General features: G+C 56.0%; 3 protein-coding genes across 7 annotated transcripts in view; all 3 read left to right on the top strand.

Moving 5' to 3' along the window:
- The first annotated feature begins 23,514 nt into the window (after window positions 1-23,514).
- LOC122102035 (splicing factor SWAP) lies at window positions 23,515-80,563 on the top strand. 4 transcript variants are annotated; one of them, XM_042672563.1, is made up of 18 exons: window positions 23,515-23,846; window positions 25,870-26,039; window positions 26,607-26,738; window positions 30,127-30,212; window positions 37,432-37,657; window positions 38,866-38,978; window positions 39,737-39,872; window positions 46,979-47,222; window positions 50,376-50,507; window positions 51,390-51,483; window positions 52,966-53,104; window positions 59,043-59,273; window positions 60,299-60,489; window positions 65,362-65,627; window positions 71,012-71,137; window positions 78,597-78,770; window positions 79,943-80,015; window positions 80,196-80,563. In XM_042672563.1, the coding sequence occupies exons 1-18, from the start codon at window positions 23,629-23,631 to the stop codon at window positions 80,259-80,261; spliced, it is 2,817 nt and encodes a 938-aa protein (XP_042528497.1). In that variant the 5' UTR covers window positions 23,515-23,628; the 3' UTR covers window positions 80,262-80,563. The 4 variants fall into 4 exon arrangements, with proteins under 4 accessions (XP_042528497.1, XP_042528496.1, XP_042528499.1 ...); XM_042672562.1 differs by having other exon boundaries at window positions 52,966-53,137; XM_042672565.1 differs by lacking the exon at window positions 23,515-23,846 and adding an exon at window positions 24,313-25,470 and having other exon boundaries at window positions 25,870-25,992; window positions 52,966-53,137.
- A 6,363-nt stretch (window positions 80,564-86,926) lies between these two features.
- Mmp17 (matrix metallopeptidase 17) lies at window positions 86,927-102,907 on the top strand. Its single transcript, XM_042672566.1, has 12 exons — window positions 86,927-87,049; window positions 92,080-92,212; window positions 92,365-92,494; window positions 93,001-93,284; window positions 93,667-93,843; window positions 94,142-94,241; window positions 96,731-96,813; window positions 96,968-97,120; window positions 98,839-99,096; window positions 100,589-100,888; window positions 101,773-102,127; window positions 102,346-102,907. The coding sequence occupies exons 1-12, from the start codon at window positions 86,927-86,929 to the stop codon at window positions 102,905-102,907; spliced, it is 2,658 nt and encodes an 885-aa protein (XP_042528500.1).
- An 11,643-nt stretch (window positions 102,908-114,550) lies between these two features.
- Ulk1 (unc-51 like autophagy activating kinase 1) overlaps window positions 114,551-138,926 on the top strand; it is a 27,433-nt gene continuing 3,057 nt past the window's right edge. Inside the window, exons 1-25 of one of the 2 annotated variants that reach the window (XM_042672553.1) lie at window positions 114,553-114,702; window positions 115,042-115,134; window positions 115,213-115,254; window positions 127,917-127,949; window positions 128,195-128,231; window positions 130,108-130,281; window positions 130,364-130,437; window positions 130,602-130,703; window positions 130,887-130,945; window positions 131,918-132,000; window positions 132,729-132,779; window positions 133,148-133,236; window positions 133,377-133,524; window positions 133,922-133,982; window positions 134,202-134,291; window positions 134,551-134,673; window positions 135,530-135,660; window positions 135,769-135,855; window positions 136,174-136,442; window positions 136,643-136,836; window positions 137,356-137,465; window positions 137,537-137,683; window positions 138,114-138,259; window positions 138,360-138,532; window positions 138,814-138,926. The exon at window positions 138,814-138,926 is cut by the window's right edge and continues 6 nt beyond it. In XM_042672553.1, the coding sequence (XP_042528487.1) occupies window positions 114,592-114,702; window positions 115,042-115,134; window positions 115,213-115,254; window positions 127,917-127,949; window positions 128,195-128,231; window positions 130,108-130,281; window positions 130,364-130,437; window positions 130,602-130,703; window positions 130,887-130,945; window positions 131,918-132,000; window positions 132,729-132,779; window positions 133,148-133,236; window positions 133,377-133,524; window positions 133,922-133,982; window positions 134,202-134,291; window positions 134,551-134,673; window positions 135,530-135,660; window positions 135,769-135,855; window positions 136,174-136,442; window positions 136,643-136,836; window positions 137,356-137,465; window positions 137,537-137,683; window positions 138,114-138,259; window positions 138,360-138,532; window positions 138,814-138,926 (2,740 nt within the window). In that variant the 5' untranslated portion in view covers window positions 114,553-114,591. Of the gene's footprint in view, window positions 114,703-115,041; window positions 115,135-115,212; window positions 115,255-127,916; window positions 127,950-128,194; window positions 128,232-130,107; window positions 130,282-130,363; window positions 130,438-130,601; window positions 130,704-130,886; window positions 130,946-131,917; window positions 132,001-132,728; window positions 132,780-133,147; window positions 133,237-133,376; window positions 133,525-133,921; window positions 133,983-134,201; window positions 134,292-134,550; window positions 134,674-135,529; window positions 135,661-135,768; window positions 135,856-136,173; window positions 136,443-136,642; window positions 136,837-137,355; window positions 137,466-137,536; window positions 137,684-138,113; window positions 138,260-138,359; window positions 138,533-138,813 lie in introns of those variants that run through there. The other variant, XM_042672554.1, reaches the window with a different exon arrangement.

Here is a 138,926-nt window from a genome sequence, read left to right as displayed (position 1 = left end):
TTGGACGGCCTTCACAGTATTGCTTTTTTCTTTTTTGAGGTTGTGCCAACTTTTTAAGAATTGGATTTCAGATTAAAATCTGACTTTCTGGCTTGACTTGAAAATTTAAATGCGTGGCCGTGCTGAGCTGCAGGGAACGTGGAGCAGTGACTGGAATCTCCTGGGGTCCAGGGCAGGCAGAGCCCCTTCACTGCCTCCTGGCCCTCCGGCCGGGGGGCCACTGGCCACGTGTGCAGAGCAGCCTCTCCCGTCCACTCCCATGATCTGGGCAGGGGCCTGCAGACTTCACACAGCACAGAACTCCCCCAAACCTGGAGCACTCACATAGACTGTGATGCCTTTCCAGCATTATTGGTGATGGAACCCAGGCCAGCAGAGCTCCCGCGGGCTCGGCCGGGACCCAGGATGCCAGCAGAGCTCCCGCGGCCTCGGCCGGTGAGGTCAGATGTGTGGCCGGACCTGGAGGACAGCCCCCAGCCACTATCAGTGTAAGGACTGAGACATGGGCATGAGGAAGCCATGACCTGGGCAGTGCAAAGCCCCTTTGGCACCCTTCAGGCATGTGTGGGTGGCAGCAGGCCAGGACAAGGAGAAGCTCTGTTTCCTGGGAATCAGTTGATTCTCTTGGGAGAATCAAATGCAGCCGTGCTGCTTGGTGTGTTGAGTGCTCGGCATCTGTGTGGCTGGGTGGACCTGGCCACATGATGCTCTCCAGATGACATGGTGCTCGCCAGGACATGCAGGTGGGGCCCCACCTTCCTCCCTCTCTGCTTTCTTTTCCCCTGTGGCCAGCTCCCTCCCCTCATTGTACAGCCTCAACTCCACCGGGCACAAGAGCAACAGCCTCTTCCTTTGTAAGGAAAGCAAATCCCGCTACCAGCACCTGAACTCCAGGGTCTTGGGCTCCATCCCACCCACTCCTGGGCAGTGGCATGATGGCAGCGTGGGTCTCGAATACATATCCCCTCCCTCCCGAGCAAGCAAGGGACCCTAAAGCCCATCCGTGAGGGGCGCATCCGGCCACATTATTTCTACATTTGTGTTCGCTCAGCTGTGATTTATTGGGCACTTCCTGAATACTGTGGATTTGATGACCCCTGGAAAGGCCTCAGGGCCACAATGCAGGCTGACAGGATGGCCAGACCGTGGGCCTGGGAAGAGCGGAACAATCTGTTTCTCTGTCCTTCTGGCCTAACTGTGCAGAGCCTGGGAAAACCAGACAGTCCCCAGACAGCGACACAGAAGCAACAACCTGGACTGAGATAATGAACTCTCAGACCCTGGCGTGCAGCATCGTGACTAGCAGGGGGGAGGGCCATCAGAAGACAAGTTCTCCTGCCTTTCTTCATTTCCTATCTGTAGCTGCCCGAGGGACGGGATGCCGAAATGATACAGATCAAACGAAAGAGCTTGCAACAACGCCGAACAGGAAATAATGATTTCTTTCAAGCTTCCTGTCAGTCATTGTTACTTTTTTTTTCTCTCTGTGAGCATGAAGTTAACAGTAGAAAGATGCAGCCACTATGTGCTAAGAGCCAGGTCACAGAGAAAATGTGAGATAAGACACAGCCCTCCCGGAAGCTTGGCATCGGATCTGACAGACACAAAAGCATACCCCCGCAGACAAGGTGACGAGGAGCCAGCCCGGGGGCGCGGGAGATGGATGGCCGGCGGGGAGACAGTAGATGGCAGAGCTGTGAGGATGGCCGCAGAGCCGAGCCATGGCTGACGTGCACGTGAACGTCAAGGCCGAAGCCTCACAGATGTGTTCTGGTCCTGCAGACAGCAGGCCCTGGCTGCTCAGGAAGCAAAGCATCCTACATAGAGACATGGCCGGTGCCATTGGCGCCTACCACGGTAGCCTCTGTTCCCTGCCCCTTCTGCAGGGAACAAGGTAGACAGAAGCCAAGGACCAACTCTCGGATGTTTAGAATACTCGGGAGCCTGCATTCCCCAGCTCCTGGCTCCTGGGGATAAGGGAATGGCGACTTCCTGAATGTCAGATTTGATTCATCACCAGGAAACGGAGCCCTGGGAGAGCTTCCCTCCGCCGCGGCCAGTGCTGGTGCCCGGTGGAGCAGTACTGCGGCAGCACAGGAAGTCTGGGGGGCAGGCACTGCCCCCAATGCCAGCACTGCCGTGAAGGCACTGCCCGGGGCTGCCTGCCAGGACGCGTGTGCGGTAGGCATGTGTCTCCTGGTTGGAATCCCATTTTACAAAAGTTTGGCAGCTCTACTCTGCTTCACATAAACATTTTTGATGTTATACTTAGTATGATTAGCCAGCATCCATCACTTAGGTGAAGACGCCACCTCATCTTAGGAAACTGTTCATAAATAGCTTCCCCAACTTGATGGCCAGAGGAGGCCCGGCCGGGGTCTGGAGCCCAGCGGGGCGGCCGTGTGGGACCTGACAGGTGCGAACACTGAGGTGCAAGGCTCCTCCCACGGGCAGGTCCTGCCGCTGGGACACGCAGCTCCTGAGCGCGCCAGCAACAAGCTCACGGCCCTGAGCGTGCAGCACAGCTCCTGGAAACTCGGAGGATGACCCTGAGAACCCACCTCTTGAGCAGCAGGGAAGTGAGGAGTCCTAGCCGTATCTGCCCCCTGAGCATCAGCCGCGGGCACGCTCTGGCCTGCGGGACCTAGCTCCTGCGGGGCTCTGAGCCCACTCCTCTCTGCCACGGGCATTGGATTTGGAGACGTCTTCAGGGTTCAGACGCAGGCCTGCCCGCCGTCCCGGCTGTTCAGATGGACTCCTGCTTCACCACAGGGGGATGCCGGCAGCCCAGCTGAGCTTCCTGGTCTCAGTGCCTCATCACGAGGAGGACAGCCGAAGGGAGAGGACCGCTGTCCTCACCGCAAGGACCACAGGGAGGACTAAGTAAGCTGTCAAGAACCAAGCTGGGCGCTGGTGGCTCACACCTGTAATCCTAGCGACTCAGGAAGCTAAGACCTGAGGATCTCGGTTCAAGCCCTGGCAGGAAAGCCCGAGAAACTCTTATCTCCAATAAACCACCAGAAAACTGGAAGTGGCGCTGTGGCTCAAGTGGTAGAGCAACTAGTCTTGAGCTGAAGAGCTGAGGGACAGCGTTCAGGCCCAGAGTTCAAGGCCCACGACCGACCAAAAAAAAAAAAAAAGAACTAACAATAAGCACACAATGAATGCCATGAGGAACAATGAAGAAGAAGGAAGCATTAGTATCACATAAGCAATATTTAAATAACTTTTTTTTTTTTTTTTGTTACAGGACTTGCACTCAGGGCCTGGGCACTGTCCCTGAGTGTTTTTGGTCATAGCCGGTGCTCTACCACTTTGAGCACAGCACCACTTCCAGTATTCGAGTGGTTAATTGGAGATTAAAGTCTCATGGATTTTACTGCTCAGGCTAGCTTTGAACCTCGATCCTCAGATCTCAGCCTCCTGAGTAGCTAAGATTATAGGTGTGAGCCACTGGTGCCGGGCTAAGATAAATAACTGTCTTGAGATCAGTATTAGGTCCTTGTAGTGTTGAAGAATTCATCCAATGAACAAGACCATACAGGTGATTACTAACCCAGTACTTCCAAACTGAACTGTCAAGACCGAGGGTGATGGTGGTATTGGAGATGATGGTGATGGTGGTGAGGGTGCTACTGCTGGTGATGGGTTGGTGATGGTGAACATGTTCCCAGCACTACCGCATCATCTCAACATCAACACATTTCCAGCACCGCCATGTCCAGAGCCACATCAGGACTCCAACACAGCCTCAGCATGAACTTGACCCCAGCCCCACCTCCCCACCTCCCCACAGGTGCTCGGGGTCCTGACACCATGCAGGCCATTGGCTGTGAGGCAGGAATGAGAGCTGGAGGCCCTGGGTATTTTCCTTGTGCCTAAGCCAGATTTTCCAGCTAGAGAATTCACAGCCTGAGGCCCGTATCCCCATCTGACAGGTGTCAATCCCAGCAGACGTCCACCCTCTCCGCCTTGCCCCATCCCTGGGTCACGGGCCAGGACGGACACATGGGACACCACAGATGGCTTCCTGTGCGGGGGCACTGGAGACACCAGAGAGCTTGACTTCCTGTCCGTTCCTCTCACTGTGGGAGCTCTGTGGCCTGAAGACCGACGCCCCACTCCCAGCAGGAAGGAAATTCCGCCCTCTACACCCCTGTGTTTTCCCAGGCTCAGCACCTGCTGTCCCCGACCCTCACGCCCGCTCATGAACAGCACACCGGTGAGAGAAAACACAGAAGAGAGATTGCTTTTGTGTTTCAAAAAACAAAGAAATGGAGAACCTGGCAAAACTGCACGGGTTCTGGAATTAGAACAGCTTGCCTCCGAGTGAGGAAACGTAGCCTGACCTGTCCTTACAACAGCTCCGATGCGTTGCTGGGGCCCTGCACGTGCTCAGAGAAGCGTGAGGAGGCCCCGTGGCTTGTCTTGAAGCCATCTCTGCCTCCACAGAGCCGCGGCCAGGCCAGAGAGGTTTCTCAGCGTGTTTGCAGAAGGAATCTCTGCAGTCATTACCTGGTCTCTAAACCAACCAAGCAGATTTTTGTCTTTCTCCCAAAACAGAAAGCAGAATCGGTCCAAGAAAGAAAAGCAAGAGAACAGTGACAGGGACAAACAGTCCAAGAAACAAAACTCAATCCATGTTTTTACATTTTTAATTACCTATAACAAGAACGTTCCATCGGGAAGAGAAAATGAGTCATGCAAAGAAATAGAACCTGTGCCTAAGGAAGCTAAGGTAAAGGCAGACATAATGGCATGTCTGTAATCCCAGCTCCTGGGAAAGTGGAGGCAGGAGAATCTCAAGTTCAAGGCCAGCCCAGGCAGAAAAGTAAAGTGATATTGATCAAGATGCTTCCACTCATAAACGGATACGTTGAATTGAAACCCTTTTGTACAACTACTTAAAGCTGATGAAAAGCTTTTGAATTTAGAAATTTGTGAGACCCCCATCTCAGAAACAAAGCACTACAAAAGGGAGGCTGGGGCGCAGTTTCAGTGGTAGAGCACTTGCTTCACGTGTGGGAGATCTTGGGTTTAAAATAGATGAGGTTTCCAGACACGTTTAACTGGGGTACTATAAACATTACCTGGAAATGTGAGAGTCACGACTCACCATATATAAACATCACAGGTAACTGGGCAAATGATTATTCTACAGATCCAAGTTGAAATTGTGGGGTTGGAAAGCACTGAGATTAAAAATGCACTAGATAACAAAGTCAAAATAACAACTTTTAAACTGGCAGGGGAAAAAAATGCCTTAGACTTCAAAATCATTTCAGGGAGGCAGAGATCAGGAGGATAGCAGTTCCAAGCCGGCCTGGGGTGTGGAGAAGGGTGGATTTTGTAGAGACCCCATTTCACTCAATACCTGGGTGGGTACCATGTACCACTCATCACGATGTCAGAAATAGGAGGATTACAGCCCAGGCTGCCCAAGCAGAAATATAAGGAGATCCTAATTAAAAAAAAAACCTAAATAAACAAAAACAAAAAGGTAAGGGTATGCCTAACAAGCAAGTACCTGAGTCCAGAGTCCAAATCCCAGTCCTATAAGAGGAGGAGAGAAGAGAAATAATAAGGAAATTAGAAAATACTATATATGAACAAAAATGAAAATACAATATACCAAAACTTTTGTGACACAGCTAATGCTTTGCCAGCAGCATAATTTACAACGGTGAATGCTTATGTGAACAAGAAAAGTGATTTGAAATCTATAACATGTCATTACACCTTAAGAAACTAGAAAAATATTAGCACAATAAAACAAAAGTAAGCAGAGGGAAGGAAGAAAGATTCAGACATAATAGATGCCTCAAGAGACTATAAAGGCAGTAGAGGAGAAAAAAATCAATGAAACAAAGTTGGTTTTTAAAAAGATCAACAAAAATGACATTTAGCTAGACTAAGAAAAATGAACAAAGATTTGAGTTATGAAAATCAAGGCTAAAAGAAGGGCTGTCACCAATTTCCCCAAAATAACAGCAAAAGTATGATAACAAAAGTATGCTTACAAATTACTATATGCTAAGAAATTAAGTAACCTCGATAAAACGGTCAGATTCCAAGAACCAAATCTGTTGGAACTGACTCACGAGGTCGAGTGCATGGACAGACCTCTATAACAAACAGACTGAATTCATCATGGAAGACACCAGGCCCAGAGGTCTTTGCTAGCCAAATATATAGAGAATTACCACCGATCCTTCACAAACTCTTTCAGCAAACAAAAGGGGGGGGGGGGTGAATCGCAAGAATCAACAACTCAATACCCTTGGTGAATTATAGACTCCACGCTAACTAAATCCAGCAGTGATAAGACTTCACAAGGAGGGACTTCCGCGTGGTTTTCAATCCATGTGTTACACTGTATCGATAGAATAAAGCACAAAAAACAACAGCCACATAAGTGTGTCCCAAAGGATACAGAGAAAGCACTGGACAAGAGCCACCAGCCTCCTTCTGAAAATGCGAAGTCTGGGTAGAAAAGAACTTCCTGGGCTGACGGGAGAGGGCGTCCTGAGAAGGGCCTAAAGCAGCACACTTTGGAGAAGACGGTTTTGCCTCTAAAGCCAAGGCCGTGGCAGGGCGGGACCCTTGCCACACAACGCTTGACACGTTCTGAGGTTCCTCTCAGAACAAGGAGGCCCACAGGGATTAAAAGCCCTCCAGTGTGTTCCTGGTAATCCTGCACACAGAAATCCCCTAGGCAGTCCACCAGGAGACTTGTCTTGGTTGTCTTGGTGCCACATGCCCTCTCCCGGTCCCGTGGCCAGTTCCCCTCCAAGAGTCCCAAGTTCTGAAAGCAATTGCAGAGCCTCAGCCACGCGGCTCAGAGGCACCAACGCACATCTAACCACCTAAGAAGGGGGCAGGCCCCAGCTGAGCAGACACGGAGGCCCAGCACTCAGTGTGGCACTCCGGCTCTTCCTGCACTCTGCCCACGTGTGCCGCAGGACGCCCCTCTCATTCTTTTGCCAGGCAGTGGGTGCCACCTTCCCCCCACGCCTGCTCAGCCCAGGGCCCGGCCGGGCGCCGGCAGCTGGCTCCTCACAGCCCCGGGGGCCAGGCCCGGCCCCAGCCTCTCCTCCAGCTTCCTCGTCTCCAGCCGCTGTGTCTGCTCCCCGGTGCATCCTGAGGCGCCTGCCTCTGTCTCACTGGGAGATAAATGTCCTACTCATGGCCTGGTCCTCCACAGAGAGGCAGCTGCCACACAGGGACGCCCCATCCAGCACAAGGCCTCAGCAGCTGCCGGGACCAGCCCTGGACTTTACCTTCCTGGCCTGCTCAGGGCCCGTGAGCGGGTGGGCTATAAATCACCTGCCACAGGCTGGTTTGATCTGCAGGCTACTTTTGACACACAGGAAGAAAGGGGCTGCTCTGGATGCCTTGTAAAGCCATCCTCCCTGAGCCCTCCACCCCAAGCCGGCACCAGGAGGAGCCTCGGGGTAGCAGCCATGTTCCTCTGGGGTGCGGTGCGGGGGGGGGGGGGGGGGAGCCGGGCCTGGCTCACCACCTAATTGGCCCCACTGCCCTGCCACATCTCAGGACCTGTGGCTTTTCCACCTCCAGAAAAGCAACAACAACAACAACATCCTGTCTCGTTTGTTAAACTGTTATAGGCTCTGACCTGACCAAAGGAGTTTATGATCAATACCAGTAAATTAGAATCTCTCCCTCCCTCTTCCTCTATCAATCTTCCTCTGTTTCTCACCCTCAAATGGCCTTCAAACAGGGAAAACATCGCTTTAATAACAAACTAAGAATCACATCCCGAGTCTAGGGCCTGCCAGTAGCCAGGCTCCAGAAGGGCAGCCCCCACCCAGCCCTGCCCCGAGGTTGGCGGATAGCAGGCCGGGTGCTGGGGGCGGGAGGAGGGAAGAGATTGGCATTGTAATCCTCCCTCCCAAAGCAGCTTGTTTGTATTTCTGAACCGCTTCCCCTGCTGTCAGTGGAGAATAAAGTTTAAAACTCTACCTCATTGGGGTCAGAGCTATGGCTCAGTTGGTAGAGCGCTAGCCAATGAGCAGAAGTTTCAGATACTGAGTTCAAGTCCTGGCCTCGAACTAAAAAGAAAGAGAAACAAACCCCCATGTTCACGCAGCCGGTGGTGAATGTGGCCTCCTGGCCACGGTGAATCACACAGGATGTGTGTGGTCCACGGGCTCAGGGCCCAGCCCGTGTGGGCACTGAGATGACCGCCCTGCAGTGGGAGGGGGCAGGGAGAGGGGCAGGGCTTCTCTTCCTGATTAGGAAAACCAGGACCTCCTGGGGAGAAGAATGTCTGCCTAGCCCGGGCCCCCTTCCCCCCCGGTCCCCCCCCCCAGTCTTTACAGGCTCACGGGAGCCACCTGAGGGAAGAGAAGCCCCAGAAGCTGGCCTGGGCGGGTGAGGCCGCTGGTGGTGAGGCTCAGGCATCACTGAATGTGCGGGCGCGGGTGGAGACGCGGTGGGAACCCCAGCAGGCCCACGGATGTCTGCAAAGCTCTGCCCAGCTGTCCTCAGCGCCAACGCGAGATTATTACAAAACAGCAAAGAAGGGCACTCAGCGGGAGCCTGGCTCCCGGCGTGAGAGTGAATCCAAATGATGGCGTCAGCAGTGCTTTTTGGATGAAATTTTCAGTTCTTGTGCTTTTTGGATGAAATTTTCAGTTCTTTATTAATACCATTTCCATTTACACTTCGGTTCTAGCATCCGTAAGGGAGAGCAGGAGAGCAGACAGACAATTCTGGCCACAGTAACAGACCGTCCAGCTGAGGCTCAGCAGGCCAGCCAGCCCTGGACCCCCAACAGAAAGACACCTGAGCACCGTGACCTCATCCCCACCCCGGGCAGCGGCCTCACCTGATTATGACATTACAGAGCCTGAGCACCCCCGAGAAGGTAAGCTGTAGCAAGGGGTCACACAGTCCCCATGACAACCATCCTGAGATGCTGCTGTGCAGGGGTGCCGGCCGGGTGCCCGTGGGAGACCACAGCACACCGTTGGAAGCACACTGGGTCTCTTGGAGGGCCGTCACCCCCAGGGGTGAAGGAAGACTCCAGACTCCAGTGTAGAGGAGGAATACTGGTCCATAGTGGTCAGTTAGAGCCCCTGCACTCCTGGGGCTGCTGGCTGCTGTCCGTGCCGCCTAGTGCACCAGTGACCTCTGATCTCTCTCACTAGCAGGGATTTTTTTTTTGGTCAGTTGTGGGGCTTGAACTCAGGGCCTGAGCACTGTCCTCAGCTCTTCAGCTCAAGGCTAGCACTCTACCACTTGAGTCACAACTCCACTTCTGGCTTTCTGGTGGTTAATTGGAGATGAATCTCACGAGTTTTCCTGCCTAGGCTGGCTTTGAACCGCGATCCTCAGATCTCAGCTTCCTGAGTAGCCGGGATGACAGGCGTGAGCCACGGGAGCTGGCTTACCTTGCTTTTTTTTTAAGCCATGTTTTGGACATTGCTTACAGTTTCCAAGTCCCTCCTTGCTCCTGTTTTTACCCACCTGGGAGGAGCAGGTGGGAGAACAATTATTAAGGGAAAGCTGCATGATCAAGCAGTAAGGTTTTCACTTTTGGAATGTCAGAGTCTTGAGGCGAACAAGCAGGATGTCCTAGGTTCCTCTGGCACCTGGCTTCTGAAAACAACAGCATTCTCTGCGAGAGCAAGCGAGCAGGTCACCCAGCTCACCTGAGCTTGGCTCTCACCAACACCCTGACGGTGGCCCACACGGTGGATATGAGACCGGCTGCAGCCAGAGGGCTCTGGGGGGAAGAGGAGCATGCCGTTACCCGCTTTCTGCAGGGCTGGGCAGCTCATCGATACCTCCGAAACCTGTCACCTGTGCTCCGTGGCGCAGAAAGCAGAGGCAGGGGTCCGCCCTCGGCCGACCCAGTGCAAATCCTCTCGCAGGCCAGGACCCCGAGAAAGCCTTGCTGTGTCTGCTGCCTCCCCTCTGCTACCCGAGTCTGGAGAGTCAGGTGGTGTTGGTATTGCCCTGGGAAGCTTCTGGAAACTCGGGAACAAAATATATTGCGTGGGCTGTAAATCCACACGACCTTACACAAAGGTCGCAGCTGACAAGACTTAAGTCAACTATGTCCACACACAAAGGGCCTGTGCTGTCCAGCTTCTGCGGGGAAGCCCGTGCCTTTTGTCCTGGGTGGAAATGCCCCCCTCCTTCCCAGGCCTGGGACAACCCAGGGAGCCTCACAGTGGGCTGAGGGCGCTGCATGCTCCCCAAAGCCAAGAGCCACCTGGTGGTTTCTGATCCATCAGCCATCCCAGAATTCCCTTCTGATCCACAACCCCAGTCTGGGCCTTTGCTAACTCTTCACCCCAAAAGGCTCCAGCAGAGTCCAGCAGCGGCCTTTGTGACCCCTCATCCCAGTGGAGTCTTTTCTGACCCTGAGGACATATGCTAATTAGGGGGGTGGCTCCTGGGGAGGTATGCTAATTAGAAGGGTGGCTTCCTGGGGCATATGCTAATCAGGAGAGTGGTTGGCTCATCTGCAGCCCAGTTCCTTCCCTCCAGTGAGGTGGGCCAGGACTGGGCAACTCAGCAGAAAAAAGGGAGATGTGTGTGTGCTGGGGGCGGCTGCACACAGCGCACGCGGTGCAGATCCCCACACCCAGGCATCTCTCTCCTGGGAGCAGAGCACCCGGCAGGGCAGGCACAGCAGGAGGTCCAGTCAGGCAGCTGCGGGAGGGGCTGTCCCCAGCTCTGCTGTGGGCCTCGGGGGAGGTGGACACAGGGATCTTTTTGCTCAGGGAGGAGGAGGAAATGCCCCGAGGGGGGGCAGCCCTGGCCTCCCTGCCAGGCAGGGTCCCGCACACTTCCTGTCCACCACCAGGGGAGCCCAGCGCTACCTCTGCGCAGCCCAGGCCTGGCCCTGGTCCGGCACACCCGCGGCCCAGCACACGGCGGGACACCTGCCCTCCCGCCCTGTGCGGTCACCAGCAGCTTCCAGGAGCGGGACAGGGTGAGCATCGCAGCTGCATGCATGTGTGCATTCACAGGGACACACACGAGTGCACACATGTCCTAAATCCACACACGCGGCATATGCCCAGAGCTGTGCACACGCATACGACACCACACACAGCACAGTTCTGCAGTCACGGACAGTGTGCGCTCCTCGGACTTCACGCCGGGGCAGGACCGCTCTGCCCCACCCCCGCCCCCAGTTCCTGGGGGCGGCTGAGGAGACTCCACCTGCCCCCAGGCTTCCCTCTGGGGGGGGAAGAAGGGCTGGGAGGCACCCGAACCCCCACCCCTGTTCCCCCGGCCAGGGCGGAGACAGGGACCAGGGGTCAGTGGGCAGGAGGACCTGCAGCTGCGCTGTCTGGGCGGGGCGGGCGGCGTGAAAGGCTCTCACAGAGCCACACAAGGAGGACTTGTTGGGGGACGGCCTCCACGCTTGGGGTTCCCTCCCACGGAGCAGACACAGTGGCCTGCACGGGGTCAGGCAGCGGCCTTGTGGGCCGCTGGGGTCACGGCTGGGTGGGGCGGGGGTCACAGCCAGTCTATTTCTAGACGGGGCTCTGAAGAATGCCTCTCTTTCAGCGCGCGGCATGCACCCCTGCAGCTGTGACCCCACTACACGCCCAGGTCACGTTCTCAGGGGGGGTGGGGTCCGGCTGTGAGGGGCACGGCTGAGACTTCATTGCTGGCCACCGGCTCCTCTGAGGCTCCCCGGGGCAGCACCAAAGACCAGAGCTCTCCAGCTGGTCCTGAGCCCTTCCCCCCCAGCCTCCTGAGAGCTGGGACTACAGTGTGAACCACCAAGCTCAGCCCACTCATTCCTTAGGTAAACCTGTGAACCATTGATCCGTGTTGCCTTGACTGAGTTTAGAGGTGTTTTGAACATGCTGGGTCGGGCTCATTGTCTGGTAGAAGGACGGCAGGTTTCTGCCCAACGTGGCTGGTCTTAGCTTTCTCTTCAGCGTGTCTTCTGCAGAGCGGAATATTTTAACTTTGATGAATTTCTCATTTTTGCCTCTGTGGATTGTGTTTTCCCCAACGCCTACCCCAAGGTCACAACGTTTTTCTCTCCTTTATTTCTCCAAAAGCTTGTGATTTCACAGTTCTGTCCTTGGAAACACAGGCTGAGGCCATTTTGCGTCTGTTCGAGGTGTTCGTGGAGAGGGTGGTGTTTGGCTGCCTTCCACCACCCAGGCAGCCACCCATCTTACATTAGAAGAGGTCGTACAGAAATTGCCTCCATTCCGTCCACGCCGTTTGTGCTGTGGATGGGAAAGCTCACAGGCTCGTGTGTGACATGGTCCCAGCTAGTAGGCCCCAGATGGAACTGATGGTCACCAGGAGTCCCTGAGAAAGTCACACCTGGTCACTGGTCCTCTCTCTGTCTTCTTGCTCCCTTGCCAACCAGAATAAAGCACAGCCTGGTCAGAACAGGACTGTAGTGTGTGGAATGACACACTGAGAAAGGGGTATGCTCTAGTTCCATGGATCAGGGACAATTGCAATGGAGAACAGACCGATGCGCCAATCAGAATGGAACACGGAACACGGAGGATGGAGTGTGATGGATCTGGGCAGTGGGAGCATGGCCAGTCTCACTGGGCTCCTAGAAAGGCCCTGCACAAGGGGAGCCTATGGAGCTTGGTTCACCCTGCTGCCACAGTCCTCAGGACATCTGGTCCCTGGACCACAGATAATGGGTCAGAGACAGGGATACCTGGAGGAGACCAGCCCACGCCTGCTTACAGGGCCTTACCTGAGAGAGGACTGTGGTGGGAAGAGGGGAAGAAGCCCTGGGCTGTGCTGGGTCTCTCTGTCTGTCTGTCTGAGGCAGAGCCTACAGGCCTCTGGCAGTCCCCAGCAGCAAAGCCAGCCTCTGTCCTCTGCGGACCCTCTGCTGGAGTTCAGCGCCAGCTGAGCCTCACAGACTCCAGTGAATTACACACACACGTCCCCGGGACCTGACAGTGTACTTGAGGCGAATTAATTTTTAATGGTCAGATGACACTTATTGTAAAAGATGATGCCCTCGCTGGCCCTCCAATCCTCGTCCTTGAGACCAAGAGGGGACATGGCTTTCATTGCAAGGACGTGTGCTTCCTGGAGACGTCACGGCTCTGGGCTTCGCGTTATCTTCTGGGACGCGTTTACAGCACCGTGTGCTGCTCCCTGGCTGTGCGCGGCCGCGGGCCAGGCTCTGGGGAGAAAGGGGCATCCATGGGGAGCGTCCTCCGTCCCGGGCTTCTCCAAGGCTGACCTGCAGCTCAGGGCCTGAGCTGTGTGGAGGACCGTCCAGCCAGTGGTCAGGGGCCTGGCCTGACGGGGGTCCACATCCTGGTGCTGCCTCCAAGAGCAGTGTGGCTGGGAAGCCATCCACTGCTGGGCTGGAGGACCCCGATTGCCACTGCGGGCCTGGGGGACCCCGACTGCCACTGCTGGGTGGAGGTGACCCCGCCGTGTCCACCGCTGGGTGGAGGTGACCCTGCCGCGTCCACCGCTGGGTGGAGGTGATCCCGCTGTGTCCACCGTGGGGCGGGCGGCCCCGGCTGCACACTGGAGAGCTGGTGGTGTCAGGACTGCACTCAGCAGCCCCTGGGCATCATCGCAGTCCTGGCTCCACAGGTCACAAGGCCAGGCCCTAGCCAACCAGCACACTGCTCTCGGAGGGCGGGGCCGCGGCAGGCCAACGGGAGGCATGGGTGGGACTCCAGCCGGCCCTGCTGGCGCCCAGGGTGGACGAACACAGGGTCCTCCCCGCTGACTTCCGCGCCCTCCCGCACCCCCTGGTCAGGCGCCTGCCGCTGTCCGTCCCCCGTGCCCATGCTCGCGCTGCAGGGAAGGCATCCAGAGGACGGGGCGGGAGCGCTGGACGAGGCACCGCGTGCGGGGGGGGGCGTCTCACGCTCCCTCTGTTGGACCTGGGACAGCTGGCCACTGAAGATGCCTTTCCCAGAAGCTCTGCCAGCCAGTGATGGAAACGAGTGCAGCTCACCCCGTGGAAGCAGCCAGGCCCCGTGAGCCGCCATTCGCCTATGGTTTGCCTGCGCCCCTCAGTGCTCCTTCCTCACCGGAGGCTGAGGAGGTCGTGGTCGGCACACACGGCGGGTCCCCGGGGCAGGGCCACCCTCCTGCCTGCTGGCCCGGGGCTCCTGGGCTGTGCCCGCCAGCAGGTCCAGCACACCCAGCCCTGGGCTGTGCCCACCAGCAAGCCCAGCACACCCGGCCCTGGGCTGTGCCCGCCAGCAAGTCCAGCACACCCAGCCCCGGGCTGTGCCCACCAGCAAGCCCAGCACACCCGGCCCCGGGCTGTGCCCGCCAGCAAGCCCAGCACACCCGGCCCCGGGCTGTGCCCGCCAGCAGGTCCAGCACACCCGGCCCCGGGCTGTGCCTACCAGCAAGTCCAGCACACCCGGCCCTGGGCTGTGCCCACCAGCAAGTCCAGCACACCCGGCCCTGGGCTGTGCCCGCCAGCAGGTCCAGCACACCCGGCCCTGGACTGTGCCCGCCAGCAGGTCCAGCACCACCGGCCTGTGGGGTCTGTGGCTGTTGTCGGCCCTGCTCTGTGCTGGTGAGGCCACTGGCATGCCCCGTGGGCGCCGAGAGGAGGCACAAAGAGGAACTCACTCATCAGGGCCACCAGGGCCCTGGGAGCTCAGCATGCCCAGAGCCCAACTGTGTCCAGATACCTTCCATCCGGTCGGGGGCTGGACCGAGGCTCCTGAGCTCCAGGGTCCCCAAGGCAGCTGAGTAGAGGTGAGCTCTGGCCCTCTGCCCGGCTCTGGGCAGAGGGGGCTTGTTGGGAGCAGGGCCTCTCCTGACCCCTGAGCCTGCGTGTCAGCAGGGGATCCCCACGGACGGTGCCTGGCGCTGCCCACAGAGCCGGGGGCAGGCAGCAGCCAGGGGGACCCTGCAGAGATCCTGACAGGACTCCCAGGCTGGGCAGCAGTGGGGAGGCCGAGGAGCTCAGACTGGACCTCCAGAACTTCCTGTAAGGCAGCACGGAGGTGTGGATTGGGCTCAATTCGCTGGAGGAAAGGAGATATCTCCTTGGTTTCAGTGCCGTGGATGTTAGGTGCAGCGGGACGCAGCAGACGTGTGTCTGCAGGGAGCTGGGAAGGACGGGACAAGGTCTGCCAGCGGACGCCAGGCCATTCCTCCCTGGAGGGAAATGGCAGGGAAGTGCGCCGATACTGGGGCAGACTCGAGGCTCAGCCAGGATGAGTGTGAGCAGCCTGAGGTGAGGTGGTTAGCGTTTGTTTAACTGAGTATAATCCAATCTAATGCTGTGCTTCAGTGGTGTGCACCAGGGTGACGTCCTAATCCACAAGCCTTCTGTTCTCCAGTAAACCCACCGATGCAGAAGTCCCTGCTGCCGGTGAGGGCGTGGCATGTGTCCTGCAGCAATGAGGAGAGGGGGCATCTGCTGCAGCCTCCTGACCTCCTGGACTGCTGAGTACTGGGGCCACAGCTCAGACCCGGCAGAGACCGGGCCCTCCCTGGGCTCAGCACCTGTCATTGGGGGATCCGCTGCAGCCTCCTGACCCCCTGGACCGCTGAGTCAGACCCGGCAGAGACTGGGCCCCCCTGGGCTCAGCACCTGTCATCGGGGAATCCGCTGCAGCCTCCTGACCCCCTGGACCACTGAGTCAGACCCAGCAGAGACTGGGCCCCCCTGGGCTCAGCACCTGTCATCGGGGGATCCGCTGCAGCCTCCTGACCCCCTGGACCGCTGAGTCAGACCCGGCAGAGACTGGGCCCCCCTGGGCTCAGCACCTGTCATCGGGGGATCCGCTGCAGCCTCCTGACCCCCTGGACCACTGAGTCAGACCCGGCAGAGACTGGGCCCCCCTGGGCTCAGCACCTGTCATCGGGGGATCCGCTGCAGCCTCCTGACCCCCTGGACCACTGAGTCAGACCCGGCAGAGACTGGGCCCCCCTGGGCTCAGCACCTGTCATCTCAGGTGGGAAATGAGTGAAGCACAGAGGGCTGGGACAGGAGGCCAGTGTGGAGGCCAGCAGGCCCTCAGTCCAGCCCTGGGCCTGCGACTGGCCAGGTCCTCTGCTTTCTCTTGAGGGAAGCTGTGTTCTGCTCAAAGCTAAGCCCACAGGGGGCCTGGGTCTCTCCTCCCTGCTGCTGAGCTGCAGGACCATTGGGGGATTTCCCTGCTCTGCCATGAAACCACTCCTGGCAGCCATGAGGACTTCAGGTGGTTTTGTTTTCAAAAAAACAGAAGGAGATCTCATTATGGTTGGGCCCAGCCTGGCTTCTAGTTTAGAGAGAGGCAGGTGGGTGGCCACACAGATGCAAATGAATAGATAAATAAGTGTGGGGCATATGCTCCTGAGGGAAAGCCAGGGAGGAGGGGGAGCAGAACGTGATGGCTGGGCGGAGCTGGGAGGAGGGATCGGGCCAGAGAGGCAGGATGCAGGGCGGGGCTCAGCTGACAGCACTGCTGCAGCAGCCTGGAAGCACAGAAGGGACGAGGTCCCCAGCTGGGGCGGGTGGGAAAGGATCTGTGCTCAGGGTCCTTCCCGGTCGCTGATTTGGACCCAATGTTCTCTTCTTTGTCCTCCTTCCTCTAATTCAGAGTCTAGGCTTCACTGGAGCAAACACAAGGCTCCTTGGCTCCTGAGGTCCGGCGTCCCTGGCTCCCAAGGCCACATCTCTGAGATGACTGTCAGGGCGGGGCATGGGCCGCCTGTGGGATGTGGATGGATCCCCGCCTGGTTGTGCTGAGAACCACGGCCCTCAGTGCCTCTGCCCACCTTACTCTTTCCACGGCTATGGAAAGAGTCTGAACGAACCATCCTAGGAAAACCACGCAGAGGGGCTGGCCAAAGCCCACACAGGAGCTGGATGTCTCTCTCGGGGCCAGGAGGACCAAAGTCTCAATATGGCCTGGAGAGACACTGACAGGTAGATGATGAAATTCTCCGTGAAGACAAAGTGTGAGAATAGTGTGAGAATAGGAGCCTGGAGGAGGAAGGGGTGGAAGAATGGGAGGAAGAGGAGGAGGAGAACATGGTGGTCTCCAGGTCTGACACACCGCAGATAAATAGCACATGCATGGGATGGAACTGGCTCAGGCAGAGCAAACACATCCACAGAACAGAATGGAATTGCCAGGAGCAGCCATTTGCAAATGGGATGTCACAAACCATGAGGGCACAACTTCAAATCTGTAGGATGGGTGAGCGCACCATGTTGACACACGGGTCAGTTCTTGCAGAAGACATAAAGCGAAGTCTCAGCCTCACACCAATCCCCCAAAGTACTTTCACAAAGTACAAGATAAAACCTGTGGATTCAAATGTCCAAAAATTTAACCTGGACATACGAAATGCTTTAATAAAAGACAAAAATGCAGAATGGTGAAATAAAGAACACACCAGCTCAGCCAGGATGGGGGCACACCTGAGCCAGGCCCGGGACACACCTGAGCCAGGCCCGGGACACACCTGAGCCAGGCCCGGGACACACCTGAGCCAGGACGGGGGCACACCTGAGCCAGGACGGGGGCACACCTGAGCCAGGACAGGGGCACACCTGAGCCAGGCCCGGGGGCACACCTGAGCCAGGCCCAGGACACACCTGAGCCAGGACGGGGGCACACCTGAGCCAGGATGGGGGCACACCTGAGCCAGGCCCGGGGGCACACCTGAGCCAGGACGGGGGCACACCTGAGCCAGGCCCGGGCACACCTGAGCCAGGCCCGGGACACACCTGAGCCAGGCCCGGGACACACCTGAGCCAGGCCCGGGACACACCTGAGCCAGGCCCGGGGGCACACCTGAGCCAGGCCCAGGACACACCTGAGCCAGGACGGGGGCACACCTGAGCCAGGATGGGGGCACACCTGAGCCAGGCCCGGGACACACCTGAGCCAGGACGGGGGCACACCTGAGCCAGGCCCGGGCACACCTGAGCCAGGCCCGGGACACACCTGAGCCAGGATGGGGGCACTCCTGAGCCAGGCCCGGGACACACCTGAGCCAGGACGGGGGCACACCTGAGCCAGGATGGGGGCACACCTGAGCCAAGCCCGGGACACACCTGAGCCAGGCCCGGGACACACCTGAGCCAGGCCCAGGACACACCTGAGCCAGGACAGGGGGCACACCTGAGCCAGGCCCGGGGGCACACCTGAGCCAGGCCCAGGACACACCTGAGCCAGGCCCGGGACACACCTGAGCCAGGCCCGGGGGCACACGTGAGCCAGGCCCGGGACACACTTGAGCCAGGACAGGGCACACCATTCCTGCCGAGGGGCACATTTCTTAGACTTGGTGGCCATTTGTAACCCTCCCCTTTGAATTCTTGTTGAGGACATCTGTGGTGAAGGTGGCGATGATGGTGGTGGGAGTGATGGGGATGAGGGCTCCCGTCATGAGGGGCGGATGGTAAGGGTTGTGCTGCTAATGGTGTTGGTGACAATGGCGACGATGATGGTGGTGGTGGTGATGGGGATGAGGGCTCCCGTCATGAGGGGCGGATGGTAAGGGTTGTGCTGCTAATGGTGTTGGTGACAATGGCGACGATGGTGGTGGTGGTGGTGATGGTCATGAGGTGATCCCGAAGATGGTTGGTGGACCGAGGGTAAGGCTGTGGGGACAGGGATCCTCTTCTCAGCCTTGGGTGCCTCCAGGCAGGGAGACAGAAGGTAGGTGGAAGGGTAGATTCCCGGTGACTTCAGGTGGAGCAGCAGCAGAGTGGAGGTCAGCATCAACAGTACCAGTAACTTCCCACCATGCACCCAGTACAAGGATGTCACACCACTCCCACAAGGCAGCCGGAAAACTGACGCCGTCTCTGCTTCAGGAAGGTGAACTGCATGCGGGCTGCATGGCTCAGGCCTGTGCCCCAGCAAGCCCGTGTCCTTCCCCTCCCTGCCCCAAAACACTGACATGCAGACGGCACGGTGCGCCCATCCCCATGCACCCAACCCAGACTCAGGCCCTGACCCCGGACAGCAGCTGTGGTGCTGGGAGCAAGGCCTCACAGACAGTGTTGTACACACCTCCCCCTTGCCTCCCTTAAATCACGGAAGGAAAACAGCACCCGCATCCATCCTGGGCAACAAATTGCAGCACACACTCTGCGGGTGAAATAAGGGATGGTCACATCTGAGACTGCAGGGACTCGGGCCCTGAGTGATGGGCCGAGCTGGGAGCTTTATCAGGAGTGCTGCCACTGCCCAAGTCATTACTCCACGACTGGTGTCCCCATGACCACAGGCCCCGATCCATCACTCAGGTGGAAACAGCCCAGGACTCCCAATCTCTTGCACTGCATGTCTGACGGATGGTACACAGGAGGCAGCAGGCAGCGTCTCTGGAACCTGACAGCCCGGGGCCTGCAAAGGTAAAGGACAGACAGGAGGGCTCCTGCCCTCTGCCCATGCCGCGACCAGATCACACCAGCCAGACCATGACCCACCTTGTACTCCAGGAAGGGCCCATGACTGGATACCTACAAATCTCACTCACACACATACGCATTCATTTATACTCTACATGATTCTTCCACGTGGGTACCTACATAGCATCCTCATTATTTTTAATGGCCGCAGTGTCCCATTGAATTGGTGCCCTATAATTTACGTAAGTAATTTCCATCCGCAGATATTTATCTCTGCCTTTTATTACAAACAGCACCACGATGAATATCCTTGTTTAGATGTGTTCCAATGTCCTTGGGCACATTACCGCACTGTTTTAACGCCTGTTTGGTATGCTACAAGGATGAGATCTAATAATTCACAAATGCATCCCCAACTTTCCACACTCTGAGTGTCTCCACAATTTTTTTTATTGTGAAAATACTGTACAGAGGGGTTACAATTACATGGGCAAGATAATGAGCATATCTCTTATCAAGCATTGTAGCCTCCTTTGTTTCCCCCTCCCATCCCATCCTCCCCGCCCCCCACCAAAGTTGTAAAGTTCATTTTTGACATAAGGACTTGTAGGTCTCATTGTTGCAATGGGTCCACCTGTATCCCTAGTTAAACGATTTCACAATTTCTTTACAAAGGATGCTGTTATGATAGAAATCCTTGTACTGTTACTTTTTGAGGATAAATGTTAAAGACATGTTAATTTTTTTTTTTCAGTACTGGGGATTCAACTAAGTCACTTGAGCCACTTGATCCCAGGCTGAGTCTTTTAGTTTGTTTCGTCCCACAACCCTGGACCTGTGTCACCAGGCAGGATTTTTCTGAGACTAAGAAACCCAGGCCTGCACATAATCTAAGAAGGTAGGAACGCTGCCAGCCTGCACAGACAAAGAGGTGCACCAACTGCATGTAAGCTAGGGACAGAACTGTCAATTCTGCACTTCGGTTCTGGGACACTGCCAGCCAGCCGTGGCATTTTCCCCCTGCAGTGGTGCTTTGGGCCGCAGGCATTCCCTTTCTCCCCTTGTGCTGACCGGCCATCACGATGCATTCCCGAAGTGGCTAGTAAACTCTTCTGCTTGTTTAATATTCATGAAACTTCCATATGGCCTGCTCTTCCAATTTGCTTTATTCTTTTGGGGTTGTTTTTTGGTGTTACTAGAGCTTGAACTCAGTGCACTCTACCATTTGAACCACAATCCCAGTTGAGAATCCATTTCTTGCCTTGTTTAACATCCAGGAGCACACACACCTTGCAGACTTCAGTTTCCAAATTCGGGTGACCTTCTCTCTTGAGTCTCTTACTCCCTTGGTAAAAACGGTGATGGCCTTGGGCCCTTGGATAAGCCAGGACTATCTCCCCAGCTTAAAACCCTCAACTGAGCCAGCTGAAAGACCCCTGTACCACACAAGGTTACACTCAAGGTAGATGTGTGCAGAGACCCACCACAGAGTCTAACAAGGAGAGGCAGTGAGGCCCAAGAGGAGATGGAAGGCAGTCCGTGGTCCTTGTCAGTGAACATACAGAGATGGCCATCAGGGAATGTCTAATCCCAAACACATCACAATGTCTCTACTGAGACTAAACAGTTCCCACTCCATTCCAGCTGGAGCAAGAAAGGACATCCGGTCAGTTTGGAGAGGAATGAAATGTGACTGGTGATGCCTTGACACGGCATCTGTACAGCTGGCAAAGGGAGAAGAAAGAACACAGCTCTGGGCTGACCTAGCTGGTTTATCCATGAAGACTCATCTACCAGGGTGCAGCAGAAGAGCCACCCATCACATCGAGTCAAATCCTGGCCCTGGCGGTAAGAACACACAAGTCCAATTCCAAAAGGCTACAGCATGACATTCTTAATCCCCAGTGAACCAAGAGGCCCTCCTGGGTTCCCACCAGCCTGGGGAAACACTTGCTGTGGGCTGGTCTCTCAGCTGGTAAACTGTTCCACAAAATGGAGTTATTTTTTAATACAGCTTGTTCAGATCCATAGACTCTTTTGTGTGGCAATATAGTAATTACATGTTTACATGTTGCTAGTTGGCAATTTCTCATCTTTGTTCTTCTGATAGTAAAAGAATACTCTGCTTATGGAGAGAACAATGCAGGAACCAAAACCACAGCTCAACACCCACCTTGTGCTAAGGGGTCCCCATGTCTTCTGCCACTGAATGAAATGGCCAATGATGGACATGAAGCCACAATGACCAAGGGAAGACCGAGTTAAACCTTGATGAGAAACCTGTCCAATGAAGACAGGTTAAACCAGAAGTGCAATGTTTGATAGGAGCTGATTATTGCTCAATTTTCTAAAACCTGCTAACATCTGTCTTCATAGTGAAACTGAAGTCTCAGATGCCCCCAGGTCCAAACTCCAGGAGTTCCGTACATCAGGGCCAGCCACTTACCCTGTATGCCAATAAAGAGGCAAGGTGAGGGGCAGTGTCCTGGGAAGACAAAAAGACAGCACTTCAATCCTGGGCTGTCGGCAGGGGTACAGCCATCTGTCTTAGGGGGCAGTGAGTGAGAAGGTGTGTATAATTAAGACTGTTGTGTTTGGGGTGGTAGAGTGTTTCAGTAATGTGTGTAATGGCTGGGGGTGGGGAGGGGGAGCTCTAGCCCTTCCTGGATGCTAGGGCGGCATCCAGGTAACTAGAGCAGCTAAGGCATTTTTATGGCTCTAGACAAAGACATAAATACAGAAGGTACTGGTGGCTCATACCTGTAACCTGCTACTCAGGAGGCTGAGATCTGAGGATTGCAGTTCCAGACTTTTATTTAATCACCATGAAATTGAAGTGGGGCTGTGGCTCAATGGTAGAGTACCAGCCTTGGGGAAGAGAGCTCAGGAACAGCCCCGAGGCCCTGAGTTCAAGCCCCACAACCCACGACAACAAAAAGCAAACACAAAGATGGAAAGTCTGGAGGCCTGGTTCTAACCTTGCTCCTGGTGATTCACGGGCCCAGCAACGGCAGCTTTAAGACACAAGAGCCCCGGAAGCTGGTTATTTATCAGGTTTATTTACTTCGGGTCCCGAGGTGGCAAGTCCAGGAGCCTTCCTGCTGCTTCCTGCCTCGGCGGGGCATCACAGCAGGTCCGAGGGCCACCGGGCCACGCCGGGTTCCCTCCGTCCACGGCCCGACCACACGCACACGCACGCGCACCGCCCGGGGACCCCGAGAATGCGGCGACGCAGCTGCGCGGGCGACCGCGGCCCGGTCCGCAGGCCTTACCTCCAGACGCCGTCCACAAACGCCCCTGGGCCTCAGCTCTGACACCTCGCCGAGGCCGGGCTGGACGCTCGCGTGCGCACCCGGGGCCGGGGCGGGAAGCCACATCAGCGTCCGCACCCCGGAAAGCGGCATGCGCGCCCCGGGCCGGGCAGGCAGGAAGCCGCGACCACACCCCGGAAAGCGGCATGCGGGCCCAGGGCCGGGCAGGCGGGAAGCCGCGTGCGCACCCAGGGCCGGGCAAGCGGGCCGACCCGCTCGACGCTCGCCCAAGGCGGGAAGCCGCGTGCGCACCCCGGGCCGGCCGAGGCAGGAAGCCGCGTGCGCACCCCGGGCCGGACAGGCGGGAAGCCGCGTGCGCACCCCGCCGCCCTGGGCCTCTGACCCGGAGTCACTGGAGCAAGCGCGGCCCGCGGAGCCGCCGGGCCGGAAACCGGGCCCCGGCCGCCCTCCGAGGGCCACCGCCCGCCAGTGCGCGCGGCTCAAGGCCCCGGACGGCAGCCTCGGAGCTGGGTCCGCGGCGCGGCCTCCCGCGGCCGCCCCCGCCCCCGCCCCGCCCGCGCCCGCGCCCGCCCCGCGCCCCCGCCCCGCCCCGCGCCCCCGCCCCGCGTCCCCGACGCCCCGCGCCCCCGCCCCGCGTCCCCGACGCCCCCGCCCCGCGCCTCGCGCCCGCGCGCGCCGCACTTTCGCCACGTTCTCGGCGGCCCCGAAGCCCGCAGCCCTGCCGGCCAGGCCGCGCGCCCGCCCTCCCGCCCGCCCAGCCGGGACGCGCGCGGACGCGGGGCGGGGGCCTGCGGCCTCTCCCACCGGCCCGAACGGCCCCGACGCGCGGCGAATCTGCCGCCGCGGCCGCCGGAAGTGAGGCCGCCCTGGCGGAAGTCGCGCCGCCCCCATTTTGTGGCCCGCCATGGCGGCCGTGTCGAGGCTGCGGCCGGGACGCGGCGTCTGGGACTGAGGGGCCGGGCCCGGGAGGCTTCGGGACGTCGCGCGGCGCAGCGGAGGACCTGCCCGGACGCCGGGGCCGCCGCCATGTACGGCGCGGGCGCGGGCCGCGCCAAGCCCGAGAGAAAAGGCGGCGCGAAGGAGGAGGCCGGGCCCGGCGGCGCCGGCGGGGCGGGCGGCCGGGTGGAGCTGCTGGTCTTCGGCTATGCCTGCAAGCTGTTCCGGGACGACGAGCGGGCCCTGGCCCAGGAGCAGGGACAGCACCTCATCCCCTGGATGGGGGACCCCAAGATCCTCATCGACAGGTCGGTGCCTCCCCCCCCCGCCGACCCTCCCCTCCCTCGCCCGCTCGCTCCGCCTGACGCTGACTCGCTGCCGGGGACCGAAGGGGCCCGGGGGCCCGGGGGCCTCCCGCCCCGGCGGGAGGGGGGACGGTGAGGCCCGCCCCGCGGCCCCGGCCGGAGCTGGCGCCGCGCCCGCCGCCGAGGAAGCCGCCGGGGCCGCGGACCCGCGCCGCGCGCCCCGCCCGCGGGCGGCCGGGAGCCGGGAGCGCGCGCGGCCTCCGGAACGCCGCTTTCGGACCCCGCGAGCCGGCCGCGCCCCGGGCCGGCCCCGCCGCCGGGCCGCCGGGCCGGCGCAGAAGCCGGACAGCGCGGCCGAGGCCCTCCGCGCGGACCCGGGGCCGCCGAGGGGCCGGGCCGGGGCGCGGGCGCGGCGGGCCGGCCCGGGCGCGGACTCGGGGGGCGCCGCAGGGTGTAGGGTGGCTCCCCGCCCTCCTCCCCGGGTCTGGGAATCTCTTTCGGCCTCCGAGCCGGACTGCAAAGCTAACTGCACCGACCTCCTGCCACTAAGCTCCAAGGTGAAGGAAGCCCACCGTTGGAGAGGCCCAAGACTGCGTCTGCAAAGCCTTGGAACGCGACTGTAGGGGGACCTCTGAGCTGGGCCAGGATGGACTCACGCTGACCGGGAGGCCTTTTGCCATCCCTCACAGTCCCCTGTGGAGTTAGCGCTAGGAAGCAAGGACTTTGTGAGGGGCTGCTGCAGATGGGGTGCGCTCTCTGCCCAGACCTGCCGGGCCTTGAACCGCTGTCTAGCCAGTGACGTTGTGGCCTGAGTTACCTGCTTTCCTGACATGTATCTAAATTAAAGTTTGGGGAGCACCGACGTCTAGCTCTCCGCGCTGTCTGTATCATTCTGTACGTGGCTTGAGTTAGGCCTCCCAGAGCTGGTGGGGAGCAAACACTACACATGTACCGCCTGTACGGTTTTTAAATATAATCTACATTTGTAAGTTAAGGAGGTTTACATCAAAGCAAAACTAACTTTAAAAATTAATGAGTGCAATGCCTTAAGTTCCCTGGAACTTTTGGACTTTTTTTCCCCTATCAATTTGGTCTCTGTTGCAAAATTCGGCTTTAGTATGTGAGGCAGACTTTTGTCTGAGGTTGCATCGTTATTGCAACCTCAAATGTGAGTGTTTTGTCTAAAGTCTACTAACTCACTCATTTATTATCAGATAGCTGTACTTTGACAGCACCATCACTGAATCTTTGTGTTACAAGCATGACAGCAAGTGCTTTCCTAATTCTTCGAATAGTAACTATTGGTCCACGTGAGATATGTCTTCATTTATGCCATTTCCTGGGACAGGAAGTTTAGAAGGAAATGCTGTTCTGCCTCCTCTACTGGTTTTGCCCTGTTTCCTAGTGAACCTCCTTAAACTGCATGTATATGTCACTGTTCCTATGTATGTGTGTCTCTCTACCACATAACCCAGCACTTATTTCCTCAGCCAAGTGGCTAGGGGGCCAGCCTAGCCAAGATTTTATCTCCAATGGACGCAAGTTTCTTTGATGAAGATCTCTCCTGAGAGTTCGGGACTAGCAGAAAGAAGCGAGGAAATTTCGACCGTTTGGTTCTTACGGATAGGTATTTATGTATTCGGTTTGTGTGAATGTAAGCTATGATAGTTAACTTTTCAGAAAAAAAAATTATTATTTTTTTTTTGCAAGTGGCATTGAATGGTTGACCAAATCATACACGGTAAGAACTGCTAGTGAGGTGGATGTCATTTATGTTTTAAAGGAATATCTTCCTTTAATTAAATTTTATTGTGCTGTAGAAAGGAGTATAGACTTTGTTAAGTTAATTTGAGTTTAAAAGTAGGTGAGATATGACTAGCCATGTTAACTATAAATCTGAAAAGCCTTACGTTTGCTTTAATACTTGTATTTTATTATTTTAATTGGTAAGTATGTATGTAGAGTGTCACACACAATCAGCCCAGACAGTGACTTCTGTCTGCTGACCTGCACGTTCACATTACAGATATGATGGGCGTGGTCACCTGCATGACCTCTCTGCGTATGATGCTGAGTATGCCACCTGGAACCGAGACTACCAACTCTCTGAAGAGGAGGCGCGAGTAGAGGCGCTGTGTGATGAAGAGAGGTATTTAGCCTTGCATACGGACTTGCTTGAGGAGGAGGCCAGGCAAGGTACTGCTCAAGAAAGACTTACTTCTGCCACAACTTTTAAATTTTTAAGTATTTAAAAATTTGCTCCCATTCATTTTACTCACTCTTTCTGATATTATCTTGACAGTACCCAGTGGATTGGAAAAACGAGTCTTTGCGTTCTGAGAGGACCTCAGGATAGTTTATATGTAGAGCCACAAAGAATTTTCCCAGCTTTTGAGGGCAGACTGGGATTTGAAAAAAAAAAAAACAAAACAAAAAACAATCTCTTTAACTGTTCTTCTTTAACAGTATTGTATGAATTAAATTGATGTTCTTGTCTTTGCCTTAACGATCAATCTTTAATGCAGTTCTTAATCCCAAAGTTTTCTCAGCAGGAAGAAATTTTCCTTAAGAGACATGTATTCTATTTGTGGTAAATGTGTACTGGCAGAAATACATTTTGATAGCTAAAAAGTATGCGTTTTCAGAAACATTTTCACCTTGAAAAGAATTTGAAAAAAGTGTCATATACTTTTGTTGTTAGCTACAACTTTAGAAATGGTAAACTTCTAGTTTTATTGATAAAGTTCTCATTTTTATTCAAAGAGGAAGAATACAAGCGATTGAGTGAGGCGCTAGCCGAGGATGGGAATTACAGTGCTGTGGGGTTTACTTATGGCAGTGACTACTATGACCCATCTGAGCCGACCGAGGAGGAAGAGCCTTCCAAACAGAGAGGTGCGCTGGCTGTTGACATCATCGTGATTATAGTAGGCTACCTTCCTTTGGTGAAATAAAGCGAGAAACTAAAAAGTAAATTGTTCATGGAGATGAAAAATGGATTCAGATTTTTCTATACTGGATTCAAGTAGGGTTGTTTCTTTTTTTTTAATTATTCCTCTTTCTTAGTGATTTTGTGTTTGTGCTTTCCTGCGCTAACTCTGAAAGCTTTAATTTTTTAAAGAGTGCTGCCTAAAGTTGAAGCTCATTTACTACAAAGAGAACCCCATTGTCTTAGCCTCGCTGCTTTGATCACTTGTCAGTAGCAGTGATAGGAGTCTGGGTCACTTAAGAGGGGTCACTTATGTGCACATGTTCCATTTGCCAAAGAGAACTTGAACTTGGAGAAGTCATTCACATCCTGTGGACTTAAGACTGGGGAACCCTGTGACCCTTAGTCCTGCCAGTTGTACAAGGGTCCTTCCTGCCCGTGGCCAGACCCTTCCCCCTCAAGAGTTGTGTGGCATCAGAGCAGCATGTTGGGCAAGCAAAAGAGTCCTAGGCAGTCTGCTTTTGAGCCTGTAGACTTTCCTAGTAGACTTTCAAAGTTCATTAAGGAACATAAAACTTTCTGCATGGACTTTTTTTTTTTTTAATTGTTATGCTGTTTCTTGCTCAGGGCTTGAATTCAGGTTCTGAGCATTGTCCTGAGCTTTTTTGCTCAAGGCTAGCACTGACACCTGAACCATAGCTCCACGTCTGGATTTTTAGTTGTTCTTGATAAGAATTTCATGGACTTCCCTGCCTGGGCTGTTTTAAACCTGTGAAAGAGTCTCATGGACTTTCCTGCCTGGACTGGCTTTGAACTGTGATCCTCAGAGCTCAGCCCCCTGAGTAGCTAGGATTATAGGCGTGAGACACCTGTGCCTGGCATTCCAGAATAAAATTACCCTGTCCTAGTAGTCTGGGTTAGGTGAGCAACCCTTAACCACAAGTGCAGTTTCATAGATAGTTTTATTGGTGAATAAATGTGCTGCTTCATGCTGTCTGCTGCAGGTCTGCCTTGGCAGCAGGGTTGAGTGTCCCAGAGCTGACCGTATCTCCGTCTAGCATTTCAATTTGTCCGCTCTGTTCTAGATGTTGGATTGCTGCCTAGGTATAATTATCAGCGAAGTGATGATGAATAGTTACAGTTCTGATTTTCAAGACTATTAGTATAACTGTTTCTGTTCAAGTATACTTCCTCTTCACAAAGTTCTCTTTAGCAAATTTGGTTACTTTCTTTATAAAAATCATGCTCTCGACACTTTCCCTGTATCTTTTTCTTGTGTATGTGTAAGTGTATGTATGATTGTGGAATTGGGACTTCAGCTCAGGGACTGGGTGAACTCAGGCCTACGTGCTGCCCCTTAGCTTTTTTCAGTCACTTGAACTTTTTGCTGGTTAATTAGCGATAAGAGTCTCACAAACTTTTCTGCCTGGGCTGGCTTCAAATTACATACAATCCTCAGCTCTCCACCTTCTGAGTGGGTAGAATTATAGGCATGAGCCACTGGTGCCTGGCCCATGCTAAGTTTTTACAAAAATTGGGCTTTTTGTGTGTAACTATTTTAACTTGCACTAATGGTTTTCTGACCCAGCATCATATCTGTGTATTCCTTGATTCTCAGGCTCACAGTATTCTTGGCATTTCTTAATTAAATCCGTTATTCTAGTCAGCAAGGCCTTGGTGGGCCTGGTTTTGCCCATCAGTACCTGACTTCCCTCTCCCTTTTGGCAGCACACTGTTTTCAGTTGGTCTTGTCTTTTATATTCTATAACTTTCTATCATCGTATATACTGTTTTGTTCAACAAGAAAGGGCTGTTTGAATTTAGTTTGCGTTAAGTGTATATCGCAATGGCAGGTTTTTATTCTGTGCTACTAAGCCTGTTTTTCTGTAAGAATAGATAGAAGCTGGGTGCCAGGTGGCTCACACCTGTAAACCTAGCTACTCAGGAGTCTGAGATACGAGGATCACAGGATCACTATTGTGAATCGTGGGGCAGTGAACACGAATGTGCGGGTGTCTTTATCATATCCCGGCTCATGATGCTCAGGGTCGATGCCCAGGAGTGGTGTGGCTGGTTGTAGGGAAGGTCTGTGTTTCGTGTTCTGAGGACCTCCATGCTGCTGTCCAGTGTGGTTGTGCTAGTTTACATCCCACCAGCAGTGCAGTGGGGTTCCTTCTTCCTCACACCCCCACCAGCATCTGTTACGAATTCACAATGTTGGCCAGTCGAGCTGCGGTGAGATGGAATCTCAGAACTGTTTTGATTTGCATTTCCTTTATGGCCAGGCAGGATGAGCATTTCCTCGTGTGTTTGCCATTCTTACCTCCTCTTCTGAGAAGTCTTCCCTCAACCATTTAGTGATTGATTTATTAGGTTTGGGAGAGGTTAATTTCTTGAACTCCCTGTATATATTGGCTAGTAGGCTAAGGGACATTTTCCTATACTATACTGGCATTGTAAGCAACTTGTGTAGCACACAGACAAATGTTGTTCAGTGGCTGTAATGAATGAACAGAAATGGAAAAATACATCTGATTGTTTATGAAAAAAGAAAGAAAAAAAGCAGTGATAATGTTGCTTATGCGATCTCTTGACATTTTTTTAAATGCCCACGTGTTTTACAATTTGATTATTAAAATTGATTATACCACCAGGATCACATCTGTGATCCTCTATCTTTAGGAAATGAGATCTGATGATTGTAGTTTTAAGCCAGCCCATGCAGGGAAAGCCATGAGATTTTTATCCCCAATTATCACCAAAAAGCCATATAGCTCAAGTAGTAGAGCGCTAGCCTTGAGCATAAAAGTTCAGGGACAGTGCCCAGACCTACCCTGAGTTCAGGCCCGGGACTGGCCCATGCTCACACACACAGGCCCGTGCACATGCACGCGTGTGTGCCTACATACACACATAGACACACAGTGATAACCTGCTGGAAGGAGGTCTTGAAAAGCCAGTTCGTTAAATGCAGAAGTAAAAGCAACAGAGGGAAAAGCAGAACATCCATGTCCTGGCTAAGTGTCGAGCATCCTGCTCTGGTGGCCATGTCAGTGTCGAGCATCCTGCTCTGATGGTGATCTCCGTGGGGGCGGGCTTTCTCACTTGCACCTTGTTGGCATATATGTACCGGAGAGCTACACTGCATTGAGGGAGACACAGAAACTGCAGAGGTGCCAGGATCACAGATACATGCCCAGACTCTACAGCTGGGAACAGCAGGGCTGGAGCTCAGACTTCTGCCATGCTGCCCTTGTCTCTGGGAGGGTGAAATGAGGATTAGACACAGGGAGGTAGAGCAGGAAGTTGTGTTGGTGAACATTGCTCAGACATTTTATTTGTTTGCTTTAACAGAAAAGTCTGAGGCTGAAAATTTGGAAGAAAACGAAGAACCTTTCATTGCCCCTTTAGGATTGACTGTCCCGTCTGACGTGGAACTGGTATGTGTGTTTCTTCTCCATTCTCTGCCGGCGTTACTCTGTCTTCACCTTGGGTGCTGCACGTGCAGGAGGACTGTGCTCACCCAGCTGCTGTCCAGGCACGCCACGCCGCAGAGATAGCTGGGGGAAGCTTCACATTTACATGCTTTCCTCCACAAGGATGATGGAGTAAGCCGGGCGCCGTGGCTCACGCCCGTCATCCCGGCTACTCAGGAGGTTCAAAGCCAGCCGGGGCAGGAAAGCCCAATAAACTACTCAGAAAAAGCTGTAAGTGGCGCTGTGACTCGAGGGTAGAGCACTAGCCTTGAGCACAAAGAGGCTCAGGGACAGCGCCCAGGCCCTGAGTGCAAGCCCCAGAACCAACCGGGAAAAAGAAAAGAAGTAATAGCAAACTAACACATTGGGCCTGTTTGGGGGTGGTCTGGAGGGCACGTGACTTTCCCAGCATGGACCACCATGACAGAATCAGGTGCATGTATTGTCATCCACATGCAGACGTGAAAATGGCCATGCTCGAGGCAGCTTTGCTCATGACCATGTGCCTTGTTTCTCTCTGGCATGATTTTTGGGGGGGAGATGCTGTATCTTTGCCTAACATTTTTTGGGCAGTTTTTCTGTCATGATTTGTCCCTGTACATGTCTAGTCCACTCTTCTGCCTGTGAGAAAAGCCAATGTGGGACTTCTTGGTTAGGCTGCTTTGCAGCTGGTTACCGTCGGGACTGAGTCTCCAGTTCAGCCCTGATTTCTTGAGTTTCATCTTGTTGAATTGCAGTCGGTGTTAAAGCCAGTGCTGAGCTTTTTCTTTGTTTTTCGGAGTATTTATTGTGGGAATTCTGTATTCTAGTTTGTGTGCCAGGCTGCTCTTGGTGTATTTTGTATTTTCAAGGGGTGTTCACATGTGGGCGTTGCAGGGGTACACATGGATATGGATGTCAAGTGCTTGTGCTCAGCAGCAAAGGGTTTTTTCTTTGAGTTTGTTGTACCTGGGTTGCAAGTGCTGTCAGTAGAAAGATTTCAAGAGCGTGTTGATAGCCATCGTGCCAGTCACTGGGTGGACAGCTCTTCACAGACCCAGGGTCTGGCCCTCCCTCTGCTGCCCGCTGCCACCCTGGGCTCAGCCTTTTCTCCTTCCCTGCAGTATGTGGTGAAAGATACCAAAAACAGCCCTTTGAGTCCTTTCTCCCTTACTCATTTGCACATTCTCACCCCCGGGATTGAACTCAGTGCCTTGGACTTGAAAGGCAAGTACTGTACCACTTGAGCTAAACCTCCAGCTCCCTTTACTGTGGCCGTTTTCAAGTTAGGGTCTCATTTACGTTTGCTGGCCTGTGCCATAGCCCTCCGGCATCCCTGGGGGTGGCAGACTCATACCCTTAAACCAGCTTCTTTCTCTGTTTGTTTCCTTTTTTAAAACAAATATACTTAACTCTTTGGGTTTTTGTAATTACTACCTATGTTCGATTCTTTAGTTCCAACTTTTGGTCATTTTCTGTGGTTAAAGCTTCAAATATTATCTGGAGCCAGGCGCCAGTGGCTCACGCCTGCAATCCTAGGTACTCAGGAGGCTGATCTCAGTTCAAAGCCAGCCTGGGCAGGAACATCCATGAGACTCTTATCTCCAGTTAACCACCAGAAAACTGGAAGTGGCGCTGTGGCTCAAGTGGTAGAGTGCTAGCCTTGAGCTGAAGAGCTGAGGGACAGTGCCCAGGCCCAGAGTTCAAGACCCACAACCAACAAAAAAATATTATCTGGAGATTTGCTACAATGAGCCTTATATCGATATCTGTTCCGTGTATTATCATACTTGGTCTTCTTGTGTGTTCTGACCCATTGAAATAAAGCCTTAAATATTTTATCTGCTTCATTATATTTCATGCCAAAGCTTCACAGAGTTTAATTTCTATGCAAATATAAATGGAAAGGTACAATAGAATTTTGTTGGTATAATCCCTATTACAGTATTTAATGGTTATCCTCAGCCAAAGTAAAAATTAATAAACAATATGTCTGAGGTAAAATACCTGTCACTCAGTGGAGAGCACAGGCCTAGGTGTCCATTCCTTCCACCGGCAGTTTTGGAGGTATCCTTGAGTAAAGAGGCAAATGCGGAAGCCTACTTGAGAATCCGGCGAGTCTGGCTGGCCTCTTCCATTTCCTTCCTGGCAGTGTCAGAAATGCATCATATAAATCACGTCCTGTTGTCTGAGTCAAGTCACCAATGTTGAGTATTTTTGAGGGGACATAAGAATGGCTGAACTGGCCACACGGGCTGGTACCTCCGCAATGGAGAGGGCCCGCTCCTGTGGTTAGTTAGGCAGACACTGTAAGGAGCCCTTGGTTTAATCTGGCTTTGGGTTGGGGCCCTCCTTGTACCACCACGACAGACCCCACACAGCTTCTCCAGCAGTCTATTGAGCCTCTAGGTTCAGGCATTGTCAGGTGATCAGATGCCTCTTATTATTGATTCATAGTCTCCATGAGCATATGTTTCTCTTCCATGGGAAGTAGAGACCTATTCTTCCTCTAAGCATGTCATGTGTCTGACATGTACGTGCAGTTGGCTACCCATTTCCCAGGGTCTCAGAGCCCTTCTGTGGCCAGTCCTGAGTTCCCCACACAAAGCCAACTCCCCTGTTCCACCTGGGTGGGTGTGCCATGCTGGAGCCATCTGGTACTTGCAAGCAGTTACTACTGCTCACTCAAGTGGCAGAGGTGAGCAGTATCTGCCAGGTGCCCGTGGTAACCTGGACCCCTATTTGTCTAGTGCTGTTTCACTTGCCTCCCAGAGCACAAGCCCCTAGGGCACCAACCAAGGATATGGCCCTTAGACTACGGAAGAAAGGAGAGAACTGAGGCTCCACGGGAGCTGCTGTTAGTTCACATTTCAGACTGTTCAAATAAAGTAAAGGCTTAGTAAGCTCTCACTAAGCACACGCCCTCTCTCCCAGGCATTGTACGGTTACTCTGTGCTCTTCTTTCAGTTGATATTTAGCAATTGTGACAGATGGGTTCCATAATTACCTGCCTTCCAGAGGGGAGCACACTGAGCTCTGAGCTGCCGCCGGGCCGGTAGGGTCAGGTCCGCGTCCTAGCCAGTGGCTGACTGGAGCGCTGAGACCCTCTGGTTCAGTGTTGCTGAGCGTTACCCAAGTTTGCTTGCACCGTGGCTTTCAGGCTGTTGCCCTGTATGGACAGAAGAGAAAAGAAGCTAATATGCCCTGCCCTCTTGCAGAGGTGTCCTTTCTTGTGGTGTCTGATGGGGGAGCCTTTGGCTACTTTGGTCTTGCAAAAGCCTTTCTAGGAGCTGTGTCATTTTACTGTGTATGCCATTCCCCTTGAGGCTGCAGAGTTGTAAGCATAATACTTGGAAGACCTTTCCTGTTCTGAAGAAGTGGGGAAAAATTTCCTAGTATTCCTGCTAATGTTTCTATAGTTTCGCGTGCACACTTGAGTTGTGACAGAATCTGGTGCTTGTTGGGCCTATGGAAAAAGGCAATTAGTTCATCTCTCCCCTTTGGAGGACCAGAGGCCCGGAGCCTGCCCTGGGGCTTCTTCCTCATTTCCCATCTTCCCCTCTCCTTCCTTGTTCACCCCGCTAGATGTGAGTCCAGAGCTTCCCAGAGCTCTCCTTTTGTCTAGTGCTCTTCCTTGAGCTTGAAGCCATGGTGATGGAGTTTGAAGGTGTGAGGAGGTAGTGGTACTTGGCTTAATAGACTTCCCTTAGCTCACAGGGCTTCTGCGTGGGATTAGACTAGAAAGACGTTTACCAGACAGTCTTTATAATAACTTGGGCATGCTTACCTGTGGACTGACTTGGTTTGGTTTGGTTTGGGTGCTGGGTCGTGTGTGTGTGTGTGTGTGTGTGTGGTGTGTGTGTGTGTGTGTGTGTGCATTCTGCCACTGAGCTACAGTCTTGTGTGTGTGTGCATTCTGCCACTGAGCTGCGGTCTAGTGTGTGCATGAGTGTGCTGTAACTGAGCTGCGATCTCCTGTGTGTGTGTGCGTGCACTCTGGAACTGAGCTGCGGTCTAGTGTGTGCATGAGTGTGTTCTGTAACTGAGCTGCGATCTCCTGTGTGTGTGTGTGTGTGTGTGTGTGTGCATTCTGCCACTGAGCTGCGGTCTAGTGTGTGCATGAGTGTGTTCTGTAACTGAGCTGCGATCTCCTGTGTGTGTGTGTGCGTGCGCTCTGGAACTGAGCTGCGGTCTAGTGTGTGCATGTGTGTGTGTGTGTACATTCTGCCACTGAGCTGCGGTCTAGTGTGTGCATGAGTGTGTTCTGTAACTGAGCTGCTATCTCCTGTGTGTGTGTGTGTGTGTGCATTCTGCCACTGAGCTGCGGTCTTGTGTGTGCATGAGTGTGTCCTGTAACTGAGCTGCGATCTCCTGTGTGTGTGTGCGTGCATTCTGCCACTGAGCTGCGGTCTTGTGTGTGTGTGTGCATTCTGTCACTGAGCTGCAGTCTAGTGTGTGTGTGTACGTGCATTCTGTCACTGAGCTGCACCCCACACTTCCTAACCCAGGGTCTCGTGTGTGTGTGTGTGTGTGTGTGTGTTTATGCGCGCGTGAATGTATATGCGTGCGTGCGCTCTGTAACTGAGCTGCGGTCTAGTGTGTGCATGAGTGTGTTCTGTAACTGAGCTGCGATCTCCTGTGTGTGTGTGTGTGTGCATTCTGCCACTGAGCTGCGGTCTTGTGTGTGCGTGCATTCTGCCATTGAGCTGCACCCCACACTTTCTAACCCAGGGTCTCGTGTGTGTGTGTGTGTGTGTGTGTGTGTGTGTGCATTCTGCCACTGAGCTCCGGTCTTGTGTGTGTGTGTGTGCATTCTGCCACTGAGCTGCGGTATTGTGTGTGCGTGAGTGTGTTCTGTAACTGAGCTGCGATCTCCTGTGTGTGTGTGTGTGTGCATTCTGCCACTGAGCTGCAGTCTTGTGTGTGTGTGAGTGTGTTCTGTAACTGAGCTGCGATCTCCTGTGTGTGTGTGTGTGTGTGCATTCTGCCACTGAGCTGCGGTCTTGTGTGTGCGTGAGTGTGTTCTGTAACTGAGCTGCGGTCTCCTGTGTGTGTGTGTGCATTCTGCCACTGAGCTGCGATCTCCTGTGTGTGTGTGTGTGTGTGTGTGTGTGTGTGCGCGCGTTATGCCACTGAGCTGCGGTCTTGTGTGTGCATGCATTCTGCCACTGAGCTGCACCCCCATACTTCCAAACTGCGTCTTAAAATGTCATTGTATAATAGGGATATTCATGTCATTAAATGAAGAGAAATTGTCTAAGATCTGCATAACATAGAATGTCTTTTTCCAAGCCAGATTTTTTTCCCCTGTGCTGGTACTAGAACTTGAACTCCAGGCCTTGAGGTCATGCTGGGTTTTTTTGCTCATAGCTGGTGCTTTATCATGTAAGCCATGTCTCAACTTCCATCAAGCCAGATACTTTAATCTCACGTTTCCTGGTAGCAGATCTTGGAATGTATTCATAGATGCTTTGCTTTTGTGCAGTCGTTTCTTTGTAAAATTACCTACATGTGGCATTATAATGATTGTAGTCATATTAGATGATTAATAGGCCTACTCTTAAGGCTTTTAAGACCTAAAAGTTGATTGGTTCACAAAGAGCATGCACTGTGTGGGATTGTGTTTTCCCTTGAGTGTAATTATTCTGAATTGATTGTTAATCATTGATGTGTTTATGGAATGGGCTGCTTAGAAATGAACCTTTCTATGTAGCCAAAGCCAATGAAATTCTACATCAGGGTCCATATTTCAGGACTCAGTGGGCCTTTAACATAGAACTTAATTTGTTTGGGAGTCTAAATAAGTTTAATAGTACATGTTTACCCATTTCAGTGTGAAGGACATTATTTATTCAGAAATTAAGTTTGAGAATTAAGCCATTTGTAATTTCAGGATGAGACACTGAAATTACAATAAGCATCTTCGGTGTTTAACTGCCCATTTTTAATGAGAGTAATTTTCAGTTTCATTCCCATATAATTTCCTAGTATTACTCTCTTTGTTGTTACTAAAAGTATTTTTAGACATGTGGCTTGTAGTTTTTGGCCTAACAAGTTCTGTTTGTGACCACATGATGTGGTGGAAATAGCTCTGGAGCCAAAGTAAAAGGAAGAGGCACGGGTTTGTGGCTGTAGTCAGAGGCCTCACTACCTGTAGTGCCTTCCCACCTGCTCCAGCCAGGCCACACCTGGACTGCCTTTGGTTTAGCACACAGTTTTAACTAGGACTGGCAGTGAGATGGAGCCTTAAACTGTGTTTTATAGGAAGCAGACACAAGGAAGGGGGTGAGTGCGGAGGAGGAGGAGGAGTGAGCTCATGGATTTGTTTGGATGTTCAAAGTGCTGTTTAGTGGAAGGGAGCCTTCCATGTCTTGGAGAAGTGTTGAAATGTATCTACCCATAGAAAAATACATATGTGTTTATAAACTTCAGGAACCCACTGAAGTCCATTCTTGTGTCTGAGTTAGTAGGAAGATGCGAACTCCGTGCACTGAAAGGCCAGCTTCTCCACACTCTTTAAGATGCAGTGCCTGCCCTCGTGGACGTGAGGTCTGGACAAGATGGTGTACTACAGGAGAGTTCTAGAACTAGACCTGGGCAGGATGGTGTTCTACAGGGATGATGCTAGACCTGGGCAGGCTGGTGAACTACAGGGATGGTACTAGACCTGGACAGGATGATGTACTACAAGTTAGTACTAGACCTGGGCAGGATGGTGTACTACAGGGATGGTACTAGACCTGGACAGGATGATGTACTACAGGGATGGTACTAGACCTGGACCGGATGATGTACTACAGGACAGTACTAGGCCTGGACAGGATGATGTACTACAAGTTAGTACTAGACCTGGACAGGATGGTGTACTACAGGGATGGTACTAGACCTGGACAGGATGATGTACTACAGAGATGGTACTAGACCTGGACCGGATGATGTACTACAAGTTAGTACTAGACCTGGGCAGGATGGTGTACTACAGGGATGGTACTAGACCTGGACAGGATGGTGTACTACAGGACAGTACTAGGCCTGGACAGGATGATAGACTGCAAGGATAGTACTAAACTTCTCCTTAGCAGAAATGTCATTTATGTCTTAAAATGGACCATAAAACCAGGGCTGTTTCTGACTTTTAAGTAAGTCATGTGACCAGCGGAAAAGAAGACAAACTGACCACATGCCTGTGTGTGTTTTCTCATAGCCACCAACAGCCAAAATGCATGCCATCATTGAGCGTACAGCCAATTTTGTATGCAAACAGGGGGCACAGTTTGAAATAATGCTGAAGGCCAAGCAGGCACGAAACTCGCAGTTCGACTTCCTACGCTTCGATCACTACCTCAACCCATACTACAAATTCATCCAGAAAGCTATGAAAGAAGGACGATACACAGTGCTGGCAGAAAACAAGAACGAAGAGAAAAAAAGTACACGAACCTGTTCTATCCCATTCAGACTTTGGGCCGGGGGTCGGGTGAGGGGAGTATGGGAAAATATGGAAATCTTCCTTTTCAAAGATAGAGAATTGAAATCTAGATTAGAATTCTCAGTGTTTGTGAAATCCTGTGACAAGGCTTGATAATTAACCCTGCTGGTGTACCATATTGAATTCTCAGTTAATATTTCACAGATGGGTGAAATATAATTAAATATCGATGCCATCCTAACATAATTAGCTAGGCTGGGCATTTTCCCTCTCATTTCGGCTGCTTAACATTTAATAGAGAAAGCAGGGAGTGTTTTTCTTTGGCAGAGTATTCTACAAGTGTGTCTGCTTGCATCATTGTTAAGGGGCCATGAAGTTAAATTATACGTGTCCACAGAAATGAAAGTGGTGCGTTGTACTTGGTCAAGCCTCTTTCTGTGTGTGTGTTGCCTTGAATCTTGTTCTCTTCAGCTGAGGTCAGATGTTTCACTTCAGTTGTGTACATTCATACACATACGCCAGTGCGAGGGATAGAATCCAGGGCCTGACATGCTAAGCAAGCACTCCACCACCGAGCTGTGCCCAGCCCATTTGTATAAATCTTAATGCTGGTTTTATTTTCTCCAGCTTCCCTATAGGGTATCTGTCCCCTCGGGTTAATATTACTTTTCATGAATCTGTAAGGTTTTTGCCCTTTAAGTTTTTTCCTGGTTTCAACTCAGACGCACTTGCGTGGCTAGCTTAGTTCGCTCAGCTAATTTTCTGCCATTTGAGTCATTCCTCTATCCCAGCTTTTTTGCTGGCTAATTTGGAGATGGAGTCTCACAGATCCTCCACCCCCACCCCCCCTTCCCCGGGCTAGCTTCAAACCCTGATCCTCAGATCGCAGCCTCCTGAGCAGCTAGGATTCTCTGCATGCGCCACCAGCGCCCAGATGCCTATTTTAGTGCCTCTAGGCTAGGGACTCCCTAAAGGGAGTCTGTGAAGTGGTTGAGGGTCACACTTCATTTCCTCTTGGTCTTTTTTCTGAACAACTTCAAGGAATAAGTAATATTATCCACAGGTTTTGTGGACAGATTTCTTGGTTAAGAAATAATAACATGATGCAGTAGCCTGCCCTTGTCTGTTTCTGGGGTTTTTGCAGCATGTATTCTTTTTTCACTACCAAAATTTTTAGTATGATTTTAATGGTACATATTTTTATTTCAGAGTCAGGTCCAAACTCTGACAATGAGGATGAGGATGATGAGGAAGATGGGAGTTATCTGCACCCATCTCTCTTCGCTTCCAAAAAGAGCAGCCGCCTTGAAGAGCTGATGAAGGTCTTTGTTTCATTGTTACCTGTATGTTTTTATGGCATAACAAATTTGCTGCCAGTTTAAGTTTGGAAAATACTGAGCATGGTGTTTCTTGTGTGTTTCAGCTGTAATTTGATTGTTTTTGAGATGTCTTGTACATTTTTGTGTTGGGCTTGGTGACAGAGCATTTGTTTTCTGCACATACATATTAATAAATTTCACAAGCAGATTATTTTTCTACCTAGGATACTTAGAATAAGTAGAAATTTAGTGAAGACTTGGAACTGGTTTTGCCATGTAGACTTCATTGCAGAATTAATGCTTTTTTGAGTGTTCAGAACATCTGCTCAGTCATTTTAAGTATGGCTTGATGTGTGTTTTTTCTATTAGTGGTATTGGGGGTATACCTTGGGGCTCACTGCCTCCTAAGCAGGTGCTCTACCACTTGAGCCGTGTCTCCAGCCCCTTCCCCAGGTGTATTTACTTCTGACGCTCCCCTCATCCTTAGGAAGAAATCCACCATTTGTAATATGAAAAGCAGAAGTCTGTGAGGTTTAAACAAACTTTCAGCAACCATACAAGTTTGTCTGGCCTGTATAGGGAATGCCTGATGGGTGGATAAAATCTGTTTACTAGAAATCAGAAATTCCTTGGAGGAAGGACGGAATTTCAAGTTGACTTGAACAATCTTCTCCTTCCTGTGATTATCCGCACTTTGAAGTTGAGTCTTTTGCAACGAGAGGGTTGTATGTGGTTCAGAACACCGTCTTCTCTGTCCCTAGCCCTTAAAGGTGGTGGACCCAGATCACCCCCTGGCAGCCCTTGTCCGAAAAGCACAAGCTGACAGCTCTGCCCCCACGCCACACACCCCAGATGGGGCCTCCACGCAGCCCTCACAGGTGGAATACACGGCCGACTGTGAGTACCCACGGGGTGTGTCCTGATTGTGAGCACCCACGGGGTGTGTCCTGACTTGGGAGGACCCTTGAGTATATCCTGACTTGGGAGGAACCTTGAGTGTGTCTGATTGTGAGCGCCCACTGAGTGTGTCCTGACTTGGGAGGACCCTTGAGTGTGTCTGATTGTGAGCACCCACTGAGTGTGTCCTGACTTGGGAGGACCCTTGAGTGTGTCTGATTGTGAGCACCCACTGAGTGTGTCCTGACTTGGGAGGACCCTTGAGCGTGTCTGATTGTGAGCACCTACTGAGTGTGTTCTGATTGGGAGGACCACTTACTTGCATCCAGATCTCAGTTCCAGAGTATACTCCCTTGACTCTGGAGCTAACTGGCCAGATCTTAACTTGAAAGAGATGACCAGGTCATCTGTTTGGCTGGACCCTGTGGCCAGAGAGCTGCTCTGTCCCAATGTCAACTAGGAAGGAAGAGTAGGGTCAAAGGTAGACAGGTTGTGCCAGCCAAAGATGCCCCTCTGTGTCACCTTCCAGCTGCTTCTTCTAGCCCATCATTGGCTAATATCTCAAGGTCTTCCTTGCCTGTGGTGGAGGCAGCGAGGGGGTCTGCGGTTGAACACATTGCTGCCCTAAACGAAGACAGAGCTCTGTGAAGAAGAGTGGGGAGCACAGATTCTGGAGAGCTGGTCTTGTCTGTGCTAGACACAATTTTGTGGTAATGTGAGACTATTAGAATTGACATGTAAGATTGAGTGGACATGGTTCTGTTAACAACAGAGAGAGCCAGGCACCAGTGCCTCACACCTGTAACCCAAGTTACTTAGGAAGCCGAGACGAGACTCTTGTCTCCAGTTAACCGTCAGCATGGCTCAAGTAGTAGACTCCAGTTGGGAACACAAAAAGCTGAACAAGAGCTCAGGCCTGAATTAACCCTAATGCTGGAAGGGTGGTGGATAAGAACTGAGAAGGCAGGTTCTGGCTAGACACATGATTGCTGTCACTAAGACCTAAGAACAAGGTCCTCAGGGTACCTGCAGGACGATTCCAGGACCACTGACAGGTACCAAAACCATGGGTGCTCAACTCTTCTCCCATGGGTTTAAGTCATCGCTGGATGACTTAGGGCAGCTAATGCAATGTGAATGCCTGGTGAGCAGCTGTTATATTGTACCGTTAATACTGTTAAAGCAATAATGATGGAAGTTTGCACGGAACAGATGAAACTTTTCCCATGAATATTTTCAACCCAAGGTGGGTAGAATTGTGGGTATCGAGCTGGAGGAGACAACTTTAATAGGCACTGCAGAATTACATTTATTTTGATTCTCTTATCTTTTTAATGACTTGAAGTTATTAACTGACTGTAAACCTTGATGTATGTGTTCAAGCAGTCACTTGAAGCGAGGGAAGAGCCTTTAGCATACCAGTGTGGTCTTCCGTGCTCCCCTGCAGGGGAGGTGCTCTTCCCACCAGGCAGGTAGTCGGCTGGGGCATGGTGGCCAAAGAGGAAGCAGCCCAACTTCTGCTTATCTGCATCTTTCTTTGGCGCCAGTCCAGTGGCTATAGGGAGCTAGTGGGTGTGAATGGACCGTCCCTCTGACTAGAACATGTCCAAGACAGGTTTTGACAGAAGAAACAGGAAGCGTGCGGGTGCCGCAGGTGGAACTGTCTTCTGTGTGGCAGGCAACCAGATGGAGTGCAGGCCGCATGACGGTGTCTGCCTGTTGGCAGTGTTTGTTGTGCCGCAGTGGACGCTTAGACCCTGCAGGGTCAGGTGGACGGAACAGGCTGAGTGTGGCCACTCTGTGATGCATCCACGGCCCGGTGGAGACAGTGACTGGAGCCAAACCATGATAGTATGAACATCCCAGGGCTGTGTGTTTGAGAGTGCGTGGTAGGGCTCCCTGGCCAAGATAAGCTGCAGAGCCTCGGTCCGACCCAGGGGCACACAAGCCAGCCCTGAATCCTCCTCCTCCCTCAAGCCAGGCCTTGAATCCTCTTCCTCCTCCCCTTCTTCCTCCCCTCCCTCCTCCCCTTTTTTTATACACTGAGGGAAGGACATGTGGGAAAAAGGGCTTTTTGTAGCCAAAAAACGTTCACCCTATTTTCAGCAGGCATGCTTGACATGAGGTTTGTGAAGTTCAGATACTCACTCCTGCATCAGCTCCTGAACCACTCCAAGATGAACAGCATTATAGTTCATTGTTCCCAGCGTACTGTTCTTCATTTTCTAGATCTTTCCAAATGTATGTTGCTTATACCGTGTGTGTGTGTGTGTGTGTGTGTGTGTGTGTGTGTGTGTGTTTGTGTGTGTGTGCGTGCGCGCGCACCAATCCTTGGGCTTGAACTCAGGGCCTGCTGCTGCCCCTGAACTTTTGTGCTAGCACTCTACCACTTGAGCCACAGCTCCATGTCTGGCTTTTTGGTGGTTAATTGAAGAGTCTCATGGAGCCAGGTGCCAGTGGCTCACCCCTGTAATCCTAGCTACTCAGGAAGCTGAGATCTGAGGATCATGGTTTGAAGCCAGCCCATAAGACTTATCTGCAATTAACCACAGAAAAAGTTATAAGTGATGTTTTGTTCAAGTAGTAGAGTGTTAGCCTTGAGCAAAAAGGAGCTTAGGGACATCACCCCCAGATCCAGGGTTCAAGGCCCAGGACTGGCCAAAAAAAAAAGGCTCACAGACATTTCCTGCTGGGATCTGTCTTCAAACCATGATCCTCAGATCTCAGCCTCCTAAGTAGCTAAGATTACAGGTAAGAGCCACCAGCCACATTAGCCTGTGGGTTTTTTGGTGGTGGTGGTGGTGTTTTTGCCAGTCCTGGGGCTTAAACTCAAAGAGGCCTGGGCGCTGTCCCTGAGCTTCTTTTGCTCAAGGCTAGTACTCTACCACTTGAACCACAGCACCACTTCCAGCTTTTTCTGTTTATATGGTACTGAAGAATGGAACCCAGGGCTTCATGCATGCTAGGCAAGCACTCACCACTAAGCCCCATTCCCAGCCCCTGGCCTGTGGTTTTAATATGTTGTTTCAGGAGTACTTTCTTTTTTTTCCAAATTTTTTATTGTGATTAAGTAGTTACGTAATTTCCCAAATTTCACAGTGCTGTGGGATAGTGATGCTCAGTTAAAGTCACAAACACATTCTGACTGTCCTGGAGCAAATTGTCTATCACGATCTATAACATGTATGAGTTCTAAGAGCTTTGCGATACAGTTATTTCTTCCACATTGGGTGATACGTACATTTCTTTTGTTTTGCATAGCATTAGCTGTTCCCTCTTTCCCACTTGTTCCCTCCCTCCGTTGCTGCCATTGAGTTGCTTAGTTAATTTTGGTCAATGTCCAGTGCAGCTGATGGGTCCCGCTGTTATATGTTTTTCCCTGATTCCCTCTAGTTCTGTGTCGTCCTCCTGGTTTCCCTTCGGTGTACACATATATATCATACATGTGATCAGCAGCATGGGGTTATTTATTAGTGTTTCAACCAGATGAGTGGAAGTCCTTTGTTTCTTAAGTCCTGTTAATTTTGTTGTATCACCTAACATTTTGGATTTAACATCCACTTATCAGGGAGACCATGTACGTTTGTCTCTTTGCTCTTGGCTTACCTTGCTCAACATGATTCCTTCTAGCTTCATCCATTTCCCTGCAAATGCCATTATTTTGTCATTTCTAATGGCTGCATAATATTCTATTGTGTTTAAATACCACAATTTTTGGATCCATTCATCTGTGGTGGGGCATCTGGGTTGTTTCCATATCCTAGCTATTGTGAACAGTGCTGCAATAAACATGGAGGTGCACCTGTCCTTGTATACTGGTTCCTGTTGTTCAGGGTAGATGCCTAGAAGTGGTATGACTGGGTCGTAAGGGAGGTCAATCTTTAGCTTTCTGAGGACCCTCCAGACTGCTTTCCAAAGTGGTTGTATAACTGTACATTCCCACCAGCAGTGTAATAGGGTTCCTCTTTCTCTGCATCCCCTCCAGCATTTGTCGTTGGCTGACTTGAGGATGTGGGCCATTCTGAATGGGGTAAGGTGGTATCTCAGGGTTGTCTTTATTTGCATTTCCTTCATAACCAGGGATGGTGAACATTTCCTCATGTGTTTCTTTGCCATTTTTATCTCTTCTTCTGAGAAGTCTCTCTTTAGTTCCCTTGCCCATTTAGTAATTGGTTTGTTAGGTTTGGGAGGGATTAGTTTCTTGAGTTCCCTGTATATACAGGATGTTAGCCCCTTGTCTGATATTGTTGGTATCAGGAGTGCTTTGTCAGCCTATTTCTGTAGAGCTTGCACACAGCCTGGCCCTGCCGCATCTGCATTCCCTCTGCTGCAGTCCCACTGGTGTTCACTAGTCCCAGGGCATACTCTGACACTCCTTGTGATTTACTTTCTACCAATATGGCAGGCTGGGAAGACCATCTATTTTTATTCTAAAGGATTTTTTTCTTAACCAGATGCCCATGGCTTATACCAGTAATCCTATCTACTCAGGAAGCTGAGATCTGAGGATCACAGTTGGAAACCAGCTCTCAGCAGGAAAGTCCATGAGATGCTAACCACCAAAAAGCCAGAAATAGAGCTGCGGCTCAAATGGTAAAAACTCTCAGGGACAGTGCCTGGTCCTTGAATTCAAGCCCAGGATCAGCCAGCTCATGCATGTACACACATACATGCACACATGTGCACACAAGTGTCTTCTAGAAGCTCTTTAGATATAGATAAGTAAAATTAGCAATTTCCATTTTTTAGCCTTACAGTAAGTTATTTCAAAGCTTTTTATTTTTTATTATTTGTCTTCTGCTGTTCAGCAATAAATTCTTGCAGAAAAGGATAATAAGATCATCCTGGAGGCAGCAATGGTAACGTGCTGCCCATTGTATAGCTCACAGTGATTTTGTAATGGTACAGTGCTTTATTCTAAAAAGGATAGAAGTGAAAATTAAATCATTTCTTGTGGCTAGATTAGATTTTTTTTTCTTGTTTTGCAGTCTTTTAAGTGTGCCTTTTCTGTTGGTTATGGCATTTTCTTTTTAAAAATAACTTCACTGTAAGTCAGGAAAGGAAGAGAAGAGAGGACAGGCAAGGAAGTAAATGCACTGGCATCCTTGGTGTTCGTGTTAGGAAGGTAGAAATGAAGTGGCCCTTATCACCAGAAAGAAGGGAGAGCCCTGGCTAGGGACTGGAAGGCCTTCTTTATAAGACTGCCCCTGAGAGACTCGTGCCTGAGATAGGAATCAGCAATAGTCTGAAGTCACAGTGAAGTAATGGCTGAGCTGCAAGTAAAAATTTGTTTCATAATTCAAGAATTCAGCCCTGAAAGACCTCTTTATGGAAGAATAGAAGATGTGGAGCACATTAAGAGGTTATAATTGTTTTTTAGTTACTTTTTTTTTTTTGGTCGGTCATGGGCTTGAACTCTGGGCCTGGGCGCTGTCCCTCAGCCCTTCAGCTAAAGGCGAGTGCTCTACCACCTGAGCCACAGCGCCACTTCCAGTTTTCTAGTGGATAATTTGAGATCAGAGTCACAGACTCTCCTGCCCGGGCTGGCTTTAACCGCGATCCTCAGATCTCAGCCTCCTGAGTAGCCAGGGTGACAGGTGTGAGCCACCGGCGCCCGGCTTGAGTTTCATACTCAGCACTGTTGACTGTGAAACTAGAGGAGATTGGTCCTTGTAAAGTATCTTACCTGAATGTTAACTTCCTTAGCCATAAAGGAAATGCAAGCTGGACAGCGCGCAGGCCCAGAGTTCAAGCCCCAAGACCGACCAAAAAAAAAAAAAGAAATGCAGAGAGAGATCCAATTCAGATGGCTCCCATCAGCCGAAGGTGTGGCTCAGTGGTTGTATGGCTGCCCAGCAAGTCCAGGCACCATACCAGCATACACTGTACCCTGATATACTGCACAAAAAGACATGTAAATTGTGTCTCCAGTATGGAGATTTATCGTAGGTTCCTCATATTAAGAGTAGAACTTGTTCAAGGTCCTTCCGTACCACTCTGGACATATATGGAGGAATGAGCACCCCACAGAGACCTGCACAGCCCTGTGGTGTCACAGCACACCTTGCACAGTAGCCAGCCTGTGCCAGCCATCAGCCTAGATGCTCATCTGTAGATGAGTGAGCAGAGAAAACACAACATAGACATGCATACCCACATTATGTAGTATTGTTCAGCCATTAAATTATGCCTTTTGTAGGAAAAATAGATGGAGGCAAGCCAGACTTGGACAGATACCACGCTTCCAAGTATGTGAAAACTAGACCTAAAGGCGTGATAACTACGGGGTAGTAGGAGGTGAATGGTCAAGTTACATTATATGCATGTATAGAAATAACGCAGACCCCCCCACACATTGCTAATAAAAACTTGGAAAAATAAAATAACTTCCGTGCTTGGGGATGGCTCAGTGCATTGGGTCCTGTATTTCATTCCCAGACCCCATGGAAAACAAACCTTACCTTCCTTTCTCCCCTTGAAACCAGAGGTTTGGGGCCCTTGGCCCAATCTGTAGACATGTCAGATCCACATCACTTATATACACCTAATAAACAGACTGCAGTAAACCTTCAGCTCTCTCCAAGGTACAGACATGAGTGATAATTAGAGAGGGAACTGGGCAGGAAGAGGTCCCGGGTCTGGATGTGGTCTGGTCCGCCGGGATTTCAGTCTTTGTCTCTGGGGTTTCAGAGGTTGAGGCCAGCAGGACAGCGCCCGCTCCTGGCAGGTGTCTATCCCGGCCTTTGGCTGTTTTCTTCCTTTGGGGCAGTTTCCCCTCATGTCTCAAGATGGTAAGCAGCCCCAGTCTAGGGAGAAGCTCTGAACGTCCCTCCCACTTCCCGTAACTTCATTGTCTATGTACCACTGTACTTTTAGAAAACATCTCTCTCTGGTTCACTGGAGTCAGGTTTTGCTTGCTCAGTAAGTACGTGTATCAGAATAATATATTGATCTGTCTTCAAACCTTACCCCAGTCAGGAATGGTGGTGTGCACCTGTGGTCCCAGCCTCTCAGAAGACTGAGGGCCGAGGGATCGTGTGCACTGGGTATCGGAGTGGCTGGGGATGCAGAGGAGACGCCATGTTTGATTCTTGTGTGTCTTACAGCGACTGTGGCTGCCATGTACTACAGCTACTACATGTTACCAGATGGCACCTATTGCCTGGCGCCGCCGCCTCCAGGAATTGATGTAGCCACCTACTACAGCACCCTTCCTGCTGGAGTGACCGTGTCCAGCTCCCCCGGAGTGACCACCACCGCCCCGCCGCCTCCTGGAACCACGCCTCCTCCCCCGCCCACCACAGCTGAAGCAGGCAGTGAGGTGACCACCACGACAACGACCACCACAAGGTGTGTGTGCTGTGTGCTGTCCCTACCACAGGGCCCTGTGTCCACGACCACCACAAGGTGTGTGTGCTGTGTGCTGTCCCTACCACAGGGCCCTGTGTCCACGACCACCACAAGGTGTGTGTGCTGTGTGCTGTCCCTACCACAGGGCCCTGTGTCCACGACCACCACAAGGTGTGTGTGCTGTGTGCTGTCCCTACCACAGGGCCCTGTGTCCACAACCACCACAAGGTGTGTGTGCTGTGTGCTGTCCCTACCACAGGGCCCTGTGTCCACCACCACCACGGCTCTGTGTGCTGTGTGCTGTCCCTACCACAGGGCCCTGTGTCCACGGCCACCACGGCTGTGTGTGCTGTGTGCTGCCCCTACCACAGGGCCCTGTGTCCACGACCACCACAAGGTGTGTGTGCTGTGTGCTGTCCCTACCACAGGGCCCTGTGTCCACGACCACCACGGCTCTGTGTGCTGTGTGCCCGTCACCCCAGGGTGCATAGGGAGCGGTTACCGCCCCTGTGTTGTGGGTGTGGAGACCTTGTTGTTGCCGTTGTTTACGTAGTTATTGCTCAGATCCCCAAGTTACACACCTGAGACCCTTATAAAAGTCCATATAAAAGCTGAGCGTGATGATGTGCTCCTGGAATCCCAGCCTTTGGGAACTGATGCAGGGAGGGTTACACATCCCAGGCCAGCCTGGGCTGTGTAGCAAGTTGGGAGACAGTCTGGGTTTGAGTTTTCTCAAAAAAGTAAATCTTTAACTTGGTAGTGCTTGGGTTTGGCCTCAAGACCTAGCATTTCCTGGGCAAGCACTCTTGTCACTGAGTCACACCTCCAGACCTGTTTTTCACAAGTTATTGTCAAGATAGGGTCTTGTTCCTCGCTGGAGGTTGCCTGGACGCTTGAACTTGGTGCTGTAGGCTTTCTGTTGTTGCTAGGATGACTGGCACCTACCACCACATCCATCTCTGTTGAGCTGGAGTCTCACTGACCATGCTGCCCAGACTGATGGACCCTCCAGGATGTCCGCCACTGAGCCCAGCTGAGTTCAGGAGGGGTCTCACGCTGTTCTTCCCAGGCTGGCTGTGAAGCACCATCCTCACTTTCAGCCTCCCAAGTAGCTAGGGTTACAGGTGTGAGTTGCCTCTCTCAAGCTAAGAAAAGACTTTTTAGCAATGCAGTGTAGCCTTTTGTAAACATGACTCCCATGCAACATCCCACACATGCACATCCATTGTGCGCCTCTCCTTGTGCAGTGCCCCAGCACCTCAGCTGATCACACCGTGCCCCAGCACCTCAGCTCATCACACAGTGCCCCAGCACCTCAGCTCATCACACAGTGCCCCAGCACCTCAGCTCATCACACAGTGCCCCAGCACCTCAGCTCATCACACTGTGCCCCAGCACCTCAGCTGATCACACAGTGCCCCAGCACCTCAGCTCATCACACAGTGCCCCAGCACCTCAGCTCATCACACAGTGCCCCAGCACCTCAGCTCATCACACAGTGCCCCAGCACCTCAGCTCATCACACAGTGCCCCAGCACCTCAGCTCATCACACAGTGCCCCAGCACCTCAGCTCATCACACAGTGCCCCAGCACCTCAGCTCATCACACAGTGCCCCAGCACCTCAGCTCATCACACAGTGCCCCAGCACCTCAGCTGATCACACTGTGCCCCAGCACCTCAGCTGATCACACCGTGCCCCAGCACCTCAGCTCATCACACTGTGCCCCAGCACCTCAGCTGATCACACAGTGCCCCAGCACCTCAGCTCATCACACAGTGCCCCAGCACCTCAGCTCATCACACCGTGCCCCAGCACCTCAGCTCATCACACAGTGCCCCAGCACCTCAGCTGATCACACAGTGCCCCAGCACCTCAGCTCATCACACAGTGCCCCAGCACCTCAGCTCATCACACTGTGCCCCAGCACCTCAGCTGATCACACAGTGCCCCAGCACCTCAGCTGATCACACCGTGCCCCAGCACCTCAGCTGATCACACAGTGCCCCAGCACCTCAGCTCATCACACAGTGCCCCAGCACCTCAGCTCATCACACCGTGCCCCAGCACCTCAGCTCATCACACCGTGCCCCAGCACCTCAGCTGATCACACAGTGCCCCAGCACCTCAGCTGATCACACAGTGCCCCAGCACCTCAGCTCATCACACCGTGCCCCAGCACCTCAGCTCATCACACCGTGCCCCAGCACCTCAGCTCATCACACCGTGCCCCAGCACCTCAGCTCATCACACCGTGCCCCAGCACCTCAGCTCATCACACCGTGCCCCAGCACCTCAGCTCATCACACCGTGCCCCAGCACCTCAGCTCATCACACAGTGCCCCAGCACCTCAGCTCATCACACAGTGCCCCAGCACCTCAGCTCATCACACAGTGCCCCAGCACCTCAGCTGAGTAACTCTTGGCTGACTGCTGTGAGGTGGACAGAGCTGTTAGGAAACACACGGCTTTCGCTTGTGAGAGTAGGCCTTGCCAGCCATGCAGTTGGGATCAGGTGAGGGACGACCGGAGTTCTCGGTTCCCACGGGAGCCCCAGGCAGGCATCTTGACATCCAGCAAGGGGTGCTGGGAAAATCTGGCAGATATTCAGATCTCCCTGCATAAATAATCCTCTTTCCGATCATGCTCAGAAAGCACCACAGACTAGGGATATAGCTCAATGGTAGAGCATTTGCCTAGCTCCACAGAAGACACTCCCCTCCTCCCCCCCCCCCCCCAAAAAAAAAAAAAACCTGAAAGTTAAACAGGCTGACTCTTGTCCTTAGTTGTTTTAACTCAGGGTTAGAGGGAAATAGCGGAAGATGTTTCTCTGATTTGTTGTTCAATAAGCCCTACTGTCCCTCTGGACCCTCCTTCCTTAAGTGATTGGCTGTGTTAGTATTTGGGAACCTGCCATCCTCAGGTCAGGTACCTCCCTCTTGTATCATCTTTCCCTCCTGTGTTGATGTGGCTTCTGAGTCCAGGAAGACCCTTCAGCAGCCAGAGTGAGGCCTGATGCCGTTGCTGAGTACAAGGCTGCTCCCCAGCTTCTCCCCTACCGTGCGTGCGTGCGTGCGCCATCATCCCCACCCCACCCCTCGCCTCCCCTCGAGCTGCCTGGCACACACCCCTCACCGGGCTTCTCCCCCACAGTGCGCTTGCCCCCGTGGCCGCCATCATCCCCCCGCCTCCTGACGTCCAGCCTGTGATTGATAAGCTGGCAGAATACGTTGCAAGGAATGGCCTTAAATTTGAGACCAGCGTCCGTGCCAAGAACGATCAGAGGTGAGAGGAAGAGCTGGAAGTATTGGGCTGGGCTATGGCTTGGTTACAGAGTGCTTGCTTCTAAAATGTGAGGCACCCTGGGTTTCCTCCCTGATGCTGCAACAAAACAACAATAATAATAATAGTAGGCATTTTAAGTGTATGGGATTAAAGACATTAGCTTAGGTTTTTTTTTTTAGTTTAGCCATGTAATCCCTTTCTTATGGTTTTATCCTTTTCTTCCTAAAGTGTCTTTAAGTGTACGCGCGCGCGCGTGGGCATTTGCTGGTTCTGGGGCTTAAACTCAGCCTGGGCATTGTCCCTGAGCTTTTGTGCTCAAGGCTAGTACTCTGCCACTTGGAGCCACAGTGTCATTTCCAGCTTTTTGGTAGTTAATTGGAGATAAGAATCTCAAAGACTTTCTTGTCTGAGCTAGCTTTGAACTGCTGTCCTAGCTACTCGGCCTCCTGAGTAGCTAGGATTATAGGCCTGGGACACTGACTCCTGGCTAAACATGTTTTTTGTTCCTCTTGTTAAATTAGAGTTGGAGAGGTTATTTTACTGTGCAATAAAAAGAGTAATGCTATCTTAGAGAAAAGTGCCTAGATAATTCATGTTGCTTGGGGTCCACTGGAAAGGAAATATAACAACACCTTTTTAAAATCCAGTTGTGCCCTGTGCCTCTGGTGGTCAACATAAAGCATGAGGCTTTACTTGCTACTATGGAAAGGGCTCTGGACAGGAGCCTCACCCTGGTCTGTGCTGTGGGTGGGTGGATGGGCTACGGGTGCTGAGTCAGCATCCAGGGTGGGTACAGCTCGCAGGAAACCCCTGCTGGCTTCATGCCTTGCTGCGCAGCACACCTGTCATGTTGAGTGACCTGTTTCCTTCCTGTGTCCACAGATTTGAGTTCCTACAGCCATGGCACCAGTATAATGCTTATTATGAGTTTAAGAAGCAATTCTTCTTGCAGAAGGAAGGAGGTGATAGGACACAGGTATGGTCTGGAGGGTGCAGGGCTCTGATCTCGGTGCAGAAGTAACTTTCTGTCCTCTGCGCATGAGCCCACCACACTGATGCCTGTTGTGTGTCTGACCTGTGCTGTCTCCAACTTTCCTTACCTCTCAGGTGAACGTTGGTTTAGATCTGTGGAAATCATTCACTCATAGTATCTTCATGGCCATTTGTCCAACATGTTCCAAACCAACAAAAGCAATAATAGCCTCTTTCTTTTCTTTTCTTTTCTTTTTTTGTACCGGTCCTGGGGCTTAAACTGAGGGCCTAGGCACTGTCCCTGAGATTCTTTGACTCAAGGTTAGTGACCTGCCACTTGAGCAATAATGCCACTTCCTTTTTCTGAGAATTTTTTATTGGAGATATAAGAGTCTCACAAGCCAGGCACTAGTGGCTCACACCTTTAATCCTAGCTACTCAGGAGGCTGAGATCTGAGGATCACAGTTCAAAGCCAGCCCGGGCAGGAAAGTTGGCAGGAAAGTCCGTGAGACTCTTATCTCCAATAAACTACTCCGAAAACCAGAAGTGGCGCTGTGGCTCAAGTGGTAGAGTGCTAGCCTTGAGCTGAAGAGCTGAGGGACAGCACCCAGGCCCAGAGTTCAAGCCCCACGGCCGACAAAAAAGAAAAAAGTCTCACAGACTTTCCTGCCTGGGCTGGCTTCAAACCATGATTCTCAGGTCTCAGCCTCCTAAGTAGCCAGGATTACAGGCGTGAGCCACTGGGGCACCTGGCTCAATAACCCCGTCTGTTCATTCATTGAGTTCTACTTCTATCTACTTGGGATGAGATCTGTGCTCTGTATCTGTGCCAACATGGAAGGAATCTCATAAAGATGGAAACTTGTGCCTCATGCTTCACATCCTAGAGCTTAAATCATGTCCGTGGAGCTATGTTTGGGGCACTGGTGGCCCTGCCTCTCTTCTCTGCCCTCTCTGTGGTTTTCTTGTACTCCTTGAAGCTTTTCATCTCATTCCTGTCATCAGCTCCTGCCTTTACATTGCCTTATAACATTGACACCTGACTTCCCTTTTATTTTTCTCTCTTCCATTTTTGCTTCAATTTTGGTTTCTTGCTTTTTTGCTGTATTAGCTAGTCTGGTCTCTTATAATCCTCTTGCCTCTGCCTTCCAAATGCTTTGATTACAGACATGCACCACCACACCTGACTGAGCAGAGGGGCCTCCCACCACCACCTATGCGGGTGAGGCAGGTGCACCACCCTGGGCCATATTCCCAGCCCTGGGATTCTTTAAGTTACTTGTGGGGAGCAGTAATGGAGGCCCTGCCTATTAGTAGATTTTTTTGAGACTTTATCTCATGTTGCTCAGACTGAAGGAATTTCACCTGTAGGTGATGGGAATTATTTCTTATCCATGTAGACGTGCTGCTGCTGTCGATGAGCTGCTCTTTTGACAAGTCCCCGTGACTCCTCGTGTGATATGTGTGTAATGTCTGTCTCTCCAGGTGGCGTCAGTATCAGAGGAGGCCCCTGCAGAATCTGCCGGCGAGAAGCCAGGGGACTCTGGGGACGACGGTACTCCTGAGGACACAGCTGAGGCAGGAGGCAGAGGTGGCTCTGGCGGGAAGAAGGAGGCCACGTCCAGTAAGAGTGCGGCGGATGGGAAGCTGGTGAAAGGTGCGCCGTCCGGTGAGGCCAGATAGCCTGAAGTAGCGGGAGTTTCAGTCTCAGGGACAGGTTCCTGAGCCGTAGTCAGGCTGTGACCAGCTCCTCTTTTAAGTGGCTCCACTAAAACTTGTTCGCTTCGTTGTATGTTTCGAGCCTGGCCTTCGGAGTCTTGTGGATGTAAGTTAGATCTAGGGATCTGTTTGTTTACTGGCCTGCACAGAGCCATGTAGCGGGCAGGTTTGTTGACAGTGCTGGGGATCACACCTGGATCCCACACACTCTGGCAAGAAGTGCTCCACCATGGAGCCACATCCCGGCCTGTGGAGTTGTGCACGTTAAAGGTCACTTTCTTTCTTTGCTAAGCAAGCTTCCTTTTAGTCACCTCGCTCTGTCCCCGAAAGGAAGGTTGAGTCTGATAGGACAGGTATTACAGATGGCTAAAGCAATAGAGTGCAGCATCTCTGGCGTCTGCTCTGAGAGCCCATGGGGTGTAGAGTGTGAGGAGGGAGGGAAGAGGGAGACTTTGTGCAGAAAAGGATGTTGAGGTAGGTAGTGGTAGGAGAAAGGGGTCCCCAGAGGCCCAGGGCCACAGCTGTGGGGTGGGGTGTGCCGGCATGTCGCTGCCCTGAAACGGTAGTCTGACTAACTCTGGGTGGTAGATGGGTCATGATGTGCAGAGGCTCTGACCAGCTCCGGGAGCTCTGCTTCCCCTGGGGTCCTAGGCTCAAGGATGGCTTTACCCATCCAGTAGATTGGCGGAGTCATTCAGCCAGAAGGGCTGTGTCAGAAGTTTTTGGTGGCACAGTGGCCTGGAAGGAAGCTTTTACGAAAGTGGGGGTGGGTCCTGACAGGGAGAAAAGGCAGTGGTGGGCAGTGCTTTGCAGCAAGAGTGCCTGTCCTTCTCAAAGGGGCCTTTGTGATGGGAACGGTGGTCTTTGAGAGTGACCCAGTCATCAGCTCAGAAAGTCACCTGAGCATGGTTTTCACTCCCACTGAGATGAACAGAGACAGAGACTACAACAGCTTCTGCTGTCCCCGTGTGGGAAGACAAGCAGTCCACCTGGAATTCTCCTTAGAAGATGAAAAGGATGTCTGCAGATGGAGACAGTGGCTAGGGGATCCACTGTTGACACAGGGTGACGGGAGCATCCGGGAGCAGCAGCACCCTGGAAGCTCCCTACAGACAGGCTCCTCTCCTCTCAGCTCGTCCAGCCAGCCTAGTGAAGTGGGAGCCGTAGCTCCCAGCTGCTGCCTGCCTGCCGCGTCGGGGCCGGTGAAGCCACACATGCAGATTTCCCTTCTGCATCCCTGTTAGCCTGAGATGTTCAAACAGACATGTGAGCAGACCTACAGACGTGAGCACTCTGAAACTGTGTGTCCAGGCAAGCAAGGACAGCGGATCCGTTCAGCAGACCTGCAGACTCGTGAGCATTCAGAAACTGTGTCCAAGAAAGACAAGGCAGCAGATCCACTCAGCACAGGTGCTTCTCTAACATGGGGAAAGCTCTGGGTTCCATCCTCAGCACTGCCAAAAAGGAAAAAAAAAAAGAAAAAGAAAATATTATTCAGAGAAAAACACACAACCCTATCTGTTTTTGATGACAAATGTAAAGTGAAAACAAAACGAGCATTGAAGTCAACCTAGGAAGTGGGCTAGGATACAGCTCAGTGTATTTAGCATGTACAAAGACCTTCTTCAGTCTCTAGCACTCTTCTCTAAAAAGAGAGAAGAGAAGAGAAGAGGACCTAGGACAGGATGTCATGGCTTGTTCCTGTAAAGCCATCCCAGGCAGGAGTGTCCATGAGCCTCCATCTACAAAATAACCAGCAAAAATGATGAGTTGCAGACAAACCCAGCCGAGCAACCAAGACAAATGAGCACAATGCCCCAAGTTTAAACATTATAGTGGCGTGCGTGTGTGTGTGTGTGTGTGTGTGTGCGCGCGTGCGTGCGTGCGTGCGTGTGTGCGCACGCGCGCACACACAGGAGCCTAGGAAGAAAACCAGACATGGTAGCAGTGACTGTGACCCTAGCATTCAGGAAGCTAAGTCTCCTATGAGAATTCAATACCAGTCTGGTCTGTACCTCAAAAATCAAAACAGGGCACACACAGCTCACACCTCTAATTTTAAGAGACTGAGATCTGAGAATCCAGATTCAGAGCCAGCCTGGGTAGAGAAATCATCAAGAATCACCCCTCCAAATAACCAGCAAAAGCCTGGAGTGGAAGTATGGCTGAAGTAGTAGAGTGCTAGCTGTGAATGAAAAATACGAGAGCTTGAGGCCCTAAGTTGCAGCCTCTAGTATGGTAAATAAAAATAAAGGAAAAATGAAAAAAGCAAGGGGAGAAAAGGCCAGGAAATTGCATGTTCCGTACTGAAATACAGATACACACAGCATGACCAAATGAAAATGTAAAGATATCTTTATACAAAGATAGCATATATCTTTAAATTCAGAGGAATTTGGAAAGTGACTGAAAAATAGTATTTTGAAATAAATATGTTAAGATTGTCTCAAGAAGAGCTAAGGAACTGGCAAAGATGTATAGGCCTGGAAGAATTGTTGAAATACTGTAGTTGACCTGGCTCTGGAGCCAGGCAAGAGGCCAAGACAAATTGAAGTTGGCTTAACTCACCCCAAGAAACGGCTCTCTCCATTGTAACCTGCTCCAGAGCGCTGAACACCGGCGTCCGCAGTCCCTGGACCACAGCCACCTGAGAAGCACAAGTGTTGGAGTCGTGAGTGCATCCCACTGTGGAGAGGGGCAGGAGTGAGCGGCGCTGCCCGGCTCAGCTCGGTCTCCCATGCCAGGGTTGCATTAGCAGGGCAGAGAGAGAGCCAGAATGCCCGCCATTCCTGGGGGAACTTGTTCAGTATTGAAGATAACTGACGCTGGAAAAACAGGCTCTTCCCTTGGAAAAGTAAAATAAGGGAGGTGTATGTAAGCTCCAGTAGAGTATGTTTCTGCTTAGCAGGCACAAGGCCCTGAGTTCAAACACCAGTACTGAGGGAAAAAAAAAAAAAAGCAAAGCTAAGTAAGACTTAGATCACATTTGACAGCATTAATTCCAGAATTGAATATTTAAGTGTGAAAAGTAAAACCAGGAAAATGAAAGTAAATTCTTTAATCTTGGAGTTGAAAAGGCCTTGTAAGTATTGAAGTGGGGGGTGAGGGGAAGTTAATCGTTCTTTTAGAAGCAGGACCTGAATAAGGTCAAAACACAGATGTCAAAATGATGGTAACACTGCTAACATATAAAAGTGTTGCTGTTCTTGCTGAAGAAAGAGCTCTTAGAAATCAGTAAGATGATGTCTATAGCAAAAGATGGACTGAGGACAAGAAAAGGAGGAAAATAGATGCCAGGAAGGAATTTTTAGGTATAATCATTAGTAACATAGTGTCTACCTGTAATTGCAGCCCTGGGGAGGTTGAGGCAGGATTGCAAGTTTGAGGCCATCTGGGCTATATAGTAAAACCTTATATATCAAAAGTACCCCAAAAGCAAGGTGCTGATGGCTGACACCTGTAATCCTAGCTACTTACAAGGCTGAGATCTGAGAATCCCAGTTCAAAGCCAGCCCGGAGTCCATGAGACTCTTATCTCTAATAAATTACAGAAAAGGCCAGAGGTAGCACAGTGGTTCAAGTGGTAGAGCACTAGCCTTGGAAAAAAAGAGCCCAGGGACAGCACCAGGCCCAGAGTTCAAGCCCCATGATTGGGGAAAAAAAGAAAAAAAAAAGTTTTGCCTTTCATATTAACAAATATTGCTCATCCAGTTATGGTGGTGTGAACTTGCCTTCTGGAGGCTGAGGCAGAAAGGATCCCTTGAACTCAGGAATATGAGACTAACATAGGCAGTGTAGCAAGACCTCTCAAAAACGTGTGTGTGTCTGTGTCTGTCTGTCTGTCTGGGGTATGTAACTTGGTAGTGGAGGAGCCTTGATGTGGTGGCACGTTACGTTAGGAAGTGGAAGACTCAGTCCACATTTTAAGAGCAAATGTCCTTCCACTCCTAGAAATGTGGCCTGGCAAGCTCTCTGCACAGGACATTTAGCATGGGGCTTGGGTTTTTTTGTTATTATTTTGGAGTTGGCTTTTTTGTTGTTCAGAGGTACTGGGTTTGAACTTAGGACTTTGCACATGCTAGCCTATTGATGTACTACTTGAGCTATGCCCCCAGCCCTTTTTTGCTTTGGTTATTTTTCCAGTAGGATCTCATTTTTGCCTAGGCTCAGCCTCAGACCATGATCCTCCTATCTACTTCCCAGCCAGTAGGTGAGATTACAAGTATGCTCCACCATTGCCTTGCTTACTGATTGATTGAAATGTGCCAACTTTTTGCTCCTGTTGGTCTCAAACCATAGTCCTCTGATCTCTACTTCCCAAGTAGCTAGGTTTCCAGCATGAGGCACCATGCCCAGACTTATTTTGAAGGAGTATGAAATTTTAAACAGCCAAGTACTGGTGGCTCATGCCTATAATCCTATCTACTTTGGAGGCTGAAGATCTGAGAATCACCATTTAAAGCTAGCCAGGGCAGGAAAGTCTGTGAAATTCTTAGGTGTAGTTAATCACCAAAGGCAAGAAGTAGATCCATAGTTCAAGTAGGTATCTAGCCTGAGAGAGAGAGAGAGAGCACAAGCTTAAGAACAGCACCCAGGCCCTGAGTTCAAGTCCCAGAACTCGTATAGAAAGAAGGAGGAAGTAGACATGGAAACTATAATAAGGCGTATTTGGAATGCTGTATTGAACGTGGGAAGACTGTCTAGACGAGTTCCCTGGAGCGGGACTGGGAGTGAAGTTAGGAAGGTCGGGTGTGGTCCGCCGTCCCTCTGCTAGTGTGCATGTGTGCAGGCTATGCACAGATGTTTTCCTCCTTTCACAATTTCCCACAGAGAATGTATTGCTGGAAGGAGCTGTTTGAGGCAGAAGGAAGGAGTCACTCAGAGCTACTGCTCTGGGCTGCGACTCAGGTCCATCTGTGCCTGTGCCACTGTTAGGCTGGGAGCTGGCTCCGTACGTGATTCCACCAATGTTGAGTACGAAACTCTCTCTCTTTTTAAATGTTCCTTAGTCCTGTTTGTTAAAGAGACTGCTACTACAGACAAGCAGGCTACAAGTAAGTAGCCTCACCCTCACCCTGACCAGCTGGGTACCTTCAGCCCAGGCTGGCCTTGTTTTATGCAGCTCCATCTCTGGCTTGGGTTCTACTCCCAGATTTTTATTTTATTTTGTCGGTCGTGGGGCTTGAACTCTGGGCCTGGGCGCTGTCCCTCTGCTCTTTGGCTCAAGGCGAGCGCTCTACCACTTGAGCTACAGCGCCACTTCTGGTTTTCTGGTGGTTTATTAGAGATAGGAGCCTCATGGTCTTTCCTGCCCAGACTGGCTTTGAACTGCGATCCTCAGATCTCAGCCTCCTGAGTAGCTAGGATTACAGGCATGAGGCCACCGGCACCCGGCTAAAATGAATTAATTTTTCAAGATTCCATTTTGTAGTGGAGTCATATGCTTTCTTAGCAAATTCAGTTATATACCAAGTGCTGGAAAACGAAAAAGTAGAAGAAAAATGATAAGAGTTGGTCATTTAAAGCTGCAGGTGATCCTCTGGCTCTCTGCCCGTGTCCTACTGTGGCTCCGTGGTGGCCTGCCCTGCAGGCCCCATTGCTTAGCCGGCCTGTCGTGAGCTGCCCACACTGCAATGGCTCAGGGGCACCCCTCAGCTGTGTGCCATGCAGGGGACATGTAAACAGGGCCCCTTGACACGGCAGACGTCCCTGCGGGCTGTAGAGAGTAAGATAGGGCTCCACAGCTGTGCACCTCCCACCCACCGGCGCCCATGTAGATGGTAAGGCCGTGGTGTCTGCTCTGCGCCTGTTCCCTAAAAGCACTTTTCGCCTCTTCCCAATAGCTTCATTTGCTCCAATAAGCTTTGCAATCAAGGCCAAAGAAAATGATCTCCTTCCCCTGGAAAAAAATCGAGTTAAGCTAGATGATGACAGTGAAGACGATGAAGAAAGCAAAGAATGCCAGGAGAGCTGTAGCAGTGCAGCCACCACCAGCCCTGCCACAGCCGCACCCTGTGTGGTTGTTGAGGAGAAGAAGCCCCAGCTTACCCAGGAGGAGCTAGAAGCAAAGCAAGGTTTGTTAATAGCTCTTAACATTCTCAAAAGAAAGACAAGACGTTAATATAAGATTTATCTGCTAAGCCTGAAATTCTAAGACTGCAGACTAGAACCTGGAGCCAAGTAGGAGTTTCTCCGAGTGCCGAGCCCCACTGCTCGCTAGCTCAGACGCAGTGCTCTTGGCAGTTTGTTCTCAGAGCAGCATAATGCACTGCGGACAGCTCTAATGGAGGTGCGCTTTAGGTTTTGATGACAGCCGGGGTGAGCCACCCCGGCTGGACTCCCAGCCTGCATTAGTGCACCGCACTGGGAGATGCCTTTTTGTGAGGCTGTCTCTCAGCAGAATCACCAGCCCTTGAAGATGATGCGTGCCCGGGCTGATTCTCGGCCCTGGCTCATCGTCAATGCGTGTCCCTGATACATTGCCAGCAGCATGGGGGTGCTGGCTTACTAAGTTATACTCTATATTAAAGTAGTGAATTAATGAATACATTTGTGCTCTTTTCTGTTCTCACTGGCTTTCTTAGATGTTTTTTCTGTGTATACACAAGCAGATCAAGCTATACTTAGCAGTGTGATAAAAGGTAACTTTACCAGTATGCCTTCCTGTCAACGATTTTAGCTGGGATTGCAGTTATTCTCTCCAAGTGTGTGTGGCACAGCAGCTTGTCAGGTCACTTAGAATAAGACACTTTTCGCAGGGAATTTGGTCTAGACCCTGGCCAGACTTCTGGCTGTCTAACCACACCTGCTAGGAGTAGTGCAGATGTACTGTATTTGCTCTATCCTGAGGTTCCCAGTCGTCTCTGCAGCTTGCAACAGTATGGGGGCCTCCAGTCTGACTGGGACTGAAGTAACCTTCCTGACGAGTGTTCTGAACTAATTCTCTCAATATATGGTCTGGCCATGTGTCTGCCTATCCTGAAGTTTGTATCTTACTAAGGTTTTCTTAAGTAATAGTGTTGTTTGGCCCTGTTGGTGCCTGTAAAACTTAAGATAAAGATGATGCTTGCTCTAGACTCCACATTCTCTGTCCCTTTAGCAAAGCAAAAGCTGGAGGACCGCCTTGCAGCTGCGGCTCGAGAGAAGCTGGCCCAGGCATCCAAGGAGTCAAAGGAGAAGCAGCTTCAGGCTGAACGCAAAAGGAAGGCGGCTCTATTCTTACAGACCTTAAAAAATCCTCTGCCAGAGACAGAAGTGGGAAAGCTTGAGGAGAGTCCCTTTGGAATTGAGGTATGTAGAAGAAAGTCTTTCGCAGGCATGATGACAGTTGTTGCTAGCACTGGCATAAGTCTCCCATGGTAAAAGACCCCCTTTCTGTATTGGCTCCTGCCCACCCACAGCCACATGTCACCCAGTGTCCCTGAATGTCTTCAGAGCTGGGCCGTCCCTAGCATAGCAGAGGCCCTTTGCTCTTTTTACTTTAAGTACCTTGGTGTTTCTTAAGAGCTCCAGGCCAATATTCTGCACTCGTTCTCTGCCAGTGTCACTTGGCTGATGGATTTGGCTGTGGAGAGCAGCACTCTGCGTTCAGAGCTGAGCATCCTGCTGAAGGCCAAGGTGGCTTTCTGGGTCAGGAGTCCATCTGCCATCTCTCAGAAAGCAGAGCTGAGGGGCTGGGAAGTTGGCTCAGTGGTAGAGCGCTTGCCTTGCATGCCTGAGGCCCTGGGTTCGATTCCCCAGCACCACATAAGCAAAAAGAAAAAAGCCGGAAGTGGTGCTGTGGCTCAAGTGGTAGAGTGCTAGCCTTGAGCTGAAGAGCTGAGGGACAGTGCCCAGGCCCAGAGTTCAGCCCCCATGACCAGACCCAAAAACAAAAAACAAAAAAAAAAAAGAAAGCAGAGCTGAGCCCCGCTGCAGAAGCTGTGAGAATCAGCTGATCGAGTCCAGGATGCCTGTGGTGGCCAGATCGCTGCTCCCTGGTTCCTGTCCTTAGAGCCATCCTCAGTGGTGTCCTTTAAAAAAAGCTCTCAGCCGGGCGCTGGTGGCTCACGCCTGTAATCCTAGCTACTCAGGAGGCTGAGATCTGAGGATCGCGGTTCAAAGCCAGCCCGGGCAGGAGAGACCGTGAGACTCCTATCTCCAATAAACCACCAGAAAACCGGAAGTGGCGCTGTAGCTCAAGTGGTAGAGCGCTCGCCTTGAGCTGAAGAGCTGAGGGACAGCGCCCAGGCCCAGAGTTCAAGCCCCCATGACCGACAAAAAAAATAAATAAATAAAAAAAGCTCTCAGGGGAGGGGGCTGCAGCCACCACCACCTGACCCAACCCCCAAGGCCCTCCACAGACAGGTTTCTGTGGGCCCCTGGCTCCAGTCATTCTACAGACTCAGAAAGGACCACATAAGTGGTGCTCCTAGCTCTGAGATGGCTTCTGTGGGGATAGAGCAGCGTGAGCAGTAGCCAGGAAAGGCCACAAGGGCAGCTGTGGCCTCAGAAGGGATGTTTTCTTGGAGTAGGAGAGAAGCATAATTATCTCTGCTTTGTGGTAGCAGCTATAAAACGTGTGCATACAGTAAAGGGGCTGAGGCGGGGGGGGGGGAGGACTTGAGAAAGCAGGGAGCTGCCAGGTGCCAGTGGCCCACACCTGTAATCCTAGCTGCTTGGGAGACTAAGATCTGAGGATTGTGATTCAAAGCCAGCTTGGCCAGATAAATCCAAGAGACTCTTGTTTCCAGTTGCCCAGCAGAAGAGCTAGAGGCACAGCTCAAATGGTTGGAGGCTAGCCGTGGTGAAAACGCTGAGTGAGAGCTCAGACTCAGGGTATTCAAGCGAGTACTGGTACAAAACAAAGCAAGAAATGGAGGCCAGGGGTTAATTTAATGCCCTTGATTGTTTTGCTGTCATTTGTGCACTGGATAAAGGGGTTCCTTAAGAGACATCTACAGACCAGCAGCATTGCACGGTTGCATCTGCGTGTTGTGCTCCTCGTGGTGAGCTCAGATGCAGCTTGTCATCAGCACACTGTCCCCGGCTGCCGGAGTCCTCATCACAATGGCCATCATCACTCCCATTCCTGTGTGCCCAGGGCCAGCCCAGCCTGAGCCTCTGTTTCCAGGAGGGAGATGAGTCTAGTCTAATCCATGGATATGAGTGTTTTGTCTCTGGGGTAACCTCCCTGAATATCTGTGTGTACACACAGATGATAGCTGCTGGGCTATTTCATCAGAAATGTAATGGTCGTAGCAGATGGTGATAAATGTCGCTAATTGCTTTGAAACAGAAACTCTTGCACTTAAATTGGCTCTTGTCATAAGTAAGAGTCAAACTCAAATACATTTTTAGTCTTAAGGAACATTAGGGGACAGGCTGTCCTTGACTTATCAAGTATGGTACCGGCACATTTGACCCAACTAGCCACCTAGATGTAGAGCTCTTAGAGGGTGTGGGACTTAGCAGAGCGGAGTTGACGCCTCAGATCCGGAGCCCAGGTGAGCCCGCCCAGCCTGGCTTTGGGACAAGCAGGTGCACACTCGCAGAGCTAGCGCAGAGCTTGGCAGGAACTGGACTGCCGTCTGCCCTGAACAGCCACAGGCTTGCGATTCGCCCTGAGGGCTGGCATTTTCCTATATTTACTTTCCCTTTATAAAAGCACCAGGCATATAATTTGGAAGGTTCCAAGGCTTAGAGAAAGGTATACAGTGAAGATTAAAGGTCTTGTCCTTCTTTTTTAATACCTTCAAATAACTTATTTTGTTTTTCATGCAGTAAAATATTGATAACTTGAAGTTTATTACTTGCACCCTTTTTCTTGCATGCAGTTTAGTGCATTAAGCATGTCTGTCTAGCCAGGCACTGGTGGCTCATGCCTGTAATCCTAGCTACTCAGAAGGCTGAGATCTGAGGCCAGCCCAAGGAGGAAAGTCTGTGAGACTCTTACCTCCAATAAACCACTCAGAAAACTGGAAGTGGTGCTGTGACTCAAGTGGTAGAGTCCTTGCCTTGAGCTGAAGAGCTGAGGGACAGTGCCTAGGCCCAGAGTTCAAGCCCCATGACGGACCGCCTCCCAAACAAAAGCATGTCTGTCTGTCCCAGCCACCACACCCAGAATCATTTTCTCTCCCTAGGCTAACCCTCCATCCACATGAAGCACCAACTGCTCTTTACAAGTTTAAGCACTATAAATGGGGCCCTCCCTAGGCACTATGCAGCATCTTGCTCTCTTTGTGCACAGAGCAAGTCTTTCCACACCAGAGCTTGAATTCGTGCTTGATGTGTTGCTGACATTGAAATAGTGAGTGGCCGCCTGTGAATCCCTACCTCCGGTGGCCGGTTAGCCCTGCCCGCTGGTGGGCGTGCTGGGGCTCCGGGTCTCTCTGCTGTGAGTGCACTGTAGGAACTGCCTGCATCCTCTGTCGGGTGCCTCCCCAGTGCACCCCAGCTGTGGGGCAGCTTTCTTCATTTGGAACACTGCCAGATGAGCTTCTGAGGGGTTCTGGCGGTTTGTCTCTACTGTGTGGTGTTAGCTGTTGGTTCTCAGTACTGCTTTTTCCCTTCTTTCAATACTGGAGATTGAGCCTAGCACCTCAGGCAATGTGGGCAAATGCTTTACCACTGAGCTACATCCACAACTCTACTTTTTTCCATTTAAGGAGCATAGAATTCAATAAATTACACATCCTACCCCTACTGGTGTCAGGAGTCTCCTCTGTTCTGTGCTGGGTTCTTGTGCGTACTTGATCTATTTCTCCACACTAATCTGTTTGATTTCATTGGTCTTAAAGAGATAATTTGACATCTGCAGGCATAATTTTAAAGATACCCTTTAATATACTTGTTGACATGGAAAGATAATGATGGATAGATAGTATGCTAAATTACCAGACATTGTATAAAGAAAGATGTGTACAGGTAGTACTGATAAAAGTGGACATGGCTGGGTATGTACTACCTGCTTGTCATGGTAGCACTGAGGAGCTTGAGGCAGGAAGATCACAAGCCTGAGGCCATCTTGAGCTACATAGTGCATACTTGTTTCAGAACGATGTGTGTGTGCTAGGTGCATTCTTGTCCAGTCAAGCTGACAGTGTGAGCCATTGTGGCTGTGTGATGACTGCTTTGTGGGAACGCGCTCCACGCGCTCCGGTTCCCGGCACTCAGTGTTTCACTGGCGAAAGCACTATTGCGAGTTCATATGCTGATTTGTTGCTATCATGGTAAAAGAACTTTCCAGGGTCAGCTGGGTGCCCGTAGCTCACACCTATAATCCTAGCTGCTCAGGAGGCTGAGGCTGGGATCCAAGGATCGTGATTCAAAGCCAGCCCAGGCAGGAAAGTCCGTGAGTCTCTTATGATCACTTGACCTTAGGTTGTTGCCTGTCCCAGAGAGTACAGCTCACTTCTCTCCTGAGCAGCGGAGGAAGCGCACCTCTGGAGGCCCTGTTAGGTGGGAGGCAGGAAGGGAAGCCCACCCACTGCCCAGATGTACAGACGCAAGCGCACACCACGTCTGTCCCCATCCCATTTCCTGGGGCTCAGGCAGCGGGAGCAGACCAGGCTAGCCCACCCAGGTGTTGCCTTGAATTTTTCCGTAAACCTTACACCTAAATCTTCCAGGCAAAAAGGAAATTGTGTTTCATGATTGTGAATTGAGGACTGCCCTCCGGTAGAGGTTCGGCAAAAAGCAGGCGGCTGGCTGCCTGCGGGTTGGTGCCTGGGTCCCTGGGTGAAAGTTGCTCTCAGTGATGTGCACTGAGACCAGTGCAGGCTTCAGTGTACATGTGACACCCAAGAGTCCTAAATTCAGAGACCAATCTCTTAGGCCTCCTCTAAAAATATTTCAGATTCATGAAAAACCTGGTGTTAGAGGCTGTGGGATCCCTGGATGGAAGGTTGTTAAAGGGCGAATATGGGTTTTCCTAACACAGTGTCTTTGATAAGGTGCCCCTTCATTGCTGGCCACAGACAGCCCACTAACACTGCTCAGCGTCTCTGGAGTTGTCCTTTGCCCCATAGAGGCCAGCCCAGTCCCAGGCAGCCCCCAGAGAGAAGGCTGTCCTTCCTCAGCGTCACGCCATCCAGCGGGTAGACGTGTTGCTGCAATAAAGTAGAAATTGGAGCTGTGCTGTAGGATGTCTGTTAAGGCCACTCCTTGGCTTTTCATTCTCAGGAAGCCAGTCCTGTGCCCTGTCCTCTGCTGGCTGGGGGCAGACCTCTGCCCACTGTGGATGCAAAACCACCGGAAAGGCCTTCAAGCAAAAGCAGAGATCCACCCCGAGAAGAAGAGAGAGAGAAGAAAAAGAAAAAGCACAAAAAACGGTCTCGGACTCGCTCTCGCTCTCCCAAATACCGCCCGTCCTCCAAGTCCAGGTCCAGGCCCCACTCGAAAGCGAGGCACTCCCTGCCCAGTGCCTACCGGACAGTGCGGCGCTCAAGGTGGGTGTGGCGCCCTGGGCCTCCTGGGCCCTGCAGTCGCTGTGTACGTTAGGTCCCTCAGCCAGCAGCACGTGTGGCCCAGCGAAGGCCTGAAAGGGCAGGTGGGTGGAGGGCAGAGTGGGAGTTCTCCATATCCACAGGAGAGCTACTTCTCAAGTCATGCCAACTACTGCCAGGTTTTCAGACATCGCTTATTTATGCCTGTGATTCCAGCACTCGGGATGGGGCAGGAGGGCCTTAAGGTCAGGTCAGCCTGGGAAATACAGCTAGACTGTCTCCAAAAACAAGAGAAAGGTAATGGTGTACTTAAGTGCTAACAGTCGTGTGAGCAAGCCTAGTCTGTGTGTGTCAAGAGCAGGCCAGGTGTGAGTATGCCAAGAGCAAGCCTAGCACATATGGGCAGAGTCCTTCCATTAGGACCCTGGTCCTGTTAATGTGGATGAATTTCTCATGCTTTCTTTTGAATGTGGTAACTGCAAAACAAGAATACCTGGTCTGGTTCAGATGCCCTGCACCCCCAAGTGTGAGTCAGAGTGAGACCACAGAGGCCAGGGATAATCCCCGCTACTTGGGAGGTTGGGATAGAAACTTGTAGCAAGGCCAGCCAGGGGGAAAATGTTAGTAAGACCACCTCTCAACCAGTAAAACTGAGTGTCCCAGTGTACATCTGTCGACCCAGCTGTGTAGAAAGGGTTAAGTAGGTTTGTGGTCCAAGCTCGTGCAGACAAAAACGAGACCCTAGCCCAAAAACAAGAGACAACAGTACGGATCTGTTTTAACGGTGTGCCTCTTTAGGCTCCCAAAGTCCTCCTCACGATGAGCCAGTGTTTGAGAAGTGAACTCAGTCAGAGATCACAGAATTCGCTCCTTAGGTAAACAAAACACAGCAGTGGCCACCTTGCCAGAGGTTCAGAAGGCTGCTCTGTCATCAGCTGTCCCCAGGTCCCCTGAGCTCTTCCTATTGCCCCACACGCCTGACTCTGGGCCTCCCTGTTTCTTCCGGAAGCCATGTTGGCTCTGTAGGAAAATGACGATGTCCTGTGCTCTTCATGTTGTCAGGGGCGTACTACACGCTCACCTTACTGGACACGGCCACAAAAGCCATACGCTGTGTTTTCCTGTTCAAAGCTTACAGGGTTTATCAAATAGTTAATGAAACTATAGATTTGCCTTTGTTGTAAGTCTTTGACCCTCTGTACTTGGCTAGTTCTTGAGAAATTCAGTCACTTCCTACCATTACACACACAAAAAATCTCATGTCAACAACTGTGTGACATACCTTTTTTCTTTTTTTTTCTGTCAGTTGTGGGGCTTGAACTCGGGGTCTGGGTGCTGTCCCTGAGCTTTTTTGCTCAAGGCTAGCACTCTGCCACTTTGAAGTACAATGCCACTGCTGGTTTTCTGGTGGTTTATTGGAGATAAAAGTCTCACAGATGTTCTTGCCCAGGCTGGCTTTGAACCACAATCCTCAGATCTAGGATTACAGTTATGAGCCACCGGTACCCGCTGATTTTTATGTATGTAGCTCCTATGATTTGTATTGTGGGTCAAATTCTCTTTTTCAAAATTTTCTCATTTGGAAAACTTTGGTATTGCAATTATATAGCTGAAAACAAACAGCATAGGCCTGAGTGAGGCTCCCCAGCGTACTAGCCCTGGCCAGTGGTGTGTCCCCAGCCAGTCCTGGGGCTTGAACTCAGAGCGTGGGCACTGTCCCTGAGCTTCTCTTGCTCAAGGCTACCACTCTACCACTTTTTTTTAGTTACCACTGAAGTGTGTGTGTCAGACTTCTTTACCTGCTGTTCCTGTTTTTATTTGTTTTAATATCAATCACATCAAGCATTCTAAGTGGAATGAAGAAGTACTGTACAGTTTACTTATGCCTAAAGTTTATGACTTAGATATTGTTTTTGTTTGCTTACTTGTTTTTGTTGGTCGTGAGGCTTGAACTCTGGGCCTGGGCACTATCCTCAGCTCTTCAGCTCAAGGCTAGCCCTCTACCACGTGAGTCACAGTGCCATCCAGTTTTCTGGTGGTTTATTGGAGGTAAGAATCTTCACAGACTGGGGCTGGGAAGGTGGCTCAGTGGTAGAGCGCTTGCCTTGCATGCATGAGGCCCTGGGTTCAATTCCTCAGCACCACATAAGCAAAAAGAAAAAAGCCAGAAGTGGCTCTGTGGCTCAAGTGGTATAGAGCACTAGCCTTGAGCTGAAGAGCTGAGGGACAGCACCCAGGCCCAGAGTTCAGGCCCCAGGATTGAACTCAAAATTAAAAATAAAAAAGAGTCTCACAGACTTTCCTGCCCGGGCTGGCTTGGAACCTTGATCCTCAGCTCTCAGCCTCCTGAGTAGCTAGGATTACAGGGTGAGCCACCGACGCCCTATTGTTAAACTATATAAGACTAAAACTTCAAAGCGCATTTCTTTTTTAAAACCTTTAAGTGAGATTACTTGGTATTAATGTAAGTGTCCGAATGCCTCTTCAGATTGCCCCCAGTCTTTGGGGGATTATGGGCAGATATCTATATGATAATGATATATTGCTTCCTTTCTACAAGTTAGCTCCATAAGTGCTTTCAGAGGACAGATTGAGGAAGTGGCGCTGTGGCTCAGGCGGTAGAGCGCTCGCCTTGAGCTGAAGAGCGCAGGGACAGCACCCATGCCCAGAGTTCAAGCCCCATGACCGACCCAAAGAAAAAAGATAATATATGCCAGGCGCTGGTGGCTCATGCCTGTAATCCTAGCTACTCAGGAACAAAAAACAGGACAGATTGAGAGGATTTTTTTGGTGTGTCTTTTTTTGTCTTGTCAGTCATGAGGCTTGAACTCTGGGCCTGGGCGCTGTCCCTCAGCTCTTCAGCTCATAGTTAGCTCTCTACCACTTGAGCCACAGCACCACTTCCCATTTTGTGGCGGTTTACTAGAGATAAGAGTCTCATGGACTTTCCTGCCTGGGCTGGCTTTGAACCTTGATTCTTAGATCTCAGCCTCCCCAGTAGCTAGGATTACAGGCGTGAGCCACCAGCGCTGGGCTAGGACTTATTCAGTCTGAAAGAACTCAGGCAAAATGAAGTCATAATTTGATTTGAAATTTGTGAAGTTTTATTGTCCATTTTCTCTGCACAGTAATGAATAAAAGGCAATTTGATTTCCTAATCCTGTTTCTTAGAGACACGGGATGTGCATGATAATGCTTGTTGTGGACAGGGGTGTGCTGTGCAGTGAACCCTGACCAGGTCTGGTGAAGGCCAGGCAGGCAGCCCCAGCCGGCAGGATAGCTGTATGGTCAGGTGAAACTTGGTCTGGTGGGCACTGGCTGCCAGGCCACCGTCCCTTCTGAAGGGCCTGACAGAGGAGGGTGAGTGCACAGACAAGGTAGGTTAGGCAGACAGCTTGCATCGATGGAAAGAAGCTCCTTAAAATGTGGGCAGTTGGGGCTGGGTGTTAGCTCAGCGGAAGAGCACCTGCCTGGAGAGCACAGGCCCTGAGTGCAGTCCTCAGCTCGGGGGAAAAGCTACAAAAGACCAAATGCAGTCAGTTACTCAGAGCTGCTGTGGTTTTTATGGGCTCATCATGCCTTTCTTTGAGAGCAGACCATTGTAATTATACAAGAAGAGCTATCTGAGCTGCCTTTTACTTGAAACTCTTTAATTGAGACCACTTGTCATCTTTAAGAAGCCCTCAAATGACGCTGCACAGATTTACTTGTAAGATGGAATTCTGGGTTCCCACACTGAGCCTGATGAACAGAATAGAATACTAAAGCTTCTTTCCTTCAAAGTGAGACCCAGAGCATTATCCATTGCTATTTCCTGTGCCTTTTCTGAGGTGGCTTCCTTCCCTGAGGACAGCCACACCTCCTTGTAAGGAGTCTGACTGATGGATGATAGCCACTGTGAAACAGTGTTGTGCATTGTTAGCATTGTGAGCTGCAGGCCTTGGGAATTAACTTAACTCTTCCTGACTGTGGGGTTTACTGTGGAGTTCTTTGTTAAGAAGTGATAGGTGCCGGGCACCAGTGGCTCACGCCTGTCATCCTGGCTACTAAGGAGGCTGAGATCTGAGGATCGAGGTTCAAAGCCAGGAAAGTCTGAGACTCTTATCTCCAGAAAACCGGAAGTGGCACTGTGGCTCAAGTGGTAGAGCACTAGCCTTGGGCTGAAAAGCTGAGGGACAGCGCCCAGGCCCAGAGACAACAAAGAGAAGTTTTTCCTCACAGTTTTGGTAGCACCCAGCCCGGCACACTTGATTCTGCATGTGAGGTCTCCCCAGTGCAGAGCCTGGTGCCCCAGCTCCGCTGTGGCCGGGGCAGCACAGCAGAGCTGCCAGGTGTCAAGTGTCTGCCTGCCCTGGCCTCCATGCTCCGTCCTAGAGTCTTCAGGAAGGTCTGGGGAGCAGGTAGGGCTGCACAGGGAGTCCACACACCACCAGGTGGGAGAAGAGCCTGTGTCAGGCACCTTACTCTCAAGTGGGCTCCTGGGCCAGGTGTATCTCAGGAGTGATGTCTCTCCACACAAGGCAGTCAAGGGTAACTACAAGTTGATTCTTGAAACAACAGTGCTTCTGCATTTGGAGGTTTTATTGTAATTAAAATGATTCAGTGGAAAACTTTTTCAAATGGCACAATCAAGCTATTCTTTATATTGTTTCTCAGTGGGTTGTCATGGAAACAGAACAGAGATATGAGGGTTTTTTCCCCCAGATTTCTGCTTATTACAGGCTTTTCTGAAACAGTAATTTCACTGAATGAACAAAGAACTAAAGGAGAAGTCCCGGGCCACTGTCCAGGGACCTGTATCAGGGACCTCGGCCACCCATCGGGTGGGCCCTGGGGTCCTTCTTGCAATGGATGGATTGTGTCCCATCAGTAACAGAATGAGGTTTTTTAGGCCCAGTGAACAGAAGAGTAAGTTTTAGTGGATGCTTTTCCATCCGTGTAACCTCGTATTATCTGAATTGCTCAGCCCAAGCTGTTGTGAGAATGGCATGCTGAGTTGAGTTTGGGGCTTTGTGCCAGTGAGCCTGCAGCACCACCCGGCTTGAGGCCACGTGCCTAGGAGGCCAACTGTGGCCACAGACCTGCAGACCCTCAGGGCCTTCCCTTGCCTGCGTCTGACAGCGTCGGCCAGCTGAAAGTTTCAGGCAGATGGACGGACAGAGGCTAGGAAGGGCAGAGAGAGCGTGACCTTGTGGGCAGTGGCCATACCAGTGCAGCCTCCCCAGACCGACAGTCTGGGCGATGGGTCAGGAGTGAGCAGAGCAGGCATCTGAAGGGCCCATGGGCCCTGTCTGTGCCTGAGTGCAGACCCTGCCTTGCCTGCTGCAGCGGGGGAGCATGTGCACAGACCACACTCTAGAGCCGGCTGTCATATCACTTCTGTCCAGGTCACGCTCCCGGTCCCCTCGGAGGAGAGCACACTCCCCTGAGAGACGCCGGGAAGAGAGAAGCGTCCCCACTGCGTACCGAGTGAGCAGCAGCCCGGGGGCCAGCAGGAAACGAACTCGCTCCAGGTAGGCGGCTGTGTACCCACAGGTGCACACTTGAGGTTTCCCTGGGCAGAAAGGGTCTGAAGACTGTGTGTGTGTCTGTGTGTGTGTGCATGTGTGCACACGTGTGCGTGTGTCTGTGTGTGTGCAGGTGTATGCTCATTATCACTGTAGGTGACGAATGAGGTGCACTCCTGGAGCTCAGGCTGGCCCAGCCGGGTGGCCTGCTGCCTGTTGGAGTTAGAGGCTCACCAGTGCATTGCACCCCAACCTTACTGCTTCCTGGACCAGCGCTCATGTCCCCGTCTTGCCTCTTGGCAAGGCACAGGAAGGAGGACCGGAGCTTGTGACTTCCGCCTTAGTGTCCTCCCCGGTCTCTCCATCAGGCGAAGCACCCTGCCCGGGCCTCAGCCCGCCGGGGCCATGCCGGGGCCATCCCAACGCTGCACCACGCGAGCCCCCTTCCCCCCCCCCCCCCCCCCCCCCGGTGGGATGGTAGCCAACCCTGTGTGTGTGGCCCGTGGCGGCTTAGCAGAGGGGAGTACATACTAGGAACCAGTCACTACAAGGGCATGAAGCAGGGGGCCCATCCCAATGAGCTCAGCAGAAAACATCCGCCCTGGGACCTGGCGTGTGCACCTCTGAGAAACACCAAGGTCCAGGCTTGCACAGCCCTGAGAGGGCGGGCAGCACTTCCAGGGCAGCGCACTGGTGGCCACTGGGGACACCTGAGAGCCGCCTCTTGGCTGTTCTCATGGCCAGTGTCACTGACAGACTCCCAGTGTCTCCAGAGGGACAGGAGCCGGAGGATACAGGAAGTAGGGCTGAGCAGTGGGCCAAGTAGACAGAGGAAGGCCAGGCCAGGGGGGACAGCAGATGGCTAGTCAGTCCTTGCCCACAGTGCCCTCGAAGGGCCCTGGGGAGACCCAGGTAATCATGGAAGCCACCGGAAGACAGAACTCCTCCTGGAATGGAACAGAAAAGCTGGCTGCTGCTAGCGAACGGTTCTTGTTCAGACGCTGGGTCTGTGCCTTGGCAGACCCGCACTCAGTATGCCCAGCTACCAGTGTGTGCATTTTATTCCTTAAGCAAGTAGCTTAACATTTGAAAGTCAGCACCACCTTTGAAATGCATAAAGGGCATAGTCTAAAATTAATCCCTTGTAGCAAAAGATCTCTCTTCACACAACAGTTCTCTCTTTGCTCCCAAATTAGCCTTTCTTTAAAGGCAGTCCTGGGAGGAGGTGTTAGCGATAGTAGGCCCAGCTGTGGCTGCCCTGTGTGGCTTGCCCACAGGAGCTCTGGGTAAAGAAGGGAGGGTGGTCAGCTCTCTGCCCACCAGCAAGGAAGGCAGAGACGCCACTACAGGTCAGTTTTCTTTTTTCATTTTTTTTCTTTATTTTCTTTTTGGCTCAAGGCTAGCACTCTAATCACAGTGTCACTTCTGGCTTTTTGTTTATGTGGTACTGAGAAATCGAACGCAGCGCTTCATGCATGCTAGGCAAGCATTTCTGCCCCTAAGCCACAGTCCCAGCCCAAACAGGCCAGTTTTCTACTGAGTTCTAAGTCCAGCTGTGCGGTTCATCTGTGGGTCTCTCCGTTGCATGAAACAAATTCACTATCACACTTATCCTGTGGCATCATCCACCCAAGATTACTTCTACAGACACTACTGCCTACTTCTTTTGCTGACTTGTTTTTAAAATGATTTAACTTAAGGTGAAGTGGTTTTGAGGGATTAGACAGGGGCTTCTTATGTAGCCCAGACTGGCTTTGAACCCAAAGGCCTGCTGTCTCAGCCTCCTGAGTGCTGGGATGACTAGGTGAGGCCTGCTAGGAAGGGTTTCATAGAGTGTCACGCATACACCACACGCTCCGTCTGCGCCTCCCCAATGCAGTGCTCACACGCGTGAACACACACATTCCACCCGTGACTCCCTAATGCAGTGCTCACGTGCATGAACACACACATTCCACCCGTGACTCCCTAATGCAGTGCTCACACACGTGAACACACACATTCCACCTGTGACTCCCTAATGCAGTGCTCACACACGTGAACACACACATTCCACCTGTGACTCCCTAATGCAGTGCTCACGTGCATGAACACACACATTCCACCCGTGACTCCCTAATGCAGTGCTCACAGGCGTGAACACACACATTCCACCCGTGACCCCCTAATGCAGTGCTCACACACGTGAACACACACATTCCACCCGTGACTCCCTAATGCAGTGCTCACACGCGTGAACACACACATTCCACCCGTGACTCCCTAATGCAGTGCTCACACACGTGAACACACACATTCCACCTGTGACTCCCTAATGCAGTGCTCACGTGCATGAACACACACATTCCACCCGTGACTCCCTAATGCAGTGCTCACACGCGTGAACACACACATTCCACCTGTGACTCCCTAATGCAGTGCTCACACGCGTGAACACACACATTCCACCCGTGACTCCCTAGTGCAGTGCTCACACGCGTGAACACATTCCACCCGTGACTCCCTAGTGCAGTGCTCACACACGTGAACACACACATTCCACCCGTGACTCCCTAATGCAGTGCTCACGTGCGTGAACACACACATTCCACCCGTGACCCCCTAGTGCAGTGCTCACACACGTGAACACACACATTCCATCCATGACTCCCTAATGCAGTGCTCACACGCGTGAACACACACATTCCACCCGTGACCCCCTAGTGCAGTGCTCACACACGTGAACACACACATTCCACCTGTGACTCCCTAATGCAGTGCTCACACGCGTGAACACACACATTCCACCCGTGACTCCCTAATGCAGTGCTCACATGCGTGAACACACACATTTCCACCCGTGACTCCCTAATGCAGTGCTCACACACGTGAACACACACATTCCACCTGTGACTCCCTAATGCAGTGCTCACACACGTGAACACACACATTCCATCCTGTGACTCCCTAATGCAGTGCTCACACGCGTGAACACACACATTCCACCCGTGACTCCCTAATGCAGTGCTCACACGCGTGAACACACATTCCACCCGTGACTCCCTAATGCAGTGCTCACGTGCGTGAACACACATTCCACCCGTGACTCCCTAATGCAGTGCTCACACGCGTGAACACACACATTTCCACCCGTGACTCCCTAATGCAGTGCTCACACGTGAACACACACATTCCACCCGTGACTCCCTCCCTAATGCAGTGCTCACGTGCGTGAACACACATTCCACCCGTGACTCCCTAATGCAGTGCTCACGTGCGTGAACACACATTCCACCCGTGACTCCCTAATGCAGTGCTCACGTGTGTGAACACACATTCTGTCTGTGACTCCTACGTTTTGCCACACTTGCTCTCTTGGGCATTCTGCTCCTTTTCCCTCCTGCCTGTGTGCTCTGAGCCCAGGCTGGCCGGCCGGCTGCTGCAGGGCCCGTTGGGCTGCTCCCTGTTTTCAGGAAGGTGTGCATTATTTTGGCAGGAACACTTTGTAAACCAGTGTGTGTAGCATCAGGAGACAGCAATGTCTGTCTGCACCAGTGTCTGGTGCCGAGGCAGTGGCCTGGTGAGGATGTTCTGCCTCTTCTCTGAGCAGGCAGGGGTCTGTGAGGGGCCCTGTGAGCCTGTGTGAACTGTGTTCTGGCGGCTCTGCCCGCTGGCACACCAGCTGTCCCTGGCGGGATAGTGGCTTTCTGGCCCTCTTGCTCTGAGCTTGTTAGCCGCCTCCTCTGGAAGGAAGAGCCCTCCATTTTCATGGCACCTTAGGCTCGAAGCCTGGGGCTAGTTCGTTGGGCTAGTCTCTCACCTTACGTATCTGACCAGGGGAGTCCTTGTAAGCTGGTCTGATTTTTTTTTTTTTTTTTTTAATTTTATTTTATTTTATTTGAGAACATACTGTACAGAGGGGTTACAATTACATGGGCAGGATAATGCATACATTTCTTACCAAGCATTGCAGCCTCCTCCTTTGTTTACCCTTCACATCCCTTCCCAGCCTCCCCCATCCCTCCCACCCAATCATACCCCCCCTCCCCCCCCCCCCACTGACATTGTAAAGCTGGTTTTGACATGACATTTTGTACTTCTCATTGTTGCACGCATCCCAGTGCTCTTTGATCATCTGAGCGTAAAGTTCAATGCAGTGTGGTAACAGAAAACCCACACTGTTCACAAAAGGCACTTTGAGTCCATTATAAAAGCATGTTTCACGAGTATGTTCACAAGTCATTCATAACGCATAGTGATGCATAACAAAAGCATCCTGGCTAACAATAGAGTGAATCACACCTGTAGTCCTAGCTCCTTAAGGGGCTGGAGAGCTGGAGAATCACAGTTCACAGCCAGCCTGAGCAGAAAAGTCCATAGGATTCCATCTCCAGTTAGCCAGCAAAATGTCAGACTGGAGCCCTGGCTCAAGTGAGAGAACATCAGTGTGAGCAAGAAAGCTAAAAGTCCAGCAGAAGCACAAAGCCCAAGGATTAGCACAAGAAGAAGGGGGAAAAGGGGAGGAGGAGGAGAAGGAAAGAAGAAAAATGAATGGCCCAGTAGCTTGTTGGTGGTGGTAGTGCCATTGAGCACCTAGTGCGTGCCACGTGGCGCTCGGGAGCAACTGGCGTGCACTGTTGGTGGGCGGCTCCCGTGTCGCTCCCCAAGGCTGATAGTGAAGAGATACAGACTGTAAGCCCCACGGTGAACGTGGCTCAAGGGCTGCTGGAATATACGCAACACTTACGACGCTTTATTAGATTCTAAAGGAAGCAGGAAAGGGCAGAAAGAGAAAGCAAAAAGCAAGTGGAGCGAGTGAGACTTCACAGCAAAACGTTCGTGTAAAGAGTGGCGATTGGGTAAACAGACAAAAAGGCAGAGGTTAGGGGTGGGCGGCTTACAAAGAAGTACTACATTGTGTTTTTCAGTGCTAGGGTTGAACTAGGGCTCATACATGCACTCTTATCACTGAGGTATACCCCCACTTTAACTGTTAGCACACAGGGTTGGGAATGTGGCTTAATGATAGCGTACTTGCCTAGTATGTCTGAAACCCTCGGTACCACCTTAACAAAAGGCAGAAATGGCGCTGTGGCTCAAGTGGTAGAATAATGTAACCTTGAGCAAATGAAGCTCAGGGACAGTGGCCCTGAGTTCAAGCCCTGGGACTGGCAAAAAAGCTGGATGGATGGATAGGTAGATAGATTGATCAAATAGGATAGAACTAGAAAGGAGGGCCGGGCGCTGGTGGCTCACGCCTGTAATCCTAGCTATTCAGGAGGCTGAGATCTGAGGATCGCGGTTCAAAGCCAGCCCGGGCAGGAACCGTGAGACTCCTATCTCCAATAAACCACCAGAAAAACAGAAGTGACGCTGTAGCTCAAGTGGTAGAGCGCTCGCCTTGAGCTGAAGAGCTGAGGGACAGTGCCCAGGCCCAGAGTTCAAGCCCCACGACCGACAAAAAAAAAAAAGAACTATAAAGGTGGAAATAAACCATCACCACCACAACCCCTTCTCCATGCTGGTGGCAAGATACAGCTATGTTGTTATGAAGCCAGCAATGGGCTCCAGGGCATCTCCTGGAGGACAGAGGGATAACCCCGGGAAGGGTCTTCTGAGCCCTGAGGAAGCTAGTTCAGAGCTGTGCCCCATGACCTTGGGAGGCAGCACTGTGCCCCGTGACCTTACCTTAGGACACGGCCCTGTGCCCCATGACCTTGAGAGGCAGTCAGCACTGAGGCATGTGTCCCATGGAGAGGCAGCTGGGCTGTGTTAGCCAAGGTGTAGTGGCCATGAGCTAGCTGCCTGGAAGTGTCCAGAATACCTCAGTGTTTCCCTGGTATCCATCAGTAACCCAGGAGGGAGAGAAGAAGGGATTGTAACAGCCTGAGACTCTGCCTCAAAGCTAGTGTGCTGCTCCTGAGCCTGGCCTTTTGGTGGTTAATTAGAGATCTAAGTCTCGGGCTTTTCTTTGAAGCCTCCTGAATAGGATAACAGCGCTAGCCACTCATGCCGGCTTCCTGGTGCTTCTTAAAGATTAGGAAGTCGGGGCTGGGAAGGTGGCTCAGTGGTAGAGCGCTTGCCTTGCATGCTCAAGGCCCTGGGTTCGATTCCTCAGCACCACATAAGCAAAAAGAAAAAAAACCAGAAGTGGCGCTGTGGCGCAAGTGGTAGAGCGCTAGCCTTGAGCTGAAGAGCTGAGGGACAGCACCCAGACCCCCCCAAAAAAAAAGGTTAGGAAGTCTGAGGGAGGTGTGACAGGGCCTGCGGGCTCGGGGGTCCTATCGTGAGTGAGATGGAAGTAGGCTTACAGCATCTCAGGACTGGACAGACCTGGACACCGAGTGAGACAGTGGACGGACCTGGACACCGAGTGAGACAGTGGACGGACCTGGACACCAAGTGAGACAGTGGACGGACCTGGACACCGAGTGAGACAGTGGACGGACCTGGACACCGAGTGAGACAGTGGATGGACCTGGACACAAAGTAAGACAGTGGACGGACCTGGACACAAAGTAAGACAGTGGACGGACCTGGACACAAAGTAAGACAGTGGACGGACCTGGACACTTGAGTGTGACAGTGGACGGACCTGGACACTTGAGTGTGACAGTGGACGGACCTGGACACTTGAGTGTGACAGTGGACGGACCTGGACACTTGAGTGTGACAGTGGACGGACCTGGACACTTGAGTGTGACAGTGGACGGACCTGGACACAAAGTAAGACAGTGGACAGACCTGGACACTTGAGTGTGACAGTGGACGGGCCTGGACACCGAGTGAGACAGTGGACAGACCTGGACACCGAGTGAGACAGTGGACGGACCGGGATACCGAGTGTGACCAGGATGCTGAGCATGGTAGTGGCCCCAGAGCAGGACTTGGTCTGTGCCCAGCTGGGACTCATGGTCAGAGGCAGGCATGCAGCCATCATCCCCCACAGCTGCTGGGCAGGACAGTGCTGAGCTTTTGTGTGTGCGGTGTTTGACTTGAGAACCTTGCTGAGCCAGTGTAAGTGTAAAGCCATGTAAAATGGGGTGGAGTGCCATGAAAGCCAGCACGTTACCCAGAGCCAAGCGTCTTCCTGCAGGGTGGCTGCCGTGGGTGGTTTGTGAACCTTGGTGCACTGTGGGTGGACTTGAGGGCCACGGCCTTCACGAGCATGCGTGGGTGGGGTCCACAGGTTTCACGGGCATGCGTGGGTGGAGGGCCACAGGTTTCACGGGCATGCGTGGGTGGAGGGCCACAGGTTTCACGAGCATGCGTGGGTGGGGTCCACAGGTTTCACGGGCATGCGTGGAGAGGTGAATTCATGAGCATGTGTGGAGAGGTGGAGGGCCACAGCTTTCACAGACAGGTGGAGAGGTCTACAGCCGCAGAAAGAGGTCTCACTGTGGTGCCCCTTGAAGATGCATCCAGAAGGAAGCTCGGGCCACACTCCATGCCTTGTGCACTCCTCACCAAGATGTTTTCCTTACAGAAGTCCCCATGAGAAGAAGAAGAAGCGGCGGTCGAGGTCTCGGACCAAGGCCAAGGCCCGGTCCCAGTCCTCCTCCCCCAGCAAGCAGGCAGCCCACCGTCCAGCGGCCCATGCCGCCCACTCGGCCAGCATCTCTCCTGTGGAGAGCCGGAGCTCCAGCCAGGAGCGTTCCAGGTGACCGTGACCTGGGCAGGTCTCAATGGGAACAAGCAGAGAGTGGCAGGTGGTGCCAGTCTCTGGGACATACCTTGGGCGGGGATGTCAACTGGCCTGGCCTCCGATGGGAATGAGGTGGGACAGCTCCTCAGAACCTGTTCGTAGCCATGCTATAGCTAAAGGGCCCCCCCCCCCCCCCCGAGATCCCAGAGGTCCTGCAGTAGCCTGTTTGGATCCAGGGGTAAGCAGCCTTGCAGACTGGGGTGGTCTCAAGCTCGGCCATGCCCCGTCCTGCTCCACAGGGTCTTTCTGACATCTGCCCTTAGGAGTGGGCCGTGGAAAGCCCAGGGGAACCAGCACTCCTCTGCCACAAAGGCCAGGGTCTAGCTAACTTCCAGATGAGAGTCCAGAGGAGAGTGCAATCAGGTGCCCATGGCAGGGACCCGGGAGCACCGAGGCCCAGCTTGAAGCTGTCTGGGCCCAGGCTGTGGGGAAGCGCCTCCCCATCAGGAGGGTCCCATAAGGGGTAAGAGGCCCACCTGATCTGGGTGCTAAGCTTTCATAGGTGTGAATGGACATGAGGGGGGCTGGAGGCGCAGAGAGCAGCTCACACGAGCCAGTCAGCATCTGAGATGCCTCTCCAGGCTTAGAGCGGGGTGAGCACCTCCAGGCCTCGGCTGGGAGCCTGAATGTGAGCCACAAGGGACTCCTTCCTGTCGTCTTCCAGAGAATTAAGGACACGAGCTGGGCTCCAGTGCCTCACACCTGTCATCCCAACTACTCAGGAGACCCAGGGTTGAGAGTTGCAGTTCAAACCAGCCCAGGCAGGAAAGTTGAGGAGAACCTTTATCTCCAGTGAACCACCAGAAATGGTGCAGTGGTTCAAGTGGTAGAGCACTAGCATTGAGCAAAAAGAGCTCAGGAACAGTTCGTAGGTCCTGAGTTTAAGCCCCACAACTGACCAAAAAGGAAAAAAAAAAAATGATATGAAGACAGATTTTGAGCTAGAGTCATCTTAGAAAATAGCTTGAAATGGGTATAACATAAAATACATGTTTGTGATGTTTGTGGTAATTTTTAGTTTCTGGAAACAAATGCAGTGTTTCCGGCTGGGGGAGGCTGGGGTGTGGACGCTCTCAATCACTGACCAGATGGTGTGTGCTTAAGCTTCTGTCCTTCTTTTGTATTAGGGGAGTTTCTCAGGAAAAAGATGGCCAGATCTCTTCAGCAATCGTTTCTTCTGTGCAGAGCAAAATCACTCAGGTACAGTCCACGTCCTGTCTGCCCTTTCCAGTCTGTGGCGGGCAAGGCCCTGTGCCTGTGGCCACGGAGGCCATCAGTGGGAGGTTTAGAACGAGGCCGAGGCTGTGACTTTGGCCCCATGAGAGCCGGCATCAGCCTGAGCTGCAGCTCACAGACCTTCCTCCCTGTCTTACTGCCTAGGATCTCATGGCCAAAGTAAGAGCGATGCTCGCAGCTTCCAAAAACCTGCAAACCAGCGCATCCTGAGGCACAGCCACCATGGGAGCCAGTCCCGCGCGCACGGGCATCACTCGCCTGCTGGTGGGGCCACAGCTCCAGGACTCTGGGCACCGAAGCGGGGGCAGGGCAGCTCGCGCCTGCAGACCCCCACAGCCATCTGGGTTCTTCTCCAGACTCCCTGGGACCGTCGGTGGCTTTTGTAAATTTTTGATGACATTTTCAGCTTAAGATTTTTGACCAGCAATCTCTTACCTGTATATTTGTAAATAATATCATGTTTCTGTGGAGATGTATTATCGAATAAAATGGGAAGAAAGCTCTTTTCTAGCTCACAGCCTTGAGGTGGCTTCCTTCTTTGGGCTGTGGCTGTTTATCGCACGTCACCTGCAGGTGGACTGTGGGTCAAGACGCTCCAGGAGTGGCCTCTGGCCTGGCGTGGTCCAGTCCCGCCTGTGGCTCCCGTGCCCTCTGGCTTGCCCGCCACAGGCCCCCCGCAGCCCTTTGTCTTGCAGGCTGGCACCGTGCAGTGGTGACAAGGCCCTGCGCCAGACTGCTGTTGGCTCTGCAGGCGCTGCCGGTCCACTCTTGCCTGGAGGTTGTCCTGGCGCTCAGGTGCCTGGGACACACCGACAGGCCTGGCGGGTTCTGGCTGCCAAAGCCTCTGACCCCACAGTGCCCTGCCATTCACGCCTGACTTCCCAGCCAGGCTGGCCTCCAGGATCAGGTTTTACCTTCAGGTCAGCCCATGTGGCAGACCCCATGCTGGTCGTGGGGTAGTGCGGGCTGGGCAGGCAGAGTGGGGACCCTGGAGAAGGGGTTGAAGAGGGGCTCACGGGAGCAAGCAGCCCGCAGGTTCCTTCACCAGGAGGTTCCTAAGAGGTACTGCGCTGTGTTCTCCCCCAGCTGGTGGCTTGCCCAGCCAAGTTCTGTGCTCTTCCTGAGGTGCTTCGCCAGGGCCCAGGCCCCTCCCCAGTGGCCAGGCCACAGCTGCCACCCAGTAAACACGGCGTGCACCCTCCGCATGCCTGAATGCCAGTAGCTGCATACATGCCCCTGGCTGAGACCACAGTGGGCAACAGAGAGCCCAGGACCCAGGTCACCGGCCACCAGCCTGGGAGTCTGGGCGGCCCAGAGCCCTGGTTCCCTGAAGGATAACCTACAGAGCAAATGAGCTGACTGGAGTGAGGTGAAAAGTTGCTTTAATTACAAGCTCGTTAACTATTCAGCAGGGGCAGCTGGGGAAGCAGGAGCGCCAGGCGTCTGAGGGGATGGCCGAGAAAGCGCATTTGGCGGCCTGTCTTACCCCGGACATGTCCTGCAGGACATGGCGTGGGATTTGAGACTGAGGTAGAAGTGGTGCCCAGGTAACCACCTCACCAACTTGAAATAACCCGGGTTCCGTGCCAAAGCAGAAACAGATTTGCAGTAGCCAGACTACCACGGGACCCCGCTGGTTCTGCCACAACGCTGTGCAGCCATGGGCTCACGGCTTCCAGAGAAGGCCTCTGCCACCAACGCAGCCTCACCAGGGCTCGGGCCCAGCCTCAGAGCTGTGTGCGCTCAGCAAGCCCACACCACTTGGACCAGGCCGAGGGCAACAGGAGTCAAGTCTGGGGGCAGTTAGAGCCAGAGAGGGGCCATAACAGCAGGCTGGTCCCAAGATGGAGTGGCTGCCAGAACCAGTGAGCGAGGGAGCGGGTGAGAACGCGCACACAGTCGAGGAGATCTCAGAGCTGTGCTCAGCCAGGCACTGCGCAGCTGGCTACCATACCGTGGGAACAGCTCATACCATTAGAGTATGTGCACGTGTGTCCAAGGTAAGACACTGTGACCCCACGTGGGCGGTCCCTGGCACCAGATTCAGAGACAGCAGGGTGAGGCTCCCAGGGCCCGGACACTTGGTGTTTCACAGGCACAGGTTCCGTTTGGGGAGTTGAAGGGTACCTGTGGCCTCAGGCCCATCCAGCTTGGGTTTTCTGATAGCTCAAACTGTGGACCACCTGGGACTGCCATGTTCTAGGGCGGGGCTGTGGTCTCCAGACCCTTCATGTTTGAGAACCTTCTGATCCCTGAGCCCCCAGCTACTGTCCTCCGTCATGTCAGCAGTGAGACAAATAGGGGACGGCCGTTCAATACTGGTCCTTCACAGCATTAAAGACAGACCTTTATTGTGAGCACACCTTTTTAATGTTGGTCCTTTAAGCTAAGATGTGGATGTTAGGGCAGCTTGACTCCCTGTGTGCTGGCAGCCTACCTGCTCTGAACTCTTGGTGGCTGCCTCGAGGGATCTAGACAACCACAGCTGCCTGCTGCTGGAGCAGACTGTTCCAGCCACAACTGTCAGCCAACAGCCGGCCCAGACGTCACAAGCCTCAGGGAGCTCCAGGTCCTGCAGCTGCTTCCACCCAGGCCAGGGGCAGAGCCCTTCCCCGTGCCTCAGCAGAAGGCCTGAGATTGGTGCAGGTCCAATCTTCATTTGTGTGGTCTCCTGTGATTGGTAGAAACAGCTTTGGCCTGCCCTCTTTCTAGTATATAGGCCCCACGCGGAGGGTAGTCTAGGTGATGCCTTCCTGCATTACCCCTGCATTTGTAACATTTGAGCTAATAAACATTCTCTCCATGGGGCTGGGAAGGTGGCTCAGTGGTAGAGCGCTTGCCTTGCATGCATGAGGCCCTGGGTTCGATTCCTCAGCACCACATAAGCAAAAACAAAAAAAGCCGGAAGTGGCGCTGTGGCTCAGGTGGTAGAGCGCTAGCCTTGAGCTGAAGAGCTGAGGGACAGAGCCCAGGCCCAGAGTTCAGGTCCCACGACTGGACCCAAAAAAAAAAAAATTCTCTCCAGTGGTCTCTGAGCTTTCTCATTCATAGAGGGGCTGCCGTGATGGCAGCAGTAGTAGTGAACTTCCGGAGCCTGGCCAGGGCATTGAATGACAGCAACAGGGTAGAGTACTAAGACTGGAAGAAGAGCTAGAGGAAGCAAGCTGCAGACCCTGGCTACTGGAAGAGGTCCAAAGAGCTGCCCAGCCTTCAGAGTCCCAGACACCCTGGACATAAGGGCAATCACACTGCCTGCGGCCAGGCTGAGGCTCCATCAGCAGAAGCCTCAAGGAGATGCAACCCTACCGAGTGGTGCTGCTGCTGATGCTGCAGGCCCAGGATCGAAACAGGTGCCATGTGGGAGCCGCTGTTTCTGCAGCCGTAACTCTGCCTGCGAAAGCTGTGGCGATGCCCCCGGCGTTCAGGGCTTCGCGCTAAGAGCCTCAGCCCTGCCAGTCCAGCCCCTAGGCTTTGAACACTCAGAGTCTTGGAAGAAGAGCTGTTCCTGTTCTTGTTGGGTGGAAGCCCTCAGCTATCGACTGGTAACCACCCGGTCTCTAGCCTCGACATGACACAGGCCTTGCTGTGGCTCTCTTCCCGTGCCACAGCTCGGGCCCCAAGGAGACCAGCAGGCACCATGTGGCCCAGGACCAGACTGCTGTGCCAAGTGGCCAGCGGGTGAACCTGACCCAGGTGGCAGCTGCCAGGACCCGTCACCTGAGCAGCCGTGCAGGAATTGGTCATCGACAGCCTGCAGTCCCCAGGTTCCAGCCCACAAGGGCCCAAGCGGGTAAACAAAGGGGGCGGCTCTCCACAAGCTACGTGCACTGGTGGCTGATGGTGACTTGGCCCCTTGTTGCTGTGGGGCCAGTCCTGGCGCCGGCCTGCTGTGTGGGCAGGACAGCAGTGGTTGCGGCCCAGTGAGGGAGGCAGCAGATAGGACAGCAGAGTAGATGGAGGGTTACGGGAGTGCGGGGTGTGTCGAGGATCGAGGAGCACCTACAGAAGGAGCACGGTGACGGTGAGTAAGAGCACCCCGGGCACCGTGGGGGCGGCGTGACAGTCCTGCGCACCCGAGTCCTGCGTCCTTGAATGAAGCGTGTCTGGAACCCCGATGCCCGGGCTTTCTTCGCCCCGAGCCTCCTGTGCCTGCAGCCACCATCCCAGTTTCCCCACTTGAACTGCTCACCTCTGAGGACCCAGTTGCTGCTCCCCACCGGCCACGGGGGAGGAAAAGCCCCTAGTCCTGCTCTGGCTAGCAGGTGACCATGAGTCTTTCTTCGCAGGAACTATTTCTTATTTTACATACAGAGCTTTGAACTCAGGGCTGGCTTGCTCATTTAGCTGACAATCTACCACTTGATTCATTCCTCCAACCTGACTTTTGCCCATTATTTTAAGATGGAGTCTGCCCACGCTGGCTTCAAAGTCGGCTCTGAGGGTTCTTGTTTGGTGTGTTGGGTGGGTATGTGTGTGCATGCATGTGCTCACGTGCATGTGTTGTGTGTGTCAGTACTGGGGCCTGAACTTGGGACCTTAAGCTCCTGCTCAGCTTTTTCTGTCAAGGTTGGCACTCTACCTCTTGAGCCATGGCTAAATGCAGCTGAGACCGGTGCCCAGGCTGGCTTCAAGTTCATCTTCCAGACCTCATCCTTTTACGTGCTAGGGTTATATATATGAGCCACTGGCACCCGGCTCATTTTCTTTTCTTCTTTTTAAAAATTATAGCAAAGACTTATTTTAGTAGAACAGGGAGGAAAGAGAAACACCTGTTCCCGTCAGTAAGTGGAGTTAAAGGCTTGTCTTGTTTAGGTTTAATGTGACTTCTGGCCCATCTCTGCAACAGCTCCAGGTAGAAGCTGTTGTGGGGAGAGGTGAGAGGCTCAGCAGGGGACCAGGTGTGCCTGGAGAGGTGGCTGGAGAGGTGGGGTGACTAAGGTAGAAAGTCAAAGTGGACCCTAAGCCGCCAGGACTGGTGTCCTCAGGAGACCAGTGGGCTTCTGTGGACGATGGGAGTCCACGGAAGGTGCCGTCTGTGTGCCAGGCGCTGCCCTCATGAGGCAGTGCCCACTGACCTCAACCCAGGACTCCAGAATCCAGTATCCACAACAGTAAGTTTCTAGCTGGGCACTGGGGCCCTGCTGCCATCCTAGCTACTCAGGAGGCTGAGGTCTGAGGGTCACAGGACAAAGCCAGCCCCGCAGGAAAGCCCATGAAATCTTGCCTCCAATGAACTACTCAAAAAAGCCAGAAGTGGTGCTGTGGCTCGACTGGTAGAGTGCTCACCTTGAGCAAAAGAACCTTGGGACAGCGCCCGGGCCCTAGGCCCTGAAAATAAATAAATTCTCCACTCAGCCCACAGGCCAAGCCCTGAGCCCCCAGTCCTCACTCGGGGTCAGGTTCCACACTGCTGGGGCTTTGATTAACCCTCTCTGCACCCCACTCCCCTCCCCCCCCAGCCAGCGTGCACGGGCCTGGCCAGGCCCCCTCGTCCCTGCTGTCCCCGGTGCCAAGCCAGGAGGACAGACCTCAGGACACTGAGTGGAAGGCCACCCTTTGCGTCCAATGAACCTGGGCTGCTCTTTTCCTCCTTTCACTGGCTTTGAACTGGTTCTGGTGGAGGGAACAGTTGTCTCCAAGGAGGCCAAAAGCGCTTCCCGGCCCCCCACAGCTGCTGCCCACCATCCTTGCCTGGTCTCCCTTTCCTTAGCTGGAGCAGGTATGCAATGGGAGCCCGCACCTCACCGTCCTGACACAAACGACAGAAAGTCGGGGCGTGCCTGGCCCTAAGCAGGTGCGGCAGCCTTGTCTTTGAAGGAAGGGCAGCAAGGACAGCACACACGGGCACTGTCTTGAGAGTGGAATCCTCGCTGGCCACCTGCCGGAGCTCTGCACCGCGCCTGCCCGGCACATTGGGATTTCTCATGGCTTCCATGGCGGAAAAGTTGTGAGAAGGGAAATGGGTAGAGTCAGCAAACCCATTCTCTGCTCCCAACAACCGCCAGCTGGCCATGTGTCCCTACCTGGGCCAGGCTCAGCCCTGGCTGACGCGGTGGGGAGGGACAGTAGGGGGGAGGTGGGAGGGGGGTAGACGGGATGGGGGGGTAGATGGACGGGGGTGGGGAGGAGTGGACGGGGGTGGGGGGTGGACGGGTGGGGACAGTGGGGGGAGGGGAATGAACGGGGGAGGGGGTGGATGGACAGGGGTGGGGAGGAGTGTGGGGGGGGGAAGGAGTGGACGGGGTTCGCCCACACCTTCCCACCCCTGCATCCAGGACCAACCCCCCTTCCCACAAGCAGACCCCAGCAACTGACCAGGTGATTCCAAACCATTCCACAGGCTGGGTTGCTCTCCCGCTCCCGCCCTCCCCGTCCCGCGCCCCCCTCCCGCCCTCCCCGTCCCGCGCCCCCTCCCGCCCTCCTGGTCCCCGTCCCGCGCCCCCCTCCCGCCCTCCCCGTCCCGCGCCCCCCTCCCGCCCTACCCGTCCCGCGCCCCCCTCCCGCCCTCCCCGTCCCGCGCCCCCTCCCGCCCTCCCCGTCCCGCGCCCCCCTCCCGCCCTCCCCGTCCCGCGCCCCCCTCCCGCCCTCCCGGGCCCGGGCTTCCCCCTTCCTCCCGCGCGCCCGTCGCGCAGGCTGCGTGAGAACCCGGCCGGGCCCGCTCCCCAGGGGCGGCCGAGCCTCCGCCTCGCGTCCCGCGCCCGGGGCCGTCCCCGCACGACGCCGCGCGGCGCGGGCCCTTTAAGGCGGCGGGCGGGGCGGGCTCATTAGCCAGGCCGCTCGGCCCCGCCCCGGCGGCGGTCGGCGGCGCGGGGCGCGGGGCGCGGGGCGCGGGGCGGGCGCGGAGCGAGCGGCGCGGAGAGCGGGCGCGGGCCGGGATGGGACGCCGCGCCGCCCGGGGCCCCGGCCCGCCGCCGCTGCTGCTGTGGCTGTTGGCGCTCGCGGCCCGCGGGGGCTGCCCCGCGCCCGCGCCCCGCGCCGAGGACCTCAGCCTGGGGGTGGTGAGTGCGGGCGGCGCGGGCGCGGGGTGCGGGCGGCGCGGGGAGCGGGGCGGGCGCGGGCGCGGGGTGGGCGCGGGCGGCGCGGGGTGCGGGCGGCGCGGGCGGCGCGGGGAGCGGGGCGCGGGGCACGGGGTGGGCGCGGGGCGCGGGGCGGGCGCGGGCGGCGCGGGGCGCGGGGCGCGGGGAGCCGGGCGCGGGGCGCGGGGCGCGGGGCGGGGAGAACGAGGCCGGGCCGGGCGGGCTCCGCCGAGCGCGGCCGCCCCCCCCCCCCGCCTCTCTGGGGCTCGGGGCCGAGGGGGGCGCGGGGCGGCGGGGCGCGGGCGGCGGGGCTGGCGGCCTCCTCCGCGCCGGCCGGAGCCTTTCCGGGCCGGGGAGCGGCCGCCCGCCCCGCGCCCCGCGCCCCGCTCCCCGCTCCCCGCTCCCCGCGCCCGCGCCCGCGCCGGCCGGAGCCTTTCCGGGCCGGGGAGCGGCCGCCCGCCCCGCGCCCCGCGCCCCGCTCCCCGCTCCCCGCGCCCCGCGCCCGCGCCGGCCGGGGCGAGGCCCGCGGAGGTGGGGGCGGCGAGTTGCGGGAGCGGCGCGGGGAGTTGGGAAGTTTGCGCGGCCAGAGCGGGGTCGCCGCCCGTCCCGCCGGCGGGGCGAGGCCGGGCGCGGAGCCGGCGTCCACCGCGGTGAAGAACGCGGGAGCCCCGGGCCCGGCCCGGCCGCCGCCCCGGCGCGGGGCCACCGGGTGCGGGAGCCGCGTCCTGCCCGCGCTGCGCCCGCGGCCCGCGGCGCCCTCTGGCGGTTCCCTCCGCGGTGACGCCCGCGCCGGGGCCGGCCTCGGGTCCCCGCGCCCCCCGCGGCGTCCTCCCAGCTGGCCCCGCCGCGGAGCGGGTCCGGAGCGGCCCCGGGTTCTGGGAGCAGAGGCCCAGCCCCGCCCTGGGCGCGCAGGGGTGGCGCCCGCGGGGAGGCCGCGGCCCGCCTGCCCGGTGTCAGCGCACCGAGGTGTCCCTGGATTCCGTGAGTCCGCGCGCGCGCGGGCCTGGGGGGCTGGGGGCTGGGGGGGCGGCCGGGGGGAGCAGGCCTGGGGGAGGGGGGCGGGGGGACAGGCCTGAGGGAGAGGGCCAGGCCCGGGAGGGGGCAGGCCGGTGGGGGGGCAGGCCGGTGGGGGGGGCAGGCCCCGGGGAGGGGCAGGCCCGGTGTGGCCAGGCAGGCTGCAGGGAGTGCTGCCTCCAGAAGCCAGCCACGGCGTGGGCGCGCACACCCGCATGGCGGAGGCTCTGCCACCCAGGCACCTCATCCCAGTGTCATCTCTTTAGTGAGGGCTGTGCACGCGTGAGGCCCATTTCTGGTGCCAGGACCCTGGTTACCACTGGGTGAGCGTCTGAGGGGTCTGGGCAGCCGCTGGGAGGGCAGACCCCGGGTCAGCTTGCCGTGGTGCCGTCCAGCCCGCGGCCCTCCAGTTTCCTATGGAACAAGGCAACTTCAGCCCTAGACAGCCTCCTGCCAGGGTGAGTTCAGCCTCTGCAGATGACTGGGGCAGCCACAGCCGGAACTGTGGCCTAGGCACAAGCCCACGTGTCCCCTGCCTGGGGCCCCAGCCATCCACCCAGCTGGCCACTGCCAGTGGCTTCTGTGTCCCTCTCCCTGCCCTCCACCCTCCCCTGAGCTCCCGTCCCCAGCTCCTGACCCACCTGCTCTCCGTCCTCTCCAGAGTACCCTCCCCGCCCCCCCCCCCCCCATGGCTCCTTTCTACTCCAGGATGTCTGGGTCCAAGGCTTCCCTCAGCGCTCTACATTTGCCATTTCCCTGCCAGTCTCCAGCCGTCCTGTTACCCCAGGACGGCTTTCCTGTGTGCCACCTGCCGCACCCCACGCCCCTCCTTCACTACAGCGCAGAGGCTGCAGGGCAGGCCCCAGAGCCACAGCCAGGCTTCACCCCAGCCACACGCGTGGGACCGCTCCCACCAACACCCGCCCAGAGGAGGCCAAGGCCAGCTCCCGGCCTTCCCGTGGTCCAGTCATGTCAGACGTGGACCCGGAGCGGACGGGGCTTCATTGTTCACCGTGTGCTATGTGCGAAGGACACATTTCCCGTCCCTTCTGGGTGTCCGTCCCCTCGCGCACCGGGCGGCCGCTGTCACAGCTTCGGGCCTGTTAGCTCGCTTGCAATGCGGGGCTGCTGCCCAGAGACGCCCAGACCCCAGGCAGCAGATGGGGGGTCTGCGGGGGGGGGGGCTCTGCAGGCCGCAGGCCATCATGCCCTGCTCCGGGGTGCAGCCAAGTGGGTGTGCAGCCCCGGGGCGCTATCTGCGTCCCTGTAAATTTGCTGAAATGACCAGAGGGGGTTTACGCTACGCACATTGTGCCTCATTAGAGCTGTAAAAAGAACATTGTGTCACATTGTGACGTGTGACACCGCACGGGGGTGCACAGACATGGTGTGGTGTCCTGGCCCCCTCGTGCCGTGGCACCAGTACCCCTGAGTCACCACCCAGCCCAGCTAGGGCCCCTCCTTCCCTCCTGGCCCCTCCCAGTGGCCTTCTGGAAGGTTCACCCTGCCTCTGGATGCTCGGCCCTGCCGGCTGCAGCCTCTGTTGCCCTGGAGACCGCGTCTGGGTCTGTGGACCCCAGAGGGAGGGCCGCACAGGAGGCAGTAGCTGGGGGACGGGCAGGGGCAGGGGCCTGGCGGCCTCAGACGGGACGGGGGGGGTGAGGGGGCAGAGCCTGCCACCCGTGGCTTCCTGTGAGGCGCTGGCTAGGCTGGGCTGTTGCGGGACCCCAGCTTCTGGGCGGCTCTCCCGGGCTGCTGCCCAGGGCCCTCGGCTCACAGGCACCTCGCTGGCCCATTAGCCTCACTCAGCATTTCCGATGTGTTAGCCACGGAGCTGTGTGGTGGTAAAAGTCAGCCTGGGCAGCTGTGGAGCCTGTGCCCTAGGAGATTGCTGAGGTGCAGGGCGCCCTCTGTCTGCAGGTGTGCTTGGCTGAAGCCCACTGCAGGTCAGCCTCCGCGGGCTGCTGGCCCTTGACCGGGAGCAGCCTGGGGCCTGTGGGAGGTTCCTGTGGCACAGGAGAGGTCTGCCCAGGGGGCAGGACATCACTGCTGGGCAGCTGCCCGGCCCAGCCCGCACGCTCCCCTCTGCAAAGCCCGGCTTGGGGAGGGCGGGAGGGGGGGGGCCTCTGTGCCCCGCGCTCCCTGCAGCTGGAGGCAGCCCGGAGGGTGTCTGAGCCGGTGGCGGGTGGCTCTGCCCCGGCCACCTGTGGACTTGAGCACAGGCGTGAGCATGCCCACGTGCTCTCTCACACCTGAGGAAAACGTTGGCAGGAGCCAACGTTAACCACGTATCCAACTTCAAAGCAAAAACGGAGTCCAGGCAAGGTTTCAGGGGCTCTGGCGGCATGGAGCGGCGTGCCGGGCGCCCAGCCGACATTCATGGGGCAGGGATGTTCTCAGGGTGTGGAGGAGGCACTGCTGTGCCCGGAGCGCAGTGGTGTGGCGGGTCTGACGGCCCCGTGGTGGCTGCGGGCCGCGCTCCGGCCCTGGAGAGGCTGTGCCTTGTCCTGTCCACTGGACATCCCAGGCCTTGTCTGGGTGGGCTGCCTGCCCACTGCCTTCATAAGCCAAATACCCACCGTCCTGAGGCCGGGTGGCTGTGCCCGGTGAGGCTCCAGGGGGTTCTGGGAGATGGAGCCCATTTCCCCAACGCTGCTGCCCGCATCCTGAGCAGCCCGGGGTGTCCACGCCAGCCTCCCACTCAGGCTGGGCCGGGCCCCGGCGAGTGTCGATTCGGAAGGGAAATGTTCAATGATCAGAGAAGTAGATCTTCTCCTCGGGCCTCTGGCAGGCCAACGCGGGCTTGCCTCGGTGAGGAGTGGGCTCAGGACCCCTGAACCCCAACTAACACCTCCAGACCCTCCTCGCCAGCAAGTCTGCAGGAAAAGTGGCCTTGCAGCCTCGTTCGCGGTGGGCATGCTCGGAGCGCCACCTGGTGGCTGGAGTGCGTGAGCGCGGTCCCCACCGCGCTGGGCCTCGGCCAGGCATTGGCCCTGACCCAGCCCCTCGGGCGCTGGGCCTGCCTCTTATGTGCTGGCTCTCCGGGAAGGCTCCCACGCGGCACTCTGTTCGCCTCCTGTCAGCCCTTCACCACAGACCAGTCCCATGGGGTCACAACCCCATTCGGCCCCACATCCCTGGGCACGGCCATATGGAGGCACCTTCAGGCTCACCGCAGAAGAGGCCCCGAGGACCTCCCTTCTCCAGGGAGCAGCCTGGGGTGGGGGCCACATTGACGAACCTTTCCGTTTTACTCTAGAACTTTAACTTGTGCTTTCTAGGCAAGTGCTTTACCACTTGAACCAGGCCCCAGGCCTTTTTGCTTGCTTTTTTTGTTGGTTGTGGGGCTTGAACTCTGGGCCTGGGCGCTGTCCCTCAGCTCAAGGCTCATGTTCTACCCCTTGAGCCACAGCGCCACTTCCAGCTTTTTCTGCTTATGTGGTGCTGAGGAGTTGAACCCAGGGCCTCAGGCATGCAAGGCGAGCGCTCTACCACTGAGCCACTTTCCCAGCCCCATTGAAACTCTTATCTCCAATAAGCCACCAGAAAAACTGAAGTGGAGCTGTGACTCCACTAGACTTAAGCAAAAGAGCTCAGGGACAGAGCCCAGGCCCCGAGTTCAAGCCCCACAACCAACAACAAAAATCCTAGCTACTTGGGACTGAAATCTGAGGAGTTTGATTGAGGTTCAAAGCCAGACTAGGCAGCCAAGTCTGTGCAACTCTTACCTCCAGTTAACCAGCAGAAAGGCAGAAGTGGAGTTATGGCTCATGGGAGCACCAGCCTTGGGCAAAAAATAGAGCTAAGGGACTGCGCCCAGGCCCTGCGTTCAAGCTCTAGCACTGGTGCACACAGCAGCACACATTCACAGGTTTCGGGCGTGATGTGGCTTCCTTGGCGGGAGGGAGGGGAGGCGTTGGCCTGGGCAGCGCAGCAGCGCAGGCTCCTCAGGGGCGGGGCCGCACCCCAGCTCCCCTCACTCTGCTTTCCACCCCCAGGAGTGGCTGAGCAGATTTGGCTACCTGCCCCCAGCCGACCCCGCCACAGGACAGCTGCAGACGCAGGAGGAGCTGTCCAGAGCCATTGCCACCATGCAGCAGTTCGGGGGCCTGCAGGCCACAGGCACACTGGGTCAGTGCCACGGGGGGGGGGGGGGTCCCGGCCCTGCCGCTGGCCTCCGCTGGCTGGGCAGAGAGGGAAGGACAGCACACCCTCGGACGCCCGTGAGCCCCTGGCTGGGGAGGGGGCTGAGGCCCAGCTGCTGACCTCTGTCCACCCCACAGATGAGGCCACGCTGGCCCTTATGAAGACCCCACGCTGCTCCCTCCCGGACCTGCCCACCGCAGCCCGGATGCGCAGGAGGCGCCAGACCGCGCCACCCACCAAGTGGAACAAGAGGAACCTGTCCTGGAGGTAGGTGTGGGCAGGCCTGAGCCCACCGTGAGCGCCCCGGGACTCTCTGAGCCTGAGGCGGGATGTGGGTGGGACAGGACCGAGGCAGCTCTGCCTCCCGTGCTTTTGTCCACATGTGGCCCGCTCCTTCCCGGAGCTCCAGCTGCTCCCTCTCCCGAGGACGCACAGCCTGGTCCAGTGAGCCCCTGCGGCACAGCTACCCCCGGGGCCGCTGCCAGCTCAGGGCAGCCCCTGGGGTGAGGCTGGGCCCGGGGTAATGGACTGGTACCTCCAGAACGCTGACACTTCCTGCCCCGGCGTCCCAGCCCCAGGACGCCCCCGCCCCCCCCCCCCCCGTATGTGGGGGCCATGTCCCTGGTTCTTACCTGGCCCTGGGCCTGGCAGCTGGGGACCGGAGGAAAAGACGGTTGGGTGCATGTCCACATGTGCACCCAGACACAGCGCAGGCACTGGTCCCAGAGAGGTCAGGGCGGCCCGCTTGACCTCTTCCCTGACCCCCACCCTAGAGTCCGGACTTTCCCCCGGGACTCCCCGCTGGGCCGGGACACCGTGCGCGCACTCATGTACTACGCCCTCAAAGTCTGGAGCGACATCACACCCTTGAACTTCCACGAGGTGGCCGGCAACGCTGCCGATATCCAAATCGACTTCTCCAGGGCTGAGCACGAGGACCGCTACCCCTTCGACGGCCCGGGAGGCACCGTGGCCCACGCCTTCTTCCCCGGAGACCACCGCGCTGCGGGAGACGCACACTTCGACGATGACGAGACCTGGACCTTTCGCTCCTCAGGTAGGTGTGTGCGTGGGACTGACGCGTCCCTGCCCGCCCACAGCCGGATGCCACGCAGGCAGGACGCCACAGCTCTATGGGAAGAGAGGCAGCCGGGGCCCAGCACAGGCTGCGGCGTAGGCAGTGCGGGTCTGGGGGTCCTGAGACCTGCTGTGCCCCGTTTCATTCTGGTGGCGCCCGGGCCACGGGCCTCACCCGTCCGTGGATGGCACTGCTCCACACTGCCTGCCCAGCTCACCTTTGACCCAGGGCCCCGGTGTCGGCCCCAGCCGCCTCCCGACACGAGAGTACAGGCCCCCGGGGGGACGGCGCGGGAGAGCCCACGGGACACGGACTGCAACCAGGGGAGGCGCTGGCGCCGCCTCACGGCCGCTGTCCCCAGACTCCCACGGGATGGACCTGTTTGCGGTGGCCGTCCATGAGTTCGGCCACGCCATCGGGCTGAGCCACGTGGCCGCCTCGAGCTCCATCATGCAGCCGTACTACCGAGGTCCCGTGGGGGACCCCCTGCGCTACGGGCTGCCCTACGAGGACCGCGTGCGCGTCTGGCAGCTGTACGGTGAGCCTGGCGCCCGCGGGGGACGCGCCCCCTGGTGGCCACACGCGGTGGGCGCTCAGCCTGGGCCTCTCTGTGTACAGAGGGGTCTTGCTCCCTGCCCTGGCCCAGGAGGAGGGAAAGGGGGGGCCGCGGCTGGCCTGGCGTGTACCCCTAGCTCCCGGGGCCTCTGCACTGCTGGGTGTGCTGGCCAAGCTACCCCACTGACCGCGGGGCTGGAGCCAGGCTTGGTTCTGTGGAGTCCCCGGGGAGGGGCGGGCGGGCAGGGGGCCTTTCCACCTTTGTCTCCTGGTCCCCACAGGAGTGCGTGAGTCCGTGTCCCCCACGGCACAGCTTGACATCCCAGAGCCTGAGGAGCCCCCCTTGCTGCCAGAGCCCCCTGAAAACCGCTCCAGCACCCCGTAAGCCAGAGCCCCACAGCCGGGCCCAGCTGCGCAAAGCCTCACTGGGTGCCGGCTGGACCCGCACGTGCCTTGTTCCCCCCACCGCACCCCTGCACACCCCCTCCTCCTCCCCAGAACACGCTCCCTCCTCCTCCCCGGCACACGCTCACCATCCTGAAGACCCGCACAAGCCCTGTTCCCCCCACCCTCCCACCACCACCACACACCCCTGCATGCCCCCTCCCCCGCAGCGTTGCTACCATTCCTTTTCTGGGGCTGTGTTGGGAAAGTGGAGTTGGGTCCCAGACTCCCATTCAGCACCACCATGGTGTACAGAACCCAGACTGCCCCCGGGGGTCTCCAGCTGTGGTGCACTGCTGTGTGCCGAGGTTAGACCTGCCTGCGGTGCACCGAAGTTAGAGCTGCCCGCAGTGCGCCGAGGTTAGACCTGTGCTGTGTGCCGAGGTTAGACCTGCCCGCGGTGTGCATGCTGCGCTGTGTGCAGAGGTTGGACCTGCCCGCGGTGCGCATGCTGCGCTGTGTGCAGAGGTTGGACCTGCCCGCGGTGTGCATGCTGCGCTGTGTGCAGAGGTTGGACCTGCCCGCAGTGTGCATGCTGCGCTGTGTGCCGAGGTTAGACCTGCCCGCGGTGTGCATGCTGCGCTGTGTGCAGAGGTTAGACCTGCCAGCGGTGTGCATGCTGCGCTGTGTGCAGAGGTTGGACCTGCCTGCGGTGTGCATGCTGCGCTGTGTGCAGAGGTTGGACCTGCCTGCGGTGTGCATGCTGCGCTGTGTGCAGAGGTTGGACCTGCCTGCGGTGTGCATGCTGCGCTGGGTGCCGAGGTTGGACCTGCCTGCGGTGTGCATGCTGCGCTGTGTGCAGAGGTTGGACCTGCCTGCGGTGTGCATGCTGCGCTGGGTGCAGAGGTTGGACCTGCCTGCGGTGTGCATGCTGCGCTGGGTGCAGAGGTTGGACCTGCCCGCGGTGTGCATGCTGCGCTGTGTGCAGAGGTTGGACCTGCCCGCGGTGTGCATGCTGCGCTGTGTGCAGAGGTTAGACCTGCCCGCGGTGTGCATGCTGCGCTGTGTGCAGAGGTTGGACCTGCCCGCGGTGTGCATGCTGCGCTGTGTGCAGAGGTTGGACCTGCCTGCGGTGTGCTTGCTGCGCTGTGTGCAGAGGTTGGACCTGCCTGCGGTGTGCATGCTGCGCTGTGTGCAGAGGTTGGACCTGCCTGCGGTGTGCATGCTGCGCTGTGTGCAGAGGTTAGACCTGCCTGCGGTGTGCATGCTGTGCTGTGTGCCGAGGTTAGACCTGCCTGCGGTGTGCTTGCTGCGCTGTGTGCAGAGGTTGGACCTGCCCGCGGTGTGCATGCTGTGCTGTGTGCAGAGGTTGGACCTGCCCGCGGTGTGCATGCTGCGCTGTGTGCAGAGGTTGGACCTGCCCGCGGTGTGCATGCTGCGCTGTGTGCAGAGGTTGGACCTGCCCGCGGTGTGCTTGCTGCGCTGTGTGCAGAGGTTGGACCTGCCTGCGGTGTGCATGCTGCGCTGTGTGCAGAGGTTGGACCTGCCTGCGGTGTGCATGCTGCGCTGTGTGCAGAGGTTAGACCTGCCTGCGGTGTGCATGCTGTGCTGTGTGCCGAGGTTAGACCTGCCTGCGGTGTGCTTGCTGCGCTGTGTGCAGAGGTTGGACCTGCCCGCGGTGTGCATGCTGTGCTGTGTGCAGAGGTTGGACCTGCCCGCGGTGTGCATGCTGCGCTGTGTGCAGAGGTTGGACCTGCCTGCGGTGTGCATGCTTCGCTGTGTGCAGAGGTTAGACCTGCCTGCGGTGTGCATGCTGCGCTGTGTGCAGAGGTTGGGCCTGCCTGCGGTGTGCATGCTGCGCTGTGTGCCGAGGTTAGGCCTGCCTGCGGTGTGCATGCTGCGCTGTGTGCCGAGGTTAGACCTGCCTGCGGTGTGCGTGCTGTGCTGTGTGCAGAGGTTGGACCTGCCTGCGGTGTGCATGCTGCACTGTGTGCAGAGGTTAGACCTGCCTGCAGTGTGCATGCTGCGCTGTGTGCAGAGGTTGGACCTGCCTGCGGTGTGCATGCTGTGCTGTGTGCAGAGGTTAGACCTGCCTGCGGTGTGCATGCTGCGCTGTGTGCAGAGGTTAGACCTGCCTGCGGTGTGCATGCTGCGCTGTGTGCAGAGATTGGACCTGCCTGCGGTGTGCATGCTGCGCTGTGTGCAGAGGTTAGACCTGCCTGCGGTGTGCATGCTGCGCTGTGTGCAGAGGTTAGACCTGCCTGCGGTGCACCGAGGTTAGAGCTGCCCACAGTGCGCCGAGGTTAGACCTGTGCTGTGTGCAGAGGTTGGACCTCTATTGCTTGGGAAGGGGCAGGAGGCTCTGGTTCTGGCTCATCTCTCTCCACTGACTGCTGTCTGGCCCAGCCCGTGAGAGTTATCCACACCTGAGGTTCTGGGTTCGGGACCCATGACCCCTGACCCCAGCGCTGGCTCTGTGCCCACAGGCTGAGGACGGACGTGCCTCACAGGTGCACTGCGCACTTCGACGCTGTGGCCCAGATCCGCGGGGAAGCCTTCTTCTTCAAAGGTAATGCAGGGCCCAGGGGCAGAGGGGCCAGACCTCGGAGGGCCGGGGGGGGAGGGGGAGGGGGACTAGGGCAGACCTCGGAGGGATGGAGGGGTACCAGGGTCAGACCTCAGAGGGACAGCCCGCCCCCAGCCACTTCCCGTCTGCCCCTCAGGCAAGTACTTCTGGCGCCTGACGAGGGACCGGCACCTGGTGTCCCTGCGGCCAGCTCAGATGCACCGCTTCTGGCGAGGCCTGCCGCTGCACCTGGACAGCGTGGACGCTGTGTACGAGCGCACCAGCGACCACAAGATCGTGTTCTTCAAAGGTGGGTGCCCCAGGCCTCGCCCTCTCCAGTTGCGCCGCCATGGCTCTCCCCGGCCCACGGACCTGCCCCCATCCTCCAGCCCCGCACGGCGCAGACCTGCCCCCATCCTCCAGCCCCGCACGGGGCAGACATGCCCCCATCCTCCAGCCCTGCACGGGGCAGCGTAGTGCTGCGCCAGCCTGCGCTCTCTGCTGGTGTGTGTTGGCACCGACTGTGGACCGCCCACGCTGAGGCGGCCCGCAGGCTCACAGTGGGCACAGACGGAATCTGTCCTTGGGGCGGAGTCCCGACGCGCCTCCAGGGCCAGGAGGAGGAGCAGCGGAGGGGCTGCCACGCAGGCCGCAGGCCCTCCCAGGACTAGGAGCACAGGCACGTGCAGCCACACCGAGCCAGCCTCTTCCTTTTTAAGGCTGAATAACATTTATGTGGTCAAGCACTGCTGGCTCACGCCTGTCATCCTGGCTACTCAGGAGGCTGAGATCCGAGGATCATGGTTCAAAGCCAGCCTGGACAGGAAAGGCTGTGAGACTCTTATCTCCAATTAACCACTCAAAAACCGGAGGTGGCGCTGTGGCTCAAGTGGTAGAGTGCTCACCTTCAGCTGAAGAGCTGAGGGACAGCGCCCAGGCCCAGAGTTCAAGCCCCATGACCAACCAAAAAAAAAAGAAAATTATTTGTTTGTTTTGTCAGTCTTGGAGCTTGAACTCAGGAATTGTGCACTGTCCGAGTTTCTTTTTCTCAAGGCTAGTGCTATACCACTTGAGTCACAGCTCCGATTTTTTGGTGGTCATTGGAGATAAGAGTCTCATGGACTTTCCTGCCTGGGCTGGCTTTGAACCACGATCCTCAGATCTCAGTTTCTTGAGCAGCTGGGATTACAGGCGTGAGCCACCAGTGCCTGGCTGATTGCAGGCGTGAGCAGCCAGCAACACTCAGCTGTTTAATGTTTTGAGAAGCCGTCGTGCTCCTCTCCACGATGGCTGTGCCCTCCTCATTCCGCAGCCAGCGCAGGCTCCTCTCCACGTCCTGGCCAGCCTGCACTTCACGCTCATCTGCATGCACTCTGTGCCGCTCCCCATTGCATCCCCCCACAGATGAGCCGTACTGGCTGCTTGTTGCGTGTGGTGTTTGTGTCGTTTTGGCTTTTGGCTAGCCGTTTTCTGTGTTTTGCTTTTTGCTTTGTAGTCAGGGCCTCTCTGTGTAGCCCAGGCCAGCCTTGAACTCTGATTCCTCCTGGCTCAGCTTCCCAAGTGCTGGACTGCGATTCCAGCACCAGCTGCTTGGGAATCTTTATGGGATACGTGTGCAAACCCGGTCCAGGCCGAGGGCATTAGTAGCTCACTCCTGCATGAAGTCCACAGGCTGTGAGGTTTGGCCTCTGACTCTGTCTTTGCCTGTGAATCTGTCCCCGCCCTGTGTGTGGAACACTGGTAGGGAAGGCAAGACAGCTTTGTGGGGCCGCGGGTGCTTCTCAGATCTCCGTCCCCGGCACTAAGTGGATGCCCACACACACAGGTGGCTGGTAACCTGGCGACCAACGCCAGGCGCAGAGTCGGTGCTCAGTGAATACTCGTGAGGACGCAGGCCGGGGGGGGGGGCTGAGCACCTTGTGCCCCTGCCTGGGTGAGGGTGACAGACACAGGAGAGCCCAGCTGGGGCTCCCCACCCCAGGCTGAGCTGAGCCGAGCCCTGCCGCTGGCTCTTTCTCTCGCCCCCAGGAGACAGATACTGGGTGTTTAAGGACAACAACGTAGAGGAAGGATACCCGCGGCCCATCTCCGACTTCAGCCTTCCGCCGGGCGGCGTGGACGCCGCCTTCTCCCAGGAGCACAATGACAGGACTTATTTCTTTAAGGACCAGCTGTACTGGCGCTATGATGACCACACCCGGCGCATGGACCCCGGCTACCCTGTCCAGGGGCCCCTGTGGAGGGGCGTCCCCAGCCCCCCGGACGACGCCATGCGCTGGTCTGATGGTGAGCGCTGGGCTTGGGCAGAGCTGCCCGCCCTCCGTCCCCTCCTCTGTGTGGAACATGAGTCGCAGTGGTGTTTCTGGGAGGAGCGACCCCCCCCACGTGCAGCGGTGTGGTCAGCCACTGACCCGTGACGTTTGAGAGGCCCTGGACACACACACACACACACTCACCGGCGTGCACACACACACACACACCCTGGACACACACTCACCAGCGTGCACACACACACACACACACACACACACCCTGGACACACACACTCACCGGCATGCACACACACCCTGGACACACACTCACCGGCGTGCACACACACACCCTGGACACACTCACCGGCGTGCACACACACACACACCCTGGACGCACACACACACTCACCGGCGTGTACACACACACACACCCTGGACACACACACACACTCACCGGCGTGCACACACACACACCCTGGACACACACACCGGCGTGCACACACACACCCTGGACACACACACACACTCACCGGCGTGCACACACACACACACACACACCCTGGACACACACACTCACCGGCGTGCACACACACACCCTGGACACACACACACACACCCTGGACACACACACACACTCACCGGCGTGCACACACACACACACCCTGGACACACACACCCTGGACACACACACTCACTGGCGTGCACACACACACCCTGGACACACTCACCGGCGTGCACACACACACACACCCTGGACACACACACCCTGGACACACACACACACTCACCGGCGTGCACACACACACACACCCTGGACACACACACACTCACCGGCGTGCACACACACACACCCTGGACACACACACACACTCACCGGCGTGCACACACACACACCCTGGACACACACACACTCACCGGCGTGCACACACACATACACACACCCTGGACACTCACACTCACCGGCGTGCACACACACACACACACCCTGGACACACACACTCACCGGTGTGCACACACACACACCCTGGACACACACACACTCACCAGCGTGCACACACACACACACCCTGGACACACACACTCACCGGTGTGCACACACACATACACACCCTGGACACACACACACACTCACCGGCGTGCACACACACACACCCTGGACACACACTCACCGGCGTGCACACACACACACACTCACCGGCGTGCACACACACACACCCTGGACACACACACTCACCGGCCTTGGCCCAGTGCCCACACAGGCCCTTCCTGAGCGCCACCTGCTCACTATACCAGCCCTGGGGCTCTGCCTAGAACTCCTTGCAGCGCTGGTCCTGGTTCCCCATCCATCGTGCTGTGCCCCAGCAGCTAGAGCTGCTTGCACAGAGTGGAGCCTAGATCAAAACCGTGTACAGGGAGGGAGCTAGAGGTGGCAGCCCATTCCCACCTCCACCCAGGCCTGCTCAGGGCCGGTTTGAGGCCCCCCGAGACGCAGGGCTGCCCCACCACCGCCCGCATCCTCTCTGCAGGTGCGTCCTACTTCTTCCGCGGCCAGGAGTACTGGAAGGTGCTGGACGGCGAGCTAGAGGTGGCCCCCGGATACCCGCAGTCCACGGCCCGGGACTGGCTGGTGTGCGGAGAGCCTCCTGCCGAGGACGGTGGCCGTGCGGGGCCGGCACAGGGCCGCAGCGGCGCCCAGGACAGCCCGGCCACCTGCTCCTGCACCTCTGCCGCACATCGGCTCTCACCCCCGGGGCCCCCAAAGCTGCTGCTGCTGCTGCCGCTGCCGCTGCTGCCGCTGCCGCTGCTGCCACCGGCCTGGGCACTGGGTTCTCTGGCCCCTGCCCGGGCACCCTGAGGGAGACGCTGGCCACAAGGGAAGAGGGAAACCCAGAGGGCAAGACCACACGTGCTGTGGGCCGCCCGCAGGCCAGCCTCGGGCCCCACATCAGGCATCTCCCACCTCACCTGGCAGGGCCCCGGACGGCAGCGGGGAGGACGCCACCCCTGCTCTGGGTCACAGCGGCTCTGATGCACTTTGGTGGTCCTCTTGACCTCTCTGCCCCCTGAGCCGGCCCTGTGCTCGGCCACCAATAGGGAGTCGAGGCCCAGTGGAGAAACTTCCAAGTGCAGACGCGGACACACTGACCCAGAGCCCTGCTAGGAGCCAAAGCCGGCTGCCAGCAGGGTCCCTGCTTGCTCCGCTCCAGGCCCACCCCACCGGCCGCCCCCAGCCAGGCCCCTGCTCTGACAAGTTCGGAGTCCTGGCTCAGCCACAGGCAGAGGACATTCCTGTGCCACTGACTCCCGTTCCCTCTGAGCTGGGACGGGCCCGGGGGGCATTTGCACCCCTGAGCCGGCCTGCCAGCACCCATGGCTGTGGCAAGGTGTCCTGTGGGCTGTGCGGGAGACCCACCTGGGTCGAGGCTTCAGGAGCAAGTGGGGTGAGCCCTGGGCCCCAGGCAGGAGAGCAGGAGAGCAGTGGTGGGCATGGGGGCTTCCAGGAGCGGCCAGGCAGGCCACAGCATTGTCTCCTGGAGTTGGACCTGTGAGAGGGAGGGAGGCCGAGCCCCTGGCTCTGATCTGAGGGGAGGGCAGCACAGCAGAGCACAGTAGAGACAGGCGTGTGCCCTAGACACCACTGTTACACCCCACAGACTCCATCATCCACACCCCCAGACGCCATCTACAATCCCCAGATCCTGTCATCCAGACCCTACCATCCACACCCCCAAATGCCATCTACAGTCCCCAGACCCTATCATCCAGATCCGCAAATGCCATCTACAATCCCCAGATCCTGTCATCCAGACCCTACCATCCACACCCCCAGACTCCATACCCCCAAATGCCATCTACAATCCCCAGATCCTGTCATCCAGACCCTACCATCCACACCCCCAGACTCCATCCATACCCCCAAATGCCATCTACAATCCCCAGATCCTGTCATCCAGACCCTACCATCCACACCCCTCAGACCCCATCAGCACACCCCAGACTCCATCATCCAGCCTCTCAGATCCCATCAGCCACAACCCCCAGATCCTATCATCTAAAACCCCCAGGTACCACCATCCCCAGACCCTATCATCCAGACTCATCCATCCACACCCCTGGGCTCCCTCATCCACACCCCCAGACCCCTCCATCCACACCCACACCCCCAGACTCCTCCATCCAGACCCCTCCATCCACACCCCTGGACTCCCCCATCCAGACCCCTCCATCCGCACCCCCAGACCCCTCCATCCGCACCCCCAGACCCCTCCATCCGCACCCCCAGACCCCTCCATCCGCACCCCCAGACCCCTCCATCCGCACCCCCAGACCCCTCCATCCGCACCCCCAGACCCCTCCATCCGCACCCCCAGACCCCTCCATCCGCACCCCCAGACTCCTCCATCCGCACCCCCGGGCTCCCTCATCCGCACCCCCAGACCCCTCCATCCACACCCCTGGACTCCCCCATCCAGACCCCTCCATCCGCACCCTTGGACTCCCCCATCCAGATCCCTCCATCCACACCCCCAGATCCCTCCATCTGCACACCCCACCATCCTCACCCCTGGACCCCTCCATCCCCGCCTCTGGCACCTGGTGCAGAGAGCCTAGAGCCTGCTCTGTGGCCCTTGGACCGGGAGCTGGCCGGGGAGAGGGCGGGTGTGCAGGCAGAGGCCTGTGCTCCCCCTGGCCAGCCTGCCGTCTGCCACCCACTCCCAGAAGCGATGGGCCGCCCCGGCCCTGCTCCACAGGGCTGTGCTGCTGCGCCGCCCCTGGCAGGTCCCCGTGTCCTGCAGCCTGTGGGGGGGACCCTGTACAGTTGGGGTACCGCGCAAGAGTGCTGAGCTCAGGGCACTCTTGCAGAAGTCTCACTGTCATTTTAAAATCCAAACTAATAAAGTTTTTCTACACCAGCTGGGGGCGGCTCCATGGGAGAGCTCTTGCCTAGCATGTCCCCAGCACCTGGAAAAAGCTCTGTGCCCTTTGGGACGAAGAGGTAAACAGGAGGCTACCTGAGGCCCCCCCCCCAGCCCGTCTGCATGCGTGGGAGGGGGCGGCCAGCTTCCACAGCTGCAGGCCTGCACGAGAGAGCTCCGGACAAGATCCTTCCCTGGGTCACTTGTCACCCTGCGACCTCCTGGGGTGGCAGCTGGGGGGTGACTTGGGAATGCCTGGCCACAAGACCTCCACCCCCCCATCCCCAGCTTGTTTCTCAATGCCCTCTGCGGGGAAAGCCCAGTCTGGCGGCTCTGTGCCGCCCACCCGGCTTGCTCCCAACCCAGCAGCTCCAGCTCCGTGATGCCCAGCTTGCTCTCAGCCAGGCCTGTCGCTTGGCCTCCCCTGAGCCCTGTGACCTTGGCACTGGCCAAGGTGGTAGGGTTAGCCTGTCTGATGCTTCCTGACTCCTTCCCACCCTGAGTCTGGCAGTGACCAGGCTGCACTGGGACTGGAGGTGTGGCTGGAGGTAGAGCGCTAGCCTTGAGCCAAAGAGCTCAGGGATAGCACCCAGACCCCGAGTTCAAGCCCCAGGGCCTGCGCAGAAACAGGCAGTGGACTCCCCAGGGAGCCCCATGGAGTCCCCGTCCCACAGGACTGTGGTGCTGACAGGTTCCTCCCCGACTGGCAGCGGGGAGTGAGGAGGGCTGAGTGAGCAGCTCCCCCAGCTCTTCTGGGGAGTTGGGACTGGAAAGGCTCTGTGAACTGGGCCGGGCAGCACAAAGCTTCAGGAGATGGGTTGTGCCTGTGTTCAGGTAATAGCAAGTAAACAACTACCCCCTAATTAACTCGGCAGGGAAGAGGGCTGCCTCGGTTTGCAGGGAGAACCGGTAATCTGGCTGCCTCCCCCTGCGCGCACACAGACAGCCTAGGAGGTCCACCTGGCTGGAGGGACAGATTGGGCAAAGGCCCCGGGGCCTGCACCAGGATGTTGGACCTACATTGCGTCACCTGGGAATTCCTGCCCCCAGCTTGGCCCTGATGCAATCTGCTCCCGCCTCACGGCACGGCCTGCCCGGCTGGACTCTGGCCCGCAGGCCAGGCACAGACGGCCTCCGACCTTCCACCCTTGCCTTGTCCAGGCCGGCAACAGCTCCAGCTCCTTTCTGCCCTGCACTGGCGGGGTGATCCTCGCTGAGCCAGCTCATCCCCAGGCCTCTCTTCCACATTTGTCAACCAGACTGTGGGCTTGGAAAAGCAGATTGTGTCCTTGCTAAAAGCAGGTGCCCAGGCTGGCCAGCCCCTTCTGCCTTGGACTGCTTGAGTGTATGGTTTTATTTTGTATTTTATTTGGCAAGGTCTTGCTATATTGATCCTCCTGCCTCAGACTCCAGAGTTCTGGGACTTGGCGGGGAGGTGGAAAGTGTTGTGTTTTCTTTTTAGTTCTGTGCCAATTCCAGGGGTTGAACTCAAGGTCTCCCATTCTTGGTCAGCTTTTGGCTCATAGCTGGTGCTCTACCACTTGAGCCATGCCTCCACTTTAGCAGTTGGCTACTTCATTGGAGGTAAGAAACTGGAGAACTTGCTGACTTTGAATGGAAGCCCTCAGATCTCTGCCTCCTGAATAGCAGGGTGACAGGGGTAAGCTGCCCGGCACCACTTCTTCATCTGTCAGCCCCGTCTTCATTACTGCAGGGCGGGAACCAGCCCACCGGCCTGGCCCCCAGGCCTTACCCAGCCCTCTGAGCAATCAGCCACTTCACCCCGCCTGCTGGACAGGTTTGTTGCTGAAAAACCTAAATGCCCGGAACCGCCCTGCCAGGGGCTGCGTGTCCCCCTGGCTCTCCTCGCCTGGGAGGCATTTGGGTTGGGGCCAGGCCTGGAGCTCCCTGAGGCCCCCAGAGGGGAAAGGGGCTCCACAGGCCCACAGCACCTGAGGAAGGGTTCAAACCCCCGGGAGATGAGAGTGGAAAGGCAGGAAGCCGCCTGGTCCAGGAAGGAGAGGTCTGTGTGTCTGCGCCCTCACTGCCAGCATGGGTGTGTGTCAGGCATGGGTGGAGAGGGTTTATATCTTCCCAAAATGGACGGCTTCCACCGGTCTGCCCGGACCAGAACCGACAGTTGTTTGAGGGATTTCTCATGGTGTATGCTTTTGTGGAAATGAGAGTTCGAGACTCAAAACCCTGATTCCCAGCAGTAGCCTTTACACTTTCTCATCTGGGGAAATACGGCCCTGTGGTCCAGCGGCCCCTCTCCAACTGGTAGACCACAGTTCTGATGGCCAAGATAAGAGTGGTTTATGATTCTGAAATTTGCAGCTGTTTTTTTTTTTTTTGTCGGTTGTGGGGCTTGAACTCTGGGCCTGGGCACTGTCCCTCAGCTCTTCAGCTCAAGGCGAGCGCTCTACCACTTGAGCTACAGTGCCACTTCCGGTTTTCTGGTGGTTTATTGGAGATAGGAGTCTCACGGTCTCTCCTGCCCAGGCTGGCTTTGAACCGCGATCCTCAGATCTCAGCCTCCTGAGTAGCTAGGATGACAGGCGTGAGCCACCAGCGCCCGGCGCTTTGCAGCTGTTTCTACACCCACCTAGGGCACACAGATGGTGGTCTGGGCCTCCTTTCCCAGATGTTTCTGATTTGGGGGGTCTCAACCATACAAGGAAATTTCCCACATTTTGATGCCAGGCACTGGTGGCTCATGCCTACAGTCCCAGCTACTCAGGAGGCTGAGATCTGAGGATCACCATGCAAAGCCAGAATGGCCAGAAAGCCCAGGAGATTCTTATCTCCAATAAACTACTTAGGAAAATCTGGAAGTGGTGCTGTGGCTCAAGTGATAGAATGCCAGTCTTTAGCAAAAAAGCTCAGGGACAGTGCCCAGACCCTGAGTTCAAGCCCCAGGACTGGCAAAAAAAAAAAGTGAGAGCCCGTCACCCTGAGTTGAACTGCCCACACGTGCGCATGCACACACAATAATAATAACAACAATAACAACAACAACAATAATAATATAATAAAGAAATTAGTCCTTCAATCGAATCTGCGGATCAGTTGGTGTTGGGCGGGCCAGGAAAACACTCCAGTTCTGTAAAGGGTAGGTACTAAAGGGAGGGGCTGAGTTAACAGGAAGCCTGAGAGAATGAAATTCCTCAAAGTAGTTCTTCAGCCGCTTAGGACACATTGAAACCTTGTTGAAATTGTTCTGGGAGGGAAGCAATGGGGGGTGGGAGTGATTGGAATATGCTGTAATACTGTAAATGTGTGGAAATGTTGCAACAAAAGGAAGGGGAAGGGAAGGGAGGGGGCGGAGAGGGAGGGTCAGTGGTAGAGTGCTTGCCTGGCAAGCATGAAGCCCTGGGTTCAATTCCTCAGTACCACATACACAGAAAAATCCAGAAGTGGAGCTGTGGTTCAAGTGATAGAGTGCTAGCCTTGAGCAAAAGAAGCTCGGCCCAGGCTGTGAATTCAAGCCCCAGGACTGGCCAAAAAAGAAAAAAAAAAAAAAAAAGCCAAAGGAGCTGGGCACTGGTGGCTCACTCCTGTAATCCTAGCTACTCAGGAGGCTGAGATCTAAGGATCTTGGTTCAAAGCCAGCCCAGGCAAGAAAGTCCGTGAGACTCTTATCTCCAATAAACCACCAGAAAACCGGAAGTGGCATTGTAGCTCAAGTGGTAGAGCACTTGCCTTGAGTTGAAGAGCTGAGGGACAGTGCCCAGGTCCAGAGTTCAAGCCCCACAACCGACAAAAAAAAAAAAAAAAAAGCCAAAGGAGGGCACAAAGCCCTGAGTTCGAGCCCAGGTACCTGCGCATGCACCGCGCGCGCGCGCGCGCGTGCACACACACACACAAAGTTGCTGAGTTGTAACAGGTACTTAAGCTTAGCCCACACATAAACTAAAAGAGGAAGACATGCTTGGGAGCCATTCCTGACTCCATTTTTTTGTTGTTGTTGGCTGTGGGGCCTGAACTCTGGGCCTGGGCGCTGTCCCTCAGCTCTTCAGCTCAAGGTGAGTGCTCTACTACTGGAGCCACAGCGCCACTTCTGGTTTTCTGGTGGTTTATTGGAGATAAGAGTCTCATGGACTTTCCTACTCAGGATGGCTTTGAACCAGGATCCTCAGATCTCAGCCTCCTGAGTAGCTAGGATGACAGGCGTGAGCCACCGGTGCCCAGCTTCCTGCCTCCGTTTTTATCAGCCGCTGTTCCCAGGCCCCCAAGAACCCTTGGAGGACAGGGCTGAGCGTGCCTCTGGATGTAAGTGTTTAGAGAGCACCAGCAGAGCTTGTAGGCAAGCTGCCTCCCCCAGGGAAGGACTTTTGCCGTCTCTTGGTCATGCAGGGGCAAGTGCCTGGAACTGGTCATGTGGCCACCACAGCTCCACAAGTCTCAGCAGCACAGAACCGTGCAGGTGTCCCCAGCGCCTCTGGTCAGTCCCCATGTATGTCCTCGTCACCAGTAGCTCAGTGATAGCGGGCATCTCAGGACTGCCCTACTGAGCGACCAGCGGACCCAAGGCCGGGGCCTGGACAGGGACCAGGAGCACCAGGTCACAGCCAGAAGTTATTCCTGAAGCTGCACTGACCACAGACCAACCAGAACCTGCACACGTGGCCTCCAGCCCCAGGGACAGGAATTCCACCCCCCAGGGTCAGCTGGGAAAGGTGGGAGACCTCAGCACCGGGAAGATGGGGCCCAAGTAACTGCCCTTTAAGTAGAAAAGCCACAGCCCACAGTCCCACGTGTGTGTCGCACACATGTGTGCGGGTGTGGTGTCCGCGAGGCGCGGCTGAGGACTTTGGCTCCTCTGCCTCAGAGCCCTGGGGCCTGCCACCTGAATTCTGGCTCTGGCTGGGCGCCAGGTAACCCAGGCAGCAGCTGGTGTGGCGTCCGTGGGCAGGGTAGGGTGATGCCTGCAGCCATGTCATGAGGCTTGAGCCAGGGCCAGGCATCGGCCGCATCCACCGGCCTCCTTTCCTCCCAGGGAACAGACACCTTTCTGTTCTCGGAGCCCCACACCCAGCTGGGACAAATCCCTCTACAAGCCTGGGCCCGTGTCCTGGGACCTTTCTCAGCCCCCACCCTACCCCAGCCCCCACTCCTCATGACTTGTGGACTCTTTGCTTTTTGGGTTTTGGTTTTGGAGGAGAGTCTGGTTTAACTTTTTTTTTTGGTGCCAGTCCTGGAGCTTGAACTCACAGCCTGGGCACTGTCCCTGAGCTTCTTTTTCTTTTTTTTGTAATGGTTTTTTTTTTTTAAATTTTTTTAATTTAATTTAATTTATTTTTGTGAACATACTGTACAGAGGGGTTACAATTACATGGGCGGGATAACGCGTACATTTCTTATCAAGCATTGCAAACTCCTCCTTTGTTTACATCCCTTCCCTACCTCCCCCCTACCCCCCCACCCAATCCTCCCCCCCCCTCCACCAACATTGTAAAGCTCGTTTTCGACATGACCTTGTACTTCTCATTGTTGCAACAGGTCCACCTGTATCCTTAAACGACTTGTTTTTCCCCATCTCCTCCACAAGTTATACTGACATCAAATATAGTGAAAGCAGGGGTTATACTGTGGGGGAGGGACATACAAACCTGAGCTTCTTTTGAAGGCTAGCACTCTACTACTTGAACCACAGCAGCACTTCTGGCCTTTTCTGTTCATGTAGTACTGGGGAATCAAACCCAGGGCTTCACGCATGGCAGGCAAGCACTCTACCACAGAGCCACATTCCCAGCCCCTTATTATTATTTTTACTTAAGTAAGCCAAGACGTAGGGTTTGGGGTGATTTGACTCCATAATTGACCCCCGCAAGGTCATGGCTTAGTGTCATCAACCAAACAGACAGATCACGGTGGGCAGCCCAGCTGCTCAGAACTCTCCATGGATGTCCAAAGGGAACTAGACAACAACTACCTGCTGGCGCACAGCTGTCTCCCCTCACAAGCCTCAGTGAGCTGGAGATGGTCCTGCAGCCCTTCCGCCCAGGCCAGGGGCAGAGCCCTTGCCCTGGTAGCCCAGCAGAAGGCCTGTGATTGGTGCAGACATAGTCCTTCATTTGCATGCTCTGAGCTGAGGGCCGGTGACTCACGCCTGTAATCCTAGCTACTCAGGAGGCTGAGATTTGAGGAATGCAGTTTCAAGCCAGTCCCTTACCTCCAATTATCTGCCAAAAAGCTAGAAGTGGAGTTGTGACCCAAGTGGTAGAGCAGTAGCCTTAAGTGAGAAAGCTGAGGGACAGCCTCCAGGCCCTGAGTTCAAGCCCCAGGAGCAGCACACACACACACACACACACACATCCATCCCCACCCCCCCTCCCCCCCACATACACAGTCATATGGTCTACTATAGCTGGAGCAAGCAGCCCGGTCAAGTCCCCCTCATGCTAATACAAACAGGCCTTGAGTTCCTACCAGTTCTGACAACTAACAAGCAAAGAACTGAAGCAGCTAACTGAGTCTGACCTCACGAGGCTTGGTGGCTTGTACAGCCTCGGACCCGGGACTCCCTGGCTGCTCTCTGCCCTGCAGCTCCTCCCATGCTCTAGATGAAGCAGGGCTCCAGGGTGTCTATGCGTATTTCTTCAGGATCATACGCTCTGAACTTACGTCACGCCTCGGCCCCTGATAGAATCTCAGCGGGTTTTCTGGGACTGAGCCTCTGGATTTCTGCTTCTTAAATGTTACAATGAAGAAAACAGAAAATCAACCATTTTGGGGCCACATTGCTGTGGCCTGAAGGGGTGCTGCTGCCACCACCATCTACTCTGTCACCTTCCCAAGTGAAGCAGTGACATCAAGGTGACTCATACCAGACCCCTGTGAACCGGGCTACAGATCAAAGCGGCGCTGGTGGCTCATGCCTGTAATGCCTGTGATCCTAGCTAAGTGGGAGGTGCGATCTGAGGATTGTAATTCAAAGTCAGCCTGGGCAGGAGTCTGTGAGACTTTTTTTTTTGAGGGTCAGTTATGGGGCTTGAACTGGGGGCCCGGGCACTGTCCCTGAGCTCTTTTGCTCAAGGCTAGAGTTCTACCATGTTAAGACACAGCACCACTTCCCGTTTTTGAGAGGTTAATGGGAGATGAGAGTCTCAGGGCACTTCTCTGCCAGGCTGGCTGTGAACCACAATCTTCAGATCTCAGCCTCCAGAATAGCCACGAAGACTAGACTTACAGGTGAGAGCCACCATGGCCTAACTCTCCTCTCCTTTTTTTTCTCTGGGTCCTGAGGCTTGAACTCAGGGCCTGGGCGTTGTCCCTGTGTGTTTCTGCTCAAGGAGACTGAGAAGCCACTCAAGCTACAGTTTCACTTCCTTTTTTCCTCCCAGAGAAGCTAATTGGAGATAAGAGTTTCTCAGACTTTTCTTTTTGGGCTGGCTTCAAACTGCAATATTCAGTTTTCAGCCTCCTAAGTAGCTAGGGTGACAGGTGTGAGCTATCCGAACCTTACTTTTCCTCCTTCTTTATTGAGAGGAGATTCACAGGACCACTGCAGAATGAATGATTCTGTGGCATTGCGCAATGTCTTGTAGCCACCACCTCTCCAGTCCTAAACAGCTAGCTCCTCACCCCAAGAAGACAAAGGCTGTGGCCTGGTTTTACCCAAAACTGTCTTTTCCCTCCTGGAATTGTAAAGCCAGTAATGAGACCCCACACTAACTGGGCAGTGAAGAGGACTTTTACTGGCCAACAATGAAAGAGCTGGGTGGAAAGTTCTCAAATCATTCTTACCTTCTAGGAGTAGGGGGGGTCTGGATATGGGGGTAGAGAAGGGTGTGGCCAGGCCTGCACCCCTGCTCTGGGATTGCACAGAGATTTTCCCCAGCAGTTGGCTGGGCTTCTTTTCTGTTTTTGTTTTTCCTTTTGTGAAGTTGAAGCTGGAATTTTGGATGCCAAGACTTCACTCTAGGAATTTTACATTTCAGATTCTGCCTCTAGGCCCACACTCCAGACTGGGGGAAAGGAGGCAGAGAAAGGAGGCTTAGAGAAAGGAGATTAAGAAGGTATTGTTTGAGGGGCAATTTGCCTTTTGTTTGGAGATGTTTATCTGTGCTTACTGGAATCAAAGGTGACAGTAAAGGGGCTGCCTAAGGGAAGGGAACTGTCACTGACTAGAGCCTGGGGCCCTGGAGTTTTACTTGGCTTTGAATTATCTTAAACACCCACCTGAATGAATAGTCAGGGATTCTAAGCAAAAAGTAGCTTGAGGCCCAGAGCTGGTGGCTCCGGCCTGAAATCCTAGCTACTTGAGAGGCTGAGATCTGAGGATCTTGGTTCAAAGCCTACCCAGGCAAGGAAAGTCTGAGATTCTTATCTTCAATTAACTGCTAGAAAGAAAGAAGTGGCTTTGGCTCAAAGTGGTAGTGCGATAGTCTCGGGCAAAAGAGCTCAGGGACAGGGCCCAGGCCCTGAGTTCAAGCCTCAAGACTGACAAGGGGGGGTGGGGGAGAAGGAGTAGCTTAAGCATCTATTGCAATCTTTTCTGCTGGTCTTCTTGGCAGTTGACAGCACCAAAGCATGGGGCTACCATTCAGCCTGCAGGGGAGACTAAAACGGAGCCGAGGTTCCCCTGGGAATCACTTGGGGGCGATCCTGGGCTAGCCCACCTACAGGGGTGGTGAGGTCACTCAGGTAACAGCCTCAGCCTGGAATGAGCACAGCTCTTTCTCCACCCCTGGTTTCCCAGAACCACTTTCCAGGCCAGCACCTAGCCTGCCAGGGGCATTGCATATCAATGAGAATAACTTCTCTGCCTTTGGGAGGGGGTGGTGTGGGGCCAGAGCTGAGCTCTACTCCAGGCCTGGCTCTCAATCTCTCTAACCAGCTTTGAGAGTCTGTATTGCCTCTGTGTGTGGTGTGTGTGTGTGTGTGTGTGTGTGTACTAAAGCTTGAACTCAGGGCCTAAGCACTGATCCTGAGGATTTTTTTTTGGTTCTACTGTGTGTGTGTGTGTGTGTGTGTGTGTGTGTGTGTGTGTGTGTGTGTGTGTGTGTGTGTGTGTGTGTGTGTACTAAAGCTTGAACTCAGGGCCTAAGCACTGATCCTGAGGATTTTTTTTTGGTTCTACTACTGGAGCCACAGCTCCACATTTGGCTTTTAGTGGTTAACAGGCTGGCTTTGAACACAATCCCCAGATCTCCATGTCCCGAGTAGCTAGGCTTAAAAGTGTGAGCCACCATGCCTGGCATTGTGTCTGGCTTCTTGTATTCATATTATGGCACAACTTAAAACTTCTTTTTAAATTTATTTTTATTTTTTAGGTGCTCAAGGTCAAACCCAATTCCAACCAACCTTACTCATTTAATTTCTGGCAGGACTTCCAAAAAAAAGGGGGGGGGGCGTTTCTTCTAGAATGTCACCAAGTACAGTCACTGTGGGGCGGGGGGGTGCTGCACAATGCAGGGGCACTGAGGGTGAGTCTAGATTGGGACTGTTAGGAAAATTGGGTGTGAACAGCAGGTCGGCCCAGAGTCCTGGAGTGAGGCTGGCACCCCCCCCAGCCCTCAGTGGGTCCCCCATCCAACTTGGGGGGCTGGCACCCCCAGCCCTTCCCCCCTCCAACTTGGGGGGGCTGGTACCACCCAGCCCTCAGTCCATCCCCCCTCCAACTTGGGGGGGGGCGGTTCCCCTCCTCTCAGCCTCCGACTCAAGAGGCCATGTTCTCTGGGTAACAGAGAATGGGGGAACTGTGTCTTGATGACCCCTGCCTTCCCTGGGCAGGGCTCTGCTGGAATTCTCTGGGATGGGCTTGGGCGGTGAGGAGTGCGTTCCCCACATTCTCCCAGGGGCCTGGCCAGGGCTGCTGGTCCACAACCCAGCCACTGGTGCCAGCGGAGATCCCACCGCCCTGGCGTGTTGACCCTTGGCTGACCTGCACCCTCACAGTGCCCCAATGGGGAGGGGTCTGGCCCTGGCGTGTCCCAGTCCCCCAGGGTTGAGTGGAGGGGGAGGCAAAATGACCCCCAATCTGCGAGCAAACAGCAGCTGTCCTAAGCTGCCTTCCAAGGATGGATTCCCCAATAGTCTAGGACGGAGGTTGCAAACTTCCTACAAGATTATCCACTGCCTGACTCGCAGGAAAGCTGGGGGTGTGGCTGTAGATCCACCCTAGTGCCCCCCACATTAGGAAGCATTTGAATTGGTGCTTCCCTGAGCACAATGTGCCGATGGCACGTGAGAAGATGCTCCAGACCCTTGGAGAAATGCAAATCAGAGGCAGAGTTATCACTTCACACCCCTGCTCCTGTTTAGAAGGACGCAGAGGGGGGGTAGAGTAGTTCCCAGGTGTGTGAAGTCCTGGGTTCAAGCCTCAAGCTGAATAGAATCCTCTGACCCTGTACTCCTGCTCTGCAGAACTGGAAACAGACGCAGCACCTAGGCTTTCCTCACACCTGTATTCACAACAATCATTTATCATGTGGGCGGAAGCCACTCGAGGCTCTGCCGCCAGAGGTGGGACCTGTTCCACCACACAAACGACCATTATTCATCCCTCCGAAGGGAAAACATTCTGCCGGGTGTCGGCGGCTCAGCCTGTAATCCGGGCAACTGGGAGGCCGAGGCTGCAGCTCTGGGCCAGCTAGGCCGGAGTCCGAGGACAGACCCTGATCTCCAGGACAACCACCCGCGCAGGGCCGGGCGTGGCTCGAGTGCAGAGCGCGAAGGCCTGAGCTCACACCGCCACACAGCGCCGGCCCCGCGACCCGCCCGCGCGGCGCAAGTTCGAGGCCGGCCTGAGCTCCAGCTCACCACCCGAACGCGGGACGGGGCCACACCCCCAGTGACTGCTGAGGACCTGCTGGGGGACACCCCAAAATAAAGCCCAGATGCGATGCCCAGCCGGCCGGCCGGGCCAGGGAGCACCGGAGAGCGCCCTGGCCGGGGCGGTGGCCCGGCTCAGCCCGGGCGGATCGGGGAGAGCCACGGGCGACCGCACAGCCGCCGACCCCAGGGGCCGCACCGGGACGCGGCCCACCGCGGCCCACGAGCCGGCCCCGCCCGCCAGGCTCCGCCCCCCGCCGGGGCTCCTCCACTGAGGCTGCTCCGGCCTCTTCAGGCCCCGCCCCACGGGCGGGCGCCCGTCTCCCTCCCGCCCCCAGCCACACCCTCCTCCAGCCCCGCCAATGCACGAGGTCCCGGTCCCGGGAAGCCCCTCCCCTCCCCGCCCCGCCCCCGCCAGGCCCCGCCCCCTCGCAGTGCGGCTGCGCGGGTGCCTCAGGCTCGGAGGCCCGGCCGCCGCGGCTCTTTTGTTTCCCCCGCCGGGCCGGATCCGCGACGCCGCTGTCGGGCCCGAGCCGGGTCCGAGCCTGAGCCGGGTGGCGGCCGCCGTCGCCGTCGGAGTGGGTTCCGAGTGCCAGCGTCGCGAGGGCGCCGCGCCGGACGCCGAGGGAGCGCGCCCGGAGGCCCGCGGGCCCGCGGGGCTGGGACCCGGCCCGGGCCCGCCCGATGGGGCGCGCGGCCCCGGCGAGGCGCCCGCGCCCGGCCCCGCGCCCCCGGCCCCGCGCGCCCGGCCGGCCCGCGGCCGGCGCCTCCGCCTGAGCCCCGCCCGCGCCGGCCCGCCGCCCCGCGGCCCGCCGCCCCGGCCCGCGCGCGCCATGGAGCCCGGCCGCGGCGGCACCGAGACCGTGGGCCGGTTCGAGTTCTCCCGCAAGGACCTGATCGGGCACGGCGCCTTCGCCGTGGTCTTCAAGGGCCGCCACCGCGAGGTGGGTGAGGGGCCGGACGGGACAGCGGGCCCGAGGCCCCGGCGCCGGCCCGCGTCCCAGACCCCGGCCCGCGTCCCAGACCCCGGCCCCGCGTCCCTGACCCTGGACCCGGCCCCGCGTCCCAGACCCCGGCCCCGGCCCCGTCCCGGGTCCCAGACCCCGGCCACGGCCCCGTCCCGCGTCCCAGACCCCGGCCCCGGCCCCGCGTCCCAGACCCCGGCCCCGGCCCCGCCCCGCTCGGCCCGGCCCGGGCCCCGCCCGAGAGCCCTGCGCCCCGCTGACAGCGGCCCCCGACCCCCGCCGGCCCGGCCCGGCCTGAGCGTCGCGCTTGGCTTTCAGAAGCACGACCTGGAGGTCGCGGTCAAATGCATCAACAAGAAGAACCTGGCCAAGTCGCAGACCCTGCTGGGAAAGGAGATCAAAATCCTCAAGGTGAGCCGGCGCCTGGCCGCGGGCAGAGGCCGGGCCGGCTCGGGCCTTGCTCACCAGAAACTCGGGTCTCTGTCCTAGGAATTAAAGCATGAAAACATCGTGGCCCTGTACGACTTCCAGGTAGGGCGGCCCGCGGCCGGCTGGGGGGGCTGACCCGTGCACACCTTCAGGCCCCCGGCTGCCCAGTGTGGAGCCCCTGGGGGCCGAGACAGCTCCAGGCCGGCACCAGGCCAGCACCTGGTGTGGGCAGAAGGATCGGGCACCCTTGCCCATCCAGCCTGAGGCCCAGTGGGCTCTGGGATCCCATCTCTGGTCCATGTCTGACTGCTTCCCCTGGGAGCCGGGGATCCCCCAGTGCTTTCGGCTGCCTGGACGGGGAGGGGGCTGTAGCAGCAGTGGCGGACCTCTGGCCGGCCGGCCTGGTCATGTAGGTGTGCTGAGTTCCCGGTGACCCGGCCAGGGCGACCCCCTCCCTCTTGCCTGACCTAGTGGCCCTGACTGAGTCCACTGGCCCAGGCAGGCCCACCTGTCTGGGCTGGCCGCTTGTTTGTTGACATTGCTCCAGTGGCTGGGCATTGGACGGTCTCTTCTGCGTCAGACGCTGGAAGGGGGAGGGGTTGCGGGAGATTCCTTCTGGCTGGCATTTGGGGCTGCGCCTGCTGCCCTGTGGCCAGAGGGGGCCACCTCAGACCTGCACCCCAGCAAGCAAACTGGCCGACCAGTTAGCCTACACCGCCCCCCCCCCCCCGCCCCGCCCCCCCCCCCCTTGTGAGCCTTCCAGACCAGGAGCCCCAGACGGGACTGCGGGACAAAGTGCTGACTAATGGTTTTGAAACCTGTTTACTGGGGCCACGGGGCCAGCCCTGGCTAAGGAAGTTCCCAACGGTGGCTGGTGGCTGTGTTTTGGTGGCCTCCCTCCTCCGCGCTCCTCCCCTGTCTCCTCCTCTCCTGCCTTCTCTCCTCTCCCTCCTCCACTGTCCGATTGGCTGTGGCCTTGGGGGCTGTGACACTTCCATGAGGTGACCTGTGGGCAGGGCCTAGGTCCAGTGTGACCTAGAGTACCTGGAAACTGCTGGAGCCATTGTGTTCTGTATTCGGAGGCTGCTGTCCTTTCTGCCTGCGTTCTTTCCCCTCCCCCCTGCCCCTGTCTTTGCAGGAGCCTGCCCGAGTTGTCTTCCTCCTTTTCCTTACGCTCACCCACCCTTTCTCCCCACCCACTCCCTCCAAGAAAGCTCTTAGGGCCACACCTGGGTGGCCTCAGGCCCCCAGACTTACCCTCACTCCCTGTGTTGCCACTCTCAGCACTCTACGTTGCTGTCCTGCCTGACGTCTAGGGTGGGACTGGACTGCTGTGGGCTGGGCTCTTGTGGCCATCTCTGTTGCCACTTCAGCAGGTTCCTCGTGGGCCCGCTGCATTCATCCACACACCTGATGGACGGGGCAGCTGCCACTTCCTCCAGTGTTGACAACACTTCCTTTGTTTGGAGGAAATGCTGAGCATTGTCAGCCCTAGCTTTCGCCTTGCATTCCAGGGACTCCCAGGGCTTCTCAGCTGGGACTTTGCCACTCTTAGGTGTGTGTGATTGTTGCTTTAAATCCTCAAGACTTCTTCTTTTTCCTTTTTTTTTTTTGGGGGGGGGGGGTCCGGTCACGGGGCCTGAACTCTGGGCCTGGGCGCTGTCCCTCAGCTCTTCAGCTCAAGGCTAGTACTCTACCACTTGAGCCACAGCGCCACTTCCGGCTTTTTTCTTTTTTCTTATGTGGTGCTGAGTAATCGAACCCAGGGCCTCAGGCATGCAGGGCAATCGCTCTACCACTGAGCCACCTTCCCAGCCCTTCTTTTTCCTTTTATAATGTACTGGGGTTTGAACTCAGGGCCTTGTGCTCACTCAGCTTTCGTGGTCAGATGGCATGTTCTACCACTTGAATGCTAGCTTTCTCCTGGTTGTTTGGTTGTTGTTGTTAGCCTTAGGGCTTGAACTCTAGGCCTGGATGCTGTCCCTGAACTTTTGCACTCTAGGCTAGTGTTCTACCACTTTGAGCCACAGTGCTACCTCTGGCTTTCTGGTAGTTACGTGGAGATGGGTCTCACAGATTTTCTTGCCTGGGCTGGCTTGGAATGGTGATCCTCAGATCTCAGCCTCTTGATTAGTTCGGATTACAGGCATGAGCCATAGATGTCTAGCAAATGATTTGCTTTTTAAAAAAATTATTTATTTTTTGGTGGTTGTTGGGCTTGAACTCTGGGCCTGGGTGCTGTCCCTCAGCTCTTCAGCTCAAGGCGAGCACTCTACCACTTGAGCTACAGTGCCACTTCCGGTTTTCTAGTGGTTTATTGGAGATAGGAGTCTCACGGTCTCTCCTGCCCAGGTTGGCTTTGAACCGCGATCCTCAGATCTCAGCCTCCTGAGTAGCTAGGATTACAGGCGTGAGCCACCGGCGCCCGGCTATATTTATTGGCTGGGAAGGTGGCTGAGTGGTAGAGCGCTAGCCTTGAGCTGAAGAGCTGAGGGACAGCTCCCAGGCCCAGAGTTCAGGCCCCATGACCGGACCCAAAAAATGAAAGAAAAGGGGCTAGGAAGGTGGCTCAGTGGTAGAGCGCTTGCCTTGCATGCTCAAGGCCCTGGGTTCGATTCCTCAGCACCACATAAGAAAAAAGAAAAAAGCCGGTAGTGGCGCTGTGGCTCAAGTGGTAGAGCGCTAGCCTTAAGCTGAAGAGCTGAGGGACAGCGCCCAGGCCCAGAGTTCAGGCCCCACGACCAGACCCCCCCAAAAAAAAGAAAGAAAGAATGGAAGGAAGGAAGGAAGGAAGGAAGGAAGGAAATAAATATGTGCTGTTTGTCTCTCTGGGCCTGACTTCACTTAGTTCTGTTTTGTTTTTTGGTCAGTTGTGGGTTTTGAACTCTGGGCCTGGGTGCTGCCCTGAGCTCTTCAGCTCAAGGTGAGTGCTCTACTACTTGAAGCCACAGCGCTACTTCTGGTTTTCTGATGGCTAATTGGAGATGAGTCTCACAGGACTTTCTTGTGAGAAAGGAAAGGTTGGCTTTGAACTGCAGTCCTCAGATCTCAGCCTCCTGAATAGCTAGGCGTGAGCCACTGGCGCCCAGCTTTTTAGTTTTGTTTTTTTTTAATAGGTCTATTCACTTCCTTGTAAACGACATACTTTAATAGATGACTGAAATTCCATTGCGTGTGTAGCACATTTTCTTGATCCGCTCACCCACTGGGTGTGGTGGCTAGTGCAGCAGTGAACATGGGTATGCAAGTGTCTTTATCCTGGCTTGTGAGGCTCTGGATGAGATGCCCAAGCTTGTTATCGCTGGGCCATAGGGTAGCTCTATGTTTAGGGTTTTTGTTTTTCCTCTCCTGGTCCCGGGGCTTGAACTCAGGGCCTGTATGCTGTCTCTAGGCTTTTGTGCTCAAGGCTAGCTTTCTTCCACTTGAGCCACAGCTCCACTTCTGGCTTTTTGTGGTTAATTGGAGATAAAAGTGTTACAAACTTTCCTGCTCAGGTTCGCAGGCTGGCTTTGAATTGTGATCCTCTGATCTTAGCCTCCTGAGTAGCTAGGATTACAGGTGGGACTCATCAGGGCCTCTGGCTTTTTTTTGTTGTTGTTGGTCATGGGGCTTGAACTCTGGGCCTGGGCATTGTCCCTGGGCTTCTTTTGCTCAAGGCTAGCGCTCTGCCACTTGAGCCATAGCACCACTTCTGGCTTTTTGATTATGTTGTACTGGGGAATCAAGCCCAGGGCTTCATGCATGTTAGACAAGCACTCTACCACAAAGCCACATTCCCAGCCGGATTTAGTTTCTTGAACTCCTTGTATATTTGGGATATTAGGCCCTTGTCTAATGTGTAATTGGTAAAGATCTATTCTGTAGTCTGTCATTTTAGTTTCATAACTGTGTTCTTAGCTGTGTAGGAGCTTTTTATTTAGTTTGATGTATTCCAAGTTCTCCAATTTGCTGAGCCCCTGGAACTCTACTCAAAGTTCCTGCCTATGCCAATATGTTCTAATGTTTCTTCTTCCTGTAGTTCAAGATTTCAAGTCTGGTGTTGAGGTCTTTGATCCATTTGATTTGGCATTAGTGCAAGGTGACAGGCAAGGATCTATTTTAGTTTTCTGCATGAGGATGTTCAGTTTTCCCAGCACCATTTGTTGAAAAGGCTGTCTTTTCCAACAAACGGCTATAAGTATACAGGTTTGTTTCTGGACCTTCCATTCTATTTCATTGGTTTTTAGGCTGCTTTTGTGCCAGTGTTAAGCTATTTTGATTATAATAAAGTTTGAGGGCCGGGCACTGGTGGCTCACGTCTGTAATCCTAGCTACTCAGGAGGCTGAGGTCTGAGAATCATGGTTCAAATCCAGCCTGGGCAGAAAAGTCCATGAAACTCTTATCTCCAGTTAACCACTAGAAAACCAGAAGTGGCACTGTGGCTCAAGCGGTAGAGCTCTCACCTTGAGCTGAAGAGCACAGGGACAGCGCCCAGGCCCAGAGGTCAAGCCCCATGACCACCCCCCCCCCCAAAAAAAAAAAAATAAGGTTTGAGGTTTGGAATTGGGACCCATAAGCATTTTTTTCCCCCAGTCCTAGAGCCTGGGCACTGTCTCTGGGCTTCTCTGTATTCAAGGCTAGGCCTCTACCACTTGAGCCACAGTGCCACTTTTGGCTTTTTGTTTATGTGGTACTGAGGAATTGAACCCAGGGCTTCATATATGCTAGGCAAACACTCTACCACTAAGCCACATTCCCAGCCTGGCTTTTTTCTTTTTTTTTCTTCCAGATTTGCTTTGGCTATTTGAGGCCTTGTGATTTGTTTTTAAAATAGGTAATAAATGATTTGGCTAAGTAAGTCTCTAAACTGCAGAAGGCCATGGAGTTAAAGGCCATTCTCCCATTCCTTGGCAGATAGAGTCCCACTGTGGTATTGATCATAACTGACTATGTCACTCCTTCCTTTGTACACCACACCTCCACTATGATTCCTTACATTTGAGAATGTCTTGGAGAAGGTGAGAGGCACTGTGAATCTTGTTAAACCCAGCTGTCAGTCTAAGTCAGAAGGATGTACTTTGATTTCTTGTTTGGAGTGGGTACCTGCAGACTTGGTGGTTGAGAGTCAGGGGCCGGACAGCAGGTTCTAGCTCTGGCTGTACTGTACATGCGGCTCCTTCATGGACTGACTTTTTTTTTTGACCAGTACTGGGGCTTGATCTCAGGGCCTGGGTGCTGATCCTGAGCTTTTGTGCTCAAAATGATCCTCAGATCTCAGCCTCTTAGAAGTAGCTAGGATTACAGGCATGAGCCATCAGCACCAGGCCATCCATTAGCTTTTTAGCTCAAGCCAGGTACTCTAGCATTTGAGATACGGCTCCATTGTTGCCTTTTTTTTTTTGCTGGTTAATTGGAGATGAGAGTCTCACGGATTTTCCTGCCCAAGCTGGCTTCAAACCAGGATTCTCAGATCTCAGCCTTCTGAGCTAGGGTTACAGACATGAGCACTGCGCCCAGCTCGGATTGAATGAAATTTTGACCTCCTCTTGCACTTCTTTGGCAAGTGGAGGCACAGCCCTGCGAGGCACAGACAGGGGCGAGTTCTCCGGCCTTCAGGGTGGCCTTGGAGGTGCTTGTTGGTTATTTCCAACCACATGGTACCCATGACTTCCAGGACACTGGGCAAGCAAGCGGGAAGCCTGGTGCAGTTTGGGTGGCTGTTCCTGAGTAATCCTCCAGTGGTGCCCCCCCCCCCCAGCCCTGTGGCTCCCTGTTCCCGCAGGGAGGTCAGCTTAGACTCTTCATCTCTATGGATAAAGGTGGACACAGCTTTTTGGTACAGTTGTGTTTCCATGGATTCGGAGTGAGGGTTGTTGTTGGACGCCAGTGTGAGCATTGACATTTACCCTGCTCTGGTAGATGTTCCGCAGGCTCTTCTCCCTTTTCTTCCCCAGGCCAGGTGTGACTGGTCAGTGCCCTGAGCCCGAGTCCTGGTGCTGCTCTAGGCCGGCCTGTGAGACACAGGCCTGTTGGTGCTTGTTTTCTTTATTCATAGAGTAGTTGTGGGCTGGGAAGTTGGCTCAGTGGTAGAGCGCTTGCCTTGCATGCCTGAGGCCCTGGGTTCGATTCCTCAGCACCACATAAGCAAAAAGAAAAAAGCCGGAAGTGGCGCTGTGGCTCAAGTGGTAGAGCGCTAGCCTTGAGCTGAAGAGCTGAGGGACAGCGCCCAGGCCCAGAGTTCAGGCCCCATGACCGGACAAAAAGAAAAAAAAAAGCGTAGTTGTGATGACAGCTTAGAACTGCCTCTGAATAAATGAATGTTATCAGTTGGTAAGAGTTCTTTATATATAAGAAAACCCGTCCTTTTGTGATGGGCTCAGATAGATCCTTCCACTCTAAGTTATTTCTTACATGTTGAGGTTATTTTTCTCCCTTGTGGCACTAAGCATTGAACTCAGGGCCTTGTATGTAGGCAGGTGCTCTATCACAGAGTTAAACCCCAGTGCTGTGCTGTTTTCTGAGTCTAGCAGACCTTGGCGACCTGGCCGTGGTATATGCCCTTGGAACCAAGGTAGGGGTGGGCTTGTTCGTGTATATATGTTTGTGCGCTGGTCCTGGGACTGGAACTCGGCCTGAGCACTGTCCCTGAGCTTTTTGCTCAGGGTTAGTGCTTTACCACTTAGCCACAGCTCCACTTCTGGCTTATTTGGTGGTTCATTGGGGATAAGAGTGTCATGCATGGATGTTCCTGCCCAGGCTGGCTTTGAACTGCGATCCTCAGCTCCCAGCCTCCTGAGTAGCAGAGATGGCAGGCTGAGCCACTGCCGCCTGGTGGGCCTTTTTTTTCTCACTGGAGAAGCAAGCGCTGAAGGAACTGGAGTAGGCCATTTATGTGCCCAGCACTAGCCTTTCTGGTGGTGACAGAGGAGGCCAGTTCTGAGTTTGGCTGCTTCTCTGAAGACAGTGCTTTTCTGGGTTGTTCAGGGGTGACTCTGCTGGTCTTGTGTGTGCACAGACCGGCTCCTCAGTTTCTTACTGGCTGAGACCTAGCCAGAGCGAGTGCCCCGAGTGACCCTGTGTCCTGGGCTGCGTGCGTGTTGGGGGCTTGTCTTGTCTGTGACTCCTGGGGGCGGGGGGTGATGCAGCTTGTAGGAACCCTTGATTCTGGACCCTCATCAGCCGTGAGCAGTGTCAGGTAGTCTTCATGTTACCTGCACAACCCAGACCCCAGTGTTTTAAAATGTATGCGCCACACAACAGGGGCTCACGCCTGTCATCCCAGCTACTCAGAGGCTGAGATCTGAGGATCACGGTTCAAAGCCAGCCTGGGCAGGAAAGACCGTGAGGCTTTTTTTTTTTTTGTCAGTTCTGGGGCTTGAACTCGGGCCTGGGCGCTGTCCCTCAGCTCTTCTGCTTAAGGTAAGCGCTCTACCACTTGAGCCACAGCGCCACTTCCAGTTTTCTAGTGGTTTATTGGAGATAAGAGTCTCATGGACTTTCCTGCCCAAGCTGGCTTTGAACTGTGATCTTCAGACCTCAGCCTCCTGAGTAGCTAGGATGACAGGTGTGAGCCACTGACACCCGCCTCCAGGAGACTCCTATCTCCAATTAACCACCAGAAAACTGGAAGCAGTACTGCAGTGGTACTGCGGCTCATGTGGTAAAGCACTTGCCTTAAGCTTGAGAGCTCAGGACAGCACCTAAGCCCAGAGTTCAATCCCCACAACAGACCAAATAAGTAAATAAATAAATAAATATATATATATGTATATATATTGCACAAGAAGGTTTCACCATGGTGTTTTACAGTTAAGTCAGAACAATCCTCTCTGTTGGTGTATGTATGTGTGTGCGCGTGTGCGCGTGTGTGCGTGGTTACTGGGTCTTGAACTTGGGGCTGACACTCTGGCTTGGCTTTTTTGCTCAAGGCTGGCAGTCTCCTACTTGAGCCACAGCTCCACTTCTGGCTCTTGCTGGTAAGAGTGTGTGATCTGGCTGGTGCCAGTGGCTCACGCCTGTAATCTTAGCTACTAGGAAGCTGCACCTAGGCTCTTGAGTTCAAACCCCAGGACTGGCAAAGAAAAGAGTCTATAATCTTAGCTACTCAAAATCTGGGATCTGTGGAGTGGGATTCAAAATGAGTCTGGGTAATCTGAGTGGCTCCCACTTGAGCCCTGCCCCTAATGCCTGGCCTCTATTTACTGGTGGCAGGAGGGTGGACAGTGGGGTCTCAGCTTGGGCGTGGACGGAGCTGTTGGGTCAGGTCCCAGGGAAGACCACGCTGGGCTTGTCTTCCTGCAGATCACAATCCCCCACTCACAGGCCCTGACAGGCCCTGGTCAGCCCCTCCGTCCGGGAAGCTGGCGGGTAGCACGGAGCTTAGGGTCCTGTCAGGCCCGGCCACCAAACTTTCAGTGAGGTCAGCCTGGGTCCATGGCCCTTCGGGCTTGGCAGGCTTACTTCTCCCATGGGTCCGTCCCTCACCCAGCCAGCAACTTGGCATCATCTGCATCCCAGGAAGAGTTAAGTAGACCAGTGCTGCCAGCCTCTTTGCCAGATCCATCCCCTGTGGGCAGACCAGAGTCCTGTGGGTGGAGGGTAGGAGCTTGTCACCTATTTGGAAAAAGCACCTTTGTGCCCAGGCATGTGGCTACCCCATAGTGCCCGGATGGATGCCTGTCGGCTGCCTGGTCCAGCATGTGAGCAGGGCCTTTGCTTTTCTCAGAGCATCAGTTCTGTTCCCTTTTCCAGGGTTTTATTGTGTCTGAGAGCCAAGACTTGGGGTTACGCGCCCGTCCTCCGGAGAGCCCTCCGGCCAGCTGTGACCTGCCGAGCAGGTGCCATCTCGGAGCCTGGCATGGTCACTCAGCTGCGCCTCCCACCTCTGCGTGTCTGTTTTAGGAGGTGGTTCCCAAACCTACTTGTTCTTTATCAGTAGCGGCTTGAACTCTGGATGGGCACTGTCTTTGAGCTTTTCTGCTCAAGGCCAATGCTCTACCATCATGAGCCACAGTGCTGCTCCCAGAGCTTCCTTTGAGTGCCTACCGCTGCCATCCGCTGCCCCTCAGGCATCAGACAGTCTAAGGGCTGGCCAGGCCTGCCCTCCCCAAAGGAGCAACAAGAGGCTGGACCAGGGCAGGAGCAGTGTGGCCACTTGAGTTGGGCTCCCTTGGCCTGGTGCCCCAGAGAAAGCCACTGTCATTGGGGAGCTCCTGGGAGCAGGGTGAGGCACGAACGTTTCTAGGAAAGCTTCTCAGCAGGTGCCTAGAGGACCTCTTGCTTTGTGGCTTGGCCTCACCGCCTGCCCTGCCAGGGCTAGAAGCCACGCAGTTGGGCCCTCCGGGAGGCTGTGCAACCTCAGACAGCTACTGGCTTGGCACTGGCACACTCTGCCTGGGATCAGCCTGCGTGGGCTGGCTGGGCCATTTCCCAGCTCTGGGCAGTCTCCTGGCTCCTTGGGGTCTGGGTTTTCTCATCTGTACGACTGGCTTCTAAGCCTCGCTGTTGTCTAGGTGGCTGTGGGGAGAACTTTGAGTGCTGGCCGTGGACCAGCTCATGCTGGGGGCTGAAGTCCAAGCCCAGAGGCCCATCTGGAGCCATCTCCTAGGGCAAGAGGGGAAGGCTGACCCGGGAACTGTGCTGAGTCTCTGGAGGCTCCCAGATACTTTGTTAAGACTCCCCTCCCTGACCCCCAGCACTTTTGGGTCCTGTGCCCAGGGTACCTTGTGAAATCAGGCTTGGTGGTGTGGGTATGACTGCCCAAGTTTGCTGTGTAGAGTAGAGTAAAGCTGGATCGCTGGGACCTGTGGCTGCTCTTGGAGAGCCCCGAGACGCTGGAGACGGCCCCGGGTCTCAGTAGGACTGGGTGCAGGCCGGCCTGCAGGGTGGTGTGCTGTGGTCACTGTCTCTGGAAGGTAGATGTCCGGGCCGTCCCAAGCAGCCTGGGGCCTTGGCAGTCTTGGAGCTGAGGGCCTGGCTGGGGTGGGGGCAGTACCCTGGTCAGGCTCTAGGTGGGGACTGCAGGAGGCAGAGCCTTTGCCAAGCCCAATGGCTTCAGAGGGGACTTGAGGCTCTCTTGAAGCCTTGCCTTTCTGGGGAGGAGTGGACTTGCCACTGCCCTGCACACGCCTGTCCCCCCCCTGCACAAACCTGTCCCCCCCGCACATGCCTGTCACCCCCGCACACGCCTGTCCCCCCTGCACACGCCTGTCCCCCCTGCACACGCCTGTCCCCCCACACTGCACACGCTTGTCACCCCTGCACACGCCTGTCCCCCCTGCACACGCCTGTCCCCTCACCCTGCACAAACCTGTCCCCCCTGCACACGCCTGTCCCCCCACCCTGCACACGCCTATCCCCCCTGCACACGCCTGTCCCCCCACCCTGCACACGCCTGTCCCCCCTGCACACGCCTGTCCCTCCTGCACACGCCTGTCCCCCCTGCACACGTCTGTCCCCCCTGCACACGCCTGTCCCCCCCCTGCACACGCCTGTCCCCCCCTGCACAAACCTGTCCCCCCTGTACACGCCTGTCCCCCCACCCTGCACACGCCTATCCCCCCTGCACACGCCTATCCCCCCTGCACACGCCTGTCCCCCCTGCACATGCCTGTCCCCTCACCCTGCACACGCCTGTCCCCCCACCCTGCACACGCCTGTCCCCCCTGCACACGCCTGTCCCCCCTGCACACGCCTGTCCCCCCTGCACACGCCTGTCCCTTCACCCTGCACAAACCTGTCCCCCCTGCACACGCCTGTCCCCCCACCCTGCACACGCCTGTCCCCCCTGCACACGCCTGTCCCCCCTGCACACGCCTGTCCCCCCTGTACACGCCTGTCCCCCCTGCACACGCCTGTCCCCCCTGCACACGCCTGTCCCCCCTGCACACGCCTGTCCCCCCTGCACACGCCTGTCCCCCCTGCACACGCCTGTCCCCCCTGCACACGCTTGTCCCCCCTGCACACGCCTGTCCCCTCACCCTGCACACGCCTGTCCCCCCTGCACACGCCTGTCCCCCCGCCCTGCTTCTACCACTGCTGTTATTTCTTGATTCCCTGGCTGGCTGGGTGGGATTGGGCCACCTGAAGACGGGCCTGAGACCCACCCCGCCAACCCTGGCTGCCCTTGTCCAGGACAAGGGACCCAGAGGCCCTGGCTGTAGAGGCTCCTTGGAGAAACATCTCGGGCAGCGGGGAACCACGTGGTGCTGCTGTGCCCAGGCTGTTTTGGGGCTGTTATCTGTCACCTCCTGCCTGCCTGAGCTGTCTGTGGGCTCTGGCTCCGGTCCAGTCTCTGGCTGCCTCCCATCCTGTGGCTGAGACTATCTCTCACCACAGCTGGCCTGGGGGGCAGAGGTGGTGGGCGGATCTAAGACGGGGTGCGGTGCTTCTCACCTGGGGTGGGGCCGACCAGCCTTCCTTGCTGCTGGCCTGCAGGCCTCCCTGCCTGTCCTTGCCTGTCTGGATCCTGGGCACACTTGGGAACATGCTGGGTCTGGCCCTAGGCCTCTCCCTCCCCCACCCCTACCTTTTGCAGCTCAGGGGTAGAGGAATGGGCAGTGACACTGGGTGCCACTGGCAGGCAGAGCTTCCTGCCAGTCTTCTAGAAGTTTGCTCACCTGAGGCTCTTCAGTCTTGGGTGTGGGAACTGAGCAGGGGCGGGGGCTCTGCGGGCCTGCCAGGCTGGCTGGCATTGAGTACATTGCATGTCTAAGGTGTGCGGGGCACTGTGGCTGACAGGTGGAGCAGGGCAGCCGCTGGTCGGGGCCTGGCTCTAGTCCTGAGCTGTGCCTTGGCCCCTGTGTCTCTGAAAGCCTGTTTCAGAGCTTTGGACCTTCTGAGTGCCCCTGCGTCCTGCTTTGCAGCCTCAGTGGCTGCATCTGGAGTCCTGTGGCTGGGTGTGGGGTGTCCTAATTGTGGGCAGCCTTGTGAATCTGGTCTAGGCTGCGGGAGGAGGGGTGAGGTGGTGAGGACTCCTGGCTGACTGGTGGTACTGCCCCCAGCTAAGGAAGACCTAAGACCATCCTGCTTGCTCTGATTGGCCCCTGGGCCTCAGTTTCTCCTCTGAAATGGCCAGGAGGATAGATAGCTCTCCCAGTTGCTTTGAGGAGTGGCTGTTCAGGGCCTAGCATGGGCACACACTGAGCCTGGTAGCCATCAGCGGGTGCTGTTCACGGGACACCAGGCAGGGCTGTTGATGAGCGCTTGTTCACAGAAGGGAGCGTGCTTCTAACACTCAGGTGTGGACATCTGCCTTGAGTGGGTGGCAAGAAGGAAGCTGGCTGGCATTGCTGGCTGGACAGTGGACAGAGGTGGCCAGGATGATCCCCTGTTGGAATCAAGGTCTGGGCACAGTGTGGTGGGCCCACCGGTAGGGCCAGGCATTTGGGAGCAGCTGCTGACTCAGCCTGGCAGCACCAACCAGTAATCTGATGGCGTCGTTGGTTTTGGAGCTGGAAGCTGGTAGCTCCTGGAGCTGGAGGTCAGGTTCCACCCATACCTGTTCTGAACCCTAGTACGATGGCTCCTCGTGGACAGGCCTCCCAGGAGGCAGACCTCAGGACCAGACCAGTGAGTCCAGGCCCCGCCTCCCTGGCCCTCCTGTCACTCAGGCTGTATTTCTGCTGGTCCAGAAGGGCCATGGGGGCCTGGCTGTATCTACTCTGCCTGAGCTCTGTAGGCAGATGGTGGAGCTGTGGTCCTGAGTGCCCAGATAGCCACAAGCAGCGTCTCCGTGGAGCAGGCCGCTCTTCCCATCACTCATGGCCTTTGCTCTGTCTTGCAGGAAATGGCCAATTCTGTCTACCTGGTCATGGAGGTGAGTTCCTGCGGGTCTGAGACAGCGTGGAATGAAGGCGTCCCCCATTACTGGGCCAGGACAGAGCAGAGGCTGACACCTACCCCTCGTGCTCAGTATTGAGAGGGACAGGGCAGGGCTGGGGGTAGTGGACATTCACCATTGACATCTCCAGGAGGAGGGCGCATGAGGGAGGGGCGAGGGGGGGGGTGAGGGTGGAGGTGGACAGGACCGCCACTCCTTGACGCTGTCGCTGGTCTTTCTAGTACTGCAACGGTGGGGACCTCGCTGATTACCTGCACAGTGAGTGGACTTGCACGGCCAGGCGATGCTGCTGCTGGGCCTTTCTCAGCCCTGGCTCTGGCTGCCTGCCCTCTCCACAGCTACTCCTTGAGGCTTCTGCTGAGGGATGGCTGTGGCCAGAATGGTTTGCAGTGTGGATGTTCTGTGTGAGCCATGGGCACAGCGGGAAGGATCTGGGGAGCAGTGAGTGGGGGCGTGGCTCAGTAAGTGCTGCAGGGAGGAGACGGCTTCCCAGTTTGTTGGCTTGTTTTGGAACAATGAGGTTTCAGCGTGCTGGGCTGGCACTCCACCACTTGAGTTGTATCTCCAGTCCTGCTTTTTGTTGGTTGTTTTTGAGATGGCTTCTGCACGGGCTGGCCTTGAACTGTGGTCCTTCAGATCTGAGCCTCCTGAGTAGCTAGAATTACAGGCGGGAGCCATAGGTGCTGGCTTCCTGCTCCATTCATCGTGTTGCCAGGGAGACACCTTTTTTTTTTTTTTTTAATTGTGAAAATACTATACAGAGGGGTTACAATTACATGGGCCAGATAATGAGTACATTTCTTATCAAGCATTGCAGCCTCCTTTGTTTCCCCATCCTTTCCCAGCCTCCTCCCCAACCCTCCCCCCCGCCCCCCCAGCCTCTCCCCCAGCAGTTTTTGCTCAAGGATAGCGCTCTACCACTTGAGCCACAGTGCCACTGTGAACATGTATTGTGTATGTGGTACTGAGGAACCGAACCCAGGGCCTTGTGTGTGCTAGGCAAGCACTCTACCACTGAGCCCCATTCCCAGCCTCTGGAGGCATCTATTTTGGTCTCAAGGAGTTGGCTGAGTGGTGTGTGGGGGAAGAGTTTGGCCAGAAGGGCTGGAGGACATGGGGGTGGACAGAGGGCGTGCACAGCAGCGATGCTGAGGGCAGGGATGGGTGGTACAGAGCATGGGGGGGCGTTCACATGGCCCCAGCAGGTGGAGACCCGGGCCAGTCTTAGTGCTGGAGCCTGGCACCGTGCTCTCTCCATCTTAGGCTTTGATTGGGGGGTTGATCACTCAGGGCCACAGGGGCTGTGGGGGGGCCTAGCAAGGCCTGGTGGGTGGCACAGGGGACAGAGGGCTTCTTCAGATCTCCTGGGCAGGCGGGAACCTGTGACCACACGTCCCTCAGACCGAGACACAGATGTTGAGACCTGACCCCATGTGGGTAGCTTTTCTGCTTTGGGGATCACCCCTCTGCTGACAGGGGCCCTGGTGCCAACCCCCAGGGGTACAGAGAGACAGTGGCTTGTGGCTGAGCTGACAGGGCAGATGAGTCTAGGAGCACCCCCGGGCCTGCAGGGTGGCTCGGAGGTGAGGGGTCGCTCAGACCTAGGCCTTGGTCCCTGGGCACCGTTGTCTGTCTGCCCGTGTTCTTGTTCCCTGTGGTGGCTGCCTCCTGGACCCTGGATTTGGAGCAGTTGGGTCTTTGCTGGTCAGTTCCCACGCTTCATGCGTGTTAGGCCAGATCTAGGCCAGGGCTCCGACGGAAGCAAGGAGTGAGAGGTGGCACCTGGGGTGCATACCAGGGCTCAGTGCAGGCGTGCCCAGTCATCTCCAAAACAGCGGCTAAGCCTCTTTCTTTTGGGGGTCTGAGGAAGATGCTGGGTTTAGATGGGTACCCGGAAACAGTGTAGTCAGGAGCCCAAAGAGCTGGCTGTTTTGGGGTGGTCTGGAGGGGGGACCAGGGGCTGTGGGAGGATGGCATGCAGAGCCAGCAGGGGGACAGGGGAGAGAAGGCCTGCGCTTTCCAAGCCTGTGCGCAGAGTTGGAGCTGGCCAGACGGTGGACGCTGCTCCCTGCAGGGGCGAGCCCCGTGTGCCTGAGCGAGGGTGCCTGTGCCCTGAGCCTGCCTCACCTTACAGCCATGCGCACGCTGAGTGAGGACACCATCAGGCTCTTCCTGCAGCAGATTGCCGGCGCCATGCGGCTGCTGCACAGCAAGGGCATCATCCACCGGGACCTGAAGCCTCAGAACATCCTGCTGTCCAACCCTGGGGGACGCCGCGCCAACCCCAACAACATCCGTGTCAAGATTGGTGAGGCTGGGGGCCGGCCGCTGGGGTGGCCCCTGTGCGGCCCGACCCTGCTGACGCCTCCCCGTCCCTGTGTCTCCCACAGCCGACTTCGGGTTTGCCCGGTACCTCCAGAGCAACATGATGGCGGCCACCCTCTGCGGCTCTCCGATGTACATGGTGCGTGGCCTCTCTCCATCCCGACAGAGGACCTGCTGAGTTGGGAGGGGCAGCCCTCCATCCAGGGGGAGGCTGCAGGGTGGCACTGCTCTGCCACACCCGGCCTCGGGCCCTGTGTAGGGCTCTGAGGTCCCTTCTGCGTCAACCCGTGCCGCCCCTCACAGGCCCCTGAAGTCATCATGTCCCAGCACTACGACGGGAAGGCGGACCTGTGGAGCATTGGCACCATTGTTTACCAGTGTCTGACTGGGAAGGCCCCTTTCCAGGTGAGACCCCTCAGCTCTGGGGCACAGGGTGAGAACCCACACAGTGCTGCAAGGCCAGGCGTGGACGTGGCAGTGAGCTAGCCTGTGCTCCTGGCCGAGGGCCACTTGGGAGGGACAGGCTCGAGCAGGCCGCAGCGGGAGGCAGGGCTGCAGGGAGCTGCATCCCACCTTGCTACCCCACAGGCCAGCAGCCCACAGGACCTGCGCCTGTTCTACGAAAAGAACAAGACACTGACCCCTGCGTAAGTGTCCCTCCCCGACCTGGTGTGCCCTCCCCAGCTCCCCTCCCCAGACCTGGTGTGCCCTCCCCAGCTCCCCTCCCCAGCACCCCTCCCCAGCTCCCCTCCCCTGACCTGGTGTGTCCTCCCCAGCTCCCCTCCCCAGACCTGGTGTGCCCTCCCCAGCTCCCCTCCCCAGCTCCCCTCCCCAGCTCCCCTCCCCAGACCTGGTGTGCCCTCCCCAGCTCCCCTCCCCAGACCTGGTGTGCCCTCCCCAGCTCCCCTCCCCAGACCTGGTGTGCCCTCCCCAGCACCCCTCCCCAGCTCCCCTCCCCTGACCTGGTGTGTCCTCCCCAGCTCCCCTCCCCAGACCTGGTGTGCCCTCCCCAGCTCCCCTCCCCAGCTCCCCTCCCCAGCTCCCCTCCCCAGACCTGGTGTGCCCTCCCCAGCTCCCCTCCCCAGCTCCCCTCCCCAGCTCCCCTCCCCAGACCTGGTGTGTCCTCCCCAGCTCCCCTCCCCAGACCTGGTGTGCCCTCCCCAGCTCCCCTCCCCAGCTCCCCTCCCCAGCTCCCCTCCCCAGACCTGGTGTGCCCTCCCCAGCTCCCCTCCCCTGACCTGGTGTGCCCTCCCCAGCTCCCCTCCCCAGACCTGGTGTGCCCTCCCCAGCTCCCCTCCCCTGACCTGGTGTGCCCTCCCCAGCTCCCCTCCCCAGACCTGGTGTGCCCTCCCCAGCTCCCCTCCCCAGACCTGGTGTGCCCTCCTCGGCTCCCCTCCCCGGCTCCCCTCCCCAGCTCCCCTCCCCAGCTCCCCTCCCCAGCACCCCTCCCCAGCACCCCTCCCCAGCACCCCTCCCCAGCTCCCCTCCCCAGCACCCCTCCCCAGCTCCCCTCCCCAGACCTGGTGTGCCCTCCCCGGCTCCCCTCCCCAGCACCCCTCTCCCTGACCCCTGGGCATCCGGCCAGATGCGGTCAGCTCGCCCTCTCTTGCCCTGCGTAGCATCCCCCGGGAGACCTCCGCCCCGTTGCGGCAGCTGCTCCTGGCTCTGCTGCAGCGCAGCCACAGAGACCGCATGGACTTTGGTGAGCACCACAGCTCAGCCTCCCCCGGCCGCCCGCCTCCCCACACGGCCCCGCCTCCCCACACGGCCCCGCCTCCCCACACGGCCCCGCCTCCCCACACGGCCCCGCCTCCCAAGCCCCACCTCTCCATACGGCCCCGCCTCTCCACACGGCCCCGCCTCCCCACAAGGCCCCGCCTCCCCACAAGGCCCCGCCTCCCCACACGGCCCCGCCTCCCCACTCGGCCCCGCCTCCCCACACGGCCCCGCCTCCCGCACAGCCCGCCAGGCCTCGCGCCTCCCGCACGGCCCCGCCTCCCAAGCCCCACCTCTCCACACGGCCCCGCCTCTCCACACGGCCCCGCCTCCCCACAAGGCCCCGCCTCCCCACACGGCCCCGCCTCCCCACACGGCCCCGCCTCCCACACGGCCCCGCCTCCCCACAAGGCCCCGCCTCCCCACTCGGCCCCGCCTCCCCACACGGCCCCGCCTCCCGCACAGCCCGCCAGGCCTCGCGCCTCCCGCACGGCCCCGCCTCCCAAGCCCCACCTCTCCACACGGCCCCGCCTCTCCACACGGCCCCGCCTCCCCACAAGGCCCCGCCTCCCCACAAGGCCCCGCCTCCCCACAAGGCCCCGCCTCCCACACGGCCCCGCCTCCCCGCACGGCCCCGCCTCTCCCCCTCCCTCAGGCCGCTGGCCTGAGGCGCCCGGGGCCTTCAGGAGCCGGGCCCTGGTCTTCTTTCCACAGACGAGTTCTTCCAGCACCCCTTCTTAGACGCCAGCACCTCCATCCGGAAGTGTGAGTCCCGCGCGCCACACCCTGGGCCAGGCCCGCGCTGCGCCCCTCAAGCGGCCCCAGCCCGCCACGGGGTGGGGGGTGGCTGTGATGCAGCGCGGGGGGCGATGGGGGGCGGCGGTGGGGTGGGAGGCGGTGAGGGGGGAGGCTGGGAGGGTGGGGGACGGCTGAGCGGCTGTCTCTTTCCCCTCCCCTTCCTCTTCCCCCTCCCCTTCCCCCTCCCCTTCCTCCTTCCCCCTGCCCCCCTCCAAAGCCGTGGGGGACGGGCATGCTTGCCCTCCGCCTCCCTGAGCTGGCCTGGCTTAGCAGCCTCCGCAGCTGTCCCCAGTGCAGGGAGGGCCCGCTGTCCACTGACCCTCCCCTCTCCCCAGCCCCCCCTGTGCCCGTGCCCTCCTACCCCAGCTCGGGGTCCGGCAGCAGCTCCAGCAGCAGCTCCACATCCCACCTGGCCTCCCCGCCGGTGAGTTGCTTGGCAGAGGCAGCTGGGGCCCTGCGCCCTGGGCTGCGGGGGGGGTTGTGTGTGAGAGGGCGGGCACAGGGTCATTGCACCGGCGCCTCAGGTCCCCCAGCTGCCTCGCTGACCCTTCCTCTGTCCTCCAGTCCCTGGGGGAAATGGCACAGCTTCAGAAGACCCTGACATCCCCAGCCGACGCCGCCGGCTTCCTACGGGGCTCCCGGGACTCTGGTGGCAGCAGCAAGGATTCGTGTGACACGGATGACTTTGTCATGGTCCCAGCCCAGTTCCCAGGTCTGTTCGCTGTGGAAGCCGAAAGCCTGCTGCGGTAGGGGTTGAGACTCAGTGTGGGGCGTGTCCCAGGGCGCAGGGACCAGCCAGCCTCTGCTGGGGGAGTTGCCGGCCTCAGAGCCGTTTCCTGCCCGGCTGCTGCCGTGAAGATTGCTTTGGCTTCCTTCCCACCAGCTCCTCATTCTGGGACCTGGCTGCACCTGTGTCTACCTGGAACCAATGACTTGTTTCTGCAGCCGGCTTTAGCAGAGTCCTCAGTAGCCACTAAGTTCTCAGTCCCCAAAGCCACCTTTCAAGCCAGCCCCTCCCAGCCTGGGCACCCTCCTTACTCATAGAGAAAAGGGTCAGCATGGCCCAGGAGAGCAGGGACCCCCGGCCAGATGTCTTCCCCTCCCCGCAGGTGACCTGGTGGCTGAGGTAGCCAGCGCCAAGCCCCCACCGGACAGCCTGCTGTGCAGCGGGTAAGTCTCCAGCACCCAGTCACAGAGAGCTGGGCCTTCAGCGCGGCCTGTGCTGTCCTGTGCTCCAACCCCAGCTTGGGGCCGGGCCAGCTGGAAAGGATCCAGCCTGCTGCACCGCACCCCACAAAAAAGCCCCAAACCCAAAACCCTGGGGTGAGGGAGGGCTGGGGTCTGCGCCACATCAACCCAAGGGAGCCTGCCTGTCCCTTCTCCAACCAGGAGTTCACTGGTGGCCTCTGCTGGCCTAGAGAGCCGCGGCCGCACTCCATCTCCCTCCCCGACCTGCAGCAGCTCCCCCAGCCCCTCAGGGTAAGCTGGTCTGGGCGTTGGCTGGGCTTCCCTGAGTCACTGCAGCCGGGACTGGGGAGACGGCCAGCTCCAGAGGCTAGATGGCTGCCCTGTCCCCTGGAATGGCTGTTGGGGGATGGGGCGGGGTGACGCCAGATGACCTGCCTCCTGCCTTTGTGTAGGAGCAGAATGGAGCCTGGGGCCTGCGGGGCCCTCTTGGAGCCTCTGCCCTGGGCTTCCTCCTGCCCTACCTCCAGTGGTCCAATTTCTCTTCCCACAGCCGGGCTGGGCCCTTCTGCAGCGGCAGGTGTGGCGGCTCGGTCCCCATCCCAGTCCCCACTCAGGTGCACAACTACCAGCGCATCGAGCAGAATCTGCAGTCACCCACGCAGCTCCAGGCCCGGTGGGTGTCCCCCCACTGCAGGCCCTGGGAGAGGCCCACAGGGACATGCATGCGCAGTCACGCAGATCCTAGAGTTCTTTCTGTTGTTGTTCTCAGTCATGGGTTTTTTTGTGTTTTTTTTTGCCAGACCTGGGGCTTGAACTCAGGGCCTGGATACTGTCCCTGAGCTGCTTTTCTTTGGTGGGTTGTGGGGCTTGAATTCTGGGCCTGAGCGCTGTCCCTGGGTGCTTCACGAGGGCTCTACCACTTGAGCCACAGCACCACTTCCGGTTTTCAGGTGGTTCATTGGAGATAAGTGTCTCATGGACTTTCCTGCCTGGGCTGGCTTTGAACCATGATCCTCAGATCTCAGCCTCCTGAGCAGCTAGGTGTGAGCCCCCAGTGCCCTGCTTTCTAGAGTTCTTTTTTTTTTTGGCCGGTCTTGGGGCTTGAACTCAGGGTCTGGGCACTGTCCCTCAGCTCTTCAGCTCAAGGTTAGTGCTCTACCATTTGAGCCACAGTGCCACTTCCAGCTTTTTCTGTTATGTGGTACTAAGGAATTGAACCCAGGCCCTCATGGACGCAAGGCAAGCACTCTGTCACTGAGCCACGTTTCCAGACCTCTCATTCTTTAGTGACATATGGAGGTGTCCCCAGTTCACAAAGTTGTATTAATTTTGACAGAAGGAGATGGCAGGGAGGGGCATTTTTCTCTGTCTCCATGGGGCAGCTGGGGCTGGCATTGACAGGGATGGCTCTGGGCTTCAGCCAGGAGGCCCCAGGGCCTCTTGAGAAGGCCGTCCGTCATGCGGACAGCGTGGTGGTGGGTGTCCTCACCGCAGCCTTGCTGGCTGTGACGGGCAGGTCCTGTCTGCAGGTCCTCTACCGTCCGCAGCTCCTTGAGCTTTGCCCGGGCCAGCCCATCCCCCCCATCTCAGGCTGATGGAGCCATCCAGGCCAGGAAGCTGTCTCTGGGCGGGGGCCGGCCCTACACACCGTCTCCCCAAGGTGAGTTGGGTGCTCTCCACAGTCCCCTAGCGCCCCTGCCCTGTGTGCATGGGCCCACGGGCAGCGCCTGTGGTCTCTCCTGGTCTGACCACGGTCCTTCCCACCCAGTGGGGACCATTCCCGAGCGGCCTGGCTGGAGCCGGGAGCCTTCGCCACAAGCAGCTGAGACGCGAGCTTTCCGGGCCCCTGGAGCAGGTGAGTGCGGTGCTGCCCTGGGCCTGAGTGTCGGCCGGCAGGCAGGCATGGCTGCTGGCCGTGGAAGAAACGTGGCTGTGTATTGAGTGAGGCAGATTGCCCAGTGTTTCCATGCCTGTTTCCTCAGGTTGAAAGCAGAGACTGGTTGGGGGTGAGGGGTCAGAGGTCCTGGTGACTGCGAGGGGAAGCAGTCTTGGGGTGAGGGGTCCAGAGAGTGCTGTCATTTGGTGCGGAGCGGTGGTGTCTAGTTGTGTGTGTGCTCCAGCGAGCCCGGTTGGGGGACCGGAGGGTGGTAATGGAGTCGGTGTCCTGCGCCAGGTTCCTCTGTGCCGGAGCACTCCTCTCGCACGGCCGGCCTGGGCTGCCGTCTGCACAGTGCCCCTAACCTGTCTGACCTGCACGTCGTGCGCCCCAAGCTGTCCAAGCTGCCCGCGGACCCGCTGGGGGCCACGTTCAGCCCCCCGCAGAGCAGCGCCCCCCAGCCCTGCCCCGTGCTGCCATCCTGCCATCCCCTGCGCGGCTCCCCCAAGCTGCCTGACTTTCTGCAGCGGAGCCCCCTGCCCCCCATCCTGGGCTCCCCCACCAAGGTAACCACAGGCGCTCCCCACAGCCCCAAGCCCGGGGGGGGTGAGGTGCGGAACCCGCCCTGCGGCTCCCCTTCCTGCTCAGGCTCAAGCCCGCACACATACATGCCTGCCCGGCCTGGCACAGGCGCGGCACGGGCCCCCTCGGGCCCGGTGTGTTGTTCTGGGGAGCCCAGCCTTCTCAGCCCCTGGCTTCCTCCCAGGCCGGGCCCTCCTTCGACTTTCCCAAGGCCCCCAGCTCCCAGAACCTGCTGGCGCTGCTGGCGCGGCAGGGTGTAGTGGTGCCGCCCCCTCGGAACCGCACGCTGCCCGATCTCTCAGAGGCAGGGCCCTTCCAGGGACAGCCGCTGGGCCCCGGCCTGAGGCCCGCTGAAGAAGCCCGGGGCCCCTTTGCCCGGTGAGTGGGGGAGAGGGCTGTGTCCTGGCATTGTCTTGCCTTGGTTTTGCGTGTGTGTTGGCCCTGGGGTGTGAACGCCACCTGGGTGCTTTTTTGGTCAAGGTTGACATTCTACCACTTGAGCTACACCGTATTTTTGGCTTTCCTGACCAGGCTGGTTTGGATCTCAGCCTCAGTTCTGAGTAGTTGGGATTATAGGCGCCAGCCACCAGTGCCTGGCTTGACTCTGGCTTTGGATTCAGTATCTGCTGCTGCGGCTTTCCCAGTGTGGCAGGCGTCGGGACCCTGGTTCAGGGCTGCTCACCTGCGCCTCAGTTTCCCCATCTAAGATAGGGCAATGGTGGCTGAGTGGAGTGTGCCAGCCACGCGAGGGGCCCAGACTGCCGTTCCTCTCCCACACGCCGCTCCCTGCCCTGCTGCACGCCCTTCCCTGCCGCTCCTCCCACACGCCCCTCCTGCACACCCCTCCCTGCCGCTCCCTGCTGCTCCTCCCGCAAACCCCTCCCTGCCGCCACGCAGGTCCTTCAGCAGCAGCCGCCTCACCGACCTGCTCCTGAAGGCTGCCTTTGGCACCCAGGCTTCGAACTCGGGCAGCACAGACAGCCTGCAGGAGAAGCCCATGGAGATTGGTAGGCAGGGGTCTAGAGGGGTGGGGGCGGGGCAGCCCCAGAACAGGCCCTAAGCCTACCTTGTCCCCCAGCACCCTCGGCTGGCTCCGGAGGGACCCTGCACCCAGGAGTCCGTGCTGGGGGGGCCAGCAGCCCGTCCCCGGTAGTGTTTACCGTGGGCTCTCCCCCCAGCGGGACCACGCCACCCCAAGGCCCCTCCCGCACCAGAATGTTCTCAGGTAAGGGCTGTGAGGCTGAGCGGTACCTTGGGGTGGGTCCCTCTGCCCAGTTCTTCGTCCCAGGCAGACTGCTTCAGTCATCAGCATACACAGGCCAGTGGTGCCACCAGGACACCTCCGGGGCTGGGACAGTGCCACCCCTGTAGTGAGGGCGTGGCCGTCTGGCTTTCTTCCCCTAGCGTCCAGTCTTGCCTGGCATCTAGGGGTCCCCTCAGCCTGCATCCATGGCTCCAAATTCCTTACTTCTGGGTAGCTCTGTGGGTGGTGACCTGGGCCCTCTGACTGGCCCAGCCCACCCTGTATGCCCTGCTTTGCATCAGGCACAGGCGAAGGCCCTCTCGACCCTAGGGTCCCCATCCCTGGGCTCCACGGGGCGGGGGGCGCAGTGCCTCGTCTCTCACAGCAGGCTCCCCGGCTCTGGGCCCCACAGGTCCCTCTGCCCGCCACCTGGTGCCTGGGCCCTGCAGCGAGGCCCCTGATCTCCCCGCCCCGGGCCACTGCTACAGCTTTGCCGACAACCTGGAGGGGGGCGTGACCTTCGAGGCCCCCGACCTTCCTGAGGAGACCCTCATGGAGGTCAGGCCCAGGGTCCCTGGCTGGAGTGGGGGGGCTGCCCTTCTCCCCTGCAGCAAAAGCATCCCCAGCCCTCCAGGGCCTGACCTGTAGTCCTCCCCAGCAAGAGCACACAGAGACTCTGCACAGCCTGCGCTTCACACTCGCGTTCGTCCAACAAGTGCTGGAGATTGCAGCCTTGAAGGGCAGGGCCAGCGAGGCGGGTGGGGGCCCAGAGTACCAGCTTCAGGAGAGCATGGTGGCCGACCAGATCAGCCTGCTGAGCCGGGAGTGGGGGTGAGTGCTGCCAGGGTGCCGGGGGGGGGGGGGCGGCCTGGGCCGGGGTGCTGGGGGGGGGGGCGGCCTGGGCCGGGGTGCGGGGGGGAGCGGCCTGGGCTGGGGTGCGGGGGGGGGCGGCCTGGGTCCGGGTACGGGGGGGGGGGAGCGGCCTGGGCCGGGGTGCCGGGGGGGGGGGCGGCCTGGGCCGGGGTGCGGGGGGGGGGGGGGGGCGGCCTGGGCCGGGGTGCGGGGCGGGGGGGTTGGGTCTGCACTGCCTCTGACCTGACCGTTCCCCTCAGCTTCGCAGAGCAACTCGTGCTGTACCTGAAGGCGGCTGAGCTGCTGTCCTCTGGCCTGCAGACAGCCATCGGCCAGATCCGGGCCGGCAAGCTCTGCCTGTCGTCCACGGTGA

Source organism: Dipodomys spectabilis, unplaced genomic scaffold (assembly GCF_019054845.1).
Source record: "Dipodomys spectabilis isolate Male_0828 unplaced genomic scaffold, ASM1905484v1 ptg000725l, whole genome shotgun sequence".
Taxonomy (NCBI): Eukaryota; Metazoa; Chordata; class Mammalia; order Rodentia; family Heteromyidae; genus Dipodomys; species Dipodomys spectabilis.
This window is presented reverse-complemented; position numbering and strand designations above follow the sequence as displayed.

What these genes read in the sequence shown, in the direction of transcription:
- LOC122102035 (XM_042672562.1), top strand. Translation starts at nt 23,629, where the DNA reads ATGTACGGCGCGGGCGCGGGCCGCGCCAAGCCCGAGAGAAAAGGCGGC. An exon ending in CCCAAGATCCTCATCGACAG is followed by an intron (nt 23,847 to 25,869) that starts GTCGGTGCCTCC and finishes TTCACATTACAG; the next exon opens with ATATGATGGGCGTGGTCACC. An exon ending in GGAGCTAGAAGCAAAGCAAG is followed by an intron (nt 59,274 to 60,298) that starts GTTTGTTAATAG and finishes CTGTCCCTTTAG; the next exon opens with CAAAGCAAAAGCTGGAGGAC.
- Mmp17 (XM_042672566.1), top strand. Translation starts at nt 86,927, where the DNA reads ATGGGACGCCGCGCCGCCCGGGGCCCCGGCCCGCCGCCGCTGCTGCTG. An exon ending in GCAGGCCACAGGCACACTGG is followed by an intron (nt 92,213 to 92,364) that starts GTCAGTGCCACG and finishes TCCACCCCACAG; the next exon opens with ATGAGGCCACGCTGGCCCTT. An exon ending in AAGAGGAACCTGTCCTGGAG is followed by an intron (nt 92,495 to 93,000) that starts GTAGGTGTGGGC and finishes CCCCCACCCTAG; the next exon opens with AGTCCGGACTTTCCCCCGGG.